Consider the following 144179-nt stretch of genomic DNA (forward strand, 5'->3'; position numbering starts at 1 on the left):
CGACACTATTTTACCTATATGTTCTTTTCCAATGCAAACACGTTTGTTCATCACAAACACGAGATTGTTCTACCTATCTGCATTTTATTGATGTAGACATGCATGTTCATCAAATATGCGCTTATATCTATACCTATACGTGATTACATCCCTAGATGCGATCTAACCTACCTAAACACGTCAGTTCATCACAAATGCACTCGAACCTAACCTAGACGCGTACAAACATATTTTTACCGCTTTCATGTTTTTGCAAAATTACCCTAAAATACATTAATTGAAGTAATAAATGCAAAATCATACAAAGTGAGTTCAAGGTACTTACCGACTCACCCATGTCGTCTGGCCTATAGAACCGGCAGACGCGATTGAATCAGTGTAGCCTATCTACCATCTCTCTTGCTCTGTTGACTGCTCTCTAAGCTCCAAGTGCTCTGATCTTCTGAGTGTTGTAGATGCAAATGAGGATGTTTTCTTTGTGGCCTGTACATATAGGCTACTTAGCCCTAACCTCCTGTGTCAGTTTTCCTTTCCGAGTCAGTTTCTTTTTTTCGCGCTACCTTGTCACCCTATCCCGTTAATCCTTTTTAGTCCTTTTCTCTTTTCGAGAGATTGTCTGCAATGCAACCCCTTTCTGTCTTTTCATCTAATCTCTCGAGGGGGCATATCATTCCCATCTTGGGGCAACTTTGAATCAGTTTTTTCTTCTTTGACTCAGCACGACAAGCTGCATTGTCTCAAAGGGGGACAAAATGTAGACACCTAAAATCGTCATGTCTAATTAAATAAATATTTTTATTTATTTAATTGTTTTATCCTAAGTCTTCTATTAATTAAATAAATCTTTATTTATTTAATTAATTCATTTATCCTCTTCTAGCCCTTTTCTTATTTAAATAAATACTTTTATTTATTTATTTAAATCATTCCTTTCCTAAATTAAATAAATATTTTATTTATTTAATTATCCCTTTCTTCTATTAATTAAATATTTTTTTATTTATTTAATCAATTCATTAACTTTTTCTTCTATGACACATGTCACTTATCTCTTAATCCTCTCTTACCTACCCCCTTTATTGTTTTATTATTTCTTCTACCTACCCTTTAATCTTAGCCTACCATTTGTCCTCTTCATCTTTTAATCTTATCCCTCCATTTCTTAAAGTGTCTTCTATATAAGAGGATACTCTCCTTCATTATCAACCCTAATCATCTAACGACTGTGTTAATCAAGCCTTCTTGCGATCAAACTATCAACCACAATCCGTTCTTTATTGAGCTTTTGTGCACACATAAAATCTGAGAGCAAATATATCAAACAAGATCAATGGAGATAGGAGACAATGGAGATTGAAAGCCCTACTTTACATGAATGGTAATATTGCTTTATTTTAATGATTTGCATGATCTTAGGTATCTCTATTGGTGTATGGTGGATATTTCATTTTAGGACTTAGATTGTTTGTGGTTGGGTCTTTATGGTTTCACAATAAGTTTTCATCATCATATTTTCACCATATACAGTAAGTACTTCAAAACATCAAAATTAGGGAAAATTGAGGCAAGATGACACTTATTAAAAATAGAATTTGCTAAAAATGGTAAGTTTGATTTTTGGCAAAATAAAGGCAATTTGAGAGACAATGAAATTCCCTAAAAATAAGGAACTTTCTAAAACTAGAAAGATGTACAAAATTCACTCAAACTTCATTAGTAGCTTCGTTGAAGGGTCCTGATTCCAATGCAATATTTAGTTTCTCCAAAACCCTAAGGAAAAGATCTCAAATCTAAGTTTGAAGAGTAAAACCCTAAAATAGACCAAATGAGTTCCAAACTTAGCCGAAGTTGCTGAAACAACTTGCAGACTTGATCAAATTCATCCAAAACACTTGCAAATCGGGGAGACCAAAGAGACTATTGTGAAAAGACCCAAAGAACCAAAACCAAAAGATCCAAAGGACCTAAAAAGTAGGGGGTCCTCGTTTGGAATGGGGTGATGTGTGATTAGGTCACAACAGGTTCTTTCTTAAAACAGATGCAAATGAGATGTTTTTTTAATAGTTCAAGTGGATTTTTTTTCGAATTGAGAGGATATATACTACTATATCAATCCATTTCTTTTTTTTTTTTTCAAATCATGGATCTAAATCATATTTCTCCCCTTACTCCATTCAATTATCATGGTTGGAAAAAAAAATGGTGATTCACTTGAAACACCAGGGGTTATACAGAGTGACCATGGGTACAAAAGTTGAGCCTACAGGTGCTGTTAAGAAGAGAAAATGGTTTGATAGATGTGATGAGGCTTTTTGAACATTAGGAATGTCTATCTCTCCAAATCTTCTCTTTCATTTTGAGTCTTGCAAAACACCTAATGAGATTTGGACTATATTGGAGTTTGTGTGTGGAAAACAAGATGCATCGAGGGGTTTTCATTTGGATAATTAGCTTATTGGATTGAATCCTCATGATTTTGACAACATACAGGACTTATTCACCAAACTCAAGTCTCTCAAATTATAGTTGAAACAGTGAAAAATTAAGAAGAACTCTCAGTCGATTCTCTCTATCCTTGCCAAGCTTGGTCCTGATTATTCAGTTTTTCTTTCTACATTTTATGCCACTAGAGTTGTTCTTGGTACTCGTTACACCATGCATTCACTTGATGATTTTTCTTCTCAACTCACATGAGAGAAAACCAAGTTGGTTTAGATGGGGAATTTGAAGTCTCCCAAATCATAGGTTCTTGTTGCTTCCCAAAGTTCCACAGATCAAAAGGCTTTATATTGCAAAGGCAAGAAATAGAAACACAAGGATTCCAAGTCACATGAGCAACCCAAGGACACACAATCACACAATTCTTTGGATTCTTCTTCCTCAAGATCTGAGAGGTCATCATCAAAGAAGGATAAGCCAAAGTGTGCATATTGCACTATGCAAGGGCATGCTGAGCATCAATGTAATGTAAACAAGATTGATGAGTTGGTGCATCTTGTATAGAAGCACAATATTCAACCACCTTCATCTAGTGCATCTTATTCTACCACTTCAAGATCTGGACATTCTGGGTCTTCTTCATCGACACATGGCGAAGACAGGATGAAGGGCCATAATCTATTTTCATTGACACATTCTCAATCCTCTAGGTGGTTTCTTAATTTAGGAGCTTCACATCATATGGCATCATCAAAGGGTGTGTTCTCTTCTTTTGAGCATCATCCATTTCCACAAATATTTATGGGTAATAACACTTACATGAGTGTTATTGGGAGTGGTTCTATTGAGGTTGATGGTGTAACATTCAATAATGTTCTTTGTGTCCCTATATTATCTTCCAATCTACTTTGCATCTACCATATTACTCATAGTAGAATAGGTAAGACAATTAAGTTCACCTCCAATTCAGTGCTCATCATAGATCTTCATAGTAGAGAGTTTGTTGCAATTGACAGTGTTGATCATGCATCACAGTTGTATGAGTTCTCTCATTTTGCTCGCATTGAGCATGTATCTAATCCTATCTCTCATCCATCAAGGGTAGATTAAAAATATGAGGACAAATTTGGTCACCCAAACCTATGTGTGCTTCAGTCATTTGTAGTGGTTCCTTAGACTTGTTTTGATCCTGCTTCGCCTCTTGCTTCTTTAGAGATCAGTTCAGTTCAATAGGTTGATTGTTCCCTTCTAGTTTTAGTAGAGTGGGATGAATACTTTCTAGATATTGTAGGGTTATTTGATACATCGCCCACTCCAAACATTGGGGAGATAATTGAGGATATTCCATTCCTCTTTGATGACAATTTGAGAATTCCTATCATCCCATCTTTAGTACTTTCAAAGACTGTTCATCTAACATCTTCATAGTTGTTTGGATTTGCTTTAGTTGATTTGGCATATCATGATTCAGACAGTTGGACAGTTGATCAATCTTCCATGACACACATCCAAAGACTATTCCTTCCATCTCCTTTCATGGAGTTATTTCAACCTCGACCACTTGACTTGTTTCTTCCTAAGGGGAGGAACATGGTTTGTCGCTCTTAGATCTCCATCAGCATACATCCTCAAGCTTCCATATTCAACATTGGAGCTTCTTTATTATTGATACATCATCTCTTCTTCTCTCCCTCATGGGGGGATATTCATTATACTTTTATGACCGATTCGGTACTTGGAGGGACATCACAAGTCCTTCATCTTAGTCATATGTAGTACCCTTTTTTTCATTCCATCTCTTGCTTTTGGAGAGGGGTTTTTTCCCATGTGGTTTTTCTCCTTTTATCCATTTAGAGAGACCTCATTGGTGTGAGTTGCATTGATTTGCATTGGTTTGTACATGAGTACCTAATTAGGCCTTAGTTGTCAGGAATGATTCATGCATGGATTTTGCATTCATATTATCTCTTTAGCTTATATCTAAGTTAATCTTGAGAGGAGGGGGGGGGGGGTGTCGGAGTAATTTTAGGGCAATTATCTAATTATTTATTGATTAGGTCCTTTAATTTCCTTTTCACTTAAGCAAAACTTGGGTACTTTATTTTATCTAGGTGTTATGCTTTTTTAGTCTAAGTTCACTTAAAAGCACTTCTACTTATCTTTTTTAGCTTGTAGTTGAGCTTAATTTAGCTCCTACTTTGCATTGCTTTAGTTCTTCTAATTTAAGAATTAGGGTATCTCTTGATTTCTATGAAGCAAGTCATTCATTCATTGTAGTTGTATATGTTTATGGTGAAAATGGATAACAATAATAACGATATTGAAAGGCTAAATGAATTCAACCATAAAACCCTAACCTAAAAACAACAAAGATCCACCATAACATATGAAGATTACCTAAGACAATGCAAATCAAATGAAATCACAAAGATTATACCATCACATGTCCAATAGGGTTTGGATCTCCATTGATCTTGCTTGATATATTTGCTCTCAAATTTTATGTGTGCACAAGAGCTCAACAAAGAATGGAAATGTGGTTGCAAGTAGGATCGCCTATGTTCAAAAGCGTAGTGTAGTCAAGTAGTCAATGGGGGGTTTGATAATGAAGGAAGCATCTCCTTATATAGAAGACACTATATGAAATGGAGGGATAAGATTGAGAGGTGTAAAAGGAGGTCGGCTATGATTAGAGGGTAGGTAAAAGAAATAATAAAATAATGAAAGGGGTAGGTAGTGTATGGATTAAGAGATGAATGACACGTGTCATGGGTAGAAAAGGTTAATGAATTAATTAAACAAATAAAGATTTATTTAATTAATAGTAGAAGTGGGATTAATTAAATAAATAAAATATTTATTTAATTCAGGAAAAGGATAATTTAAATAAATAAATGTATTTATTCAAATGAGAGAAGAGGATAAATGAATTAATTAAATAAATAAAGATTTATTTAATTAATAGAAGAATTAAGCTTAGATAATTAAATAAATAAAATATTTATTTAATTAGACTGGACAATTTTGGGTGTCTACATTTTGCCCCTCTTTGAGACAATGCAGCTTGTCGCGTTGTTTCAAAGAAGATAAGATGAACTGATACAGAGTTGCCCCAAGATGGGAATGATATGCCCCCTCGAGAGATTGGATGAAAAAAATGTCTGAAAAGATCACAGACAATCTCTCGATAAGAAAGAAAGGCTAGAATGGATTGACTAGATAGAATAGAGTGACAGAGTCACATGATAAAGAAGATTGACTAAGGAGACGAGGGCTAGGGCTAGGGCAGTCTATAAGATAGACCACAAGGGGAACACATCCTCATTGTCATCCACACATCCAAGAGATCAGAGTGCAGAGAGAGAATTGAGCAGCAATAGTTAGCAGCGATGGCATTGGTGCATAGATTCGATCGCGTTTGTCGATTTCAGAGGCCAGCAGAGGCAGGAGAGACAGTAAGTACCACAAAACCTCCTTGTACTTTGATTCATTTATTGTTGTCATTAATGCATGCTAGGTAGAGTAATAAATGCGCTTAGAATAGGGTCCAAAAAATGTCAAAAACGTGTAGGCGCATCTGCGTTGGTGCCAGGTGCGTTTATGCAGTCTAAAAGAGCGTTTATGTCATGAAAGCATGTTTGTGTCCAAAAATGTGAATTTGTGTCTTCTAGGTCAAATCGATAGTTCTGTGATGAACATGTTGTCGATTGGATAAGCTGCTGAGAGGATACACTCAAGCAGGTCCTCTAGGGAAGACTAGGATAACAAATAGGGCTAGGATTGACAATTATGTGATAGAACATACGTTGCCAATTAGGAAACTTCTCAAGAGGATTCACTCAAGTAGAGGCTCTAGGATAAGACAGATCAAGACACTTTATGATGAACTGTGAGTACCAAGATATAGTACTTTGTGATGAATAGGGAGTACTAAAATATGAGCAGCACTTTGTGATGAACAGTGAGTGCAAATGTGAGCAGCACTTTGTGATGAACAGGGAGTGCCAAACACGTAGTACTTTGTGATGAACATGGAGTACCACTAGGATAGAAGCAACACTTTGTGATGAACAGTGAGTGTCACTAGGATTGAGATGATTGATTTGTGTGACTGCAGGAGTATTTGCCTATGCTAGAGTCATGGGAGAGATTCCCATCGACTCAGAGGTTGCGACTTGAGTTGACAGCCGAGGACCAAGCTGCGATTGAGGCTATGGGATTGAGACATATTCTGTATGTGCTTGAGTTTCGGGCGAACATGGGATTGTTGTCTGCACTGGCGGAGAGGTGACACTCTGAGACTTGCACTTTTCATTTGCCGATGGGGGAGATGACAGCCACCCTGGAGGATGTATACAGGATTCTGCGGATACCGATCGATGGGGAGTTGATTATGTACGATCGAGACAGAGATAGGGATGCCCTTAGACGAGTGTTCTAGGATCCGAGACTAGAGATGAGGGTGGGACATGTGGCGTGGGATACCATGACAAGGACAGGATTAGCACTACCAACAGTGTTGGTAGGAGTTATCAATGGGTTCCTCTGTCCGGATAGGGCGACACGAGGGGTGGCTGCAGAGGACACAAGGGCCAGGAGAGATGATCTTGGGGCAGTTCCTTCTAGGGCTCTGACTCCGTCGAGGCCAGTCGGCTCTGAGGGAGGGAATTCATCATAGCCGTAGAGGGCTCCCTATGTATTAGTATTGTACCATTTTTGTATGATGATGTAGACACCTGCGAGTGATTGTAGCCATATGATTTTGACATCATTGTATCATGACACTTATATATATATATATATATATATATATATATATATATATATATATATATATATATATATGAGATGATTCATCTTTGCGGCAGCTATATGCATGTGTACCTATGTGATGAGATGTTCTTATGTGATGCTTATGATATGGATGCAAATATGTATATGATGTAATGCAATATTTTTTGTTTTGTTCTTTTATGTTTTATATGTGTATGCATGATGTAAATGTGAATGTATGTAATGTAGATGAATATGATAATGCAAATGTAAATTGTGCTAACAGGTGTTGTGTGCAGGATGTGATGCAGTTGTGATATCTATATGTATGTATGAAATGCTTATATGTGGTAATGCAGGTGCAACTACATGAAATGCAAATGTTTTTGGTGTGTCATTATATTCAGTCATGTGATAGCAGGCTACATAGACTCAAGAAGGATGATGGAAGTCAATCAAGAAAGGGGGATGGAAGACAGAAGATGTGAAAGTGAAAGAGCTTCTTGTGTGTTATCATCATTGAGCTTTATTATGACAAATAGGTTATGACAATCGAGGCATATGTTCGACCCAGAAAGTCATTATACTTGTTTGCATGGAGATAAGACAGTCACAAACAAAGAATGCCCCAGTTCATACTAGACTCACAGTGTCATCATATCCTTGGACAAGTCATAGCATTACCAAGAGACAATCCACAGATAGAAAATACAAATAGGTGACGATACCCCATCCTCGCCTTTCTAGTCAAAGACATCCTGGAGATAGAATCTCTAGTCAGAGACATCCTAAAAAAGCTTAAAAACATGTCATCAAAGATAAAATCAAAAGAAAACCAAGACTCGACACCAACATCCACTGTAGTTCTCAAGTTTAGTGTCTCTTGTCACTTGTATAAGTCTTATTTGATTGTGGTCACAATGTTTACTTTCACAAAAAGGATAGATAGCACGAAACCATATGTTGTCTGAGTCTGTTGAAAGATTTGATTTTGTTGAAGCCCATTGTTGCTGCTGTCTCATCTGAAATTGACTGAATCCATGAAATTGATACTTTATTGCGAAGAAGACGAAACTTTATTGCAGATCTGTGATGCAAATGTTGCATTATTGCGGATTGTGCGCGGATAGACTGAAGGAAGCTGGAAGAAACTGTACTCCTCGAAACATGTGATGTTCTTAGTTCCACACCCATCACTAGACGTAGGATTTGCCTTAGCCACAGATAAGATTTGATTTATTATGGATGGAAAGGTTGTGAAAAGGGAGGTTTATTATGAATGGCTAACCAATCTTGGGTAGATCAATAACAAGCCATGATGGGAATGGGTAATTTTATTATGAACAAATAGGTTGTGAGTGTGTGCAAAGTGAAAGGATGAAAGTGAATCCTGAAGGAGGGAGGAGCAATGTCTCTGCGCATGGCGCTGGCGACCCAGTTTTCACCATGGTACTTGCCCAAGGCGCCACCGAAGTGGTTTTCATCGTTGGACGAAATTATTTCTCTTTACTTTTTTCGATTTTTCAATGTTTTTTGTGTCACAAGGCGCCTGTTTGCCAAGTTTTCACCAAATAACGATTTTTTTTGTTTTATAATTTTTGTATTTTTAATTTTTTTTAATTTTTTTGTGTCACAAGGTGCCTGTTTGTCAGGTTTTCACCAAGTAACGATTTTTTTGTTTTATGATTTTTTTTGTCTTTTTGAATTAGGATATTCTGACGAGCTATGTGTAAAACCTGTGAAGGTGCATGCTATTGATAGGATCCTCCAAAGGTTCAGCCTTTGTGGTTGAGAGCTGATATGCACCAGATCCATATGTTGTTGTGATGATGTAAGGACCAAGCCAATTTGGTTCGAACTTGCCCTTCTTCTCTCTGTCTTGTTGATTTTTAGGATTTTTTCTGAGAACTAAGTCACCCACCTCAAATGTATGAGGCTTCACTTTATGATTATAGTTGCATCGTTCCTTGACTGAATGATGTGTAGCTTGAGTGACTATCTTCCTTGATGAAGGAACTGAGATAGAATTACTAGCGTGTGGACTACACAAGCCCATATGCGTGTCACCTAAAGAAGTTTGGGCATCCCTGATAACAAAGTCCTTTGAGGAAGTTCCATTAAAGGTCCATGATGTATCGCCAGAAGGGAAAGGATGTGTGGAACAAGTGGATGAGTGATGAAGGCTTATGATTGCGAAAAGAAGTGAAAGTAGGATAGCATGATGGAAACTTAGGATTAGCAAGTATGCCTTTTCACTTGAAATTATAGAAATTTTGCCCCCAGTTATTTTGATATTAGGGGAGATCATCTCTTGCTCTTTTTGCTTCATAGGATTTTTATCCCTGACTTTGATCTTTGCAGAGTCCAATAACTTTTGATTTTGATATGGACTAAAGGACTTTTCTTTATTTTTGACTTTTAGATTTTTCTTTTCAAAGTTTGATTTTTGATCCCCAATGAGTAAGGGCTTTTTTATTTCTTGTTGATCCAAGTCTGGGAGAGGTCTAGAAATGGAATGAGTGGATGATATGGTAAATCTATGTGAGTTCTCAAGAGGTTTGGCGATATGCTCAATATATTCTTCGCAAGAACCACTCTTAGGACTATTGATATCAAGAGATGCTTGCACCACTAGAGGAGATTTGCATTCAGACTTAGTAGCCACAACACTAGGTGCTTCACACCCAATTCCTTAATATTGCAATTTTTTTGTAGATTGTTCCTGTTAACTGAATACCTTAGGAGATAGTGGGAGTTGATCAACATGAAAGATATACTCACCACATCCAAGGTCTTTAATCTCGATCTTTTCTTTCAGCTCTGATTGTTTGGATGTAGAAACTTTCAAGGATTCTGGATCCACATATGTTGAAGAAGGAATAGCTTCTCGATTGACTGGGATTGTTATTTCTGATCTAGGTCGCAGATTGTTGCAATATATGAATGGATTTGGGTCAGCTTTGACGGTCACTTCAACTCCACTGTGAGGAAACTTAATGCATTGGTGATATGTAGATGGGACTGCCCTCATTTCATGAATCCAAGGACATCCTAGCAATACGTTGTATGTGAGATCAAGATCAAGTACTTGACAAGCCACATCCTTTGTAAGTGGCCCAACTCTGAGAGGTAAGGTGATTGTACCCTTGGACGAACGTTCTTCATCATCATATGCTTTGATAGTAATTTTGTTTGTAGAATTCATAGCTTTGTCAGAATATCCCAATTGTTTAATAGTGCTCAATGTACAAATGTTTAGACCTGCTCCTCCATCTATCAGGACTCGTTTGATTCTATGTTTGTGTATGAAGGCTTCAATGTGTAAAGGTGCATTATGTGGCTGACTTACAGAGGCATCATCGGCTTCTATGAATGTAAGGGAGCGTGGATTAGAAATGTATCCCACCATGGCTTGAAACTTATCCACATTCAGATCATTAGGAACGACAGTTTCTCTCAAGATTTTGTCAAAAATGGATTTGTGTGGAGGATATGCGTAGGAGCTCAAGAATGGAGATGAGCGCGGGTGTCTTCCCTAATTGTTCTACAAGGTCATACTCAGGTTTGGTTGATGAGGAAGCGATGTTCTTGGCTGGAGCACCTTGCAAAGTGATTTTACCTCGACGGGTTGTAACATGACATTCAGAGGTAGGTTCGGAAGAAGATCCAATGCCTTTTAAGACAATCTTGGGTCTCTGGGTAGAATTCTCAAGGTTTTTGTCCTTGATGATAATGGTAGAGACGTAATTGTCCATCGAGATGTGATTGATAGTTGAATCATAGTTGTAGGATGCTTTGGTATGGTTGGTTTGATCATTTGTGACTTTAGCTCTTCCTTTGTCATGTTTTGGGAATGGTTCCTTAAACATCTCATGTTCTTGATCGGATGAGTGCCCTTCAATCTCAATGTCATCCCTATCAATGAGATCTTGTATGATGTTCTTCAGTCGATGGCAATTTCCTGTCTTATGACCCTTGCTCTTATGAAATTCACAATATTCATCATCATTCCACCAATTTGGTTTAACCTTTGGTTCATATGGAGGAAAATCTGGAATAGTGATTACCTTGTTTGCCACTAGCTTTTTGAAAACTGACTCAAGTGGCTCTCCCAATGGAGTGTACTTCCTTCATGATTTAGAAGTTGTTTGAGTATTCACCTGATTTGATCAGGAAAAAACGAATTGGGTCGCACTGTATTGGCATCAACAACACCATCATTGACTATGTTCTTGTTTTTATTCCAAAATCTTGGCTTGCCTTTTCCTTTAAAGTCATCTTTGTTTTCCTTGAATATCTTAATGACTCCTTGTTCAATTAGGACCTTTTCTGTCGCTAAGCCTTTTTCAATGACGTCCTTGAAGGTGGACAAACAAGCTTTCCTTAGATCATAGCCAATGTCTTTGTTAACATTTTGGGTGAACATCTCTACCATTTGTTTTTGTGGAATTTCACAAGAGCATCTGCTAGCTAGATTCCTCCATCTTTGTAAAAATGATGAAAAAGACTCTCCATCTTTTTGCTTGGTGTTGCACAAAGTAGTGACTGATATGTCTATCTCTATGTTGTAGGAGAAATGTTGAATAAATGACTTAATACTAGGTGGAAGTTGGGAGAACCATTCCATAGCTTGATCACCTAGGCTTTGTGGGAATAATCTCATCAAATATGTCTCTTCTGAAGCTACCTCAATGCAAGCTGTGAAAAACTGTCTTATGTGTGCCTTAGGAGCCCTTTTCCTCTATACTTATCAAACTTAGGTGTCACAAAGTATGCAGGAAAAGGAGGCATTGGAATGCTCTTGTCAAATGGATAAGGACATATGTCTCTCATTGTGTATGTTGGCTTCGGTGTATTTATGTCCTCCATTTTCTTTTGTAAGTCCCTGATTTGTTGCTCCAAATTGTTCTTAGGTGGAGATCGACTTCTTGGACCATACCTTCTGCTTGAGGCACCAATTGGAGGAGGAGCATGTTGCATATATGGATGATATTGATCATACACATGTTCATATGGAGGAGGTCTATAGTGATGCTGCATGTATGGACCACTTGGTATAGATTCATGTTGAGGAACGAAATATCTGCTTTGTCCATGTATACCATACTCTACAGGAATGTCATGAGTTTGTTCTAGCGTGTTGCCCCCAAATTTGACGCGGGGTTTCCTTGTGTCCAAATTTTGAGCATGCCTTTGAATATCCAATTGCTTTGGTGGTTGATCCTTAACATTGATATGTGATTGAGCATATTTCTCTGCATAAGACTTCCATAATGGTCTACGAAGGTGAGTATCATATGCTCGACCATGTGTATGTGGGACCTCTGGTTTTTGAAACAAAGATGATGGTGATTCAGGCACAAGATGTGGTCTTTTATTGCCTCCACTATTAGGCCTCCTTTGATCCATGTTGGAGTGAGGTTGTTGCAAAGGTTGATTTTCCATTATTTGAGACATATCAAAATCATGAGGTATCTTGGCTCCACTTTGTGCCATCATTTGTAAGAAGTATTGTCTATCCCTACTCATTATTTCCTCAACCAATCGATTGAAACAGGGATCCATAATGGATTCTTCCACATCTGCTGAATGTACTGAAAAGTTGTCCATATCATCATTGTGTGTATCATTGTTGTTTGTAGTGTCCATGTTCTCAACATTTGGAATGTTTCTATAGGCATCCATGTCAGGTAATGTAGTATGATCAGAATTGAAAAAGATATCATTGTCATACTCATAAGAACTCATGTTTGCAGACTCTTGAGCCTTTTTAGTTTCTCTCCTAGATTTTTGAAGACGGGTTTCAACCATGAACTAGGTATTGACCGAGATGTGTGAGACTAGATGAAAATAGAAAAAGTATGGAAGACCAAGGGTTGGATGGAATGTAAATGAATCTGAAGTTTACTTGCAATGTCCAAAGTGTAAGACCAAGTATGTATGTAGTAGAGTAGGTGTGACTTCCAAAGAGAGGATAGTTTCTCTTGATGAGGTAAGTTGACCTTGACTCTAAGTAAGACCAAATGAGACCCAAAGGTGATAGACCTTGATGAGGGACCACTTAGCAAAATGTTGTTGTATGTAGTGTGTTGACAAAGTATGACGAGGACAAGCAAGTGACCTTTTGACTCAAGTTTAGACAAATGTAAATTTAATGCAAGATGTAAAGCAATGATGGACTTTGTGAGACCCAAAGACAAGTTGAATGCTAGATGAAAGCCTGGAGAAACAACCTAGGAAGCTCAAGAATTCTGAAACTGATTGCTCTTATTTGCTGGACTGTAAAATTTTTCCAATTTGTGAAGTTGTTGGTTGTGACCAAATCTGAATGTTTGACTGTTTTTCGTGACAAGAGGACACAATGTTGATGAGTACTCAATGTTTGCAAGTGTTTAGACTCAAAATGACTCCAAGAAAAGTGTGTTGTTTGATGTAAAAATGTTTTGCATACACTTGAAGACACAAAAGACACAATGTTTTGCTGTTTGGTCTTGAATGCTTTGAATGTTTAAAATAAGTCAAGCACAATTCTTATGGCTGGCCAAGACAATAGTTGTTGATCCCACATGAAGTTTTACCCCCGAGGCTACACTATTCAGAGTGGATACTTAGATGCTTGACCTCACTGGCTCCACCCTCGACACTCACTTCTTGGGTCAGCCAAGCATCAGTCCCCACGAAAACTGCCTGTGGCGAACTTTGTATCTCTACTAAAAACCGTATGTGTGTGGGCCACTACCAGAGGTCCGACCTCTCGCCTCAACAACTAGAAGGATTTTGGCTTCTAAAACAAAAAGGTGCTAGTAAGGGCATCCGCTCGTGTGGCCATACATGCAGCACTTTCAGCTCTGTAAATACAGAATGCTCCCAGCTGGTAGGGGTTACGCCCTACAACCGATCAAATAAATTTGATCAAACGAGTTTATGGAGAGACATAGTGTTGGTATGAACTAATTAACACACGTTATCCATAGTTTTCACCATGAATATAGTTGTTTATAGTGGTTCGGAAGAGGTGGGTTTTCCTCACTACCACTTGGGTCATTCTCTTCTCACTAGTAGTCCTAATGACCACATGGGAAGATAGACCCTCTAAAGATTAAACAAAAAGAGCCTATTGCTCAAGACACAAAAGATAATGATTCAATTTTAGTGCACCAATTGAAGTGTTTGCTAGTTTATGAAAACAAGGCACACAATAAAAATCCAAAAACCCTTGCCAAGGACCTGCAACAAAGATTTATTAGTAGTTTTGATTGTTTGAAATAATCACCCCTTCCTGCAAGCACACAAGTTAGGTAAATTTTAGATCCAAAAGACTTTGTGAAATAGGGGCCTTCAACAATGCATTTTGTTGACCAATTCAAAGATCTGATTCATCATAAAAAAAGACCACCTGTAAAATTTCAAGAGATTTCCAGAAATGTAAGAAAATCAAAAAAACTTGCTAATTGCTCCAAAAATTAATTTTTTATGAAAAATCATAAAAAATTCATATAAAATGCAAAATCAATCCAAAAAATCTGAAATTTTTACTGGAGAGTCCTGATGGTCTTCCAAACCTACACAAAAAAAATTCTGCAACAAATCCAAGCAGTTTGTGAGATATGAGTAAAATAATGCAAAACCCTAATTTTCAAAGATCTAATTTTTGAGGAATTATTTTGCATAAAATTTAAAATCACAAAGAACAGATCTTGTGTATAATTCTGAGATATTCCCAAAAATGTAAGAAAATCCAAAAAATTCACTAAGTTGCTCTCAAAATTAATTTTTTATGAAAAATCATAAAAAATTCATATAAATTGAACAAGTGATCCAAAAAATCTAAAATTTTTACTAAATCCTTCTGATACTTTTCCTGACCTGCACAAACAATTTTATGCCAAAATTCGAAGCCGTTTGTGAGATCTGATCAAAATAAGGAAAAACCCTAATTTTAAAGATCCGATTTTGAGGGAAATATTTTGCATCAAAATTAAAATCACAAAGAACAGATCTTGTGTATAATTCTGAGTGATTTCCAAAAATGTAAGAAAATCCAAAAAATTCTTTCATTTGCTCTCAAAATTAATTTTTTTATGAAAAATCATAAAAAAATCATAGAAAATGAAAGTGTGCTCCAAAAATTCTGAATTTTGTATTGAGAGCTCCTGATACTTTCTTCAACTTGCAAAAAAAATTTGGTGCAAAATTTCGAAGCCGTTTGTGAGATATGATCAAATCTCTCCAAGATCTTGATTTTGTGTCCAAAACCTAGCTGCACAAGGTTATTCTCCAAATTGTTTTACAAAACAGCAATATAGGGTTAGAAAAATCTGCAAAAAATACAGATCTGACAAAAATCCATGTCCCACGGGGCGTGCCAAAATGTTTATGGTGAAAATGGATAACAATAATAACGATATTGAAAGGCTAAATGAATTCAACCACAAAACCCTAGCCTAACAACAACAAAGATCCACCATAACATATGAAGATTACCTAAGACAATGCAAATCAAATGAAATCACAAAGATTATACCATCACATGTCCAATAGGGTTTGGATCTCCATTCTTCCTATCTCCATTGATCCTGCTTGATATATTTGCTCTCAAATTTTATGTGTGCACAAGAGCTCAACAAAGAATGGAAATGTGGTTGCAAGTAGGATCGCCTATGTTCAAAAGCGTAGTGTAGTCAACTAGTCAATGGGGGGTTTGATAATGAAGGAAGCATCTCCTTATATAGAAGACACTATATGAAATGGAGGGATAAGATTGAGAGGTGTAAAAGGAGGTCGGCTATGATTAGAGGGTAGGTAAAAGAAATAATAAAATAATGAAAGGGGTAGGTAGTGTATGAATTAAGAGATGAATGACATGTGTCATGGGTAGAAAAGGTTAATGAATTAATTAAATAAATAAAGATTTATTTAATTAATAGTAGAAGTGGGATTAATTAAATAAATAAAATATTTATTTAATTTAGGAAAAGGACAATTTAAATAAATAAATGTATTTATTTAAATGAGAAATAAGGCTAGAAGAGGATAAATGAATCAATTAAATAAATAAATATATATTTAATTAATAGAAGAATTAAGCTTAGATAATTAAATAAATAAATTAGACTAGACAATTTTGGGTGTCTACAGTACCTTCAATATTGAATCTCCATTTTTTTTGTGCAATAATACATAATTCTCTAGTTGTTATAGAGCATACAATTTTTTCTTTATCTCTTTTTGTGTGATAGGTGTTTCACTTGTAGATGATTCCTGGCTCCTGTGGCTAATCATCAACTTATACACTTTGACCAAAGCTCATGTGATCTCTTAGTATGTGCTTGATATTGGAATCATTATTTTTGACACTCTCTTCCATATCTTAATATCATGATATTAGCATATAGAATGTAGATATATCATGCTGCATCAAACTCCATTACTTCTATTCGCTTTAGATTGCTAGCAATCCTCGTGCAAGGTCGAGTATTCTTCATGCTAGGAAGAATTCTGAGGAAGCATAGTGCTTTGTGATTAGGTGGAAAAATGCCTTAATGATGTTCTTGCCCATGATGTGTTGAAGGGAGATAGTATGTCAAGATTTCTTGCCAGTATTATCATCAACTATGAACTTTATATACTCTATGCATTTAACCATGTGGTTTAATGCAAAGGAAATTGTTTCCTCGTGTTTTGCCTAGTCTTGGATTACGTACTGAGACAACATGTCAAAATATAATATCATGTTTCTATACTTGTAGATTTGAGCATGTCACATGAATTTATACTTGATTAAGTGTATAAATCATGTAATTTAATTTTTTAATAGTATGGAGTTCCTTACACATTTTATCTAACTTTGAAATAGGGTGAGAAGTCTTAGAAGTTGCATTGGTTGACTCCCTTATAGAGACAAATTTTGTGCATTTCCTTATGATAGATCTAATAGTGAAATGAGAGAGCTTCATAATCAAGCTATTGAATCCACGATCTTGATCCAAGTGGAATTTCTCGAGAGTCTAGTAAAGGCCCGTTTAAATCAATTTCAACACAAACATGAGCATAAGAGATTACTTTTTAATCTAGTGTTTTCACAAATGACCCATCGGTTTGCCAAGTAACAAATTGATCATTGCAAAGTGTCGTTCCTTAATAATTTTAGGGGAAACCATGAGAGCCAAACCAAGACTGGTACTGTTGAAGGAAGCACATCTACAAAGTTAAATCCAACATGTCAATGTTTGGTAAACAAACTCACCTAGTTATAAAAATACGGGGCTCCTTCAAATGCCTTATTTCAATATGCCTAGAAAGAGAACACCACCTTGAAATAGTTATTTTCTGCCAGCATCACTTCCATATCACCCTTAGGGTTCTAAGTATAATGAACCCAAGATTCCTAAAAGGGGAGAGAGAATCAAGCCCCCATAAACTTTCAAATTAATGCATGATTAGACAAATAAATAATATCCACAGCTATTAAGTCTAGCTGAATCACTATAATTTTTCGAGCTTCTCTTCTCTCCAAAGAATCATTCACATTCAAAATTTGAGGGCCACTATCTAGAGATGAGCCCTTCACATTCCTAATATTGTTTATAAGATGACATGCATTTGCGTGCAAGAACAACGACAAATCCATCCTTGATAAAAATTTACGGAATGGTGAATTCTACCTTTCACTTGGGCCTTTAACAAAAGCCAAATTACAATAAGAAAGAAAAAATCACTTCATAGCAACCATAGAGGCCACACTGCTCATGTTCACACTTCAATGATGTCATAGAAACTAAGAAAACAACCAAAATCAACAAAAAGTTGAACTAGCATCCTAAACAATTAGTTGCCCCCCACCAAATCTGCAAAAAAATCCAAAACAACCCCACATGCAGGTCAAAAATAGAGGGAAGAGATGCAACTATGACCACCAAACCCTAGCTTGCGCATATGCACTTAGAGTAGTCAACACCATCCATTTCTCTGAAAAAAATCTATTTAATAATTATCAAGAAAAAAATGATAAGTGAACTTGTAATTGATACGCCATTAATTAATACGAGTTAACTTGAATCTATTGTTCTAATTGATGATTTTTTATTACAAGTGAGTAAGGTGATACCTTTAAATATAAACCCTAAAATTGTAATTAGAAACTTATTGCACTTTAACTAAAAGTCTTTATATTCTAGAAGATGTAAAAATATTGATAATTTTGAATTGGAAAATAGGAAGATATGACTACAACTATAATTTAGTTTGATTTAAGATAACCATAATTTGGTTCAATATAAATTATGTTTTAAGATTAGATAAAAAATATTTTGATATTTCAATGATGCAAAATAATTGTAAATTGAATTTAGACCTTAAATAAAAAAAAAAATCATATTAAAAATATAAATATATACTTTCATATTTACACATTTATTTATTAAATTTTATTATTAAATTGTTAAAAGAGGTATATTACCCATTTTTTTAATCAAAAGACATGTCTTATTGTTGTTGTAGTAGACCTTGTCTCTTGTACCACCGGACACATGTAAGGCATGCAAGGCCTATTTTTTTGGTTACACACAACACCCTCCGCAAACCAAGTGCCATTTAGATGTATTTAGGCATTTTAAGCTTATTAAAAGAGCGTAGAAAGTGTGGTACGAGATATCCTTTTAAAGAAAAAAATAAAATGAATAAAATTAAAACAAGGATCTTATTTCTCTCTTGAATGTTTGACTTATATAACTACCTAATACAATCTGTATTCCAACAATAGTACGTAAAGAATGCGTTTGAAAAAATAAACAACTATAAATATTCCCATTTCGGATATCCACGGACTTAAAAAACGACATTGAACATTCGGAGGATTTTGATTTTCGCGCCTTCTCTGTAACCTTCGCCTCGCTACATCTGCAAGTACTTCATTTCTGCGTCTACAACCAAACCAAAAAAAATAGAAGTTTACTTACAGACATTCATTTCAGCAGAGTAGCTGCGAATGCAAAGCGCCCTTGCTCCTATATCAAAGGTAGATTACCGATATTTATATTATCCGTTAAATTATAGATTGGTTTCTTGATCATGTGTCTGCTAGAAACCCTATTACGCAGACGTGGAAGTTGAATTCTTCAAAATTTTGTCTTGGTACCTCTATGTACAAATTTTTCACTGTATTAATCAAAGATTAGATTACCAAGTAGACTTTTTACGTAAACAATGGGAATTGCTGTGTTTGTGCACATTTTTTGATGTTTGTTACAGGATTTTGTACGATATGGGCAGCAAGGGTAACGAAGGGATGTTGGAAGCCATGCGGGCTGTTCTGGGCGCGGAGACGTCGGACATGGAAATGATTCGAGCTCTTCATCTTGCGAAAAATGACGTTACGGCCGCTATTAACATAATTTTCGACGCGCCCAGTCTTCAGAATAGAGAAAAAATTAGTGTTAAACGCACGACTTCTGGCTATGGAGCTAGGGTTTCAAGCACAGAGAGCAACCCCCACGGAGCTATGGCGCGCTCCGATGCCAGGTGCTTGGAAAACAATACGTTTGAGCCGAAGTTTTCTCTTCCTTCTCAAAATGCTTACGATTTCTTGAATTCGAACAGGGCAAGTGATGGCATGGAACGATGTAGCAATGGGGTTTCTACTGTTGGTTGTAGTGATAACGATAAGTCTTCAGTGGCAGATGGGTGGTGGTTGGTAGGCTGTGCTGATTTGACGGCTTATTCGACATGTAAGGGCCGAAAGCTTGGACTTGGGGAGGCTGTGATGTTTTCTTTTCCTAAGAAGAATAGTAATAATGGCGCTGCTGCTAAGGGTGGTGCTAAACCTTGGGGGAGGGGAAGACCTGCTGCTTCCTTTTCTGAAATTGTGAGGTTTTCTACGAAGCAGTCTGGCGAGGTGAGTTTTCACAGCTTTTTTTTTAAGTTATATATTTTTTTGCGGCCACGAAAATTTAGAATTTTATGACGAAAGTCCATTTTTGAGCTTTTATGTTAAATAATAAGTACTATAGGATTTAACACTGAATTCACTGCAGATCATAATAAATAGTAAACAAACTAAGGCCGTAGCCAGAAGAGTAAAAGGTTTATCTTTGGGAGTTTTATGTCAAATGCTGTAAGATTTATTACCAGAAATCATTGTAAATCACAGTAAATTATTAATGAAACTAAATGCATAGCCAAAGGAGTAAGGGTTTGTGTGCGTGCCTCACAACATGGACTTGTAGAGTGCCAGTGGAGTGTAATGCTAGATAGCAAAATTACTAGTGAAGCTTATAGGATATGTCCAACAGCTGCCTTCCCCTATTCAATTCCATTCTCTTGACATCAAGTTAGTTCACACTTACAAGTTAACGTGCTATCTCTCATAGCGGAGAGGTTTCAAGTGGTTTAAAACTTTAATGTGGCAGACCGCTGTTGGTGGTTTTCTGTGTAGATTCGGATCTTGTCTCTGCCACAGATGTTCTTTCTGATATCCAGGAGGTTATTTGCTCTGCCTCCTTTTAGTTCGTTGTCACTCGATGTACATGTCTACATGGGTGTATAGATCAACACTAGTGTTTAAAGTAGGGAAATTAGTCATTGGCAAGGAAAACTCCACCATATATCTAATGAGAAGATTATGTGTGTAATGAGAGTGCTATAATTGCCTCAGATTACAAAGGAGATAGGGACAGATAGGTAAGCAAAAAGGATTCCTCTTGTTTTTTCTTTTTTTTGTGTTTTGAAGATGTTTGGAACAATCTCAGATGCTTCAATGGCTGACATAGTGGACATTTTCTTCCTGTGAGTACTTATTTTTACTCTAAACATTGGTGTCACCTCATTTCCCGTTGTGTGCATCCAAAACCTGATACTCTGGCTATAATCTTTTTCGGCGGCTGTCATTTATTCTGATGTATGTAGGTACATGGTGCTCTAACTGTAAACGTTGTTAGAGAAGGCACAACAAATGGTCTATTTACCATTTAGCACCTCTACTTTTGGAGCAGATCTCGCGCTCACTTGATTTGTGATGTGAAGTGCAGGTTGGCCGTATCCCTACAGAATGGGCCCGCTGTCTTATACCTTTGGTGAACTCGGAGAAGGTCAAAATAGAGGGTCAGTGCAAAGCGGCTCCAGAAAATCTTGGACTCATGGACAATATACTCCTCTCTGTCAGGTTAGTGTGGTATTCCTTCACACTTTATTACATGGTTATAAATTGAATGATTACGTGGATTTTTTCCTGCTAGGGCATTATTTAAGTGTGAAGCTGGACTAACTAGTACTAAATTGCAATTACTTGTACAGTGCCTGATTGGGTACTAAGGGCACTGTAAGTTTACTTGCTTTTATGTAAGAACTAATGTTTGCTTGCACATATTCATCATCCTGAATTGACATGTTTTAAATAGACCTATATGATTAAACATTTGTGATGAGCTCTTGATAAAAACTTTATTTGTGTTGTGCACAGCTTGTACATAAATAGTTATATGCTCCAAAATTGTGCTCAAAGCTCATCAAAGTTAGTTCGTTCCTCAACAGATGATGCTACTTTTCATCCTCTTCCAGCTTTGTTTAAGTTGCTCGGCAAAGAGCCTGTTAAGAAAGTAAGTTATTTGAAATTTGAGAGGATGTGAAGGTTGTTCTATTGCATGATTCTTGTCTAGAGGACTTGAGTTTTTGGTCTTCGGAAAGGACATTTTACATGTAGAAAGCAGAAATATAAAAAACAAGTGAATTTTGAAAAGCATCCCAAGATATGGCTCAGAACCGGTATACTTGCTTCATATCCTTTGATGATGATGGCCAATAGATCTCCTCCAGTCTTATAAATAATTATATGTACTTAATTTCTTTGGTTTTCAGGCAGATTTCACTCCTGAAGATATTCAGATAACCCGAAAGCAATCTATAGACGCTAAGGTAGTCAAGAGAACCATGTTTAAACTTTATGTCTGTACATTTATTGGCAAACTCGATATTCTGTAAAGGTTACTGAACTTCTGGCCCGTGATCAGGGTACTTCTGGAATACCAACATCATTGTTACCTGCAGACAAAAGGAGGAAATTAGCTTCTGATGGAAGTAAACAAGACACCGACGGTGAAGAGTGTCTCTCTGATTCTGATTTGAACAAGCTTGTTGGTACCTCAGACAGCTGTAATCTGGAGGTAATCTTGATGCTTATCTTGTCCATTGTTGATTAAATGTCAAATGACAACACACTGAACACAGAAAAATCTTTCCTTGTAGGAGATCGATCCACCCTGTACTCTGCAGTGTGAATTGCGCCCATATCAGAAGCAAGCTTTGTACTGGATGTCTAAATTGGAGAAGGGAGCAGAAACGGAGGAGGCAGCAAGAACTCTTCATCCCTGTTGGGATGAATACCATCTTGAAGACAAGTATGAAGCACTCAAGCCTAAGTATGGCTTGCTGTTTTATTACACTTGATTAAAATGTTTGTTGATAAGATCAATGCATTTTCACAGGATGGCAACTGCAGTATTTATTAATTCATTTTCAGGGGATGCCACCATTGAGTTTCCCAGTGCCTTGCAACTGACTCGAGGAGGGGTATTTCATGTTTCCTTTGATCTATTAAAGAGTTACTTTTCTCTGTATTTGAATGAAGTTGCTAGTTAAAGTGAGTGAATTTGCTATGTCTTGAAGATTTTGGCAGATGCCATGGGGCTTGGAAAGACTGTCATGACAATATCGCTTCTACTTGCAAATTCTGGTAAAGGTGGAGCGAGTGGTATGGATTCTGCTGAGTCATTCAATGAGAGCAGTTATTGTGAAAGAACAGTTGTTGATCCTTTTGGGATGGGTGTAGCTCCCGAATCACCTCTGTGCCCTAGCAAAAGGCAAATCCTAAGTATGCTGAAGAAACCAAGCACCAGACTACATAAAGGAGGGGGAAACCTTATAGTATGCCCAATGACATTGCTCGGTCAGTGGAAGGTAAATAGTAGACTTTGCAGCTGAATATGTTGAACTTTGAAGGTACAGAATAATGGTTTTGATTTAAGCATCTGGCTCCTTTTATTCACAGAGGCATTCTTGGTGAAAATTTGTGAACCTAATTTGTAATTTGATCATCTCATTTTTCATGGTTCTTTTAGTACCAAGGTTGTGACATGAATGGTATGTTATGTTCATTTGCAGACAGAAATTGAAACCCATACACAACCTGGAGCCCTGTCTGTGTATGTTCATTATGGACAAAGCAGAACAAAGGACGTCAAAACTCTTTTGCAGCAGGACGTAGTCTTGACAACTTATGGGGTCTTATCATCAGAATACCAACCTGAGGTTGGTTGATAAATTTTTCCATTCTACATGGTAAATTCGTCTGGCAAAGTGCTTTCCCAATAATAGTTGAAACTTGATACAATCCATTTATAACATGAATAGCCTTTTCTTTTTTAAATTTCCAGAATTCTCAAGAAGAAGGTGTGCTTCACTCAATACACTGGTATAGGGTAGTTCTTGATGAAGCACATAGTATAAAGTCTTCTAAGAGCCAATCATCCCAGGCTGCTTATGCTCTTGTTGCTGATTGTCGTTGGTGTCTCACTGGAACCCCGATTCAGGTATATGGTATGTTTTTACTAAAGTTGCAAACGTTGTTTTCTTGATTTTAAACTTTTAGATTTTTATTCTAGATACAGCACGAGCATAGATCCCTGACTTATTGAACCTTAGCTACATTTATGAGATATATTCGAACACTGTGTTCATTATAGCCTTTGTTGGCTAGATACATAATTCTCTGGAGACCTTTGGGTTGCCTTACACCAACAAACCTATCATATACCACAATAATGTTTATAAATTTGATTATTAATTACAGAAAAGCTTGACTTTATGAATTATCACACCCATTACTTAATACTGGACGATAGCAAATTCAATCACAATTGTACAAATCGTAGAACACATTTATGGATATAAAATGATAAATTATTTTACCCATGTCCAATGTGGCATGAAAGCAAAGATTTTTCACCTCCTTATCTGTTAGTGGTCCTATAAAAGTTTCCTTCAACTTGTCATATCTACATTTGTTTTTAACCTCCTTCCCATTTTTGTCATCTTTCTTCATTTGCCTTTCCTATCCAATCAGTTTTGCTCCCTTTGGCTAGAAAGCATGTCATTTCTCTGGTCTTCCTTCTACAATGATTTCTTTGCTATCATTTTTCTTGATGACATGTCTTGTTTCTGCATTAGTGTATAGACATAGCTGCACAACTATCCCTTAATGTTGCTTACTTCTATTTGCATGCATATTTTCTTGATAGTTTATGCTGATTCACAAATTGTTATTTTGACTGCTTACATGTTTGCTGTGCTGCTGTTATTATAGAGTATCATAATGCTTTAGCAAGCATTTGGTGCTTGAATCACTTTATTTTATCCATAAAGAATTGGCACTTAGTCCATGTCATGGTAAATTAGCCTAGGAAATATTTAAGGTTTTTAAAATAGGTTTAGGCAGTTGAAACGCATTTAAAAAATGACCATTGTTTATGTTCCTGCTATAGTTGTTGAACAGAAGATAGCCATCATGATTGTGAGGCAATACTCTCTTCCTTTTTGTGAGATAAATTGGATTGTAGATGTGACAGCTAATTATCTTGTAAAGCAATAGCCCTGATGGAATGATCTCGTGAATATATTATTGGGGATCTTGTCCCTGTCATTAGGTGATCTATGCTTCAGAAGGCCATTGAAATGCAGCAGAAATAGTTCCAGCTTAATAGGCAGTTTTTGTGTACTAATGGGGATTCATGTGTCAGATTGTGAGGCCGACTGGAGCTGGGTGCTGAATGACCTGTATTTAATTTTTCAAAACCAATGAAATAATCCTTTTTGACTTCTTTATAAACGCTTAGATCTATAGCTGCTTTACTCAATCCAAGAAGGTCTGTTCATGCTTTCATTTTAGTGCCATTTCAAAAATATCAGCCGTGTATTTTGTAGTAGTCCAACCTTTTCTGCTAAAGATTAATAGGGACTTTTACAGAATAGACAGAACCTAATTTTTCTGCCAAATGTTTGAGTCAGCTGTTGTTTCACATGTTTTTTCTGCTAAAATTAATAGGGATTTTACACAGTAGACATAATCTAATGTTGCTGCTAAATGTTGGAGTCAGCTGTGTTTCACATGGTTGACGGGATTTGCTTTTTTTTTGAACTTCCTTGTGGTATCAAAAGAAAATACTGGCTTGAGTACTTAGATGTTTGTATAGTTTTGCACAATGAGTTTTCTCTGCTCAAAATAAGGGTACATTCTTTGATAGACGAGGTTTGAATTAGTTAGCGTGAGGAGCAGTCCAAGATAATTTTCTCTTTGTATATTTTTTGTACTCTTATGCTTGAAAGAGTGTGTCTAATTAATGACTCTTGTAATTAATAACTATATTTATGCATTGTTGGTGTTGGAAATAAGCCACACCCGGACCAACGATGGACTGGTCCAAGAGGGGCCAGTAGCTCGGTGGTAGAGCACGCCAGCAGCGTATGGAAGGTCATAGGTTCGAGTCCTAGCTGGTCCATGTCTCAACATGGTATCAGAGCCAGATCCAGGCTAGGAGCCCCAAGCACATGAGAGGTGTGGCTTAAGGGGGGGTGTTGGTGTTGGAAATAAGCCACACCCGGACCGACGATGGACTGGTCCAAGAGGGGCCAATAGCTCGGTGGTAGAGCACTCCAGCAGCGTATGGAAGGTCCTAGGTTCGAGTCCTAGCTGGTCCATGTCTCAACATGCATTTCTAGCAGTCCTTTTGTGTATGTGTTTGTATCATTATGAATTGTTGTTTTGTTAAAGCTATAGTGTAAGTATGCATGTTAGAAGCTTCACCAGCCTTCGTAATTGATAAAACAACAAGCACTTTGCATTATTTACATGAAGAGTAGGGCTAGTGACACTCAAGCTATACACAAAAATTCCCTTAGAATCATTATTTTTTCTATACATCGTTCACTTAAAAATTCAATAATTGCTAATGGATGAGAGGGAAATTGGATAATAGACTGAGTTTGAAAATTAAAAAAAAGTGGATTTAACTACTAAAAATGAATGCCAAATGAAAGTAGACAATAATATACCTTTGGTGCAATGGCATATTATGAGAAATCTTGTGATTATTTTCTATCTTTCTCTGTCTCTCAATTCATGAATTGATGCAGTTCCTAACTTCCAATGTCTCTTTTAGGTAGGTTGACAAGGGATGGTGATGAGGAAAGTTGTTCTATAGATTTAGAGATACAAATTTTCTTGATTCCCATTTTATTTAGGGTTCTGAATAAATGAAATGGTAAATTTGGAGGAATGTGTGTAATTGTGAACCAATGATGCCAAATATGCCTTGCATGATTAGGTGATGTGATAAGTCTCTTGTGTTGGTTGATGATCCTTTAGCACAAAATCAGCACCATTATCTCACAAGTTTGCCTGATGCGTATGTACATGGGTTGAAGAATTAATTTATTTTGTTCTCAGTCCAATTTTATCTCTGTTTGGCTACTTGTGTCAATATAAACCTCATTTATGAGGTTTGAGTTTTGTACTAACAGTTTAACCCTCACGTAAGTGGTTTATCATGAAATTTTAGAGCCTCTATTGCTATATCTTAATTAAAGAGAGTTGTTTGACAAGTTTGCTGCAAAGAAAAACTATTCATGTATCACTGTGCACAGCTTCATTCTCAAAAGTAGATTAATTTCATTTTTTTTGGGTGTTTGCCTTTGTCATAATTAATTAGAAGGCTGTCATCTTTAGGTTCTCATTTACTTGATTTTATGGATTTTTCAATATGATATTTTCTTATTGGTTTGGTTATTTCTAGGATCACATGCTGTTGGTTCCCTTAGTGTTTGTGTTGGTAGTGTTCCATATTCCCTTTGAGTTGCTTATCATTGCAAGGTTGTGATATTTCCCTAAGTTGTGTTGCATATTCATTTGGTGTGCATCTTTCTTGGAATTAGCCACTATAACTATTGTGTCTAGGTTGCTTTATTGACCTCTGTTATTGGTATAATTGTCAGCCAAGTTTTTCCATTCTTTGTTATTGGTACCAGTGTCAACTAAATCGTTTCCATTTGGTTAACATTTCAAGAAGCATTTTGGTTTGACTTATTGTGTGTTTTTGTGCATTACATTTCAAAAGTTAATTTTCTGATCAAAATATGGAGATTAGATTTGAATATTTTGTGTTAGCCAATCTAATTTTATTTTTGTTGCATGTGTATTAATGAGTGCTTTGACGAATTATTTGAGGGAGTAGGAAGTGGGAGAACACATTCTTTATGGTATGGAACTTCAACAAAATTCAATGCAAAGAGATGTAGCCCAAGTATTGGGAGCATCAAGCATAGTCTGAAAACAAAGCGAAGGTTTCAACTTGATGCACATGTAAAAGCAAGAGACTTGTACATGTTCTAAGCTAGTGTGGAAGTCCAAAGGAAGGCTAGCCTTGAAAAACATAATGTAGCCATTCTAGAGCATGGCACACCATAGTCATTGCACAGCCTTGAACTATGGTCGGTCAGCATATTGGATTGCGTTAACAAATAAAGGTAACAAACATTTATAAGGCATTTGCCAAACTTCTACATGAGTAAACTCCATTATATAGGGCAAAGTAGTTGCACAACTTTGAAGAGCATATCATAGCCCACGAGAAGCTAAGGTGCAATGTTGGTATGTGCTGGGCTTAAATTTTGGTGACTTTTTCAGCCTAGTTTCCCCCCTAGATCAGTTAATGTTGATGTGAGTGCGGGGGGGTACCCCCTTGCAGGGTCCAGTCCCTTGAACGGTTAGGGTTCTGTTGTGTTGTAAACACACACACACCCCTTTGCAAATGGGGACCCCGACTTTTTCACTTCTTAGGTTAGTCATTTTGCTCAATTTTTCTTAGCTTGGCAATGATCTGATCTTTTAGCCTTTGGGGAAGGTAGTGATGTCTTGTCAGTTCGGGAGAGAACAGTTGATCAAACCTTGAAGTGTCTTATATTGCAACGTCTTGTCCTTAGGGTGTGATCAAGTAAAGAATTCATCAAGTTTAAAATCCATGAGTGAACTTCAAGTTTGAGAATGTAGAGCAAGATCACAAGGAAATTCACAAAATTTTGCTTGACAAAGCAAGAAATGTTGATGTCGTGAGGACAAGTTGTTAGGAAAGTGAAATTTTGAATTGCTGAAGTGTGGAAATTTGATGAAAAATTCAATGTCTTGACAAGGAAATCCTTGTCAAGGTCGAATTTTTTGACTTTGATAGGAGAGGAAAATAAGGAAAATTTAATAATTTTATTTTGGATAAAATGTGCGTTTTTTTATGGAAAATCCTTTTTGAAGATGTGAAAATTTAAAATTGAAGTACAAAATCCTTAGGAAATTCTTGAATTCAAGTATGAAGTCCTTGCACTATATAAATTCATGCTTAGAAATCCTTAGACAAATTAATGTTGCATTTTAAATCCGTAACAATGTTGTGAATCCCTTGGAAAATCCATGTATAAAGATTGAATTTCGTTTGGAGAGTTCCTTGTCTAGGATGAAGGTCTTTCAAAGAATTCACGTAGGATTTGAATTTTTCCACATCTCAAAATCCACAAAATTTTAGTTGCATTTGGATTTTTCCATGCTAACTGAAAATCCACGAAATTAGGTGGAATCTGGATAAAATGCAAGTTTTTTGTATGGTAGAAATCCGCCTAAAAAGGCAGACCTAGGGCGGAATTCGCATAAGAATGCAGGAGAAGTGTGAATGCAGGAGAAGTGTGTTTGCTTTAATGAAGAGCTCAAATCTATATTAATACGAATTCAAACAAGGCAAAAGTACATCAACAAGAGATGGCTGGCATGATGGAGGAAAACATTCGAAAACCCCTTCAAAACTTGTGGAAAATGTCATGAAACATGAGAGAGAGAGATGAAGCTGACTTGAGGTGAATTTGAAACAATTTAGAAGCATTTTTGGAGGGAAATAAACCCATAGCCAACCCCTTTTATGTTAAATGTTTAATGAAAGGCATATTAAGGAGAGATTCAATGAAACTTTTAATTGTGAATCAAATGCAATTCAAGTAATTCAATGAGCAGAGCAGCGAAATTCCAAAAGGGAAGACAATTTCAGAAGCAAAAGATGCGAATGGAAGAAGAGGGATCAGATCACAAGCAAGGAAGAGGATGAATTTGAACAAAAAATTAGGTTACAACAGAAGATGATGTTGATATTGTGAGCAAAAAGGAGGTCATGATTTACATGCAGATCTGAGTGTTTTTTTTTCATCATTTTTTATGCAATCTCAGACCTGAAGCGTTATTTCCATATGGATTCCAAGTTGTGCAAGGATATAATTTCTTGTAAGAAAGTGTTGCAAAACAATTGTTGATGCCATTTTAGGATTGGTTTCACAAATCCCTCCTTGAAATATGTTTGTCAAGATGAATTTGAAGTGCAAGTTTTAAGGTTTCAATTTCCTTATCACAATGTGCTTGCATTTCATTGTAGGGTTTTGAAATTTGATATTTCATTTACAATTATAAATTCCATGATTGATGCCAAAAATGATGCATCAGATGATGGAAGTAGATGAGGCAAAGGATGATCAAAGATGAAGGACTTCACAATGCAAGAGAGAGCTTTTTAAGGATTACTCTACATGGATGAAAAACATAACGACGACCTTGGATTTCCCTTGGAAATCCAAGATCAAGGTGAAGGACTCTACAAGAAGATCAACATTTAAGATGACATCACAATGCACAAGCGCAAGATATTACAACATGAAGAGCATTACAATATGGAGGATTGCTCAACTACGACAAAGGAAGTGCAAGGTAGCTAGGTCTAGAAGAGTTAATCAAAGTTAGAAACTTATTCGAATGAAGATGAAGAAGAAGATTCAAGGAGTTGATGCAATTTGGGAATATTAACCATCACAATCAATCAAAAAGCTTGATGATGTTGAATATCAAGAGATATTGTTAGAAATTCAAGGAGATGAAATTTTACAAGATATGCTAGTTGAGGTGGCGCTTACTCATCTTCAACTGATTAGATAATTTAAGGTCAATTTGTCCAAGTTCATTGAACTTGACTCATCCTACGAAGAAGATAAGTGGACATGTGGACACATTGAATGAAGTGTCATCATCTATTCCTTGTAAGTTGTGCCATTGGGGCTATCTTAATTGTCATTGGTCCTTTTTCAAGAGGGTATGTATTAAAGCTTTTAATTTTTTTCATTGAATTATCTTGGCCATTGATTAGAATCAATTTGGGCCCTTTTGATGTGTGTTTTGTGACCATGTGCAACACATTATAAAGATTTCCAATGGTCACTTTACTCTCTCTTGATCAAAGTTCAATTGTATGCTAAGATTGCAATAAGTTCAAACAATTGACTTCAAGGTTTCGATTATGCAATGGATGTGACTCAGTTGGCCTGATATGATATGTCGACAATCCAAGGGGACTTACACACACTCGAAGAAGATTAAACAATTTTGCAACTTTCAAGGAATTTACCCACTAATGATTATCAATGGGAAACTCTTTTTAGGATTTAAATATGCGGAAAGTAAAGTGATAAGGGTTTAGAAAAACTATGCTAACTCTAAGAACAAAGAGACAATGATTGCTTGGGTGAAACCAACGACACTTTGTTTTGCCACTAGGAGACAGCTACACAAAGGCGGTGCAATCTTCAAAGGTTGTGCAAAATATTTTCAGAACACCAACGAAGACCATCAACGAACAATATCCACCCAATGATCAAAGTTAAGTTTCCACATACAAAAGGCTCAGACTAACCTTACAAAGTTAATAACGATCAACTACTAACAAAAGGTATAAGCAAGGGTTTCATTGCAAACAATCTCATCAATCCCGTTCATCTAACAATTGAAAGGAAATCTACTCTAAGTGAAGAGAGTGAGACCATGCAAGTTACAAAACAGAACAAGCATACACCATCAAATTGAACAATGTATTAAGTTAACCGCTTGAACAACTTATCGCAACAATCTCTCCTTTTTAAATGAGGGGGGTCACCCCTTTATATAGGCTTCAAGCCTTGGCTACATGCAAAACCCTAATTAGGGTTTTTCCCTAAAAGATTCCCCACACATGATGCAACAAGGTGGGAATCAGCAATAAATGCCAATCATGCCCCTATACAATTATTCCCAGCCCATTACAATTGGTATCCAAAATGCATTAAATGCACCACTCTTCGCTAAATTTGCCCAACATGTATTGAATATTCCTTCATGCAAAACTCGCCCCATTATGCCATAAATGCACCATCATCTCCACATGCGATGGTTGCATTCAAAAAGTGTTTGCCCTCTCGGGTAAACGGTTAAATGCAGAAAGTAAATGCACAGAACATAATGGAAATATATTAAATAACCAGCCTCTATATTAATTCCATAGTCCATATACAATAAGTGCTTATAACATTACATTTGACACGACTAACATGATCCGACTTCGAAGAAAAGGTACACAATATATAATATCCGAAGGGGTACGACACAACCGTCGCAACTCCAACTACCTACCCGTCGGCTAACCAACTGACTGCCGTAACTCATTATTACCGACGACAACATAAACATAATATAACAACATAACATAATGATTATTCCCGGCAACATCATCCCCCCCAAGAAAAGAAGTCGACTCCGACGACTTAATACAAAATAGAGATGAACGGCAGGAACTACTGACGCCAGTCGGGCCCGGATCTTATACACTTCCTGCGTCCTCGCCTGAAAACCCTTTTCTGCTACCATTCGATGCTCAAGTGCGGATTTCACCAATATTGCTTCCTTTGCCATCACAGTCCTCCTGGGCCTAACCTAAACTTGTCTGCAAAACACGTTTTTCAGTCTCAGCTTCCACCAACTGCTACTCAATTGATACTGTCTCCGTAGCCAATTTGTCCTCGATAGCCACCCGTGCTGCTCTCTCGGCATCCAACTCCTGGGTACGCTGAACTAAGTCTCACGCAACTATTGCCTCCAACCTGATGGTCAGCTCCTCCCGAGCCCTCTGTGCATCCACCAAGGCAACCTCACGTCCAGCCGAGACATACTCCGAGTTCCTCAAAGCGTACCAGTCATGCCTGGAGGTGGCCACAATCCGTTGGCACAAATGCTAGGAGACACCTCAAATCCTCCATCACACTCCCAAAAGGCCAAAAACTAAACTGAATAACTCCCTAGTGTCATACAACTGCGCGGACCTGCAATGCCTTCCCTCAAACTCTGTTTGTTCGCAACCTCCAAATCCGTCTCCCTCTACGGCTTATGGCTTCCTGCCAATGCTTAGTGTCAGGCTTCTTTCTCACCGTACGAAACAACCACAACACTTCCCGTGGCCTTCTGTAGCTCAAAAATAAATTGGGGGTTTGGGGGCAACGCCCCCAGCGGGGTCGAGGGGCAGCGCCCCCGTCGCCAACACCAATTTATAACCTTCAGAACCCCACGAAAGTCCATGGCGCGCATCATTTCTGTGATATTTTATGATGTCAAAACCCTCCTTCTACACTAATATTTGCAGTGTCCAGGCTCCAGATGTCATCGAATCATTTTTCAATTCGTCGTCGTCGTTTTTTTTTTTTTTAGGCACTGTAATGTCCTCGATGGCACCCCGGCCATACAACCTCCCTGTACGGTCAAAACAGCATTGGCACCTCCAATCGTGCGGCCACCTTCCCGTGAGGTCGACACCCTTCTTATCGTACAGACACACCTCCGGTCAACAACAACACTGGCACCTCCAATCGTGCGGCTGCTTGGTCTACCTGTGGCGGTCGTTTTGCCCTTACGTGGCTGTGTGGATTGTGTGGGCTTGGTCTCTTTTTTTCTTTTTCCTTTTGCGGCTGCTGCGCGTTGGTGTGCGTAACCCTTGCTGTGCATGTTGATCGGGCCGTGCGGTGCGTCTTCCTCCTCCTTTATCCCTTGCTGTGCGGCGGTGTTCGGTGTTGTGCGGTGGTCGGGCTGTGCGGTGTGCGGTGGTGGGTTCATGTCTTGGCAACAACCTTCGGTGGCTCCCACCGCACGATGGTGTCACCATCGGTGGTTCCACCGCACGATGGTGTCACTGCACGGTGGTGCCACCGCACGGTGGTGTCACCGTCGGTGGTTCCACCGCACAATGGTGTCACCGTCCATCGCACGGTGGTGTCACCTTGGTGGTTTCACCGCACGGTGGTGTCACCTTGGTCCCACCGTACGGTGGCCATTTTCCCTTTTTCTTTCTTTCTTTTTTTTTTTTGACCGTATGGTCGCTGTCATACGACCATGCGATTTTTTTTCAAATTTTTTTTTTAAAATAAATTTTTGATCGTACGGTCGCCTGTCATACGACCGTACGTTTCTTTCTTTCTTTCTTCCAACCGTACAGTCATCTGCAGTACGGCCTCGTACGGTGGTGTTTTTTTTCACAATTTTTTTTTTCATCTCCTAATTTAGTTGTCTTAGAGAGTCGTTTGCTCGGGTCCCCTGTCTCTGGGATTGCCCTTCATCCTTCTCGGTTTTCCTCGCTCGAAAGTCTCTTGCTTTTGTCCCGTGCCTCTCGAGTCGCTTGCCTGGCCTCTTAGGTCCCCTTCCATCCTCTCGGGTCCCCCTTCGGGCTCTCGGGTGTCCGTCCGGCCTCTCGAGTCCCCTGCGCGCTTCGCGTGGTAGGGTTTCAATTTGGGCCCGTTGGTGGCAAGTCTATATTCAATGGCCATCGGAAGACCTGGAACCACAAATTCTACAGGGACCATGACCTCCTTCCCGTACATAAGAAGAAGAAGAATAATAAAGATTTTGAAGACTGCGGTCTTCCACACAGGGTTCCAATCGTTGCCGACACTCTTCGGATTATTTACATCGCCAGGGTTTGGGGCGTCTCCCTTCCAATATTCTTTGTATTCCGGCAGGTACACCTCTGTTGGTTGCTCTGGTTCCTCTACTTCGAGCCTGTAGCTTTGGAACATTTCGTAATCCTCCATTTGCCAGTGGAAGAGCCCGTTAAGTGAGCATACCTCATCTTTAGAACATCCCTCCAATTTGAGCACCCCTTCACTGTTCGGCTCCATTGCGTTCTTGCCCTTGCTTTCATCGGGACCCCCTTCCCCTTTATTAAAGTCCTCTGAGTCTGAGTCGGAAGAGGCGAGCTCTTCGCCAACATCTTGGGTGTGTAGGTCAATGGTATATTTCCGCCCTCCCTTCTCCATGGAAAGTGTATTTTTCTTCCAGTTGTGGTTTACCCTCGCGTTGATCAACCACGCTCTCCCCAGGATGGCGTCATAGCCTTTCTTCTTCGAGGGAATAACCACGAAATCTAACAAGAATGGTTGCGTACCAATCGTCACTTGCTGGGCCATCAACAGGCCGAGTGGCTTAATGTCGTGTTGGTCCGCTCCCACCAGGTTGAACGTGGGTGGCCACAGGGTGGGCTTCCCCAGCCACTTCCATGTTTCTTCTGGTAGAACATTCACCCCAGATCCCCCGTCCACAATGGTGTCCTTCAGAATGGTCCCACGGATACCCATTTCTACCACAGTTGGGTGTCTACCACTGCTCAAGGCTAGTAACATCGGGTCAGTCGAAGGGCTGATGGAAACCTCCAACTGTGGTGTACTCTTCGAAGCGGTGGCGGGAACCCCTACTTGTGGTGCACTCGACGATGCGGTGGCGGGAACTCGTACCTGTGGTGCACTCGACGATGCGGTGGCGGGAACCCGTACTTGTGGTGCACTCGACGATGCGGTGGCGGGAACCCGTACCTGTGGTGCACTCGACGATGCGGTGGCGAGAACCCGTACCTGTGGTGCACTCGACGCTGCGGTGCTTTGCACATTGGTGAGGATGGCAGTCCTCAATTGTGGCATAGAGTCTAGAAGGTCTTTTACCTTTATCGGCACCTCCATCTGCAAGATTTGCCCAATGATGTTATTTTCTGCTTCCGTACGGGATGATGTACTCGCCACCTCGTTGTCCCGTCGTTCGGTCATCATCTCACGTTCAATATTGGCCTTTGCCTCCCGTAATCTCTCCTTCTCCGTACGGGGGTCGGGATAAGTGGCTTTTTTCGTCTGGGCGCGAGTGATCGCCAGTACTTCTTTCTCACCAGTCTTCTCAGCCTTCTCAATGTTGAGGAGATTAACCCCTGCCTGCGGGCAATTTGCGTCCTCATGGTCGCCTGGCCCACACCAACGACAGAGGTGCTGAGGGGTGGCTTCTTTTGTGCAATCACGGGCGAAGTGCCCCCACTGATTACAGGCCCTACATTGGATAATTGGCCGGCCCTTGGTGTCATACTGGATACGGCTTCCGTTATTGGTATTGTTGCTATTCCTTCCGTCGTCGCGTCTGTTGTCCCAGTATCCTCCAGATGATGCCGTTGTGTTAGTATGTTGACCGGTACCCGCTGGTGCGGATGTTGTGGCCTGCTCCGTGAACAGCACCTGGTTCATTTGCATACTTCGGGTTTTCATGTTGTATGGGCACTCCTTGGTGGAGTGTCCCATCACTTGGCAAATCTCGCAGAATGCCTTCTTTTGGCAAGTACCCTTTGTGTGCCCTTCCTCTTTGCACTCAGTGCACCATATGTCCCCTTCGTTCCGACCAGTGCTTCTCATTATTTTGAATTCTTTTCTCATTCGCTCCATGTCTTTCTGGAGCGCTTGCACCCGTTTGCCAGCCTCGTTGTTGCTGCTGCTTTCCTGTGAAGAGTCATCATCCTCGGATGAGGATTTATTACTTTTCTTCTTCTTTGATGTTTTGTGTTCGCTCTCCAGGTCCATCGCCCTATTATAAGCGTCGTCATATGACGTCGGGGGTACAATTTTCATCTTCCTCCGTAGGGAGGATTTCAACCCTTCAACGAACCATCGTTTCTTCAATCCATATGTGGGTTGGCTTTCCATTTTACCCAAGAGTTCTTTCAGCCTCCGACTGTATGCCCGTACTGTCTCCCTGGTACCTTGTTTGGTACTGCATATCTCCGTTACAATTTCATTGTCATCACGGAGCAACCGAAACTCCCTCGTGAATTCCTTTTGTAGATTGGCCCACGTGGCCACTTTTTGCTTGTCCACATCGGAGTACCAATCTATGGCAACTCCTCGTAACGTGGCTGGGAACTGCTGTACCCAGTCATCCTGGTCTGTTACTCTGTTGGCGGACCAAATGGTTTCACATGTACGACAGTGCCGTAAGGGGTCTTCCTTGCCCTCCCCTGTGAACTTTGGCAATTTTTGTTTACTCGCCATCCCACCGTTGGGTCTCGCTCCTCTAATTCCTTATGTGCTTGTACCTGGCGATCCTCCGACTCCTGCAACTGAACCTCCACTCGTGGGTCCTCCGGAAAAAGTTGCTGACACCAAACCAAACAAATTGCCTCTCGTACGGTACCCTTGTGCTCCCTCGGCACCTTCGGTCGTACCGTCACCTTTCGTTGTCTCCCTCTGGTTGTCCTCTGAAATGGACAAATTCTTTAGCAAGTCTCTGGTAGCGTCGATCAAGTTTAGACTTCACCTTGTTTGTTCCACCAACTCTTCGCGACTTCTTACCCTATGGTGGTATTCTGGCGAACTGTAGAGTTCTCCTTCGGCACCCTTCGTGACTCCTTCTGGCAGCCCTACAACAGTGTAGACAATGTAGTTCTCTCCGTCTATCTCTGCCTCCGCAACCTCCGTGACACCTCCTAGGTTCCCTTCGGGCAACCCCTCGGCCGGTCGTCCCTCGGCAAGCTGCCTTAGTCTACGCCTTCGTTCTATCTGCTGTCTGAGATTCAACGCGGTTTGTGCCACTTCCCATTCGTCACTCTGTATCTTTTTATTTTTGTCCTTATTTAGTCTATTGGGCATAAGTCACTTCCATACACAGCAAACACACGCCATGTACACAAAAAAACTTTTATTATTTTTATTTTTATTTTGCCTTTCGGCCACAATTTATATCAGCAGTGTGTCGGGATTATTACAAGGTTCAATTTCCTCCTGGCCTGGCGCCATCTCGTTCTGTTTCCCGTCGGCTGTTCTCTTCGTAGCGTTGCAGGATTTGTTGTCGTCGCTCTTTTTGGGCAATCTCCTCCAGGCGGGCCTGTTGTGCCAGCGATGCCTGTGCAAGCAACCGGGGGAGGCGGTTCATCAACCGGTTTACTGCCGGGCTAACCTCCAACGCTGTCCACACGGCACTTGGTGGGCCTCTGCCGCTTCTCGTCGAACGTATGTCTGAATGGCTACTTGGAGCAAAATTGAAAATTCTCGCGTTGCCGTGTCTTCTCCTGTGTAAAGTTCTGTCCGCGCGTCGTCGGCCTCCGGGTTTACTTCACCAACGGGTAGGCCCATTGTGTCTATGCGCCATCCGTGTCTTCCGTTCCCGAGTTCGTCTAGGCAACGACGCCAAATGTTTGCCCTCTCGGGTAAACGGTTAAATGCAGAAAGTAAATGCATAGAACATAATGGAAATATATTAAATAACCAGCCTCTATATTAATTCCACAGTCCATATACAATAAGTGCTTATAACATTACATCTGACACGACTAACATGATCCGACTTCGAAGAAAAGGTACACAATATATAATACGCGAAGGGGTACGACACAACCGTCGCAACTCCAACTACCTACCCGTCGGCTAACCAACTGACCGCCGTAACTTATTATTACCAACGACAACATAAACATAATATAACAACATAACATAATGATTATTCCCGGCAACAAAAAGAATCTGCCATAATGCCTTAAATGTGACGGCTACATGCAAAATGATGCTCCACTACCTCAGCGTGCATTGACCTAGTTGCCACTTGGTCAAGATATTCTAGAAATAAATATGCCACTATGTCATTCGGTCAAAAGTTCCTCGTTCAAAAATGGACAACAGTATCTCGCTCATTAATGGCATAAGTAATGAATTTGGCGACAACGACATCTAATTCTTCTACGAAGACACTTGGCACACTCTATCTTGAACTCTGTCAAGGAAATTTCTTCTTCGTTCTTGGAGAGAAACTTCTTCCATTTTGCTACCATTTCCTGTGTCCTCCGCATAGTGCTAGAAAATAAAGAAACATTTTCCAAGTGTGCCTTGGAAAATGATCACACAAAAAAATTCATGCAATCGAGCTCTTAGGAAATTTACTGTTACTCCATCCTCATTCAGCTTCCTTGCGAATAATGCCTCAATTGTGTTGAGGATTTCCTCTTGTACCCTCCTTATCGAGTCTTGCAAAGTCAAAGACTCCATGTTGAATCTTTTAAAGGCTTCCCTTCCAGTGTAGACGACACAAAACCATCGCACGAAGTCATAAATCTTGTTCTCCTAGATCACCTTCCTGTCAATCAGTGTTTTCTTAGGAACTTTCATCAATGCCCTGAGTCGCGAAATAGTCAGGTTCTGATAAATGTGTACATCTTCCCTTGAACTTTACGCAACTTCCAGCTGTTTCAATAGGGCAATAAGTCTATAATGAAGGCTAGCCAGGTCTTCAATGAATTTTTCGACAACAGTTTAAACATCCTCCACCCATTCCTTAGAATATTGGGCAATTTTCCTAACCTTTTCAGTGGCATCAATGGATTCTTTAGGAAGAGAGGAAGGAGGAACGAAGGACGGATGTTGCTCCCTGAGTGGATGTTTGAATCTCTTAACATATTCGCATAAGGCTCTATTTTCACTTTTCAGTCGTCTACACTTTTCCTTCATCTTTTATCTGTTCTTTCATAGCCAAGGAAGATTCTTCAAATTCTTCTACCACCTGTGCCATGGAAGCATGCCCCAAATCAACTTCTCTGATTACATAATCATTCGGCGTGATCTCATTCCTATCCTTGTCCACTGTAGGCTCAACTAAATGTAAAGTCCTAGATCCAAACTCCTCCCTTATAATTTTGGAAAATTTCCGGGCAGCCTTCTTGGTTTATCCATTCTTCTTAGAAGTTCTTCCAACTCCCGTGTTGGATCCATTCCTTTTTTGGTTCTCTTCTCAATCTATCTCTCAGCCAATTTGGAGCAATTGTCGATTGATTCTGAATTTCCATATGTACATGCTCTTGTGAAGCTTCCTCCATCTCTCCAAGGATTGTTTCTATGAAACTATCCTGGCGTGTCTCTTCTGTATGGGAGGTAAGTTCTTGCCTTTGACCTCCTGGCTGAGTTGGCTTGTGTGAAGCTCTAATGCTAAGAACGTCTTGTGCAAGTGCACTATCAAGAAAATTGCTTGTGGCGGATTCAATGGATATTCTTGCATGAACATTTCCACCTCTTGCACATGTAAATGATGTTCAATTTTCCATTCAATATGCAAGTTATATTCTAGTTGATATTATCTTGTTCTATGTATTATCTATTTATATTATAAATCTGACTATCTTCATTTGTATGGCAGGTGAGAGGAGCATTTATTGATTTCGATGTCCTTTCTCACAAATGCCATTTGATATATATATGCAAGCTGGGTACGATCAAGCAATGCCTTGACCGGTCATGTCTTTTAGACATGACCGATCAAGACATTACTTGATCGTGCCCCTTTGCTAATCGCAGTAATAACAAATGGTGTATGTTTAACAACCGATACCAATCGGTGTATGTTTATCTTAACAACCGATACCAATCGGTGTATGCTTAACTTCACAGCCCGATATCAATCGGTGCATATTTACCTTGCCACCCGATATTAATCGGTGCATACATAACCCGATATCAATTGGTGCAAGCTTATATTGACACCCGATACTAATTGGTGTTTGGTTGATCCGATAATCATTTGTTTACTATTAAATATGTTAACCGATATAAATTGGATTACATTGGTTAGCCCGATTTAATAATCGGTGAACACCAGAGAAACGAGACTCGCCCGAAATCGCCCAAACTCGGCGAGTCCGAGTCCGAGTCAGGCCAAACGAGTCCCAGGGGCTCGGACTCGGACTCGGCCGAGTCTGGAGAGTAAACTCGCCAGACTCGCTGAGTTGGCGATTTTGGCTCAAAATTGCCAGACTCGGCTACTGGCTGGGTTAATAAAATGACCAAAAAAAAACATTTTAAAAAGTTTTTTTGGAAGGGCGAAATTTGACATTTTGGTCTCTCCGTCAGGATTATTTTATGGAATATAACATTTAAGTATAAGTTTCTTATACTTTAAGTTATATTCCATATATACTGTCAGGATGTTTGAGAGTGGTTTCGGGCCTCCAGGAGTTATATTGCAAAATCTAGTTTTTGGAGGATTCTTCAGTTTTCCAGACTTAGTCAAATTTCAGGATCAGGACATTCCAGACTTAGCCAAATTTCAGGGCATTTGAAGATCAGGATGACATTCCAGACTTTATCACTCACCAACTTGACCTAGCTTGGACCTTCAAGAATGATACTCACTCACCAAGCAAGACCCAATTAGCAACAAGAGCAAAACCAGGCCCTAAGGAAGACTCTCAAAGAAACCCTAATTCAGACTTGTAATAAGCTTTTTTGGCCTCACGGGGTGCTGCCCCTTGACCTCGCCTTGTATCGCGACAGGGAGTGCGCAAGGGGCGCTGCCCCTTGACCCCACCTTGGGGGCGCTACCCCCAAACCCCCGTCGAAAAATATGGGGGAAACTGCGTCGATAGAAGTAGAGAAAATTTAACCTCCGAGTTTGACATTGATTGGATCGACCAGGTAGATATAGAGGTTGAGACTGTAGCCATGGTAGAGGAGGAGCGGAGAGCACGAGCACAGATAGGAGATTCAGAGGCAGATAGTGACACGGATGTTCCTGATGTTGGTGAGCATGGCATGGTGTCACGGGGAGCGGCTATGGCAGTCGAATCATCCAAGACCTACCTTAGACGCCTTCGCAGGGGGCTGGGGCCGGAGAGTGCAGGCTCCTCTGAGCCATAGACTTGTAGTTGTATTTACCTTTGGTATTTGTATGAAACATTTGATGATGATCATATGATGACATGGATTTTTTATTCCATGAGTTTTGTAATATTGTATACATTTGACAATATTTATATATCTATGTTTGTTATTTTCTTCAGCTACAATTTGCGTTTATGCTTATGTGATTGATGTATACTTGTGTATGTAATCAAATGAGCCGAGTTTGATGATGTTATTGTGTCTTTAAGGTGTATTCAATAAAGGGTGTCTGAAACAAGTTTTAAATATTTAAAAATCTCTAAATTTCTTGAGTTTTTCACTATCCCGAGTCCAGCCGAGTCTGGAGCCGAGTCTGACACCGAGTCCCGAGTCCGAGTCCGAGCCGAGTCCGAGTCCCGTTTCTTTGGTGAACACAAATAATGTAACTGATATTAAATCGGGATTCTATGCTATAGGATGATTATCGATAGTTAAGCATTTAATTGAACTAAGTAGATTGATCATATACAAATGAAGAATGATTATCAAATGAAGGATTAATAGCTTGAAGTTTTTCATTATAATTATCGATAGGATAAATGACTGAATGAGAGACTTCATTTATCTCTCATTCAATCATTTATCTTACCGAAGCTATCATGCATTAACAACACATTGGAATAATTAGCTCGGGTTTGAACTTCTTCCATCCTTGCTCTTTTCTGCTGTGGTTCTTCCCGATGGACTTCTTGTTGAACATTTGGTTGTGCCTCCTGTTGAATATTTGGCTGAGCTTCTTTCCTTTTTGTTTTCCTTGGCCTTTTTGGATCCTTTCTTCTTTTACTTAGTTCAACTCCTTGCTGGATTTCTCCTTCCTTAGCTTGGGCCTGTGATGATCCTTTTGTGGCCTTGCCTTGGGAATCCAGATTTCCCATTAATTGGTAAGTTAGGTGAACATTTGCATCCTTCAATGTCCTAATGTGCCGATCCACCCAGTGCGTGGTGAATCTCATAACTGGCCTGGCTAGAATATCCAAGTTATCAATTTCTGGCTCTGCCCAATCCAAGACCTAGATAGGTTTATCTTTTATCTTCTCAAATTCAGTGTGAACCATGTCTTGATCTTCCTTTACTTGGTTTGACACCTGAATGATTTTGTCCGTTCTTATTAAGTTAAGGGGTAGTCTGGAATACATAAGCTTCTGGACGTCAAGATCATCCTTGGCATTGAAATAGAAATCCTCCAAGTGAACTTTGTACCTCAACTTTGTTCCAACGACCATCTTGATTTTGCTATAGGGATCAAAGTATGATCTAGATGTGTGGAATGTCAGATGGTAGAATGCCAACTCGTCCCTAGATTTTTCTGCTGCTGACAAATTTGGGCACACTTCCACGTAGTCACCAAGGACAATAGGGAATTAAATAGACAACTTCTTCTTCTAGATCATATCATAAGTTGTCAATTGTCTGGTGAGTTCCAGCAACACCAATTTGTTTGATGGGTGCCTCGGTAGTCTATGCGGCTGAAAAGCAAATCCCTCGGTCTGGCTATATGTGAACTTTGGAAATTGAAGTTATACAGCTAAACTTCCGTATTAATGCTGTAGCCATTGATGTCACCCTCGTGTGACGTTCACCTTGCAATAACCTAGTCAAAAACATCGTGAAAGTGTCATTCATCAGTTTGAAAGAAGCAGTGCTGCGTAGGTGCAACTGAGGATAACACTCATGGACCTTCAGTTGCGCTGGCCCACATCCCTTGACTCCTTTTCCTGGCAAGCCATCAAAGCCACCCATCCTTGCAAGTGAATAAATCACATATGAGCTCATGTAGAAAGATTGGAAACGCCTCTCCTTTAGATCCTTTAATTGCTCATGAACATAATGACTAATCAATCTCGCCCAATCCACCATCTCGTTGGCGTTCATGATTTCACCAATGTAGAAGAACATCCACGTTTCAAAAGTAAAAGCATGCTAGCTCCCCATAATCCTGTTCAACATCATCACCGGGTTTGCGTACTCCTGCTTGAAGTCAAGACTAGTCATTTGCTTTGGCATCTTGAAGATATGAGGTCTTGGCTTCTGCATCCATGTCTTGTTGATCTTCTTAGAACATCTATCAGGACTCGCATTGTATACAACCATTGCTCTATCCTTAGTTTTGTAAGTCATGGAATGATAGGAAGGAATTCCAAAGGTCTCCTTGATAGCCTTTGGAGTTAGGTTGGCAAGAAGCTTTCCGTCTGACGTTACAATTGCCCTTCTTTCTAAATTGTAGTGCCTTTCGCATTCTGGAATCAATTCTGGACATTGAATGGCTGGAGGAAAACCGGTTGTCAAGACAATTCTGCTTTTAACTATTTTGGTAGTAGTAGGTGATGGAGCTTGTCCAGCTGTTCCAAACATTATGATTTGGAAAGCAGCCAAGTTGAAAGTCCCCAGGTTGGTGTTGCTGATTTCCCTCCACTTGGAAAAGATTTTAGATTTCGGAGGGAATCCTTTCATCTTGTTCTTAAACTGTGCTTGCTTGGAAGTTACCGCTGCCTTACTTGATTCCGCCATTCTTTCACGATCAAGAGCTTCTTGAAAAGAAATAAATTTTTTCACTTTTGAATCCTTGCTCCAAATTCAACTTCAACAGACTTCCATCTTCAACTTTCTCCAAATTCTCATGTGAGAAATGAATTGTGTTTGCTCGTTTAAATAGACTTCCTCCATCAAGCTGCTAAGTTGGCGAAAGACCAAACTTGGTAGTTGTTTTAATGATGCGTCATACTTTCCTTTTCAACCTGCCATGCAAATGAGTCTTGCCAGTATGGTTGAGTTTCAAAATGGAATTTTCCATTAACTCTTTGAGTCATGCATCATAACTTGGAATATTCTTTCTTTTTGTGTCACCAACTTGCCATTCTTTCCATTTTGAATTTTAAGGGATATTCGCAAGATTTACTTAGGATTTTTTGATTATTTATCCACTTGGTGAGAAACCCTTGGAGAGAAAAATTCCTAGAGAGAAAATTTTATTTGGGAAGAATTTTCTTGAGATTTTGAATTTGCCCTGTCTTGGAGGAAATTTTTCATCAATTTTCAACATCTATTTTTTAAGGAATTTTTTCAAATTTGAGTTTCAAGGTGTAGGGGAGAGAAAATTCCCTCACTTAGCCAATTCTGATTTGTTTTTGAAATTCAGACGAATTTTGATGCCTGAAATGGAAATTTTCAAAATTTTTTCTAGGGGGAATTTTCTTGAAGTTTCATCCTTGACTTCCAATTTCTATGCCCTGGAATTTGATCTTCAAACTTGGGTGTGGAATTCATGCCATGGAGGAATTCATGTTCGGAAGGAATTCCTTCCTAACCTATTCCTACTGCTCGCCATTCTTCTTGGGTGCCAAACACACCTTGTGGAGGATTTTGTGTTTTCCTTGCTTTTCCTCCTTGACCCTTTCCTAGTGCTCATCTTCCAACTTGTGCGCTATTTCACCCTCATGGAGGAATTTTTCTTCTTGCTAACTTTCCTTGACACCTTGGAATTGGCGCCCCTTCTTGACCTTGGGCGTTGGATGCTTGGTGTGGAGTAATTTTGACTGGGCTTGACTTTTCCATGACACCTTGATTTTGGTGCTCCATGCCTGACTTGGGTGTTGTTTTGGCACAATGGAGGAATTTATGGTGTGGATGATAATTCCTTGGCCTCCACACCTATGTTCTAGCGTTCCACATTCAACTTGGGCGCTATTTTGGTGTGGTCAAGAAAAAATGGGGGTGGAGGAAAATTACGCCACCACCCCTTTCTAGCGCCCACTTCCTACCTTGAGCGCTCAAACAACATGTTGGAGGAAAACGTGTCTTGGAGTGCCCCCACTTTGGAATGCCATTTTGCCTTGGCAAGGATTCATCATTGAGTTCACCAAACTTGGTCAATTTTTCATCAACTGTCGGATTGGGATGCCATTTTGGATCAAAGTGATTTTCTTTGCCAGACTTAGAGGATTTTTCAATGCTTTCCACTTCTGGAATGGGAGTCCACACAGCCATTTTTCGATCAATTAGCTTGCTTTTTCAAACTTTTTGGATTTAGAAATGTTCATGAATGCTCAGTCTTTAGTGCCAGGAGCCCTGCTTGTTGATGAACCTGCCAGGAATAGACTTACTATAAATAGTAAGTACTTAAAAAATGTTAAGATTAGGGCAAAAGAGGATGAGACGACACTTAGTAAAAATAGAAATTGCTAAAAATAGTAAGATTGATTTTTGGCAAAATTAGACCAATCCGAGAGGCAGTGTAATCCCTAAAAAATAGGAACTTTCTAAAAATAGAAAGTTGCTTAGAATTCACACAAATTTCACGTGTAGGTTCCTTGAAGGGTCTTGTTTCCACTGCAATGTTCAGTTTTTCCAAAACCCTAAAGGAAAGCCCTCAGATCCAAGTTTGAAGGGCAAAACCCTAAAATGGACAAAATAGGTTCCAGACTTGGGCCAAATTTACTTAAACAACTTGCAGACTTGATCAAATTGACCCCCAAACACTTGCAAACTGAGAGGATTAACGAGACTGCCGCGAAAAGACCCAACAAACCAAAAGCCAGAAGACCAAGAGGACCTAAAAAGTAGGGGTTCCCCATTTGGAATGGGGTGATGTGTGATTAGGTCACAACAGGCCCTTCATTTGTAATTGGGGGGTCTATATAAGGCTTTCTCTTCTCATTTGTAAAGGTTAATAGTTGATGGTTAGAAGTAATAGTAGTAGTACTAGGAGGAGATCAAAGATGATTACCAAGACTATGATGGAATAAATACATGATTTTTAGTGAAGATATGGTGGATCTTTGTGTGTTGCATTAATTTTGTGTAGTTGTTTCTCATGGCGAAGCAAAGCTTGATTTATGGAATCTATCTATCGAAGCATCATCCATTATCATCAGTGTCCTTAGGTTTGGCTTAGGTTTCCTAACCTTTATCTCCTTTTGTCTTTTATTGGCCAAGTCGGTTTAGTATTCAAGTTCTAGTTCCATTAAAGCATAAGTCCCTTTTTGTTAATAGTAAAATCACATCATTCACTGAGTCTATTCATTGTAAAGTCGCATTGTGAACCTTGGGGTTGCCTTAATTGATCACATTGTTTAGCATTTGAGGTTTTCTTGTTCAAGAGAGGATCAAATACTTGGTATTTTATTCTGTGTTGGCGAGTGGCGAGTGTCACCAAACTTGCATGAACAGGGTCCAAGGGGTAGTGTGCCCTGGCGGGGATTTTCAAGGGCAGCACTATAATTTATCATTGTGAATCTTGACTATTTATCATTAGGTCATAGATCTAACAGTGAATATTTTGTGTGCTTTTTTGTTTGCCCTAGAAGTCAACCCTATTTTATGAGGGCATTGTATTACGGTTGGATATCATATATTATTATATTGTAATTTGCTCGTCGCTGGATTTGTTATTCTTGCCTCTGTTATTTTGCATCATATTTAATATTGTTTATTGCTCATCTACCTTAAAACCCTAACAACTTGTATTGGAGCTGTGTATTTGAGTCATTTGGCAAGATTTGAGTGGGAGCAATGGCTCAAAAAGGCAAGCTTAAGGTTGATAAGTTTAACGGCCAAAACTATCAGTTATGGAAGATGCAAATGGAAGATTATCTATATCAGAAGGATCTTTACTTATCGTTGGGTGGACAAGCAAAGAATTTAACAATTATGACAGATCCACAATGGGAGGTTCTTGATAGGAAGGCACTAGGAACAATATGGTTGTGCCTGGCATTGTCGGTGGCTTTAAGTATAACAAAAGAAACAACAATGATGAGAAACCCTTGGCCTCCAATAAGTTATTTCTTATGATTTTTTTTAATATGAAGATTCTAGAAGGTGGGTTTGTTGCTGATCATTTGAGTGAGTTTAACACAGTCACTAGTCAGCTAAGTTATATAAAAGTAATCTTTGATGATGAGGCTAGGGCTCTCTTGATATCGTGCTCATTGCCAAAAAGCTGGAATAGCTTGGTAATGGCTATAGGTAATTTTTGTCTTTGGCTCAAACACTTTAAAGTTTGATGATGTTGTTGGTGTTATCCTTAGTGAGGAATGCGATAGAAAAACATCGGTGAGACATCAGGTAATGCTTTGATTGTTGAGAACAAGGGCAAACAGAGGGAAAGAGGAAAGAGCCCAAGAAACCGTGGGAAATCTAAGAAGGGCAAATCCAAATCTAGCGCAAGGTTGGAGTGCTGGCATTGTGCAAAGAAAGGACATCTGAAGAAAGATTGTTGCTCAAGGGGATGGACAACAAGAAAATAATAAGGAAGCAAATCTAGCATGTTATGTGTTACAAGATGTTTTAATTCTTTCTTTAAATAATATTACTGATTCTAGGGTGTTAGATTCAGGGGCTTCATTTCATGCCACACCCCTGTTGTGACCATTTCACACATCGCCCCATTAAAATGGGGACCCCCTTTTTTGCTTCTGTTTTGCCTGTTCTTCTCTCTGCTTTTAGGGTTTTGAGTGAGTGAATGAATTGTCTGGACTAGGGTTAAGCCTTTAAAGTTTCTATTGGATATTTTCAGGCCGAGTACAGTCAAATTTTGAAGGTTATTGAGCATTCTCCCGAGGGTTGCAAATTTTGAAATAAGATGAGCCTGTCAGGAAGGTCAAGTATGTCTCAGGTTAGGTCCAGTCAAGATTTTGAGGGCAAATTCAAATTTGGTCTAAGTGTTAGCATTTTAATGATGGAATTGTGCATTTTTTTGTCAGGGTAATTTTTTTGGCCAAATTTTTGATGGCTTGATAACTGATTCCTAGCCTTAGAAATGACCTAATTATGCCTTGTGAAGTGACTGAAAACCTAAATTTTGGATATTTTGGCTTATAGAGGTAAAATCGCTCCTGTCCCTCTCCCAGGGACCAAGGCGAAAATGATGTTTTGTGCATCTTGGTTATTGACTTGTTTCAATGTTTTTGTGCAGGGTCGCCAGGGGATATGATCGAACGTGAATTGAAGATTTTGAAGATTTTGAAGACTCAAAAATGACAAGTTTTTAAGGTTTAAGGCAAAATCGCCCCTGTCCTTCACTGAAGGACCAAGGCGAAATGGCTTATTTAGATCATTTTTGGTCTTGGTTGATCGAACTGAAGCATCAAGGATGCAATGAAGGATGAAATGAGTATAATGGAGTATCTAGACTTAGTCGTTAGCAACGAAAGGTTGAGCTTTTGGCCTAGAAAGATAGAGGCCCTCCTGTCCCTCACTGAAGGACCGGAGTTTGAAATCTAAATTTGCATTATCCTTGCAAGATTTAAGTGATTTCGCGATTTGAGGAGGACAAGGAAAGTATGTTTTGCTCGTTGAATATAACTTAAGTGGCCTACAAGGGAGAAAATCGACCCAAGTTGCAATAGGCGCTCTTGTCCCTCACCCAGGGACCAGGGCAATTTTTAAAGGAAGCTCCTGTTCCTCTCCAAGGGACCAGAGCGATTTTCCCTCAAGACAAGTTTTTGGCAAAGGAAAAGCAAGTTTTACGTTTGAGATGAGTGAAGGAAGGCATAATCACTCCATTGAAGATAATTTTGAAAGATTGCAAAACACAAGTGGAGCCTATAATGTCCAAGGCGCTCTTGTCCCTCTCCCAGGGACCAGGGCGAAAAATGCATTATCATGTCTTCCCTTCCAAATTTGGTTGAATCCAGGCCAAGGCACATGATGGTGATGATATTTAAAGCGCTACAAGGAAGGACGAAGTTGCAAAGACCACAAGACTTGATGAAAATGGCTAAGGCGCTCTTGTCCCTCACCAAGGGACCAGAGCGAAATCTTCAAGTATGCCTAATTTTAGAATGCCACTTTCGTTTCAAAGACTCAAGATGGAAGGCGGAGTGATATTCTACTTTCAGAAAGTGATTTAAAGATGACACGATCAAGGGTTCGTACCAAGAACTAAAAGGCGCTCTTGTCCTTCACTCAAGGACCAAGGCGATTTTCATAAAAACAATCATTCCCTTCCAAAACCACGTCAAGGCAAGGATATGCAAAGTCAAAAATGTCTTTCGAAGGACGATGAACAAGGAATTGACTCCAAGAATCGACAATCTTGGGCACAAATACAAAATTCGCTCCTGTCCTTCACTGGAGGACCAGGGCAAAAATCTTAAGAGGAACTCATTTTGTCTTAAGAAAGCAAGATGAACATGCATAGAACGAACAAAGAAGATCATTGATTGCCCTGCAACATGAATTGGCGATTGGAAAAGACAAGGACCAAGGACAAAAGGTAGGATCGCTCCTGTCCCTCACCAAGGGACTAGGGCGAAAATGTTTTAAGGTGCACTCCTTCCAAAGATGGAATAAATCAAACTCAAGATTCCAAACGAAAATGCCATTTTGGATGTCCAAGATAATACTTTGAACGTAAAAAGCAAGAAATACAAGGCCAAAATGCATGGGCGCTCCTGTCCCTCTCCAAGGGACCAGAGCGATATTGTTTGATCTCCCTTATTTTTCCCGTGCTTAGGCGCCAATATCCTTCAAATTACATTAAAATGCCAAATTCGCTAAAAGCTTAAAATATTTTAATTAAATTGGCATTTAATAAGTGCGCATGGGCATTTAATAATTAATTTAAGCCTTTAAAAAATCGAAATTTTAGTTGTAAAGGCATTGAAAATTAATTATTATTAAATTAAATTAAAAAATGGAGCGCTTGGGGATGTTATTTTAATATTTTTTTTGAAAGTCGGCCTCTTCTCTTATTGAATTTTTATTTATTTTTGCCTATTTTCCAAGTCGGCCTATGGGCAATTGCAATAGTGAGCACCTATATAAGGGAGGTATTTTGAAGCATTTTAATCCATCATTCAATCATTTATTCAAATGCGATTTGGAGAAGCAATAGAGGTGCGAAATCTGGTCCAAGGAAGAGTGCGAAATCTGGTCTAAAAAGGAGTGCAAACTTTGTTGGAGGTTAGAGGTGGAGCGAGTTTTCCTCAAGGCGTTGAAGACCCAAAGGGTGGTGAAGTTGATGAAGGAGGCGCATTTGCTAGAGGACTTCGATCTTCATTTTTCCTAGCGAATTTCTTAATTTTTGCGTCATTCGTTTTTTAGAGTTAGTTCTCAAGAAGAGGTATGGCGAGATCTCCCTTGTTCAAATGTTGGAATTTTGAATTTCCAATTGCATAGTCATATTTAGGAAATGATAATTCAAAGACTTATCATGAAGTTTCCTAAATTTAAAACTTAAATCCAGTTTATATTTCTACGTTGCAAGATATATTGCTCATTATGAAATGTTGTGTAGGTATCAAGATGGCGACCCCGAAGACAGGAGCACCCACTAGTCATCCAGCTCTCATGAAGGAAGATCAAAGGAATGAAGAATTGGAGACCAAGATCGTGTCAAAATGGAGCAACGTTGGAGATACCAACTTGGGAAACTTCAGTGTGAAGAAGTTCCGAGAGGTCCCCTACATTGGAAAGCCATCACTTGTTGCAAGGAGAATAATTGAAAGTAGCATTATCAAGGCGGCCGGCTTCCCTCCAGCAGTCCAGTGTCATGAGCTGATGATCGAGTGTGCTCGCCATTATGACCCGCAATCAAGATCAATCGTGTCCAAGGAAGGAAACACTTTGGCTTACCTTTCAGAGGAGGCTATCAGTGAAGCTCTCCATCTGCCAGAACATAAAGATATGATTTACAAAAGCTTGGAAGGAGCTAGATCCATGTACGAAGATGATCTAGACACTTGCTTAAGCATCATCAATAAGAATTGGTTACTCAAAAGTCGTCCTCGCCTGAGCAAGATTCCAAACACACCACATAGGATCGACTTCCAAGAGGAGTACAGAGATTTGATAACTTTATTCAATCGAGTTACAGGGGCTCCTCAAGCCTTCTATTTTGAGAAGTGGATGTTCTACTTCATCCAAGTGATAGTTCAAGGGAAAGGAACAATTCATTGGGCTATAATTATTAGCCATTGCTTGGACGTGCAGTTGAGAAGACTGAAGGCTACCAAGTCATTCCACATGAGCTCGTACATCATATATGCCTTGATCAGGAGTTTTGAATATGCAGGACTATCTCACAGAGGAGTGATCGGAAGAGGACCCGGGGAAGTCAGAGTTTGTGAATCTTATGTTCATTTGCATCACCCACCTGGAAGTAACTACAAGTTAGTTAATGATACCTTCACGATGAACATCACCAGGGCATTGCAAGGTGGGATTCACAATCGGATATCTCAAGATGCACAGGAGCTTGAGCGAGAGGTCAGTGCTTGGAGAGGCTACTTTAGCCATCTTAATCAGCCTTTGGGACGTCAGGATCCAGCAGTATCTCCTGTGCAAGCACTTCCCCTTGAATCAGTTGGTGAGGCAGATTGAGTTAAGAGCTTGGTTCAGCTTATGAGCTCTTGGATCGACAAATCCCATACCGTTGCCATTGAGTTCGCAACAAGAATGATGCAGACCACCCATCGAGCTATCCAGGTCCTTGAGATCATTCACAACCTAATGATAACTTTAGCCGCCTTCGCCCACACTAGAGATGTTATCATTCCTGTTTTGCAAGTAATCAGGCAAACACCAAGGAAGATCTTAGCACAAGAAAGGATAATGGATGGAGGAGCTCATAATTTGCTCCAGTGGTCAACTCTACTTCAGATGAAGGAAGTTCTTTTCGAAGACATTAGTACCAAATGCAATCAAGTTGAGGAGGTCATTCATCCGATTCAGGACAAGGTGTTTGAGGTGTTGTGTTCTATTCTTGGTAGGAGGATTGAAGATGAGACAGATGTCAATCTTCAAGAGTTGGAGGAGAAGGTCAAGGTCATCTTTTGCAAAGATGAGAATGTTATCACAGATGAGCAAAGAGATCAAATGTTCACCACTATGCCCCTGATTGAGAAGGTCAAGGAACTCGAGCCTGGATGGGACATAGCTCTTCTCAAGGCTTTCGATCAGGTCATCCACTTGGAGGAACGAATGAGGAATCTTCTAGAGATTCCTATTGCTGAGATTGAAGGAATTGTGTCCAGATTCACTGCATATGCTAAGAAGGAGCATTGGAAAGGGAACAAGGTTCTAGAAGAGAGGTTGTTATAGATGATGTGACACCTTAATTATCATTGGTCTATGTTTCCTAGATTTTTGTGCCAATTAAATATTTGGCTATGCATTTAATATTGTTCAATAAAAGGGGAACTTTTTGTAATAAAACCCTAATTAGGGTTTAGGTGTCAAAATCTCAGCCGTTGATCTTCTTTTTGATCTGGGCCGTTCATTGTAATTGAGGATGCTATATATACCCTCATTCATTTTCATTTTGTAATTAGATATAGAGAGATAGATAGAGAATAGCATAGTAGAATTAGAGCTTTTGGAGAGAAGAAAGTTATTTTGTAGTAAGATTGAGCATTGAAGAAAGAATTTCAAGCAATTGTTGTCTATGTTGACTTTGAGATCAATAAAATATTGAAGTTATGGTGTTTTATTGCAATTCTCGTGGTTATCTTCATGGTTGTTTACTTTCTTGAATCATTCTCAATCGAAGTAGTGTTTAAATTTGAAAGACTAAGTGTTGAGCTTGATCTTTGGTGAGATTCACATTCCAAACCACTAGCTTCTTACTGATTGTAAGGACGCCTTGTGTGGTCAACTGGAGATATTTGGATTACTTAAACCTTCAATTATCATTGAACTATTGATATGTACCTTCATGGTAGTGTCTATGATTTTTGATGATTTGAAAATCAATAATCACCTTAGAAGATCGCATCAATCTCAGTAGAGTTGTAATTCTTTGGCAATACTGAAATTGGTCGAATCTTACCAAATCTAGCTTACATTGAGTCATTCTTAGGATTAGATTAGGATCCATCTCTTGCAAACCCTACCTTTTGATCTTTTTGAGGACTTGTTAGTTTTAGGAAAACCTGTTCCTGAACGGAAACGTAAGGCCCCTTGATGAAACAGCATTCACAACGACCACTGGTGCTTATCCACACGTAGAGACCCTACATTACAGAACCTTGGAGTCATCCTGATTGATCTTTTCTCGCGACATCTTCAGCAATCAGAGGCTTTATTCAAGAGAGGATAAGGTACCCTTGGGTATTTTATTCTGTGTTAGGCAGTGTACAAAATACACGTCAACAACCCCATAAAAAATATTTTCTAGACTATGTTCAAGGTGATTTTGGACAGGTTTATTTGGGTGATGATGAACCATGCAAAATTGTTGGAAAGGGCAACATACAGATAAAATTAACAAATGGAAATCAATGGTTGTTGAAAGAGGTGAGACATGTTCCTGATTTGAGAAGAAATTTAATATCAGCAAGACAACTGGGAAGTGAAGGTTGAACAGTTGCATTTACAAACAATTTGTGGAAGGTCACTAAAGGCTCATTGATAATAGCAAAAGGGGAAAAGTTAGGTACATTGTATCATTGCTGTGGAGGAAATAAAGGGGGGGAAATGATAGTCCTGCTCAGGTTATATTTTAATTTGAAACTTGTCACTTGTTTGAATGATGCTTTAACATGAAAAAAATAAGGCAGACACACAGTTCGGTGTCTTCCTTAAGGCTTCAATTTCAATCTGGAGTTAAATGCATGGTGCTATGGATGGTCAGAATGAATATGCAAATGATTCTTAATGCTTTATGATAAGTAATGACCATACCATTTAGAATACTATTAACTGCAGGGCAAATGTCTCCACTTTCTGGCCAATGGTAGGGTTTTGCATTCAATATTTCATTGCATGTGACCCTGGCATTTCTTTTTGCTGTCATCAATTATCAAATTATGGATAAATCAATCTTTGAGACTTTAAGTTTGAGTGATCAAAAGGAATGTCTTCTGGGTACTTTACATGTTTGCAGGAGTTGGAGAGTGATGCAATTTTGACTTTGATTTTGCATTGTTTTGGTGGTTACTTTTTCTTTTTCTTTCTCATTTATGGTTTTCAAATGCCCACTTCATTTTTTTTATGTATAATGTTATAGCCATTCAACATTTTGTTTTTTGGCTTAGTATCTTTGCTTCCCGCTACTAAATTAGGTAGGATTTTATCTGATTTGGGTATAAACAACTCCCTTTAATTTTCCATGGTAAGTCTTGCCGGAGTTAGGGTGTGGCTCACTGATTATGCTTCCACAGCAGTTTTGTGCCGGAATAAGGGTGTGGCTCATTGATTATGCTTCCACAGAAGTATTGTGCCGTGAAAGATTCCAGAAGCTTTACCTTATCATGAACTGTTTTTGATGGCCTTAGGTTTGTTAGCAAGGTTTGACTTAGGATGACACTGTTAAGATGGGTGTAGTTTTGTGATTATATGACACTTAGCACAAGGCCTTGAAGGTGCATGAATATGCTTAGGAAACTATTGTAATTAGCCATTGCCTTACTGGGTAGTACAACACCATTTTTATTTCGTTTGATTGTATCTTTGATTACCTTGGTGTTGATTGGGCCTTGGGCCTGTGGGTTGCCAGGGGACAGTTGTTCATGTTGTAGCATGTGAGTATATTGGTTGTGTGGGTCACCTTGAGGGATTTAATGGTCGATCTAGCAGCTTTATGCTTTTCTTTTAACATGAGGAACCCTTCCAACTCTTATTCTGCTTCTTGTAGTTTTTTGAAAACCCAGGGTTTATTTTATCATTATGTGTTATTCAGCTTGGCATAGCCTATATCTCTTAGCTTTGTTGCCAGTGTTGGACAGTAGCGAAAGATCATGAATAGGTTAGGTAACTTTATTTTTTTTGTTTGAATCCTGCTAATGGTTCTTAGAGGATCTTATCTGAGCCATATAGCTGGCTATACATGAGAAACAAGATCTGCTTCAAACATTAACATTTCTTCTGTGAATGTTATGGTTGTCATCATTAGACATTGCTTTGTTCCAGCATTACCAAAGGATGAAGATTCCTGTTAGATGGATTGTAGCAAATTAATTATTTGAAGTTTATGCAACTTGTCCAATTTAAGGGGAAGTGTTTGTAGTTTGCACACTTTTGCATTATTGATACTCCTTAACGTTGAAATGCTTGATTCTGCCTAACTTTAGTATTGCTATTGTCTTTTACTGGTGCAGAATAACTTGGAGGATGTGTACAGTCTTCTTCACTTTCTTCGGGTCGAGCCATGGAGTAATTGGGGATGGTATATTGAATTACCTGGTCCCTTTTTCCCTTTTTATTTTGATTAAACATTACTATGCTATTTGTTCAAAGATGATCTTGTACGTACTCATTTTGGTTTATGTAGCTCCTTTGATTGTATTTGAGCTTTTGCATTTATAAATGAATAGTTTTTCTAGGGGTTCATTTCTTCAAGGATATGGTAGTTGCATAAACCTGTGATCAAAATAATATGGCATCCTTAAGAGAACAAGTAAAGTGGGTTATCTTTTGCTTCTGCCTTCCATTCTTATATTTTATAAAGAAAGAAACATTAGAAATTTGCTTATGCATATTATGTGACAGATGCTACTTATGCCTGCTATGCTTCAGAAGGCTAATACTTAGAAATGCATTGTTTGTTTGATGATATTTCTAAGTGTTGTAGCCAACAAGTGGATATGATATGGATTTTGTGTGCACATGGTTCAATCTTGGTGTAGCTAATGGGTTTCATTTTACTGGATGGTTGACTAATTTGCAATGAAATCAAAACAATTGCAATGAAATCAAAACAATTGCAATGTACTTCCTTTTGATATCCATTTCTAGTTGTACCATCTACCGTTCTTTTATTTTTATTTTCTATCCTTTTCCAGGCATTAACCCAAGTAAAGCAATATGTCATCTATTTGTATTAAAATGATTGCCTTACAGCTAAACAGCACACTTGAGGCATCATGTTTTGGCATGCAAAATATTGTATTCCATTTGATAGCTGCCAATAAGATTGTGTTGTGTATTTTATAGCTACAAGGCTGCAGTACTAATTCCTTTACTTTGGTTAGTAATAAATGAACAGACATAACAGACTGAATCAACTGGCTGCAGTCTACGAACTGACATGGGATAATTCAAAACAAAAGGGAACATTTACACATTTTAGTTTGAATGGTGTTTTATTTTATAATCTATTTCTTCATCATTTGCATGAAGATCAGATAATCACAAGAATGTTATAGGGATTGAGTTGCTGAGTTGAGATGGGAAATGTACCTTTGTTGTTAATCTATTCTTTCACAGCTGCTAATTCTGTAAGGAACTTCATAAGTTATTGTTTCCTATCAGGTTCTTGATAAGACAATATGTGATAAAGTTAGTCTTGTGATTATATCCTTTAAGATGCTAGGTGCTCTGATTGCCATTACTTTTTAATAGTCACTATTTTATTGTTCCCATGACCTTGTAGTCCACACGTGGTTATTTTATTGTTCCCATGACCTTGTTCCCATACCCATAATTTTTGTTGCCTACACTTCTTTTGCCAAGAAGTATAACTACAATGGCAGCAAGTGGGTGGTAATGGCATGGGTGTGTTCACAAAACCCCCTTTTTCTCTGGCATATAATAAATTTAAATGTATGGTCGTGTTGTGGCCATTTCACACATCGCCCCATTAGAATGGGGCCCCCCTCTTTTGCTTTTGGTTTTCCTTTCTCTCTGCTTGTTTTCTCTCTACTTTTAGGATTTTGAGTGAGTGAGTGGTCTGCCTGGGCTGGCTAGATTAGGGCTAAACCTTGGAAGCTCGTTTTAGGGCTTCTTTCAAGCTAAGTCTAGTCTGGTTTAGGAGGTTGTTAGTCGTCTGCCTGAGGATTCAAGATTGCCAGAATGAAACATGCCTTTCAGGAGAGTCAAATTGGTTAGGTCAGAGGCAGGATGAATAGGTCTCAGGTCAGGTCTAGATTGAAGAAAGTTTTTTTTTGGTAAGGTCCTGTTTGTTTCTGAGTCTGAGTCAGCTAAGCATGGTCAGTGAAGAAAGGGAGTTGATTTGGTTAAATGGAGAATGAAATGAATCAAGGGCCTGAAAATGTCAATTTCGCTCCTGACCCTTCCAGAGGGTCCAGAGCGAAATTCTTTGTAGACTGGATTTCCTTCACAATTTTGGCTAAGTTTTGACATGTTTGAAGATGAATTTATGTGTTCTTGCCTAGAGAGGGATTTGATCGATTTTGGAGAGCAAGATGATGCCTGAAAGAGGATTTTCGCTCCTGACCCTTCCAGAGGGTCTAGGGCGAATTTCATTCTAAACACAATTTCTTGCCTTGAGTAGACTTGCAATCCGGTTCCTGGCCTTGAAAATGATTTGACCTTGCCTTGGGAAATGGTTTGAAACTTAAAAATTGAGCAATTTAGCCTGGAATGAGGGAATTCGCTCCTAACCCTTCCATAGGGTCTAGGGCGAAAATTTTATTTGAGCTTATTTTTCACTGACTTTGGCTAAATTGTGATGTGCAGGGCATCTTGGAGGAAAGATTGGATGTCATTTGATACATTTGAAGATTTGGAAGCATGCAAAATGAAGATTTTTGGACAAGGAAGGCAATTTCGCTCCTGACCCTTCCAGAGGGTCCTGAGCGAAATTTTGAATAACCCTCATGTTGCAATGAAAAAGGTCAAGTTTTGGGCATGAATGAAACAAGGATGACTGCCTTTTGCCTCCTGAGGAAATTTCAACTTGAAAGAATGAAGGATTTTGCTTAAAACCTAATTTTCGCCCCTGACCCTTCCAGAGAGTCCAGGGCGAAAATCTTTATAAGAGACATTTCTTGCTCAGTTTGGTCAAATTGGAATATTAAAGGCATGATGAAAGGTGGAAAGAGCATGTTGAAACCTTTAGGTATGTTTGGAGATGAAGAAAATGAAGGATTCTGCCCAGGAAAGACAATTTCGCTCCTGACCCTTCCAGAGGGTCTAGAGCGAAATTCCTCATAATCACATTTTTTGGCCTTCCTTGGACATGCGACTTTATTCCTAGCACAGTGGAAGGTGAAATCATACTTAGCAAAGAGGCTTCAAGGTGAAAAAATGAAGGATTTTGGTTAAAATAGTGAAAATCGCTCCTGACCCTTCCAGAGGGCCCAGAGTGAATTTTCTCAAAAACACCTTTTTGCTATCAAACTTGGCTAAACCAAGTAGGGGATAAGATGAAACTCAGAAGGAATTGCCCCTGAGAATATGTTAAGGTTGGAGGAAATTATCAAGAGGTGGAAGAATTGAGCCCAACTGTGAATTTCGCTCATGACCCTTCTAGAGGGTCCAGAGCGAAATTCCTAAAAATCACCTTTTTCTTGCAAGGTCAAAACAATTTCTGGTTTTTTATGGTTTGAATGAATGTGAGGAAGTATCTTTTGTCCTTTGAAGATAATTGGGATAGTCAAGAAGAAGCAACCAAGCCTAGAAAAGGAAATTCGCTCTTGACCCTTCCAGAGGGTCCAGGGCGAAAATCCTAAAACCTATCTTTTCCTCCAAAGTTTGAGCAAAGCTAAGCCTAGGCATGGGTTTAAAACGACATTTGGATTGCCCTAGAGTGGAAATGGATTGCCATGAATGCAAGTTTTGAGGCCAAGGAAGAAATTCGCTCCTGACCCTTCCAGAGGGTCCAGGGCGAAATTTCTAAATTCTCCCTCGTTTGTGCAAATTTAAGACAAAATCTTGCTATTCATGATTTAGATGGGAGAGAGGCATGATGTTCTTTGCCTTAGAAGTGATTTGAAGTTAAAAGCATGAAGGAATATGCCTAAAACTCAAAATTCACTCCTGACCCTTCCAGAGGGTCAAGGGCAAAAATTTGAAAAATCCCTATTTTACCTTTGCAAGATCAAGTCAAACTTGGGTAGATTAAATGAGGAAGAACATTGCGTAGCTATGAGTGAAAGATTCGACAAAAGTTGATAAAGGAGTAAGCTCAAGGAGGGAAAATCGCTCCTGACCCTTCCAGAGGGTCCAGGGCGAAAAACCCTAAAATCACCTTTTTCCTCCTAATTTGAATAAAACAAAGCCCGGAATTCAGTGAAAAAGCCTATTTGGAATGCCTTGAAGAGGTTTTAAACTTTAGAAAATGAAAATTTTGAGCCCAATTATGAATTTCGCTCCTGACCCTTCCAGAGGGTCCAGAGCGAAATTCCCTAGAATGCACTATTTTCTTCAAAATTTTGATGAGCTAACCCAGTGATGGAAGGAAATGGATCCTGGAGATTGCCTTGGAGAAGTTCAATGATCAAGCTAAGGTGAATTTTGGCCTAAATTGAAAAAATCGCTCTTGACCCTTCCAGAGGGTCCAGGGCGAAATTATTAGGAAGCTTCATTAAGCATTGATCAAACCTTGATATTCCCTAATTTGCACTAAATTACCCAAATTCAAGACATTTGGGAGGTTGAATTAAATTCGCATTAATTAAGGCATTGGCAATTTAATAAATTAATTTTTAGGCCTTAAAATAATTAAAAATTTCACCTTGGAGGCATTAAAATTAATTTTTAAAATTAAAAAATGCAAGATGAGCGCTCAAAATCATTATTATGCCTTTATAGGCAAGTCGGCCACCTTTTCAAGGAATTTTTATTTATTTTTACCCCTTATTTGCCAAGTCGGCCTTGAAGGGATTAGGGTGAGCGCCCTATATAAAGGGGGAGTGTTGCTTCAAATTTCAAATCATTCATTCATTCCTTCTAGGTGCGATTTTGAGGAGAAGATTGAGGAGCGAAATCCAGCAGATTGGAGGCTAAATTTCTAGAATTTGCTAAGTGTTGAAGGATATTTTCCAGATTTTGAAAGCTGGTGGAGGGTGAAGCTCTTTTGAAGGTTAATTAAGACATAATTCATCCAAGAAGGCCAGCAATTCAATCCTTATCCAGCAAAGTCTGATCTTCTTTCCAAGGTTGATACTTAAGCTTTCAAAGAAGGAGGTATGAAGAATTAAATTTTTGAAGTTTATATTCAAGACTTGTTTTGATCTCATAGCAATCCTTTAAAAATCTAAGTCTCTTGCAATCTGATTTTCATTCATAATTCTTGAGTTATCATGTCATTTTCAAATTAATGTTTTAAACTATTCCCTTGGAAGGTCTTAATTTCTATGCTTTAAGGTATGATGCTTAAAGACTAATTTTGAAATTTTTGTGTAGGCATCAAATGGTGACCCCCAAAGTCGGAGGATCTACTAGTCGACAGGCTCTCATCAAGGAAGATCAGAGGAGCAACGAATTGGAGACCAGGATCGTGTCCAAGTGGAGTAATATCGAAGACACCAACTTAGGAAACTTCAATGTGAAGAAGTTTTGAGAGGCCCCCTACATTGGCAAGCCATCACCTATTGCAAGGAAGATAATCGAGAGTGGCATCATCAAGGTGGCAGGTTTCCCTCCTGCAGTAAAGTGTCATGAGCTGATGATCGAGTGTGCCCGCCACTACGACTGACAATCAAGGACGATCGTAACCAAAGACGGGAACATCTTAGCTTACCTTTCAGAGGAAGCTATAAGCGAAGCTCTTCATCTTCCAGACCATAAAGATATGATTTACAAAAGCTTAGAAGGAGTGAGGTCGATCTATGAAGATGATCCTGAGACTTGTTTGAATCTCATCAATAAGAATTGGTTACTCAAGAGTCGGCCTCGCCTGAACAAGATTCCCAATACACCACATAGGATCGACTTCCAGGAGGAATACAGAGACTTGATAACTTTGCTCAATCGAGTTACAGGTGCTTCTCAAGCCTTCTTCTTCGAAAAGTGGATGTTCTTCTTCATACAAGTGATAGTTCAAGGAAAAGGAATGCTTCATTGGGCCAGAATCATTAGCAATTGTTTGGACGTGCAGTTGAGAAGGCTAAGACCCACCAAATCATTCCACATGAGCTCATATGTTATATATGCCTTAATCAGGAGTTTCGAGTATGCAGGGCTACCTCACAGAGGAGTGATCGGAAGAGGACCCGAAGAAATAAGGGTTTGTGATTCTTATGTTCATCTGCATCATCCGCCTAGAAGTGACTACAAGTTAGTCAATGACACCTTCACGATGAACATTACCAGGATATTGCAAGGTGGGATTCACAATCGACTATCTCTGGATGTGCAGGAGCTTGTGAAGAAGTATGGTGCATGGTTCATCCAGTTTCAAAAATTCACATACATCAAAGTTCATGGGTGTCTTTCACCTCTCTACATGTTGCCAAGGTATCCAACAAACAGAATAATACTACTTGAGGTGACCAGACAGTTGGCAGCTTATGCGAAGGCATCTAGACACAAGCATGGAAATGGAATTCCCGTGCCCATCATACTAGGGAATTCAGTTGAGGTGTGTCCTAACACCCAAGCCTCAGAAGATGCAGAGAAGGAATTATCTTTATACTCATTCTCATTCTTTGCCTCGCGTGAGAATTTTGATCCTCATGGTTATATGGAGGAGACAGTCGGCAGGAAGTACAAGCATGAGTTTCAGGTGGAGGACTTTTGGATGAATCTCCCAGGTGATTTAGAGGTTAAAAGAAAGATGCATTCTAGGCTACCCTTAGATCTCATCAGGAAATGCAAAGTTTATAGAGTAGCTGATCAAGCCTAGGATAATGGTAGATACCTCCAGTCGTCCTATGAGAAAGAAGACAAAGAAGTGAAGATAGATTGGAATGAGCTCGAGGTTTTAGACTTGAGAGCTTTGATGGCTCCTGTTTTATCATGCACTCGCAGATGGGTGGATGTACAACATCAAAAGTTGAAGGAGTAGAATGTATCAATGACATTTACTTTGGAGGCAAGACCAGAAGAAGGAGAAGCAAGCGTGAGTGAGAATACTTCTCATTCCAAAGGCTCAAAGAGGAAAGAAAGACTTGAAAAAAGGGAACCTTCCAAGAAGAAACAAAAAACAAACCCTGATCACCCACCAAGCACATCTTCTCGACATGAAAAGAAGGCAAGTCAAGGAGATGATCAGGGGAAGATGGTATATTAAATTGATGAATCTATGGAATCCATGGTACAAAATGACAAGCAAGAAAAGGGACAGACGCCTCAACAGTTGTCGAGTCAATCTCCCCATGTTGATGCTAATGAGCTACATGAAGAGAAGAATGATGATGAAGCGACATCTCCTTTTTGAGAGGATAGACCATTGCGTAAAGAAATACAAGTAAGGGAAACAAGATCTGCCATTCCTGACTGGCTGAAAGAGAGACTGACAAGGGTAGTTGTGGTTGAAGAGGAAGAAGATGTATTTGATTTAGAAAGCCTTATAGGAAATTCTCAAGAGGTAATGGAAAAGAAGAAGGCCACAAAGATGTCCAAGGTAATTAGAGATGAGACAGGATCCAGGAAATTGCAAATAGCTACACCAGTGGTGGACAAATATGAGGGTGAGATTCTTGCAGATGAGTATGACTTAGAAACATTTGAGCTTGGTCCACTTACCTCCGAGCAAGCAATGGAAGAAGCAACCGATTCATTTGAAGCACTTAAAGACAAACTTAAAGAAGAAATGGAAAGGAATAAGAAGCTTGAGAGGGAGGTCAGTGCTTGGAGAAGCTATTTTAGTCATCTCAATCAGCCCTTGAGACGTCAGGATCCAACAGTGTCTCCTTTACAAGCACTCCCTCTTGAATCAGTAGGCGAGGTAGAAAGGGTGAAGAGCTTGGTTCAGCTTATGAGCTCTTGGATTGATAAATCCCACACGGTAGCCATTGAATTTGCAACAAGAATGATGAAGACAGTTCATCGAGCTATCCAGGTCCTTGAGATTATCCATAATCTAATGATAACTGTAGCCGCATTCACTCACACTAGAGATGTTATCATTCCTGTCCTAGAAGTGATAAGACAAACACCAAGACGGATTTTGGCACAAGAAAAGATAATGGATGGAGGAGCCCATAACCTCCTACAGTGGTCAGCTCTGCTCTAGATGAAAGAGGTCCTTTTTGAAGACATCAACACCAGATGCAGTCAAGTTGAAGTTATCATTCATCCAATTCAAGATAAGGTGTTTGAGGTGTTGTGTACCATTCTTGACAGGCGGATCGAGATTGAGACAGATGTGGACATCCAAGAGTTGGAGGAGAGAGTCAAGGTCATCTTTTGCAAAGAAGAGAACGTCATCACAAATAAGCAACGAGATCAGATGTACACTACTATGTTCTTGATTGAGAAGACCAAAGAACTTGAACCTGGATGGGAGACAACTCTTCTCACTGCTTTTGATCAAGTCCTTCACTTGGAAGAACGAATGAAGAATCTTCTTGAGATTCCCCTTGTTGAGATTGAGAGAATTGTGTCCAGATTCATTGAATATGCTAAGAAAGAGCATAGGAAGGGGAACAAAATTCTAGATGAAAAGTTGTTACAGGATGATGTGGCAGCTTAATTCCTATTGGTCTATGTTTCCTCAATATTTGTGCCAGTTAATTATTGGCTATGCATTTAATGATGTTTATCTAAATGGGGACCTTTTTGTAACAAACCCTAATTAGGGTTTAGGTGTCAAAATCTCAGCCGTCGATCTTCTTTCGATCTGGGCCATTCATTGTATTTGAGGATGCTATATGTACCCTCACTCATTTTCATTTTTATAGTTAGAAGAAGTTAGAAAAAAGGAGAGAGAGCTTAGAGAGAAGAAAGTAATTGTGTAGCAAGCTTGAGTAGTGAAGAAAGAATTTTGAACAATTGTTGTCCATTTGGCTTTGAGATAAATAAAATATTGAAGTTATGGTGTTTTATTGCAATACTTGTGGCTATCTTCATGATTGTTTATTTTCTTGAATCACTCTCAGTTGAAGTAGTATTTAAGTTTAAGTTTGAAGGACTAAGTGTTGTGCTTGATCTTTGGTGAGATTCACGTTCCAAACCACTAGCTTCTTACTGATTGTAAGGACGCCTTGTGTGGTCAACTGGAAATATTGAGATTGCTTAAAAAATTCAATCATTTTTGGAAGTATTGATATGTATCTCTATGATAGTATCTATATCCTTGATGATTTGAAAGTTACTGAATCACCTTAGAAGATCGCATCAATTCCAGTAGAGTTGTAATTTCTTGGCGATACTGAAATTGGTAGAATCTTACCAAGTTTAGCCTTCATTGAGTCATTCTTAGGATTAGATTAGCATTCCTTCCTTGAAACCCTTATCCTTTTGACATTTTTTGAAAATCTGTTAGTGTTAGGAAAATCCTGTTCCTGCAGTCGAAAAGAGAGTAACACGGACAAGCTTTCTCTGAAAGTACGTAAGGCCCCTTGAAGAAACAGCATACACAATGACCACTGGTGCTTACCCACATGTAGAGATCCTACAACAAAGAACCTTGAAGTCATCCCGATTGATCCTTTTCGCGACATCTTCAGCATTTGGAGGCTTTATTCAAGAGAGGGTAAGATACCTTTGGGTATTTTATTCTGTGTTTGGTTGTGTACAAAATACACATCAACAGGTTGGCGGCTGAACTTAAAATATAAAAAGTGCAATTGCCTTTTATAGTAATTATTATTAATAATTAATATTTAATTTTAGTATTTAAATATACATATATTTAAAGTATATCTATAGATATAATAATTGTAATTTTAAAATGTTTTTTTGGTAAAGTGAGGGAATCTATTGGGGTCCTCCTATGGCTAAAACATTAAAAAATAGAGGAAACATTCACGTTAAAATTTAAACAATCCTGCTATGAATTACAACAATTTTCTTTGAGATGAAATGACCAAAGGAAGAAACTGAGACTGTCAGTTGAGACTCCCAAACCTCTTTAAAAGAGAAAAACAAACTAGGATTGGGCTAATAACCACCTCCTTCCCTATTTGGAGAGGAGAGTCTCAATAGTTCATTGAGAGCCCAAATTAATAGACTCCATTGCTTCTAAATGAAGATGTTCGACTTCTGTTTTCCTACTTGGTTGGAATGGAGAGAGTATCTAGAGATGGAAGAGGGGAGCCAACATCTTTTATCAACACAGTAATGTCATTAGGAGAAAATTTAACTTTTGAAACTATCTCTCCTTTTTCGAATCCTTCATCTTTAGTCAGAACCTTGGAGTTCTTGACATGGAGAAATGTGTCAATTGAATACTGATTTACATTGTTGACCTCCTCCCTTATATTTTGTCCTTATATATTTGCCCATGTTTTGATTTTGGCCCTTAATTTTCTTCTTACTTAAGACTCTTGAACTGTGAAATATTGAGAATTTCTCTAGAGGATAAAAGATCATCCTAGAAATCGTCAAGGTATCGGAAATCTGAAACCTCTGCTTCCTCCTCACTTGATTAGAACCTGTCATTATCAACCTTTCTAATCTGAGAAAACACAATTGCACTAGCATTCGTGCTGTCCTTTGGTGAAGAGGGAGAAGGAATCTAGGCAACCTTGGCTTGATCAACTATGAACTAACCATGGTTTCTGAGAATGAAATTAATATCCAAGTTACCAATTTTCAGAATCTGCTTTTGAAGATGAATAGTCCGGACAAGGAAATCTTGGAAGAATTGTATTCAATCCTGAAATGTCTCTTTTGATGACAATGAAAGCAACAAAAATCTAGCCCTCATAATTTATGATTTGTATCTATGATACCTTGTGCAGATCGAACATGAATGGAGTGAGAAAAGGGATCGAAAAGATGAATCAAGATATAAACTTTGACTTGTGATCCTGCAAATCTTTTGAAGATGGATCAATCTTGATGAATTCTTCAACTTTTTCAACAAGAAGCTTCAATAGATTCTGAAATGATGGGGAATGGATCTCTAGGCTAATAATGCGATCTAATAATCTCAATTCCTCTCATAAATTTGGGAACAAAAACAGGCCTAACTTGTGTCCCTAAGAAAGAGCTAGGCACTTGTGAGTTCTTGTTTCCTTTTGTGTTGTGAAAGATTGAGATAGTGATGTGTGTGAGTAACTAGGCTAGCAATATGATAAAATGACTAAATCTATTAGAATGCAATAGATACAAAATAGAAAACAGAAACAGTAAAGCAGATCCAAGATTGAGACATGGAGAGGAAACTGGCACTGAAATCTGGAGCTGACTGTGCAGGACAGAAGCGTTGGGTGCTTGTGTTTGAAGGTAACAGAAGGTCCAAGAGATAGTTGGAAACAGAATCAGGAAGCTTTGCACACGTCTCCTGAAAATTTGTGTCAAAGTAGCAGGACAGGGGCACTGGCTGCCCTAGTTCGAGGGTTTTTGTCCATTCAAAGTTTGCCAATGTCTCACTATCTGCTTTGCTCCTTTGTAACTTTCTCATTGTTGGATCTGCACCTACACACGTAAGGGTTGTGCCATATAGGGGCTTGCCTAAGTCAAACCCCATGTTATTGCTCCCACTTCCACAATGGCAATGATGTGATTGGATGTGTGCTCTTGCAAGGACAGATGCTAAACAAATGATGAGATGCTGAAATGACAAGATCTTCCTTTAGGTAAGAAACCCTCTCAAGGAATCTCACACAAGGCTCGATCTGATGCTCATTTAGTTTTGCAACATGTTAGTGCACGCTTACAACATGAAATGACATGGCATACTTGATCATAATTGTTGTGGCAGACTTGAATGCTTTGCTCCTTGAATGTAGGATATGTGCTTGAATGAATAGAATTGCTTGCTCAAAAGTGTAGATTAGGCTGCTAGAGTATTATACTGTGATGTCCCCACTTTGAAATATAATTTAATAATAAATAATGATAATAAAATTTAAATACAAAAGAATAAACATTATAATAAATTAAATTAAATATCAATACACTTATTCAGTACTGATTAATCATCCATTTATTGCTATCAGCAATATATTATTAAATAATGAATAACCATTTATCTCTATAATAATAAATTATTAAATAAAATATTAATTTACAATCAATATTAATTATTAAATAATTATTAAATAAACACATAGTGGCAGACCAAATTTGACACATCAGATTTGTCTGCCTTTGCAACAACTGATTACCAAAAGAGACAGTAATTATGGTATCGCTTAAGGCAAAACATCGATACTACTCTGCAGTGATATTTAATCAGTGATTAGCCCCACTATTAGTCATCAATAGTCAAGTAAACATCAGCATTGTTAATATATTAAGCAAATTCGATCAGATGACATTAAGACATTCTGATCAAACAAATATCGGTTAAGACATTTAAAGCAGTGATTAGGATAATTAAGATTATCTTTGACAGTGATTTATAAAAAAGGGGGGCAAGTCAGTAATTAAAGGATAATAAACAGTAACAAAGATGTGTCTGAGCTAACAATTATTTATTAACAAACAAAGAGATATGACTCCTCAAATGAAGAGGGGCGACTCTTATGAGAATTAAAGATATAAAATAGAATGAGAGACGGGTGGAAAGAAGGGGAAGTATCTTTCTTATCCAAGTCTGAGTGCCCAAGTAGAGCAGGAGAAATACCAAGCTTGGATGCATGAGGAGAAAAAGAAAAAGCTATGATCTCTTTATCCATATTTAGACTTACTCAGAATCGAGCATTTGTCTTATTGGCAAATCTGGTTACAGGCACCTAAATATACATCAGAGATGACACCATTATTGTGGCAAGAATACATATTGAGATTAGACACAGCAGCTTCATTGCTCCAAGCAATGTCACTGTCTTGTTCGTATACACAGATTGTCATATCAAATATAGCGATACTTTATAATGGTTCAAATACATTGAAATATCAGGTGCAGATTGAGTGACTTGAGGTGATCAAAATCTGAATATATGGATACCACAGGGCAATCAGAACTTCACATGTTAGAGAAGCATTGCTAGCTGCTCACTCTAGAAGACAGGTCTATGGTAATAGAAGCAGGCTGTAGTCTAAGGTGTGCCCAGTTGGACATATGTATCATGCAGAGGAAGTTAAGAGACATTCTATGAGCTGGAAACTACATTGAATCAGATTTAAGTTTCTGCTGTGTAAAATCTTGATCTTGTTCATTGGAAGAATATTAATTTTGAAAACCTTAAACTTGCAACTTTGGCAAACTCCAATCTGCAGTAAGAAAAGTCTGAACATACATAGGAACAAGAATTCTCTGGCAGCGATTAAAGTTAGAAAGACATGTTGAAGAAGATTATCAGCATTAATCTATCAGATAAGTTCCATCTTCCAAAACTATTCTTAGCAGTATTAGTTAAATATTATAGTAACAATATTTTCAGAATTAATGAAATTATATTTATAAATGTATATTAATTCTCTCTTTAAGTTAGAATTGTTGTTTTTTAGGACTAAATCACGGTGAATCCCAAATGGGGACATTACATAGACTTTGAAATGGGAAAGGGAGTTGTATTTATATGCAACTTACACCTTTTCAAAATGACTTTTTGGGATAGATTGACAAAGCAAGGTTGAGTCACTCAAATTTCAAGGCCAACTTTAATCCCCTGAAAGTTGAGCCCATTTGGTCGGGATAGGGGTGTTGGGCACCCTAGTCCTAGCAAAATGTGCCCGCAAAATGATTAGGAATAGGGGAATGAGCCAAGTTTTGCTGAAGTGATCTCAAAATCAGGCACATTCACGCATATATCAAGCACACACGCCAAAATGGACTCTAAACCTAGTGTGAAATTGTTAAGGTCAACAATTTAAGACACTCCATTTAGCCCTCACTTTAGTGGGGTAATTTTTGTGACGTTTACACACATCGCCCCATTGTAAATGGGGGCCACCATTTTTTTTTTCGTTTTCTAGGTCAGTTGTCTTAGTTTAGTTGTTTGGTAGTGTCTTTAGCTATTAACCTTTTACTTGAGGAGGTGTAGTGCCTTAGGTTGTTAGGAAGTGATCAAGTCATGTCTCTCTCTTAAGTGGAATTAAGGTTAGTGTAGCTTTTCAATGCCCCAACAATGGACGATGTATGATGATCATTTCATTTGATCATCCTTATCAAACTTAGAAATGATGGGGTAAGTGTGGAGGTTAGTCATAAGAATTGAGATGTTTGATGAATGCCAATCAAGATTAAGGCATAGGCAACCATTAAGAGGTTTTGTTGATGATGAAGGACCCTTTAGAATGGATGAAGTGCAACTATCAATAAAATTGAACAGGGGAGTGTTGATGTGTCTTTTGTACACGACCAAACACAGAATAAAATACCTAAAGGTACCTTATCCTCTCTTGAATAAAGCTTCCCCGAATGCTGAAGATTTCGCCGAAGGATCAATCGAGGTAGCTCCAAGGTTCTGATTGTAGGTTCTCTACGTGTGGATAAGCTCTTGCGGTATGATGTGATTTTACTGGAATCACAAGGGGACTTACATTCAATGACCCGAGCGTCTGATTTACTTTGGATATCACTGGAACGTGGGTCTTTACTGATCCTTGATTTTTAAAAAAGGGAAAAGGATAAGGGTTGGAGAAGGATCTAATTCTAACACTAAGAATGTAGGAGCAATGGATGACCTTTGATGAAACTTTAAATAAGTCTTGCTTTGACATGCTAGGATCATCTCCACAAGGTTAGTGCGATCTTCTAAGGAAAGCTTTATGATGTTCAGATCACCGCTACAAGCATAGACACCGTCAAGTTGATGCATATCAATGAAGAAGCGATAATTGAAGTTAAGCTTAAGCTGAATGATTCCAGTTGACTACGCAAGGCAAGTTTGCAATCAACAAACTGCTAGTAGCATGGATATACAAATTTCACCATTGATCATACAAATTTCTTCCATTCATCTAATAACATGAAATTAAATTTGAGAAGTATAGAGACCATGCAAATTGTAGAATCAACACATAGAATTCACCATTCCTTCAATGAAGTTTGCATGTCTTTTGCAACAATCTCTTGGCAACAATCTTTGCCTTCTCTTTCTACTCTACGCTAAAATGCTATCTACTATTGAGCTACTAATTATTGACTATCTATCTTTTGCTAACTCCTAACTATTCTTTGACTATTTTTCTTTACAAATGAAGAGCTAGAGCCTTATATAAAGAGCCCTTTACAAATTGATGGCTCTGATTGACTTAGAATCAATGGCGATTACAAGATGGAAACCCTAATTAGGGTTTGTTATAACAAACTTGCTTAGCCAATGAGAAAATTACATTCAAGGAGTGTGGACCAATAGGAAGCAGGGGTAGGTACACTGAAGCTTGTGCCATCCCCGATAAATTAGGTACATTGAATCTAGACATGCTAAGGTGGACCAATCCGACTGGAGGAAAAATTTCTGGGATGCTACCTTGTCTGACATTTGTATCTTGGTTGATCCTCCTCTGTCCTTGATGCGAAGAATGATGTACCTCCTTGACTTCCATGTGCTTGATGAGGCTTCCTCATTGTCAAGTGTTCTTTCTTTGGTAGCATGTCTCGCCTTGAAGTGTTGGTAAGGTCATTCTTCTCTGTCATCATGTGGGTCTTTTGTGTGGTAGAATGAGATCTTGAGGCTAGCTTGCAACTCCTTGAACACTTGAAGTATTCCAACGCTTCAAAACACCTTGAGTCCTCCTTTATGCATCTGGAACGTCCTTGATGATGATGGGCTTAGAATAGGTCGTCCTTGTCCTGGCCTGATTTTCTTCCACCTGCAAAACAAACCAAAAGGTGATTAAGTACACATAATGAATTCATTCTAACATAGCATTTCCTACCTTAAATCATCAACAAGAAGGTATTAGAATGAAATTCGCTCAAGATCCTCTCTAGGGACAGGCCCTATAAGAATTTCGCTCTGGACCCTTTGGAAGGATCAGGAGCGAAATTTGCTATTTTGCTCAATTTAGACCTCATTTCATCATTTCATAATCTTAGGCCTAGCCTTCAAACCTCCTCATTATAATCTCACAACTAGCCCTTTGCCTAGCTCAAGCAAGGTGAAAATAGGAGTTTCAAAGGATTTCGCTCTGGACCCTTTGGAAGGGTCAGGAGAGAAATTCATGATTTGGTCTAAATTCCATCATTTCCTTACTCTAAATTTCCTCCCAAGACATGCATGCACTAGTCTTCTCGCTACCAAGGCCTTGAAATCCATCTCTTAGCCTTCATCATGAGCAAATTAGGTGATTTTGGGAATTTCGCTTTGGACCCTTTAGAAGGGCCAGGAGCGAAATTCATTCTTTAGCTCAAAATCCTTACTTTTTGGACTCATATCCTATTCAAATACATGCCTATGGCCATCTTTAAGTCCAATTCACCTTCATCAACGCTTGTCTTATCATAAAATTGAGAGAAAGAGGAGATTTTAAAAATTTCGCTCTGGACCCTTTGGAAGGGTTAGGAGGGAAATTCAAGTTTTAGACTTGATCCTTCATTTCCTTAACTTCAATTCATCTTGCAAGGCAAAAATACATCACTCCACCTCCAACCACGCCATAGGAACCAATGTTTTGGCTTCACACAAGGAGAAAATAAGTGGTTTGAGGAATTTCGCTCTGGACCCTTTGGAAGGGTCAGGAGCAAAATTCAAGATTTGCTTGTTTTCTCTTACTTAGCTCCATTCTTCTCCACTTTGCTCTATCCTTCTCACTTTCTTCTTCTTGGACTCTCATCTTTGGATCCCTCTCTCATGAAGGCAACACTTGTTTGACCTCAAAAAGGCTTGAAAGGAGAATTTCGTTAAAAACCATGGCCAAGGACATGACCTATAGAGAATTTCGCTCTGGACCCTTTGGAAGGGTTAGGAGCAAAATTCAAGTTTTAGCTCAATTCCTTCATATTTGGTGGTCACAAGCTATTCAAAGGCATGCCTAGGGGTATCTCCAAGCTTAATTCACCCTGATCTACACTTGGCTTGAGACAAAATGGAGAGAAAAAGGAGATTTTGGGAATTTCGCTCTGGACCCTTTGGAAGGGCCAGGAGCGAAATTCATGTCTTGAGCTCATTTCTTCATTTTTTCAACTCCAATCTACCTCAAAAGGCAACGACACATCACTTCACTTCCATCCAGGCCATAAAAACCAAGGATTTGACCTCCTCCAAGGGGCAAATAGGTGTTTTCAAGAATTTCACTCTAGACCCTTTGGAAGGGTCAAGAGCGAAATTCAAGTTTTAGGACAAAATCCTTCACTCCTTCACATCCCATCACTTCGAAAGGCAAATACATGTTGATCCACTTCCAAATATGCCCAAGGAACTAAAATATTGGCCTAAACAAGGAAGAAAATGAGGTTTATGGAGAATTTCACTCTGGACCCTTTGGAAGGGTTAGGAGCGAAATTCCCAATCCTGGACAAAATCCTCACTTTTCAATGCTTTCATTCTCTTCCTAAGGCAAGAACATGTCCATTTACCCCTACTATGTCCAAGGAACAAGGCTTTTAGTCTAAACAAGGAAGAAAATGAGGTTTATGGAGAATTTCGCTCTGGACCCTTTGGAAGGGTCAGGAGCGAAATTTCCATTCTAGGTTGATTTTCATCATTTCATCACCTCAAACCTTCTTTCAAAGGCTAGAACACCTCAAGGTCACTCTAACCATGCTTTAGAAGTCCAAAACTTGTCCATGACAAGGAAGAAAATGAAGGTTATGTGAATTTCGCTCTGGACCCTTTGGAAGGGTCAGGAGCGAAATTCTTATTTGGGCTCATTTCTCGCCTTTTTCCTCCCTATTCACTGTCTTGGATATAACTTCTTAGGCCTCTTTCCATCATGATCAAGTGAATTTGCTCCTCAAGTTGGCATCTAGTTCAAGATTTTGTGAAGAAATAGGGTCATATGAATTTCACTCTGGACCCTTTGGAAGGAAGGGTCAGGAGTGAAATTCACCCTTTGGCTCAAATCTTGACTTCATTTTCACATTTCTTCATCCAAACAAGTGAATTGCCTTCAATAATACCTGGGAAATGGATTAGTTCATAGTTTTGATCAATGTAGAGTGTCCTATAGAGGAATTCGCTCTAGACCCTTTGGAAGGGTCAGGAGCGAAATTCCTATTCTAGACTCAATTCACCTTGGATTCGACTTGATTTTGCCTTAGACTCAACCCTTTGATGCATTTCCTTTCATAACTTTGCAAATTCGCTCAACCACTCACTGACTTAGGTGAAATTTTAGGTCCTTAGTGAAATTTCGCTCTGGACCCTTTGGAAGGGTCAGGAGCGAAATTTGACATTTTAGCCTCTCTGTCAGGATTCATATATGGAATATAACATTTAAGTATATGTCACTTATACTTTTAAGTTATATTCCATATGTATTGTTAGGATGTTTGAGAGTAGTTTCGGACCTCCAAGAGTTATAATGCAAAATCTAGTTTTTGGAGGATTCTTCAATTTTCCAGACTTAGTCAAATTTTAGGATCAGGATGACATTCCAGACTTCTCAAGGCGAATTCGCTCTGTCCTTGATGTAAGGGATGGGACCTAGGAGGATATTATGCATTCAACCAAGGTTTGATTTAGCAACTTGAAGTGCGACCAGATAGTACACAAAAAACACCCTAGGAATGATCTAAATTACCCCTAATCACTCAATTGACTTGACCTCTTGAGGATATCCACCTGACTCAAGCAGAGCCTGCTACCCTAATGAGCCCCCTGGCGACCCTTAAAATGAAAAAGGTCAATAGACAAGAACCTAAAAGACCTAAAAAGCAAACCCTAGAAAGCAGAAAGTAGGGGTCTTGTTGTGACGTATCCACACATCGCCCCATTACAAATGGGGACCCCTACTTTTTTCGCTTTGTGGGGTTTTGCTTTCTAGGTTTTAGAGTTTTGTTTGTTAGCCTTTGCTTTTCGAGTGTCGCCAGGGGGATCACTAGGATGGCAGGCTCTGCTTGAGCCGAGGTGAGTCTTTGGGGCCCCAAAATTAGGGTTTCTTTGAAAGTCTTCCTTAGGGCTTGGTTTTGCTCTTGTTGCTAATTGTGTCTTGCTTGGTGAGTGAGTATCATTCTTGAAGGTCCGAGCTAGGTCAAGTTGGTGAGTGATGAATTCTGGAATGTCCCGATCCTGAAATTTGGCTAAGTCTGGAATGTCCTAATCCTGAAATTTGGCTGTTTGGAATGTCTTGATCCTGAAATTTGACTGTGTGGAAAACTGAAGAATCCTCCAAAAACTAGATTTTGCAATATAACTTCTAGAGGTCCGAAACCACTCTCAAACATCCTGACAGTATATATGGAATATAACTTAAAGTATAAGAAATGTCACTTATACTTAAATGTTATATTCCATAAAATGATCCTGACAAAGAGACCAAAATGTCAAATTTCGCTCCTGACCCTTCCAAAGGGTCCAAAGCGAAATTCTCCATAAGACATTCTACTTTGACCAAAACCTAGAACTAACGCATTCCTAGGCTTGAATGAAGGTAAAAACACTTGTTTGAATGAGGAAATGTGAAAATGAAGTCAGGATTTGAGCCCAAGGATGATTTTCGCTCCTGATCCTTCTAAAGGGTCCAGAGCGAAATTCATTTTTCTCCACTTTGCTCTTTGACATGACCAAGTTTGTTGACTTTTGGGGCGTGATGGGAAGGTTTTGATGCACATTTGTCTTTGAGAGGAGATTTGAGGTGACAAAATGATGGAAATTAGCCTAAAGTAGGAATTTCGCTCCTGACCCTTCCAAAGGGTCCAGAGCGAATTCTTGAAAACACTCATTTTTCTTTTAGCCAAAGTCAAGACCAAGGTGGAAATGAAAGGAAAGTAGTCTATGTTTGCCCCCCAAAGAGGATGAGAGTTGGAAAAGTCAAGGGTCAAACCCAAAACATGATTTTCGCTCCTGACCCTTGCAAAGGGTCCAGAGTGAAAATCTTTGTAGCTCTTATTTTCCTCCTTATTTTGGCTAAGCTTTGGCATGATGGAGAAGGAATTAGTATGTTTTGGCTCTTGGAGGGAGTGGGATGCTTTGGTAGATCAAGATTTTAGCCTAAAAGAGAATTTCGCTCCCGACCCTTCCAAAGGGTCCAGAGTGAAGTTCACTATAAACTTCATTTGCTACTTGATTTTGGCATCAATCCTTGTTCCTTAGGTGAAAAATGATCTAAGTTTGCCTCTTGAGGTGGTTTGAAGTTTGAAAAGTGAGTGATCAAGCCTAAACTAAGATTTTCGCTCCTGACCCTTCCAAAGGGTCCAGAGCGAAAATCCTCCTAAGGCTCATTTCCTCCCTAGTTTGACCAAATCTTGATTTGCAAGGCATCTTGAAAGGAAGGATAGACATCTTTTGCCATTGCAAATGTTTGAAAGCATTGAAAAATGAAGGATTTTGAGCCAAATAGTGAATTTCGCTCCTTACTCTTCTAAAGGGTCCAGAGCGAAATTCCTAGAAACACCTATTTTTCCTTGGATAAGGTCAAGTCCTTGGGTTTTTATGGCGTGGATGGAAGTGAGATAGCATGTCTTTGCCTCTTGAGGTGGTTTGGAATTGGAGAAATGAAGAATCAAGCCTAAAAAATGATTTTCGCTCCTGACCCTTCCAGAGGGTCCAGGGCGAAAATCTACTTAGACCTCTTTCCCTTCCTTGTTTGACCAAATTTTGATGTCCAAGGCATGTTGAAAGGGAGAATGAACATGTTGTGGCCTTTGGGAATGTTTGAAAGAGTTGACAAATGAGTGTTTTAGCCAAGGAAGGAAATTTCGCTCCTGACACTTCCAAAGGGTCTAGAGCGAAATTCCTTACAAGCCTATATTTTTAACCTTGCTTGAGTTTAGACCTTGTTCCTAAGGTGAAGAGAGAGGAGATTTTACCTTGCAAAGAAGATTGGGATTGAAAGAATGATGATTTTGGTCTAGAAAGGGAAATTCGCTCCTGACCCTTCCAGATGGTCCAAGGCAAAATTGTGCAAAACCTATCTTTTCCCTTAGTTTCATGCCAAATCTAGTGTGGATCATGATTAAAGAAGGCCTTAGGAATGACTCCAAATTGCCAATGATTATCAAGATTGAAGGAATTGAGCCAAATGATGAAAATCGCGCCTGACCCTTCCAAAGGGTCCAGGGCGAAAATTCTTCAACCACCTATTTTCCCTTGCAAAATCAAGTCAAACTTGGGTTGGATGTGAGAGGAGAAGTGTTTTCTAGCCTTTTGAGGTGAATTCAACTTGAAATGATGGAGGAATAAGCCTAAAAAGTGAATTTCTCTCCTGACCCTTCCAGAGGGTCCAGGGCGAAAGTTCACCAAAACCACCTTTTTTCCAAATTTGTGACAAGACAATTGCAAACTTAAGTGAATTGGGATGGAAGAAGTCTTTAGGAGTAACTTCAAGTTGCTAGGAAACATTGAAATTGAAGGAATTGAGCCAAATCAAGAATTTCGCTCCTGACCCTTCCAAAGGGTCCAGAGTGAAATTCTAAAATCCACCTATTCCTTTCACATTTAGACCAAGCCAGGCTTGGACAAAGATGATAGAAACCCTTGAGATTGCCCTTGAATGGATTTTGGTCTCCAAAAATGATGATTTTGGGCTAGAGGAAGAAATTTGCTCCTGACCCTTCCAAAGGGTCCAGAGCAAAAAAACACTAAAACCATCATTTTCTCCAAATTTTGTGCTAAGTCAGGCCCGGACTAGGGTGAGAAAAACTATTTGGAATACCTTGGAAAGATGTTTGACCATCAAAAGTGTGAATTTTGAGCTAAAATGAGAATTTCGCTCCTAATCCTTCCAAAGGGTCCAGAGTGAAATTTTGGATAGGTCCTGTCCCTGGCTAGTTTTTTGAGCGAATACTCCTTTTTGGACCTTGTGAAGATCAAACCAATGTTGCCAAGTTAGAAGTGGATTTAATATGAGGGAGTCCAGATGAAGTGAAGTGAAGAAAGTGAAATTTAGTGTGAATAGGCAAGCAAAAAGTGAATTTCGCTCCTGACCCTTCCAAAGGGTCCAGAGCGAAATTCTTCAAAATCACTATTTCCCCTTTGTGTCAAGACAAAATTTTGATTCCTAAGGCATGAAAAGACTGGAGGGAGATTATTTAAGCCTTGCAAGATAAATTAAAAGTGAAGAAGATGGAGGAATAAGCCTAAAACAGGAATTTCGCTCTTGACCCTTCCAGAGGGTCCAGAGTGAAATTTCCAATTTCACTCAAATTGCTCATGATAGAGGTCAAGGCGTGGGTCCTTGGGCGCTGGAGGAAGGAAAACTATCATATGTTTGCCTTGGGAGGAGTTTTGGAGTAAACAAGTGATAGAATCATCTTGGAATACAAAATTCGCTCCTGACCCTTCCAAAGGGTCCAAGGCGAAATCTTTTGAAACTCCTATTTTTGACCTTGTTCGGGCCAGGCAAAGGGCTAGTTGTGAGGTAATGTTGAAAAGAGGTCTAAATTGGCCAGGAATGCAAATTTTGCTCCTGACCCTGCCAGAGGGTCCAGGGCGAAATTCTTATAGGGCATGTCCCTGGGGAGAATCTTGAGCAAGTTTCATTTTAATATCTTTTGTTGATGATTTAAGGTATAAAATGCTTTGTTAGAATAAATATATTATGTGTCCTTAATCATTTTATGGTTTGTCTTGCAGGTGAAAGAAGACCAGGCCAGGGCAAGGATGACCTCCTCCAGTCCAACATCAGCAGGGACGACCTCCTCCAGTCCAGCATCATCAAGGACAACCTCTTCCAGTCCAGCATCAGAAGGAAAGGTACACCATCCATCCTGCACATCAAAGACAAAGGAGGTCAAAGCAAAGGTCTGTTGGAGAAGCAGATAGTTTCAAAAGAGTTAATTAAAGTTAGCTTCTCAGCATCTTCAAATTGAACATCAACCAAGTTGCAAGTGTCAGACAAGGTGGCGTCCCAGTCATCATTTCTCCAGTTGGGTTGGTCCACCTCAGCGTGTCCAGATTCAATGTACCTGACTCATCAAAGATGACACAAATTTCGATGTACCTACCCCGGTTATCCATTGGTCGAATATTCCAGAGAAGACATGTGTCCAAATAATGCAATTATTTCATTGGCCAGAATTGAGTTTGTTGTAACAAACCCTAATTAGGGTTTTCATTGTAAAATCTCGGCCATTGATCTCAAGTTGATCTGAGCCATCAAATTATATTAAGGGCGCTATATAAACCCTGGCTCCTCATTTGTAAAGGCTAATAGTTAGTCCATAGCTAGAAGGTTAATAGTTAGTTCATAGAGGTTAGAATAGCTAATGATTAATAGCAAATAGAATAGCAGTTAGAGTAGAATAGGAAGAGAAGGCAAAGATTGTTGCCAAGATGTTGTAAAAGACTTGTAAAATTTCATTGAAGAAATGGTGAAATCTATGGGTCGATTCAACAATTTGTATGGTCTCTATACTTCTTAGATTTGATTTCATGTTATTAGATGAGTGGAAGAAATGTGTATGATTGATGGTGAAATTCATATATCCATACTACTAGCAGTTTGTTGATTGCAAACTTGCCTTGTGTAGTCAACTGGAATCATTCAGTTTAAGCTTAACTTCAATTGTCGCTTCTTCACTGACATGCATCAGCCTAATGGTGTCTATGCTTGTAGCGATGATCTGTACATCATAAAGTTTTCCTCCGAAGATCGCACTAACCTTGTGGAGATGGTCCTGGGATGTCAAAACAAGACTTAGTTAGAATTTCATCAAAGGTTATTCATTGCTCCTACATTCTTAGTGTCAGAATTAGATCCTTCCCTCGCCCTCATCATTTTTTCCGGTTTTTTTTCAAAAATCTAGGCTAGTGAAATCTTGTGATTCCAGCAATTCAGACGTTCAAGTCGTCGAATGTAAGTCCCCTTGTGATTCCAGCAAAATCACATCATACCACAGAGAGCTTATCCACGAGTAGAGAACCTACATACAAGAACCTTGGAGTTGTCTCGATTGATCCTTCGGCGAGATCTTCAGCAGTCGGGAAACTTTGCTCAAGAGAGGATAAGGTACCTTTAGGTATTTTATTCTGTGTTTGGTCGTGTACAAAATACACATCAACAGGTCTCCATTTGCAATGGGGCAATGTGTGAATACGTCACAACAAGAACCTATGGCTTTTTGTTTCCCCTTTGATTCCATTTCACTCATCTCAAAAGAGGGAAATGAAGGTAGTCTACTTGGACCTTGAGGCATACAATAAAATGATGCCCCCCTTAATCATGTCGATCCATCCTGAAACAGCTGAAAATCCCTAGGAATGTGTCCCCAGAGAATACTGGTATTTCTTCTAGTTTGAATATACAAGAGCACCCTTCTTTGCTTAGGAGATTACTGATTATTGGAATATACATCAGCATTGACAATATCTTTTTGGAATTCAGAGTTTGTTACCGAACCTTAAGGAATTTTGTATTCTTCAGGATCTAGTTCTACTTGTATCGAGAAGTTGGGGTAATTTCAAATGTGAAAACTACCTTTGTTCCGAAGATGCAAGCCCCAAAGAACAGGATCAAGATTTTAGTTTTCTAGTTTTCATTTAGCTGATGGGCCCATTATTTTGGTCTTTGGAAAAGAATTGTCAAGTCAGTGCAGTTAGATTATGATTTTGTTTGGTTTTGTTGTTAGTTCTGTTATTATTGTGATGCTTATATTTTTCATAACAAACAAACTTTCCAATTTTTGTGTAGTTCTATTTTAATAATTGCAATGGACTATTTTGCATACTTAATTGTGTATCTCCAATGCTAATCCACTTCCCATTTTTTGAAAAAACATATTGGGGTGGTTTATAGGTGGTACAAATTGATTCAGAAGCCATTTGAGGAGGGCGATGAACGTGGATTGAAGCTTGTTCAAGCTATCTTGCGGTCATTAATGTTGCGGAGGACAAAAGATACTACTGACAAGGAGGGCAGGTATATTTTTAGTTGATATTTTTGTTTCCCTGAAATTCTTAATCTCTTTTGACTTTTGAGTGATTGCTGAAGCCTGATAATATGTTTTTTCTTATGTATCCAGACCTATCATTGTTCTTCCTCCAGCCAGTGTCCAAGTAGTCTATTGTGAGCTTACAGAAACTGAGAAAGATTTCTATGGGGCCTTATTTAAAAGGTCTAAGGTGGGTGACTATGTGATATTTTTAAGATCTCTCAAAATCTAGCCACGGATTCCTGTATTTGCTTGATTGTTGTAACATTCATTTTAACATGTGGAGTGTACTTGCTTTGCAGGTCAAGTTTGATCAGTTTGTGGAACAGGGCAGAGTTCTCCACAATTATGCTTCTATTTTGGAGCTGCTTCTGAGGTTACGTCAATGTTGTGACCATCCTTTTCTTGTTATGAGGTGGGTTTAAAGTGCCTTGTACAGAAATTATGGACATGTCTATCGCATATTTAGATGCTGAGTGCCTTATTTTTTATTTGAATTGCTTGAATTGTAAGTCTATTAGAATTTGGAATCTTGTCCTGAATGTTTCTATGGTAGTAGAATATGCTAACAAGAAGGTTATTTGTTTTTGATCTAGGCCTAGTCATTTGCATTTCTGATGACCAAAAGAGAAATGGAACTGGCACAGGAAATTTGCATTGCTCTCTCAAACTTAGAAAGAAAAACAGTTTTCATATATAATTCTAAGTTATAAAAATGATAAGCACAGACCATATTTGTGTAAACCATATAACTAAAATGCAAGTACAAGCATAAAAACACACAATAACAATGTAAGCATGATAGATATAAGTATCATATTTCATTCCAAGTGGAGTGACAAGTATTGACCTCAAGTACATAAATTATATGTTTAAGTTAGCATGGAAATTTGGATTCTTTCAAAATCTCCTATGCTACAATCATCTGCCCTTTACAATTTTTTGTAGCTGAAAGTAGTTAAGGTTGAAAATTTGAAAGCTTTAACTTAACTGAAGTGTTGAACAAACTGAGATGAGTCAACAAATGTAGCAGGAACTCACACTACAATTTCAGATCTTTAAAAGGCAAGAGACTCCCTGTAGGTGCGGTAGGTACAGGAAATAAATTTTGAGTATTAGAAATACATGCTCCATTAAGTAGATATATTTTGTAAACATTTAGCATCTCCGCACAATATTGTTTCTGTCCGACATAGCTACTTAATGTTATAATCTTATGGAAACACATCTTGACGGAATTGCTATAAATTGCATTGCATTACACATTTATTCTATCGAAAGTTCTTGGTAAAAGATGTCTGATGATTGCTTTATTGTCATCAGCCGTGGTGATACACAAGAGTATTCTGATCTGGATAAGCTAGCAAAACGTTTTCTTAAAGGAGGTCAGCAGGCTGCAAACGGGGAATGTAAATCTGCACTTTCTAAGGCTTATATTCAAGAGGTGGTTGAAGAAATTCGCAAAGGGGAAAAGGCAGAGTGTCCAATTTGCCTTGAAGCTGTTGAAGATGCAGTCCTTACTCCGTGTGCACACTGCATGTGTCGTGAATGTCTTCTTGCAAGCTGGCGCAGCACTATGAGTGGGTCTTGTCCTATATGTAGGTATTGTCTTCATGACACCTACATTGTTTTTATTTTCACATTCTACTGATTTTTATCTGAGGGGTTATATGTATGTAAAAATGCTATAATTGATTATAGATGGCACAACACTATGGAATGGTCTTGTCCAATGTGTAGGTTGTCACTGTCAACTTTCCTCTCGTATATGTCACTTCATTCTCCTATCTAAGTGTTTGGTGTATGCAAAATGCTACAAATTAGTTCTAAATGTGTATATTGTGCATATCTTCTATCATATTTCAGGAAAGCATTAACTAGGCAGGATCTTATCACAGCTCCCAGAGAAAGTCGATTTCATGTGGATGTTGAAAAGAATTGGACAGAATCATCAAAGATTTCAGCTCTTCTACGACATCTGGAAGACCTCAGACCATTGGGATCTAAAAGCATTATCTTTAGCCAGTGGACAGCCTTTCTAGACTTGTTGCAAATACCTCTTTCCAGGTACTTCATTTTTCTCCCACTTAATCATATTGCAATTTCATGCAATATTTCTGTAAAATATGGCAATCCATGTTGCTAGATTTGACAATTACTTTTAACTAATATGACCATGGGAACTGGCTCAGTGGATATTTCAGATATTTCAGGAATATCGTTTTCTTTTTCAATACCCAATTTATGAATAGCCTTTCCAAATGCAGAACAAAGGAATTGGAAGAGTTCCACAAGAAGTTTTGCTTGTTTTAGTAATTCCTGTTCCTTTTGGGAAAATTTGACTTATGAAATGAACATTGTGTAGAGTTTGTTAATTCAGAGAATCTTCTATATCTATAGTAATCAGGGTTAGTAGGGAATGAATCTGAAGCGAAATACATGACAAGCTGCTAAATTTGTGACAAGACCTTACTTCCACATATCCTCAGTGAAAATATTAATTCCAAATGGAATTCCAAGATACATCACCATATTACATTCTAGGATCCACTTAACCTAGGACTTAGCCCAAGGTTGAGTCAAACTCAGTTAATCAGAAATCAGTTTTGTGATTACGACCTTGGCATCTGAACAAAATGAGGCATTGGCAAATAGAATTCACTAGTAAATACACGTTCAAGTGTTTATGGGTCATTCCCATCCTTTTTTTAATCTGTCCAAATTTGCACATGTCTAGACTGAGATATTTCTCTGATTGTTGCTGTTGAACTACAATTGCAATACTCCTCTTTTTTGTATCATTTTATTTTCCTATATGTTTGATTGAGGTACTCAATGAGCCTGATCAATTATTTTGAACCTCTTTTAACTTTCTAGCAGTGTTGACCACATTTTGGTCCCCCCCGCTTTCTTGCAGACCTAAAATTCTTCTTTATTTATATCCCTTTCTTCTTGTCAATTTGCTTATCTTTCATGTCAACGCTTATGCATTCAAACTTCAATCTTTGTATTATGTAATTATTTCTAGCTTCGAGTCATCATTATAATAGTAGACTATCCTACTAACATTGCTCATGTCCTCAATAAACATTCTGTAAAAACCTCTGCTTCTGGACTAATGCATTAACCCTTGTTTTGAAGTGTTTCATTGAGTTTTCCTATTGAAATTCCTTGTATTAATTTAAGTGGTTGGTATATGTATTTGCTACTAGGTGCATTAAATAAATACATTTTATTGCAGACCAAACTGCCAATAAAGAAATTCCTGTTTTCCTCCATCCATTTGTTGTTATTTGTAATTGTGTTCTTTTTGTGTTGTGTTCCATATTTGATATTTAAAGTATCTTTAAATTAGCAGCAAGGATTTCCCATATTGTCTGTTGTATTTCTCTTTGTAATGTACCTTTTTCATTTAGGTATTCTTATTCAAACTCGTGCTTTTCTTTTCTTGCTCCCACGGTTGTAGCACTCAATATGCTTTCTAAGAGTTATTCTTGCTTATCACATAAGTGCTTTTCCATTATTTGCAGAGGCAATTTCCAGTTTGTCCGCTTGGATGGGACACTAAATCAACAACAGAGAGAAAGAGTGATACGGGAGTTTAGTGAAAATCCTCACATTTTGGTAGGTTTATTTTTTTTACTACAATGTATGCCGATGAAAAATTGAATTAGGTGTTTCTATAATGTTGCTATTGCTTTTGCAGGTGATGTTGATTTCGTTGAAGGCTGGAGGTGTGGGAATTAATCTGACTGCAGCTTCTAATGTTTTTTTATTGGTTTGCTCTCTCTCTCTCTCTCTCTCTCTCACACACACACACACACACACACACACACACACACACACACACACACACACAATCAATCAATTTCTGCCTCTCTCTATCAATCGATTAATCAAGTGGATTCAAGATTTTAACCCTTACATATTGCCAAATAAGTGTATAGAAATTCTTGTCAACTCTCTTTTGTAATACCTATTTGTTGCTTTATTTTTCCTAATTATTAATGTATTGTATATAATGTAGGTTCTAGATTTTTGGCTGTGAAACTCTACAACTTTAATTAATTCAATAGGCTATATAATGCTGTCAATGTCAACAGAAAGGCTTATTTTATTTCACATTGTATTAAGTTGCTTCTGGGACAATTTATTCAGTAAAGTATGGACTGTTTAGAAACAAAGAAAAGATAGTATGCAGGTTAGGCCTTGTGTGTGCTAAAGTTTTTAATGCATTGAATTGCAACCTGGGTGAACACTGCACCTAGTGGCCATTTATTTTACTTGATCCATGTGGATCAGAAACATAACTACATTGTGCATTGTTTTCTGTTTAGATATTTTTATGGTTCCCCTTTTATTGTCAGTTAGATGAGCATATTTTGATTGCAAAACGGTAATAAGGTTGCAAATTATGCTTTCCAACCCTGACTGATTATGCATCCAAGCTTGGTTGTTGAACTATTTTCTGTTTATCATTCTCAAAAGGATTGAGCAGAGCTTTGAATTACTTGGAGATGTTCTGAAGAAGAGCCTGCTTATATAGAGGTTAGGAAATTGTGTGTTTATTTTTTGGTCCTTTGTTCCTTCCTTGGATCTGTAGTATGCATAGTTTTTACTTTTATTCTGGATGCCATGAGCAGTATTTTACCAGTTGACAAAACTAAATATGCTTTACCAATTGTCTACATCATCTCTTTTATGGTCTTCTTTTAAACTGTAGCTCTATGGTGAGCTGTTGGATATTTTACTACTCCTAAAGTCACCTCATCTAGTTTTTTGACAAATGTTCGACTTTTATCTGGATGCCATGAGCAGTATCATACCAGTTTACAGGACTAAATATGCTTAATTAATTGCTTACACCATCTGTTCATGGTCATCCTTTAAACTGTAGCTCTAAGGTGAGCTGTTTAATATTTTTCGTACTCCTTAAGTTACATCATCTGATTTTTGCAAAGTTACCCCGAGTTTCCGGGACGGGGACGGCAGGGGACGGCGGGACGCGTTTCCGGGACGGCAAAGGGGACGGCTATATAAAATATAGGAAAAATTTAAAATATATAGGAAAATTTCAAAATTCTAAATCTTCATATGAAAACATGGATAAAGCATGCATGCATACATTATATTCATATGAAAACAATAAAACATGGATATAGCATGTGTATGATACTATGAAAAGTTGAAAACATTTTAGAATGTAAATTCTGAACATACAACTTTGTTAATACTCAATAGACAATATGCAATTCTGCATTCATAAATCAGAATTTCAATTCATTCACATTGTCAATATGCATACCAATAGACTTGGAGGTTAATTTTTCGCTACTTCTATCGATGCAGTTTCCCCCCATATTTTTCAACGGGGGTTTGGGGGCAGCGCCCCTAAGGTGGGGTCAAGGGGCATCGCCCCTTGCAGGGTCAAGGGGCAGCGTTTGGCGATTTTCTAATCTCTATGTCAAAATGCCCAAAGGCTACACTGCTGCCATATAGTTTCATTGTCCAAATTATGAATTAAATTAATAAATTTAAAATTTAATTAATGTTATCTTTTAATTTTTTAAATTTTTAATAACAATTTGAATTAATAAGGGGTCTATATTAAAAAAATTTAAATTAAAAAATTGAAAATACAACTTTTTAAATTTTTTTAATATTTTTTAAGGGCCTTAGATATGGGGGACGTCCGGCCATCCCCGGGATGGATTGGGGACGTCCCAGTCATCCCTGGGACGTACGAGCATCCCCTAGAGCTAGGGCAAGCGTCCCCCTGTTTCGGGGACGTCCCCTCAAATTTACAGGGCAATTTGGGGATGGGGGGAAATGTCCCCTGGCCATCCCCAAGTCCCTGAAACGTCCCCGGGACGGGGACGGGGGTTTTCAGGTTGGGGACGCGTCCCCGGGTAACTCTGGATTTTTGGTGTATGCCTTACGTAATCTTTCTCTAGCAAGGTTTATTTCAAAGTTTTTGAGGGAGGGGATATGCAGGATTTATTTCCCTTGTTTTGGCCTTTACATGCTTCCAGAATTTGGTATTCATCTATTTGTGATGTTGACCAATGAAGTTCAATAGGTCAGCTTTTCTATACATACATGTATGTATTTATGGTTTTTTTATTTTTTTATTTTTTATTTTTTGTATTTTTTTTAATTTGCATTTTAGTTGTTGCGGAACATTTTATGAAGAGAGATCTTGAGAATTCAAGGTAAGCGATTGAAGGATGCTTTGATCCATAGTCACATTATATGTAAAAGGTGACATGGCAACCCATAAAAATAGAGGAAATTCAATTACAAGGGTTTAAAATGGGAAAACACAGTAAAAATAATGAATTAAAAGATACCAAAATACTCATGAAAGCATAATTTTTTTTCACAAATGTTATTTCATTGCAAATAGTGTGTAAAAAGAGAAACAAGTATAGACTTAGTATTTAAAGTCATAAGTCCTTAGCCAATTGTCATATTAGATATACAAGACAAAATTGGAGAATACAAAATTCAAATAATCTCAAGTCAGCCATGATTAGATATGTTAAGCAGAAGTTGATGCCCTTGTTATTGCAGCCATTTTGTCCAAACGAGCATTTTCACAATCATCCATAACCTCATTAAGGATATCCAAATCCTCTTCACTAAATGTAGGCTCTTCCTTGGCTGTGATACATTTAGGATTAGGATTAATCTCATCTAGATCAATCGGTTGATCATCTTCCACACTGCCTGAGATTAGTAATGATGAATGCATAAGTTCTCAACCTACTAGTGTATGTTATAAAAAAGGAAATAATTGAAAGTGATTGTTGGAAAGTTTCTAAACTCTTATTTTCTTCGAGTGAATACAAAGGTTCTGGTGGACAAAGATCAAATCATTCATTGGTTGTTGGTTCAATTGGTTGTGTTTATTAGAGTGTATATGCTCAAATACACTCCAAGAATGCTCATAGGTAGACAAATTGCATGGTTGGGATATAATTCACATTGTCATCCAACAAAGTGATTTGGCTTCACGACCAAAGTACTCTCACCATAACGTTGATATCATATTTGTTGCAAAAGCAAATTTAATTAATAAAACCAAGTGATTGATCATTGAATTTTATTTAATGTTGTTAATTTGAATTAAACACTTTGTTCACTATCTTCCTTGATTCCACCGCACATACGTTGGAGAAGAAGCCTTTTGTTTGTTTGTACAATGCCTTGATTCCACTACACATATGTTGGAGAAGAAACCTTTTGCTTGTTTGTACAGTGGTGGCCATAGTCTCCTTGATCGATGGACTATAATAATTAAAGTATTCAAGAAGTGGCTTGCAGCATGGTAATGACAATGTGTTGGAGTTTATTGGTTACTCCTCAACACCCCCTAGAACCCCTCAAGACCAAAATAACATCCACAAAAGAGAATCTGGCAAGAATAACTTGCTTAATCATGAATGCAAGAATGGATATGAAAATGTACATTAGAGGCCATGCTTATAAAGACAAGGTGAGAGGTAGTATTAGACAAGATTGTGACATGTGTCATAATTCTATGCAATGAGACAACTTAAGTGTTGACCTGGGTAACTAAAAGTACTTGTCATGAGATAAGATCATGTGACAACAAATCAGTCTTCTAGAAGAACACCTAGGACTTAAGTAAACTTAAGTCATGCGAATAAGTCCCCTACTATGAACTAGCAAAAACACTAGGTACAAGACCTTTGCTAGGTCCAAAACCTTATTCACACCAACACAATGCATTTGGTGATCTCATCTAGCATTGATGATCTACCAAATTGGCATAAATCTCATCATTTTGCAATTTCGACTATATTGCCTCCTTTGACTGATAGGGGATTTTTCCCGTAAAGCAATCTTAGCACTTGGACCAAGAGCTTTAAAATTTGCATGATCTCTTTTGTATCTGTCCAAAAATTTTCATCAAACACAAGATGTGAAATGATGATACCATCCATTTGGCTACAAAAATATATCTCTACCCAATTTGATAAAACAAACGTGTTCAAGGTTCATCTTTTGGGTGCATATATTCTAAACTACCAAAAAATTAGGGGCAAATCTTGTTGCCTTGGGTCTCACAAGCTCCTTTCCCTAAGTGAATTTTCTCATCACCCTCAACATCCTAGTGTGGTTATAAACAAATTTGCTGATAGATCTCCCCCTCTGCCTTGTAGATTTAATCCAATTGAGTTTTGCAATCCTCAAGGATTAAATTATTGCAATGTGTTGCGAATGAGCTTCAAAACAATAGGGGTACTTCTCTATGAGTAGTTTCCTATTGCCACACAATTTGCTATATTATTAGTATGTATTGGACTACGTTTTTTGGCCCAACTTCCATCGCAACCTCATCAAAAAGTGAAGATGAATGAGTTGATTTCACTTTATCAAATACATTTATTGATTTAAGGAAGATCTTGCCACTTTTTGATGCAACAAGAAAGTTGATCAATGTACAATTCTTTCCAACCCTCTAGCCATCGAACATAATACCACAACTTGTAATCTCTCATTGTTGGCAATGCTCAATAACTACCTTGGTAACATCTTGCATTGCCTCTATCAACATGTCAACTTTGAAGGTCTTAGATGAGGCGGCCTTGAAAACAAGTTTTGAAATAGAAAGGCAGCCAACCATGGCTTGCTATTAACTTATGGTTTGATTTAGGATTGCAAACTATGATGAAATTCATGGTACAGATTTCTTCTTGAGGTCCTTAAGTTTTGGACTTGAAGTGCTATATTTTAAAGTCATCTCAAGATGACCTCCATAAGTATTCATTACATTAATGACTTTTTAGTTACTCATTTATATTGGCAATAATTACAAGGCAAGGGGATCTACATAGCACACAAACATCTCTATGCAGTTGTTAGTAATAGGTGTGAATGGCGAATGTTTACTGCTTTAGGCTTTTATCCCTTTGGCCTCTTTCCCCGTTGACAAGGCTTTTGGAGCAGGTAATGCTTTACAAGTTACTCTTATCATGTAATTTTGACTAATGTGGGATTAACTTAAGTACAATCCAATCATGTATACATATGTTAAACATTGAAGGCTTTCATGGGAATTTTGAATTTCATTTAGGATCTATTTTCTTCCTCGTTTCCATATCATTCTAGTAAGTAATTTTGGCAGCCTATATCCAACATTTTTAAACATATCTTGTTTTTTGGATATTGGGAAATGTTCTCTGCCATTTTCTAATTATTATTGTAGGCCATTGACAAAATAGAGTGGTCCAAAATTCGAACTAGATTTAACATCCACATGATGCAGCCTTTGTTAGATTCTTCTTTCCCTTGCTTGAGAGTCATTAACTCTGAGTTTTTGGGATTTGTATGCCAATTTTTGATCTTTTGAGAACGCTTTTTACTTTTTTTTTTTTGATCCACCAAGTTTCTAAGTAGGGATAACAAGGGATGGGGGGATGTGTTTTGGGCTTGGAAAATTTCTAGGCCATTTAGGGGACAACTATATAAAAAATAGGAGCTTTTAGAAAAATATAGGGAAATTTCAAAAATTCATATGATAACATTGGTAAGGCATTTATCATATACGTCATAGATCCTTAATACATAGTATTCAAGTTGAATGAGAGTTAACAATTGTCAAAATTTAATTTTTTTCATGTTATATAGTCAATGTGCATGTGATATATTAATATATTATATAAAAAAATAAAATTAAGGAATATAACAAAACACAACAATATTCAAAATTTATTTGCTTTCATGATTCATAGTCAATGTTCCTATGACGTATTAATATATTATATAAAATTAAGAAATACAACATAACACCCAAAAGTTGCAAGTTTCAACTACAAAATGACAAAAACATAGAAAGTATGGTGCTATCTCTAATTGGCATTTGCCAATTCTCCATCAAAATCGGAGTCAAACAATGATTCACTTCCACTATGAGTGGTTGCCTCATCCAATGCAACCCCAACCAATCTGTTGTGACCTTTTTTCCACACATTGCCCCATTGCTATTGGGGACCCTTTGATTTTCCTGCTTTCTAGGGTTTTGTTAGCGGCCTGTGACCTTTTGCTGCAGTTTCACCAAGCCTTGTCCAGTTCAGAGCATTTCAGGCCCTGACGATTGAAAGTTAGTTTTTGCAAGTTATGTGATTCCGAAGTGTGAACACCACTAGAGTGCTTAGAGAGGCCAAAGGACGAAGATCGCAGTTGATTTGGACGAATTTGGACAACTTTCTATTTTTAGAAAGTTTGCTTTTTTGCTTTTTCCTATTTTTTAGGAAGTTTTGTTCTTGGCATTTTCAGCTCGATCCTCGGTATGGCTATTTTTAGAAAGTTTTTCCTATTTTTTAGGGATGTCTGCTTTTTGCTTTTTCGGGATGCAAACCTAGGGTTTACACTTGCACCACTGACCAGCTTCGACGGGAACTCAAAAATTCCAAGTTTTGATCTAAAAAAACTAAATCCCTAGATTTTAGGCTTTTTGCTTTTTCGGGATGCAAACCTAGGGTTTACACTTGTACCACTGACTAGCTTCGACCGGAACTCAAAAATTCCAAGTTTTGACCTAAAAAAGCTAAATCCCTAGATTTTAGGCTTTTTGCTTTTTCGGGATGCAGACCTAGGGTTTACACTTGTACCACTGACCAGCTTCGACCGGAACTCGAAAAATCCAAGTTTTGACCTAAAAAGCTAAATCCCTAGATTTTAGGCTTTTTGTTGCTTCAGATGATCCACCTAGGCATGTATTTCAAATTTCAAGTTAATCCGATTAAATTAGACTAAACTGTGAAATTTTGAAATTTCTTTGAAAATTATTCTAAGTCTGGCTAACAAGGGTTTTGAAGTATTTTTGCAGGTTCAAACCCCACCACGATGCAAGAGAGGCCATGTGGAGAGCCTTCCAAAGTTCGCCCAAGCAAGAGGAGGGAAGGCTAAAGTCCGCCCAAGTGATGGAGGAGCTATCCTTAAAGTCCGCCACACCTCAGGGGGGCCATGAAGGAGCTCTCACTAAAGTCCACCATGAGTTTGAAGGAGGCCATGTTGGAGCAAAGGCTAAAGTCCGCCCCAATGCCTTAGCCAAATAACATCAATGATGGAGGCCATGAAGGTGCCTTAGCCAAAGTCCGCCATACATTTGGAGGCCATGTGGGAGCACTATCCAAAGTCCGCCCAAGGTTGGGAGGCTAAGGAGGAGGAGTGATCAAAGTCCGCCCAATGAGAAGAAGCACTAGAAGTCCGCCCAAGATGGAGAAGACACCAAAGTCCGCCATAGTCATGTGGAAACCTTGCTAGAAGTCCGCCCAAGATGCTAAGTCAAGCAAGAGGAGCCTTGCCTAAAGTCCGCCACACCCTAGAGAGGTCATGTGGGAGCTAACAACAAAGTCCGCCCAAGCTTGCCAAGTGTTGGGAGCAACCTCCAAAGTCCGCCATAGGCTAGGAGAGATGCCTAAAGTCTGCCATAGGCTAGGAGAGATGCCTAAAGTCCGCCATAGGCTAGGAGGGTCCTGAGGAGAGGTCACCAAAGTCCGCCCAAGGTGGGAGAGAAGTCTAAAGTCCGCCATAGGCTAGAGAAGTCGTGGGATAGATGTCTAAACTCCGCCCTAGGCCATACTGGAGATGTGTTCAAAGTCCGCACAAGATCTTCACAAGGGGAGAGGCCACCAAAGTCCGCCCAAAGTAAGAAAGCCATGGAGGAGCCAAGTCTAAAGTCTGCCAAGGGTTATGAGGCCATGAAGGAACAAAGCCTGAAGTCCGCCCCATGCCTTAGCCAAAATTTTGCCTTGAAGAGGGCCAAGAGGAGAGGTCTCCTAAGTCCGCCATACCTTGGAAAAGATGGAGATAAAATTCCAAAGTCCACCTACGCATTGAAAAGTCAACATGATGTCACAAAATCCACAGAGATTTCAAAATTAAATCCAAAATGAAGAAAATATCTAAAAATCCTCAAAGTAAATCCAAAATGGAAAGTTTTTTTTTGAGAATATTGAGAGAATATTGAAAGATTATTGAGATATTAAATCAAAATGGAAAGTTTTTTTTCGAAAGGAGAATCGATAAATATCTTCAAACTTAAATCATAATGGAATGTTTTTTTTTTGAGATATTGTCTTAAAACTGGGAAACGTGAAGTTAAAATTAGAAGTATGGGTTGGATGATTTTAAGGGTTTCTACTTGAAGATTTAACCTTGTCTACAAATACTTCATTATTACACCACAAAGTTCAAAGTTACTAAGGAGAGCTTAGTAAAGTATGTTAGTTTGAAGATCATCTGGAGAAAATTCTAGATATTGCTGGAAGTTGGATAATATTTTTTGGCGAAAGGTTTACAAATTTCTGGAGAAAGGCAACTAGTACGAGGAAGAATCATCCAAACTTTTCTGAATATTTCAGAGAAAATTCTAGCCTTACTTCTATCCAAGTCAGAGGTGAAATTAAAATTGTGAATTTTTTGAATGTTTTCCAAAATTTAATAAATGATCTTTTTCAAAAAAAATTTTGGAGGAAGAAAATCATTTTTTTTTGGCCAAGTATGAATTTTTTTGAAAGTTTTGACACTTGGTGGTAACCACAACCAACCTTAAGACTGGGGGTTTTAAGGTGAAAATTCGATTTTTATGGCTAAGTATGAGAATAAAAAAAGGGGAAAATTTTCCTACACTTAGCCATTTCGCAGCCCCGTTATTTTCAAAACTTTGCAAATCGTTTTCTAACTTTAAAATTTCCATTGTTTGCCTGCAGGCCTTATACATTATGAAATTCCAGGTAGACAAAGATGCTCCTCCAGAGTCGAGGATGACTTCAAAGTGGAAGAACATCAGCGACACCAACCTCGGACACATCAATCTGAGGGAGTTTAAGAAGCGAATGTTTGGTCTGGACAACCTTGTGCCTACCACCATTGCGCGAAAAATGATGAAGAGTGGTATTGTGCACGCTGCCGGCTTCCTCCCCACCATGCAGTGCAATGAACTAGTAGTTGAATGTGCCAAACACTACAACCCCATCAGTAAGGATATTGTTGCACCTGATGGAAGAGTGTTGGCGAATGTCAGCGATGAGGCCATCAGAGAGGCCTTCAGGATCCCTGAGTACCACAACGCAGTATATATGACAAAGGACGAAGCTGACAGTCTGTACCACGACCACCTGGAGGAATATGATGCCATAGTTAACCATTCCTGGCTAGACAAGCAGAGGAAGGGCACCTCCAAACTCCAGAGGAAGAGCCTAGTGCGAGCATGCTTCAAGGAGGACATTGGGGACATGATTGTCCTGCTCAATAGAATAATAGGAAATCCTCAGGGAGCTCCATTCGAGCCCTGGATGTATTATTTCATTAATGAAATAATCAATGGAGTAAAAATGATAGACTGGGCCCGTATGATCAGCGACAACCTAGATAGCCAGCTAAGGAATCTGGAGGCGAATAGGACTTTCTTCATGAGTTCTTATTTGTTCTATTCTTTAGCCAGGACCTATAGGTACAGAGGTCTCACTTGTAGAGGAGAAGTTGGGAACAAGGAGAACCAATTTTCAGTATATGATTTCTATCCCCAGCTCCACATGGAGGAGAAGTTCCATTTCAAAAGGGTGAATGATACCTTCCTGATGCACATTACCCGAACCCTTCAAGGTGGCCTGCACCAGAGGCTCTCTCAAGAGTCTATGGACTTCATCAGTCGGTTCGGGTGTTGGTACATCCAATATCCAAAGTTCACTTACCTTCGAATTCAGGGATTCTCTGGGCCTCCATACAAGCTTCCAACTTACCCTACCAATCGAGTGGTGTTGCTCGAGGTTGTGAGACAATTGGAGGAGTATATAGTGATTCAAAGGGATAAGCAGAAGAAGGCAGGGACGTCCTCAATTACAATTGGTAATGGGCTGGAAACATGTCCATCATCATAGGTTGCAGCCACCGCTGAGAAAGAACTGGCCTGGTATCCCTTCTATCAATACAAGGCAAGAAAAGATTTCGATCCATTCCATAGGATAAAGAAGATCGAAGGGACAACGTTTGAGCACAGACTGGATCTAGAAGACTACTGGGCTAATGCAACCGATAGTTTTGAGATCCAGAAGAGGTTTTGGTCAAGAATTCTTTGAGTATGGTGAGAGCAACGAAAGTATTCAAAGTTGCCGATCAGGTAGAAGAAAGCCTAGAACTTTAGCAGCCAGGTTTTGAGAAGATGAAGAATGAACCCTTAGTCTTGATAGATTGGACAGAGGGAGAAAAATCAGATCTAGCAGACCTCATAAGGTCGGTGGTTGAGTATTCAAGGTGGTGGGCGTCTGAAAAGACAAAAGAGTTGAAGGCCAAAGGTGTGGCTTTAACTTATGAATTAATGGGAGTAGATGATACTCTGTCCATCAATCCTTGTACCTCCACCGGTGATGCTCGAAATCCAGAAAGTGTTGGGTCTCAAAAGAGGAAGGAGTTGGGTGGAAGCTCCACAAAGGTCACAGGGAAAAGGGCTGTAGGTGAGAGAAGAGAATCCAGCAAAAGTCACTCCATCCTAAGTGCTACTTCCATTGCGCCTGATCAGAGTACAATTGGGGAGCAAGAGATGAACATCTGTGTGATTGATGATGAAGTAAGAGTGCTTTCCCAGCCAGTTGAGGAAGTGGTGGAGAAGGTCTTCCGAACTCCAGACAGGGGGCAGATTGAAGCCCCTACAATCTTCTTGTATGGCATACCAGCGAACCCAGGAGAGGCAGATGATGAGTTTGATTGGAACACTGTAGAACAATCAACCATTCCGGATTGGCTGAGAGCAAGGATAAAGGCCAAGGTTCCCAAGGAGGCCCACTTAACCGAGGAGGTCACCGCAGCATTCCTGGAGAAGGTGAATGAACCCACTATAGCTAAACCGCCTAAACCAGCTAGGAAGTTTTCCCTGATTCAGAGAGACAATGCTGGATTCAGGACAATCCAGATAGCAGTGCCCAAAGAAGGGAAGACTAGGGACAATGTCACCGCAGACGATTACAAGGTTACCACCATAGAGATGGGTAAGCCTACCTAGGACCAAGAGATCCAATATTTTGATGAATCCTGCAATGTTCTAAAGACGAGGCTGGCTCATGAAAAGGAAAAGAGGAAGAAAGTGAAAGAAGAGAACCAACAGTGGAAGAATTATGTTCTCCATCTTACCAGCCCGCTCAACCATGAAGTTTCGGCTACTCCACCACAACCTCTTCAAGAGGGATCAATGAAGGCCTATGATGATATGAAAGGATCGTACACTCAAGAAAAGGAGTGGATTTCAGATGCTTTGGTACGTGCTGACACCTTGGTAGAAAACTTAGTATCGACACATGAGGCAACTTCTTTGTTGATTGATCGTATCCAGGATCTAGCATCCAATTGGGAAGAAGTGGATGAAATTCATAATGAAATACTCCCTCACTTGAAGGTTATCCGAGGCATGTCAAAGAGGAGCTTAGTGGATGCAGGCATCATACAGACAGGAGACAGGTACGACTTCGGCATGTGGTACTATGCTCTGGTCACTTGGATTGAGGTTCTGAAGAAATCCGAGACCAAGTGTTTTGAGACAGAGGCAAGTGTTAGAGAGATCCTGGGCAAGGTATTCCGTGTGGCGTCAGAGATCTGGAAGAAGGAAAGCCTAAGGGAGAAGCATTTACAAGCAGAGAACCTGAGAGCCAGGATTCAGGCAAGCTTCTTCCGAGATTCAGGGATGATTAACAAAGGCGATCTTTCGAAGATTGCAAACTTCCTCTCCATTGATGACAACTTCCTCACCCAAGCAGTGGAGTGGGAAGGCATCCTTGCCACATGCGCCGACGATGTGGACCTCATCGACTTCCAGATTGGCGGTTTGCCAAGTGTCACCATGGAGGAGGTCAAGCTCATTGTGTCCAGATACGTTGAATCTTTGAAAGAGGAAAGTGGCCACTCACCTTAGTAAAATTAGCAGCTACGCCACTTGTCACTCTTTCATTTGCTTGAACTGATAGTATTTCGGGAAACCCTAATTAGGGTTTAGGACTTTCAATCTTGGCCCTTGATCACTGTTTGATCTCGGCCATTCATTTATTTTTGAGAAACTATATAAGGTTGCCTCCTCTCATTTGAAAAGTGTGAGGTTTTTGATGTATTGTTGCTTAAGGTCATTTCCAGATAATATATTGCATGTGCGTTGCTTTGTAATCTCTATTATTTGAATGATTTGCATGGTTTCAATTGCCTCAACACTTAGTTAGAATTAATTTAGATTTGCTTTCATTGTTGTTAATTTGAATGAAGGATTTGATAAGTGTCAATTGATGGTGTATTTCCGCTCATACTTTTGGTAAATGGATGATTTCCATTCTATCGTGCAAAGTTAGCTTGAGCCCATCCCTTGTGCATCCCAACATCTTGATCATAAGCACAACCCATTGAAGATTGCACCGGCCTTGTGTAGTTGTCCCTAGTGTGGCGAAGCAAGGTTTGGTTTCTCGAAAGCACCCAGTTGATACCGTCTCTAGAATTCGTAGGATTAGATTAGCCTTCCTAAACCTTATCTCTTTTTCCCTTTCTTTTGAAAGTCTAAATCCCAGAAAAATTCCAAAAAAAAAAGAAGAGCCTAAATTGCTAAATCCATCTAAGTCCAGCAGTTCAAAAATACTTGTCAAACGTAAGTCCCCCTTGAAAATTTCAGCATACACTACCCAAGAAGCTACTCCACTAAAGTCGCTTGTTCGCACATATAGACCTTGGAATCAGTAGTGATTTTTCAGGAGAGGATAGAATACCTTCGGGTATCCTATCCTAATGTTTGGTAGATGATAAAACAGACACCAACACAATCCTTCTTTGCTTGCTAATACTTTGAAGTTTGATGATTGGAAGTCACAATGCACTATGCGCAACCACCAACATTTTTACTTGCATAGAGGTAAGTGTATACCTCTTGAATCCTTGATAGAGTGGATGAAGCTGTATGTGGACCAATTCCTCTTTGTAGTAGAGGAACTAGCAATCTATGAAAGGAGGCGAATGGCAAGCATCTAAATCTAGTGTATCTTTGCCCTATTATGTCCACCACCCAATAGGGTCAGTTTGATAGCTTTCCCTTTAGTAGTGTTTTTAGTAGGTTGTGTACTCCACTCTATAGTAACCATCATCAATTGTAGAGGCTCTTGCACCTCAACATCCTCTCTTAACAAAATGAAATAACTAGCATACCTATTCTCCAGAGGTTTTGAGGAATTTCTTTTGTGAAATATTCTCGATCTACAAAATGAAATTAACTAGGACACAGTTTCCATGGTTTTGAATAATTCCTCCTTGAAAAATTTATTGAAGAGAGCAAGGTGTGGTGGTTGCAAATGAACATCTGAATGTCTCTAGGTTTTACATGCTTCACGCAATATATTTCACCATGTCTTTCAATGTGTTCACATTGAACACATGGGGTCCAAAACTTGTGCTTGTAAGCACCCTCTAGCATTATGCTTGCTAATTTGCACACATTTGTTGATATCACAAGATCTGAGGCCCCAATCTCTTCTATCGTTTCTCTCAAAATGTGAAATTAGAACTCAACATCCTTGTGCTTCTGTAAATAATCAATAGCTTTAAGAAATTTAAAGCCAATTGCACATGTGACTATGGTGTTGATTAGTGACTGATGTCTAATATTAGTCCACTCCTACATGACAATATAGTAACATATCCTAATCCATGTCTGCCTCGTGTTCTCCATCACCATCTCCTTAGAATATTTTATGTCAAGGAAGGGAATGCATAGTTTATGGTTTTTAGGGTAGGGGGTTTAAATATGGGACCAATAGAAGCTACATCTTTGAGTATTGTTTGAAACTTTGAAGTAAAAATAGCGTGATGGAAGACTACTACATCCCATGCCTACATATTGAACATACTTGCAATTGTTCTTTACCTCTTACTAGGACTAGTGTTTCTCCTTCCTCTTATGGAAATATCATCACTACCACTAGCAACCATGGATGGCAAAGGCATAGTTGATGGTGTAGGCTTATTGCCATTGTTACACCATTAGTCCTTGAGTTTGCTTCCATATGCAATCTAGTAACCTCAACCTTCTCATCCTCCTTTATATTTGGACACACATTAACTCCATGTCCTATAATACCCAAGAGATGAGAATAAACCTTAGTGTAGCTCCCTCTAAAATTTGTCTTGTAAATATGACACAAATACACTCTAATACCTCTTGAATTTTTCTTTTTGTCTTTGTCTAGGGCTGTCACAAATTGGAGCAGAGGATTTTTGGAATTAAAACAACCCTTTTCGCAGGTCTTTGAAAAGGTGGAACGGCATCCAAATGGGTTATGTGGCTGTTCTCTTTCACCCACAACACTCCTAAACCATGATGAACACATTAACTTTTCTTTTTTGCAGTTTGTTGTTTTGTGAAAAACTAATGCAAGAGCAAACTAAAAATAGCTAAGTTATCGGTTTGGGTTTGGGTACGAGAACTCAGTTTGTGGGTACAGGCAATTTTGTTCTTGCCCTTGGGTATGTGGGTTTGGGCTCATCTGCATATATACATGTGTGTGTGTGTGTACACAAAATTTTAAAGATTTATACAGAATTATAAAACTAAATACATTTGATAGTATGATACTTAATCATTCATCAATGCCAAATGCTAATTGATAGTTTGGAATGTCAATATTATCATATTATGTCATATGCCATTTAATATATATAACAATGTATCATATATGTCTAGGTTCACTATTCAAATGAAAATCATTACAATTATATAATTGACAATAAAAATAATAATTGTCCTCTATCTTCATCAATCATCAAAAGGATCTAGATCAAGGTCATCATTGTTTGCTTCAAGTTCAAATACAAAATCATTTGAACCCAAACTAGTGTCACTCCCTTCGTTGACCCATCCTTGTAACATTGTTCCTTATGTGTTAGAAGACACAAATTGGTATGAACATAAACCAAGTCTTTTGCTCTTTTTGTAGCCAACCAATTTCCCTTCATTGAGTGGATGAAGGATTATGTACTCCAATTCAGTTCAGCAGTAGAAGAACTTGCAACTTGTTGAAATTGGAGAGAAAACCAACAAAACTTAAAAGTAAATTAAAGAATGTTAAGTGCTAAAGTCTACAATACAAATGTTAAAAATAAGAAGTAAAAAAAAACTTGTGATAGAATCTTAATTGCAAGAGGTTGGAGCAACATATAATCTTTAACATGGAGGTACCACCATGTAGTAGCATCTATTTTGGATTGGTCATTAAGCACAAGGACTATGATTTCTTTCTGAAATAAACAAGCCAAACTCTCTCCAAACATTTTCCACCACTTCAGACTCAATGAAGAGTTTGGTGAATGCCCACTTGTACCCACTAGCAACTTTAGAATCTCTATATAGTGGAGTTCTCCCCGACAAAGAAAGTATATTAGTGCTATAGTACCTGGGAGATAATGCATATGCAAGGAGGTGCAATGGTGTGGTCATATTGTTCCAATGATGAAGAATGATTTTTTTCCACCCTTTTGAAAAATACTTTTTTGGGGTCATTCTCTTTTCGTGCTATTATGATTTTCATTTTTTCTATCACGGTGTCCATGCCATCATAGAGTTAACCCAAACATGCTGTATCTATATCAATAAACTTGATCATACTCATGGTAGGCCCAGTGAAATTCAAGACATTTTCCATACGATCCCACCAATTGTCATCCAGGATCAATGACTTAACCTTTTGGTCCTTTTTGAATTTGACTACTTCCAAGCACCCCATTGGTTACTAATAACCATGGCATTCAATGCCTCTTTCATCTTCAAAAGCCGTCTCATCACTATTGTATGTGATGCAAACCGGGTCTCAACAATCTAGGATCATGTAAAAAATATTAAATATGTCAATAACAAATTAAAAAATATTATATACATGTTAAACATGGCATAAATAAAATAAAATAAATAAAATAAACTTACCCTCAACAATTCCAATCTCGAGAATCTCCTAAAAATGGCTTGTGACATTTGTGGTTTGTCATAAACATTTGGATCTCCTCACCCCCTTGGTATATTTTCTTCACCCATTGTATTTGAGTGCCAATGTCTTGCATCACTAGGTTAAGGGAGTTTAAGTTGCATGGTGTCCAAAAAATGTGTTCATCCAAAGCACTTGCAACCTTGCAAACCTTTGCATTGCCTGTAATGATTTGAACAACATTTTGATGATCCACCATCTCTATGGACTCAATGAGAATTTTGGAAATGAACTTTGCATCTTTGATTTGCCTCTCACAATCAACTGCCCTAAAAAACATTGCTCCTTTAGGGGACATTGCAATAACATTTATTAATGGACGGTTTTTGCAATCTTTCCATGCGTAAAAAACAATAGAAACACCTGATTCAACCCAAGGCTCTCTAATCGGTTTGAGTGATGTCTCTACAAAATTCTGCTCTCTTGCCAATAAGGTGTTGCACACCTTTTCATACCAAAGACTTGTGAAACTAGAAGGTGCACTATTGATTGTCACCACCATTTCTTGCCAATATGTTGATCTCACCAAGTTGAAAGGAAGACCATTGACATTGACATAGATGCAACGTGCAATTTTTTTCTTCGCAATATCTCTGGGATCCATTTTAAATGCCTTGTCTAATGGGCCTTTTTTGTAGGCAAGATTGGGATTTTCTATTTCAGCTTGCATAGGGGGTATCTCCAAGAAAGGATGTTGGGAGGCCATTATTGGTTGATGATTTGTGGGTAAAGTCATTGGGTTTTTCTTTGCGGCCAAATGAGCTCTTAGTTTTTCTCTCTCTAACATTCTATCAACTTCTTGTTCTCCAATGAATCCTGCTATTTGTGTGGCAGACAACTCTTTCTTATTTGGCTCTTCACACATTTTAATCCCTTTCGTAGGGGGGACACAAAAGTGAATTTGCATTTGATAATACGAGCACCTATAATTGGCTTTACAAAAATTACAATTTCAAATATACCCCCCATCTCCTAAAAGTTGTTCAAGCATTGTAGTATAATTCCATAAAGAAGATCCTTCATCAATTTTAAATTTTTGGTTTTGAGTCTTTTGACTCCCACCCACTGAACTTGAAATTGTTGTCATTTTTTGCTATTATAAGACATTACGCATTTTTAAATTAGGAAAAAATAAAAATAAATGCAAGATTTCACTATGTACAAGCTAATGAAAGTATAAAAAAACATTATAACAAAAAGTAGAACTTGAAAAAGTTCTTCAAAAACTTGAAAAAATTCATCAAAATCTTGAAAAAACTGATTAAAAGACTAGAGAATAGGGATAAATGCTTACCTTAAATGATTGAATCTCCTCTCTTCAATCTCTTGTCCTTCCTTTAAGCTTTGGCTGGTAAAAAATAAAAGCAAATGAAAGAATTACTTACCTCTTCTTTCTGTTTTTCTATATTGCTCAATTCTCACTAATGCTGCCCTAGTTTAATTTCTCCAATTGCACCTTCAAATCTTAAATGATATTTTCCCTTCAATTTAGCAGCAACTTTTTTTGGCATGTAAAATGAATTAGAATGGAAGGGGAGTATTTGTTTACTCATTTAGGACGTGTGGTGTGGGAATTGATAAAAAAATTATTTAATAACTAATGTGATTTATTTTGGGTTTATTTTTTTCAAATTGAGTGTTTTGAGATGTCATTGATTTGTCTAGCCGTCGCAGGGATGGCCAGGGAATTTTTTTTATTTTTCTTTTTCTTTTTGGGTATGGTTGGTGGATATTTTTGAAGTGTATGAATATGGGGCAAGAAATGTTGTAGTCGGCATAAAATGCCTATTGTTATATTTGATAATATTTGTTGTCTGGCAATGTAATAATTATTGTTGTCATTTGGGTAGTTGTGTCTGTTAGTTGACGGTTGTGTTCCTCTCGGCAACCGTCGAGTCCTTTAAATATGTTGTGTACCGCCAAGGAAAGTAGTATGGTATAGTCGGATCAATTGTAATCCTTGGTCGACCATCTCCGGTCTTCCTCTTTGTAATAATTTCATGTGTGAATAAAGATATATTTTACTGCTGTGTTTTGGTATGCATTATCATTTGTATTATTATTTCTTGTATTTAATTTATTCGATATAGCAGTAAACAAATGTTCTTGGGGAACATAGCTTTTTTTTTCAGCATGTTTGTTTTCATCTTTCTTTAACTGGTCTAACTATCTTAATTGGGCTTTAGAGTCTTAAAGGTTCTCAATTAGGCTGTCTTAGGTGAAACCATAAATGCTCTCCAGTTATTCCCAATTCAAGCAAATATAGGGGATCTTGATTTGGTTCACCAATGAGGGGTTTGATTCATTCCCTAGACTTTTCAGTGTTCTTATACTGATTTTTCTCTTTTGCAGCCAATGGATAGGTTCAAGTGTTTTCTTCATCTTATTTTGATCAGATCTATGTAATTCTTGAAAACTGATGTCATTTCTTAATTTTTCCCCTTTATTTCAGCATTTGCAACCTCAAGCTGCCCAATCTCAGATGACATGGAATTGGTTTCTGTTTCAGAAGCAAGTATTTGACTGATATTAGTATCATATGGATGGTTTTCCTTACTTTTTGTTTTGTTGTCTGCTTACTCTGCAGTGTATTATCACTTGTATGACACTCAAAATGTAATGTCCCCATTTTGCGAGCATCAGAGTTTGTAAGAATTAGCCTATCATTTGACCCTCGTAGGCTAACAATTATTGATAGAGGACCTCGTGTGGCAATTACTTGGTGATTAGAGACATTACTCTTCAGCTGGATTCAAGTTTTGGCCTTTGCACAGGTTTTTTTGATTCAGATTGACACACTTACTATTTATAGTAAGTTACTATTTTGGGAGAGTCAGGGTTCCTATTAATAGAAAGACACCTGAGCAGAGCTTATTGGCAGTGTTGACCTTGATTGGGCCTTTGCAGCTATTTCTAGACTCAGTTCCACATACTTACTATTTATAGTAAGTCACTATTCAGGGTTTCTATTTTTAGACAGGCATCCAATCACATGGAGAACAGGGAGAGTCGACTCCTGGCTCAGACGGCTTAGCAATCAGACAAGTACATCAAGAGATATTAAAGTTTAAGTGACTTAAGTGATTTATTTAATATTTTAATATTATTATGAAGTTCTAAAGTCACTTTAATATAATAAAGTGTGTTAAGTGAATAATTTAATGTGGGAATAAATCTTTTATCCCACATTGGCCAGGAAGGTGTTTGAGCTCTCTTAAGGAAAGAATAAAAGGAAAGGCAAGAGTTCATTCTCGGCATCCAGTTGATGAATAGTATTTTGATTGATTTTTATTGTGGAGCCTAGGGCTTTCGCAATTTTCTTCTTTAATCATAGGAAACGAAAACTTCCTATTGATAGCAATTTTGAAGGTGTGAAATAACCCCTGAATTATTGCAGTTGTGGGAAAGAATACTTCAGTTCTTTCATTTGTGCAAATTGGTGAAGTTTTTTACAAGGGTTTGAAGTTTATTGTTGGCGAACATTTATAATTGGTTGTGAATCATCCTTCTTTGGCACATGGAGTTATATCATTCTTGTTGGGAGAGATTATCAACAAATTATTCAAGGTTTTAAGAGCAGATTGCAAGTTTGTTCTTGCTGCTACAGTGTGTATGAACAGTGCGCGTGAACAGTGCCGTGAATAGTGCGCTACAGTGCTGTGAACAGTGCACATGAACAGTGCGCTACAGTAGTTGGAGTTCTATAGAAGGGGATTTAGAGAGGTTGAACAGCTATATATATGTGACAAGGGATTTGCATATGAGGAGAATCAAACCAATATATCAAGGCAGCCATTGAAATACCAGGTTTTCTATCTATGGTCATTGTATTAGAAAATCATTACTTCATTGCATCATTTTCTATTATGATTATATCATGAAATATTTGGAGGTTGCATATGTTTAATGGAGATATAATTTGCATATTCCACATTCAACATTGATCAGCCATTTAGCTTTCATGCCAATTGTTTGCTTAAATGCCTAATGGCTGTAGGTGTACTGTGGGATGCATGACAAGTGTTTGTCTTAATGTCAACTAGCTGTACTAGTTAATTTCAGTCATTACATATGTGTGGAAAGGTCTAAAACAGCTAGTATATCATTTCTATAACAACTTTGCATTGTTAGAAGCTTTCCATAACTTCATTTGCAGCCTACAAACCCAAAGAAGACAAATAAAGAATTCACTACAGCGGCTTCAAACATTGTATGCCAAATGTTTGACAATATTCCTTGGTGTTCATATAAGCAAAACAGGGTCAGATTAGCCAAGGGATATTACACAAAACTCTCGTTCAGGAACAGTTGCATATACTTCTCACATCGTCAAGTGTTGTTGCCAATGAGACCATTATATTCAGCCTTATGGATTCTCTTTAAGTAGCTTGGAAATTACACAGTGTAACAGCAGAATACAACATCAATAATAAATTATCTATAACTGCAAGTAACAGCAATAGATAACAAGGGGACAATGTACATGGGAAGGAATCTAAAGTTACTAAAAGTTGCAACCTCTGATTGATATTGTTTCAAAATAATAGTAAATAACTATTTTAACTTCTTCAAATATTTCTTTGTGGCTTAAATCAAAACATAACTACTTGGTATTAACTATACCTAAACTCAGGTACCACCTAAGCTGCCTCCTGACTGGATAACTTTGTATATCATTCTCAGCAGCAGTTGGAATTTTTACAGTGATCTTCTATATGGCACTATGTGTTGAATTTGCAGACCATGGTAAGTAGATTCTGCTCTCAGAAAATTAGCTCTTAACTGTAATGTAGCTTAAAATGAAAAGCTCCAATCAAAGCAGCAGATCTCAGTATTGCCATTACACATACACAGCGTGCTGAAAATATGGACAACATATACTCATAAATCTGAACCCTCAATATTGCATCTATCTTCAATTAAAATTGAAAAGAATTACACTGCACTAGCTTGACACTCAAATATGTGTTCTCGATCTGTTTTGATGGTGCAGTCCAGGTCTCTTTTTCAGAATAAGAGAACTTCAGGGTTTACAATAAAATAATCCCCATCTTAATGGAGCACCTAGGCTATGAGAAGAGAAATCCTAATTTTAAAAACTAAAGCAGAAAAGCTTCTAAAGGAAAAAAGTGTAATTCTAAAATATGATTAGCAGCTAGCCACAGAATTCAGAATCCAATCTTAATATAAGGAAAACAAGTGTTGTCATGTTAAAAGATACAATAACTGTATCCTGCTAAAAATAAGAAAGCAAAAGTAACAAAAAATATAAAATTGAATTCTGTGCTAAATTTGGTGAGTGCGTTCTGGTGAAGAACAACTGCCAAGAAACAGGTACAGAAAACTAATAGCAGGCTTCAGATAAAAGGATATTTTGTTGCTTCATTAGCTGTTCGTGCTGAAGTTCTTGATATTTTATTAAAGTTTTCCCCTAGAAGAAGTTACTTCTATTATATGTTCCTGAACTGTGAATATTTTCAAAGTAATTATTTGATTGAATTCATTTTCTATGTTGTTCTTGGCTTATATCAATACTGAAAGTTTACACTGATAATGCTATTATTTTTGGAAAGTGGGCAAATTATTTAATTCTAAATCACAAGAGTTGCAGCACAACATAAATATAGATTAACTGCCTTCCAACAGGTAGCCTAGCAGTAAAGTTGGATAACCAAGATTAACCAGGTAATATAATACAGACTGCCTGCCCCATCAATATTTCCATGATAAACTAAAGTAAAATTAAAAATCAATAAAAGCTTCGACAATATCCAGCTTACAACTACTCTGTAAACTAACATAGTCTATCCAAAGTTACACTATGATTTAGATAACAACAAAAGCATTGCAGACATGCCTCCTTATCAGCTCAAACATGATTAAAAAACCAATGCCTAGCAGTAAACTAGATGTCAAACGTGACACAGGGCCTATCCCAATGAAAGTTTTAGCCTGCTTTAACACCTGCTGGGTAGCTCGAGCTTCACCTAGGTTGTTGCAGCTTATTCAAGGCCCCAGTTAAAACCAAAACTAGAATTTCCCGTGGCATCAGGACACAACACTCTGGTTCCGGTTGGATCCAGATTTTCCATGCATCTGTATTCAATTTGACCCAAGGATGATTTAGGTAGACTGTTTTACTTTGTGAGCTTATCAGCATTCCTTTCATTTGGTGATTATTTCGGTGATTCTCCCAATGTTTTATTTCCGTCTTGAAAATTATTGGTTTCTTATCATTTGATTTTTTAAATATTTTATAATTTAATGAATCTGTCTTCCACAAGTATGCATCCCTGGGGTTGTGTGTGATGTCGCTGATGTGCCACCGATGTGCCAGAGTTAAAATGAATGTCCCAATTTCTCAAGACTGGACAGCCTGCTCCATTTGGTGCATAAAAATATAAAAGACAACTTTTAAAGGAAAATATGCTAAAACCCCCTTCAAAGCTAAAAAGGGGGTGTCATTGCAAATTCAACACACTATTTATTTATTAAAATTTTAGCTGTCTTTACTTTGTTTAATCTATTTTAATAGCTGTCATTTCATTGTACCCCTTCTATCTCCAAATTTCAGCTGCCTTAACTTTGTTTAATCTATTTTAGTAGCTGTCACTTCATTGTCTCACATCCCCGTCCCAAAAGTTCGGAGAAACACTGGTAAACGTAGATTAAATAAAGAGAGAAGATGCTGATGTGCCACTCTAGTATTAATGAGGATTTACCTTTGGAGATGCTCAATGGGCAGGTCTCAATACCCTTTATTGAAGGCATGACTTATCATATCACAGATCAAATCCACTCATTTCAAATGTTTGTGTATCCTTTATCAGTCTTGACCTCTTGTTTTTTTTCTGCTATTTTTATGCTGATAATGATTAATGTTTTGTATATCATAAAACCAGGAGATGGGCGAAAAATCATTTTAATAATATCAAGGAAGCGTTTTCTTTAAGTTATATGCATATAGAAAATGAAGATACATCTTGTGTATATAAATGATGAAAATTGCTTTCCTTTTTTTGTGAAGGATCCTTGGTGGAACCCAGCTGTTGAGGAGCAGGCTATAATGCGCATTCATCGCATTGGCCAAACGAAATCAGTTTCGATCAAACGTTTTATTATGAAGGTGCATCACTGAGTAACATATTACTTGAATGTTGCTTCTGAACATTAGATTCGACATTTACTTGGCATCTTTGTTTAGACAGTTCTTTACATATCTTACAGAGATAGTTATTGTTATAACTAAATGGATATGACCATTTGATAGACTTTCTTTAACTTCCATGCAGGATACTGTAGAAGAGAGGATGCAGCAGGTTCAAGCACGTAAGCAACGGATGATTTCTGGAGCATTGACAGACCAAGAGGTTCGATCTGCACGGATTGAGGAGCTGAAAATGCTGTTTACGTGATGGTGTGATCAAGATCTACCGTTTTCAACAGTTGCGGATGTTAGTAACGTGTAAATGTTTGTTATATTATTAGTTGATTTCTTGACCTTTTCCTCAAGATAAAGTATACTGTCTCACTTATGGTTGAGGAAACTTTCAAGAAAATGGACGATAAAGATACAAAGCTTGCAAAAAAGAGCTCAACATTTAAGGGTATCATGCTATTACTTGGTGGGGACTTCATGTTCTGGAGTTTTAAGCCTTAACAATTCTATGAATAAGGTTGAGCATGGAGGTTTGTGGAAATGGGAGCTGATAATTAAAGGACGAAGTTCGACCTCCTCCTTGCAAACTAGAAAGGCCATGTAAAGTATGTAACGATACGCAACCTAAATAGAAGAGTTACGAATATTTCAAGGAAAATGTATCTCGCCCCTTTTTTATTATGTAATTTTTACGATTCAAGTTATTCTTCAGGGTGCCCGTTGTATTTTACTTACCTATAATCGAAAATCTGTCTGGAAATGTTGGGCAGTCAACATTGAATCTTTATGTCAATCGTCTACTTTGGTTGCCCTTACCGGTGGTAGGATGCCCAACTCATAAGAGACAAGCTTATGGTTTAGAACTGAATTGCGGAGTTCAAAGATACCACAAGGATATGAAAATGCAAGATTTGGAAATAGAATATTCAGTGGCATTTTTCTTGCAAAGTTATTTATTCCTTTGAGGTTACTCGTTGGATACTTGTGTCTAAGTGACTTGTTTTCTCAAAGTTCAGAGTTGTAATTTTTCTGTAAGCTTGGTTTGAAGTTAGGTTTCACTTACGGGGAGGTATTTTAGGTAATGTATTAACTTGGTAGAAGACTATAGAGCAATCACGATTGATACAACAAATTAAGACTGTCCATGACATTAAAATTTAATTGAGCTATGTTGGTGCCTGGCGATGCTCACTGTCTAGAATTCAACTGGATGTGGCAGCTTGCAGGGAACTGAGAGTACACTAAAATCACTAGTTAAATCATGTCCCCTAAGTTGGCTGGATGCCAACATCACAATTTAACCAATTTAATTTACTTAAAAAATTATGCTACAAACATTTAAAAAAAGATTCCGGCATTTTGATTTGCGGGGCAAATTACTTGAATGCAAGGCTGGTAAATGTTTCAACTTATAGAACTATCACAATATTTTAAGAAATATCTTCAAAATTTTGAACAATGAATCAGAACTTAGGATCAGTAGAAATGGAATCCCATATATCTGATATATTTTTCCAATGCTTATAAAATTTGAACTAAACACCCAATAATTTTTGGGATTTCTAGCATCAGTTACGATTGAATTCGTAATTGTTCATCAATGATCTGTAAATGGATCAGAACATGAGTTTGTTGCACTTCAACTCTAAATAAAAGTTCAATCATATTTTGATGGCACCCAAATTGAATGTTTTTATTTGTATGGATTTCTCTTGAAAAAGTGCAATTTTTAAAATTATCACGATTCAACTAAGTATTCAAAAGTTTACCGATAAACTATTCACAAAGTTTGAAACTTTACCGTTATCAGCATTTGTTTATTGGCCATTCTTGCTTACTTAAGTAAACCACAACCGCTAAAAAAGGCAAGCTACCGTACCCATGGCAACAAGAGATAGCAAATAACACTATATGGAGGCCAACTACATGTAAACTATGTAAAGAAAACTATGTAAAGATTAAACGAGCAGAGAAAACAAAACCAAGAACATAATAAAAGCAGATAACAAGAGAGAGAACAAGAGACAACACATGATTTATAGTGGTTTGGCAAATGCCTACATCCACTCTCAAGTAGAGAATTATCTTATTAACCAAATATCCAATTACACACAATTCATAGATTGCACACATTTATACATTCATATTCAAATATGAATCAAAGAGTCGAGGGAGCTAAAAGGTCATGTGACCGTTGGGCTTCACATCCCAACAATCTCCCCTGTGAAGACCAATTGACACAACCATGCATTGTGACATCCATGCTTACATTTCAAAACTCACATTACAACCAGCCCGCAAGACTTTAACCTTGCGAACTCTTGTTCACATACGTTGTGGATACGCCTTCTCAGTCAGAATTAGAAACTCTTTCATCCAACACATCTCGTTCAGGCATGAAGAGTCTTGACGCATCAATTCTCATGGTTGCCTCACTGCCCACATCAGTAGTAGTCATAATAGGACTTTTCCCAGCTTTAAACTCTATTTAAGACCCAGTCTCTTTCAACTTGACTTTTATCACCGTGGATGGACAATGTTGGCTAGCCATCCATGCGAACCTGTTTAGTACCCTGATCACATCCCTTCTTGGTTTCCATAAAAATCAGATTCCGACTTCCATCCATTATCTCCTCAAGAAGTTTGATCAATCTCGTATATTTCTCATACTCAGAAACAACCTCCACAATCTGGCCTATTGAATGGTTAGCCTTCGAATTTGGTGAACCGATGATCACCTTGTATGGATTATGTAAAAATTGCCTTGCTTGTTGTTCGACTTCCCTTGGCCAAGTAGCACTCCACAATAGTGTCTGCCTATCTAGACGAATTTGAGATACAATTTTTCTTATATGTGGTTCAAAACCCATGTCTAGCATGCGATCAACTTCATCTAATACAAGATATGTCACCCTCCGTAGGTTTGTGTGCCGTGCTTCCAACATATAAATAGGTCGGCCAAGAGTGGCAATTACAATCTCAGCCTTGACCCCCTCGTGAATTAGTATGGTGGCATCCCCCTCAGTCTCTTGGTTGAACATAATGAGTGAGCTTGGTCCTAACTTCCTGTCCTTCGAATTCGATAGGGAAAATGAGATTTTCGGGTGCTTGGAAATACCGTTGTCAGTTTTTCCTATCGTTTCCAAAAAACTCAAAGTGAATTCCATCTCTGCCACACTCTTGTAGTGTATCGTCTTCAAGACCAAATTTGTCTGCGACATCTAACAGATTCCACCCGACGTCAACTCCACATCCAACTGCTCCTCGCACATGACATCAACAACATGCTCTTTTGTCACACACGCAGTATGGAATGTTATCTTCAACATAACTTCACACAACACCATAGGCTCATGAACTCTCATATGACTGCCAAAGTCTCGTCCCTTTTGACAAATTGTGAGAGAGTTCTAGTTGCCCGCCACTACGGAGATCATACACTACCTTGCTTCTTCGACTTCTGAAATTTGAGTTCAACACATGGTATCCCTATCCATCTCATTCTTTCGAGCTTTATGAACACTCGCGGTTGGACTCTCCTTTGTACTTACCAAAACCACGACTTCTGCAAAGTCCTCTGAAGCCTTACCAGGGCCAACATTATTTACATAAATGACTTTTGCTTCTGATTGTGTGCCATTGAAAACTCCCAACACCTCTGGAAACATGGGCATCGTGAGACTTTGACCACCTTGCTTCTCCATGACATTGTCGTTTGGACTCCACTCCTGGTTCTCCTTCAACGAAGGAAACATCAACATGTCATCAATGGCGTGTGCAATAAATTCTGCTTGCTTTGGGCCATCTGTGGGAATCCTCTCATCGTTCAACAAAATGAACTCCCCAGTTCTTTACGTATTATTCTGCAACATGGGTTCAACCATTTCTGCAATCTCCATCTCGAAGGGTTGTTTATTCTTCGAGGCCTCTACAATTTCATCCAAGTCATTTTCCGATTCTTCTTCTTGGCAAGGCATCTCTTCTTCATTTTTCAAGCCATCCCACCAATGTACGTGATGCTTCATTTTAGCCTTCACTTGCACAATTTTACCCTCCACCGAGTCTAAATTTGCAAGAAATTCTTCGATGACTGAATCAGTGTCTTCATCTTTTAGTTGCCTTTCAGCCTTCTTGAAAGACCAACAATTTCTTTTGACGTGGCTTCGCTTGCCACAATACCAACAACTAGTTTCTCTAATTTTGAACTTCTACATCTTCTTGAGAATTTTCAATCCTCTATCTATCTACCTTTCCATCTCTGCTCAAGCCAACTGTGGCTTTGATGCCAATTGTAAAGATTATACAAGCAGAGAAAACAAATAAAAGAACAAAATAAAAGCAGATAACAAGAGACAACACACGATTTATGGTGGTTCGGCAAATGCCTACATTCACTCTCAAGTAGGGAATTATCTTATCAACCAAATATCAAATACACAGTTCATAGACTGCACACATATTTATACATTCATATTCAAGTATGAATCGAAGAATTGAGGGAGCGAAAAGGTCAAGTGACCGTTGGGCTTCACATCTCAACAAACTAGTGGTGCCTTACACTCTTACGAGATACCCTAGCATGCTTGCACTGAACACTTGATTGCTCCGCCTTCACTCATTGTTAAAGATATTACCATAAAGCAAATGTAATTAATGCTATTATAACATGATTTGTTGACAAAATTTAAAAAAGCTAGGAGTTAGATACTAACTTTGGGCAAGATAATGAAATCATGGAGGGTGTTCTTGTATATGTTTTTCTAGATCTTACCAACTATGTTTGTTGTAAGAGAATCCTACTCCGTTCCCACATTGGCTAAATAATTTGTAGCATTCACACCACCTATTTCATAAAATAGTTAAAACATTAGTTAGGACTGAATTGTTTTTGTAGAGTAATTGACACTATTAGGGAGTCTTTCTCAATGAACACGTTTTTGAAATTGAGAGATTTGTACTTATTTGTGTTATTAATTTTCACAATACAATAGTTTTATTGCTAAAGAATAAAAGTTCTCAAAACAATAGTTTTATTGCTAAAGAATAAAGGTTCTCAATACAATAGTTTTATTGGTGAAGAATAAAAAGATTCACAATACATAAACTAACATTTGAATCTCTCAAAATAACTATAGAAACCCATCAATATATAACTTATACTCTCTTTTGAAAAACACAATATAACTATTTTTACATCAAAAGATATCATATTTGTTCATCATTTCACTTTAAAATTTATTATATTATTATGTTATAATTAATATTAAATTATTATTATATTATGATATTGTAATTAATATTAAATTATTAGTAAGAGATGATTATATTATTATGTTTTAATATGTAAATTATTAAATTTTATTATTATAATATTTTTATTGTATATTTCTTCTTGTCCTTGTATTCTTGCACTTTATGTAGGGACATTTCAATCCCATAATTAATAATATTAGATTGAGATAATTAGAAGTTAATTGATTGCATGATGGAAATAAACAAATTGATTAATGTGTTAAAACTCATAGCGAGTGGTAGTTGAGAGGTGGAAGTGAAGATATAGAGTATTAAATAATTAAAAATATTTAATTGAGTGCATGAGAGGACAAAATAAATAAAACTAAATTAAAAATAAATAATTTTTTTTTTTCACACATTAAGTGTCACAAACACGTCAAATTGAATGCTTGTAGTTTTTATTGACGAACATCTTTGCATTCATATGTGAGTATAAACATCATAGAACTAATTGCATGATTGATTGATGTGTTAAATTTAGAGAGTTGAATTGAGAGGTGGAAGTGAAGATATAATTAGTATTAAATAATTTAAAATTAGTTAATTGAGTGCATGGAAGGAGAAAATAAATAAAACTTAATTAAAAAATAATAAAATGGTTTTTTGCTTTTTATGCATTTGAGTGTTCCACATACGCCAAATTCAATGTTTCTAGTTTTTATTGATGGACATCTTTGTATTCATATTTAAGTATAATAGGCCTTCGACGTAACAATTGATCAATAAGAACTATAAGTTATAATAACTAAATATCCTAATAATTTGAAAATTGATCTTAGTAGTTAACTAAGGTCTACAAATTGTCAAATTAAGATTGTAAAAATAAATTTGCAATTTTTGTTTGAGCAACAAGCTTAGAATTAGTCATAATCAACAATTAGATATTTATGAAACTCAAACTTGCAATCAATGAGACACAAGATACTATGCATTGCAACACATTTTTTTTCACACTCTCTAGCAGAGGTAAGTGTTTCTCTTTAGAGAGTGGATAAAGAAATATGTGGACTAATTCCTCTTAGTAGTAGATGAATTAAAAACTTGTGAGAGAAGTTGAATGACAAGTGTGCACAATGATTTTGGAGGTCTATATATTCACCACCAATTAAATGGCTTGGTTGATGTCAAAGTATGCCTAGTAATCCTTGCCAAAGACTTGTAGCCTTCTAGTTCTATAAAATTAATCCACTCAACTTTGATCAATGGAGCTTCATTTGGAATAAACATCTTTTTAAAGGCTTTCATGAGGCCATTCCTCACCTCATGGTCATCAATGGAAACAATTCTATTGAGTTGGATTAAAAGCGTACACAACAATGTATAAAGGGGTGTAAAAATTCTCACCTTTATTGGATGGTGGTGTGTGTTGATGTTTAAACTCTTATCCTGCTATTAAACTTGTGCTCATAGAGGGCGGGGATAACTTTAAGAAAGCACCCCCTCAGCAAAAGTGTAAAACCTTGGCGAATCAGGCGTCATTTTGGTGGGGGGGGGGGGAATATTCATATTGATGGCGAATTTTTTTTTCAAAGTAGGAAAAAGAATTAATTTGTATTGGCAATTTTTTTTCTATGGTATGAAATTTCCATAAAATTCTGGTGAATAATACCTTGTTCTGTGGGGAAAATATATATTGTAGGAGGCGAATGTTTTTCGTTTAAAGGAACAAATATATGTGTATGGGAGAAAATTTTTACGTTGGAGGAAAAATTATTTAAGTGTATTGACGATTTTTATCCACCGTTTGAAAATGATTTAATTTGTTTGGCTAATGTTTCATTATTTATGGAAAAATATATATTTTATTGGTGATTTCATGAATTCATTGCCATTAATAGACAAGGCACATCACATCACATCACATCACATTGAGTCCGGACTTTGCACATGTATCGATAAGCGCGACCTCATTGGCACGTCACACGTACCTAAAATCCATTAATGATTTTAAACCGTTCGATGATCGTAGATCAATGACTAAAGTTTTATTTCGGCCCAAATTTTTGAAGAGAACATAGTTCTCCAGAAAGTGCCCAGAATGGAATTGGATTCAATAGACATGTATCAAGTGCCACAGTCGATAATGTTGGTCATTTAATATATGTCTTGTCACTAATTGCAATCTACTCTGCCCCCACGACTTCCAATATGGTATTTGGTACTGGTTTAGAGCTGTTTCCAATTTCACACACTAGTGCAATTATGGGAAAGATTTGCAGAGATATATAAAAGATTTAAATTTTTTTAAAGGAATTAATATGGTTAGAGAAGGAATTATTACAATCAAGAGCTTCAACTATTTATAGACGATCTCTGCTTCTTTCATCTTCAATTAGCCTTCAGTAGATAAATCGTTGGAGCTCACGGTAGTTAAATTTTGCCTATGGTTTAGGTCTATAAGCTCAAGCTGTATAATTTGGTATTCTGATTTCTTAAGATGGACACTCCTATCCGCTTGAGAAGCATTTCTGCGGAAGACCAGAGGGCCCTTTTGGGCTCCGTTAGAGACCCAACCCTCCAATCAGTCTGTAAGGAGGTTGGGATGTTCACTAATGAGGCTGTGAGGATGGTGTTGGGCAGAGAGTTTCTGCGAAATGAAAATAGATACCGTGTTAACACGGGCGTTATGTCTCGGTTCTTGGCGTCTCTTCTGGACCTTAGAGGAGACAAGTTGGACATGTTGTTGATGTTAAGGAAGTTGTTTAAAGAAGACTTCCTTGGAGACGACGTTACTGTTGTCGTCTTTGCAGAAGTAGGGGTGGGGATCCCTTGGGCGAATGAATTAACCAAGCTTCTCCTCCCTGACCAAACAATGGACAGGTAACAATTTCTTTTGAACATGAATGCGGATCAGTTGACGTGTCATAGGAAATGGGCGCAAATTGGTAGGGACTTTATCTGGAAATGGTTTCTCTTGGATGACTTTCCAGACTATAGTTGGCTTGAAGAATTTTCACAACTTATAATGTCTGAAGAATTCTACATAGAGGGAGGGCAATATTCTTAGGGTAAACCATGAATGTGTCCACTGTCTGTGCCCTCGACCTGACCCCCTAGTAGTTTTGTTTTTTGGCCATTTCCTCGTAACCTCACTCATTTTGGTTTTATAGTTTTTAAGGGGCTCCGACATGTAAAAATTGTAAATTTGTGATACATATATATTAACGCTAATTTTACAAATTCTAGTTTGTTTCAGTTTGGCTCTTATGGATATAAAAATGCTTTCTATTTCATTTTATTATTTGTTGCTGCCATCATACCATGTCAGGATACTTAGCATAATCATTATGTTTTGAAATAACTTAAATAGTTATTAATTTGTGTGGATATAAGATTTAATTTTCACCTTAAAAAAATAGCAGATCTATTCTAATTTATTCTCTAAAGTTAAAGAACAAACTCAGTGTCACTTCTGAGACAACCTTTTCTAAAAGATATTTGAAGTTCTTGACAAGGAAGTATTTGAAAAAACATAATGTTAGGGATTGGCTGCAAGTGATAGCATCCAATAAGGATCACAATGTCTTAGCTCATACATTTTTTTTGGTCTATGAGCTACATTATTTTAATATTTTGTTAAACAATGGAAATAAATTTAATACTGTGATCTTTTTTATGTAATGTTTCTTCCTCTATATTTAATATATATAAAAAAATGAAGTTCGTTTCATTAATTATTTGTACATTGATTATCATTGATTATAAATATAAAAAAAAGATGTTTATCTCGTGAAAAACAAGTGAATTTAAAGTCCAACTAACTTGTAATTTTTTCTGCATAATTTCAATATAAAAAAAAAGTCCAACTAACTAGGTATATGTACATTGAACATCGAAAAATACATGTCATTGAACACCGACACAAAATAAAGGCTATGGTCCATGGGACGATGAAGTGTCAGGTGACGTGGCGTTTGGGTGGCAAAAATCCTATGTATAATGAGACCCATGAGAATTGACAACGAATATGTAGTGATATTGCCTTATGGTACAAACATAACTGAAAGCGAATGGTTAACATTTAGCCTTTAGGCGGCTTTAATGCCGGCTTGTGCGGACGAATTGTGCAGTTGAACTAGTACATGCGAAGGAATGATGGCATAGTTTGTGATTAATGTCGATGGCCACCGCCATTAGATGTCAAAAATTAGAATTGAGTGAGATGTGTTTAAAGCTTGGGTGGATTGGAAGTCTTGGTATCATACTGTCGACACTTGCAACATTGTCTTGGGTTTCTTAAGCAACATGGAAGCCAATTTCTCCTTCCATACTGATAAACAATTAGTCCCATTTCTCAGATGATTTACATATAAGAGGTTGAAAGATTTGTTCTTGTTTAAGGATGAGCGACTCTACGAGAGTGTGCAAATGCTATTGGGAGAGGAAATTTTCCATGTAGGTCATCACTATAGGACAAACATGGAGGCATATTCATTGATTTCCGCTTGGGTTTCCAGTTTGAGGACAAGGTAAAAAATGCCTTGAGAGTTGTAATTGATTCAAACTACCTATTAAATCTGGATAGTGTGTGTGCTCGTGTGGTCCCGAAGGTGGGCATTGTTCCTGAGGCAGGGGTGGCTGGTCTGGTGGCGTTGCTACCACTCATTCGATGGGCTGATGATGATTTGAAGGCAAAATGAAGAGCTCTTTCTTGGCACTGAAAAACTTATAAGGCACTGAGAGGGGGAGGGGGTGAATCAGTGCAAACAAAAATAGTAAGAATCTGATTACCAACTTAAATAACTTAAAACTTATCAAGCATATAAGAAATATCAACACATATGCAATCACCCAATAAAGCAAATTCCACACAACACAAGATATTTATACGTGAAAACCCAAAAGGGAAAAACCACGGTGGGAGTTAATACCCATAAGATTCACTATCTGCAGAATATAAATCTTGACCGGTTAAGGTCTTACAAATATGCCTTGTTAGGAGTAGAGCCGGTTAAGAGTCACCCGGTTAAGGGTTTTCAATGATAAGCCATGTTAGGAGCTATGACCTGTTAGGATCAACCTCATGTGAGGATTTGGAACTCAGATATTGAGTCACCCTATTAGGGGGTTTACAATGTAAGGCCTGTTAGGACCTATCCGATTAGGGGATTTTACTACTACAAACTATTAGGAAAACAACAGTGAAAATATCTTCATATAACTCCTTCTGTGTCTGGTAAGATTCGCTTTAGATCCTCAAAAATTCAACTACACTTCACTATAGAGCTTCCCTAATACCACACTTTCACATTCACAATATTTGCTAATGATTTCTCTCTTTTCACACATTGACTTGATACCTCATCATACTTTTTATAGACACTTACTTTTAGTTGGCTACGACCTTGGAACAATTTCCTAGGTTCAATGAATCTAGACAAACTTGCATTGCACACATTACTTATGTCAGCCACCGACATAAGAAATCAAAACCGATGTCGTTTTACCGATTTAAGTGAGTTATATCACTACCGATTAAGTGTTCTTCCACTTTATCTGCTCTGTACATGAAATATCGCTCACCCGGTTGAATCTACTAATGCGGTTGTGAACATAACTCCAAATACCTATCTCCAAAATTGCTTTGAAACCACATTACCCAACTCTTCAAGAATCACCTGTACCGGTTTCTTGAATGTAACACTGTCGTCTGTTTACCAGTTAAAATCCTAATTATCGGTTCTCTGTCAAACTGTCTTCTATACCGGTTATACCTTACTGGTTGGCTTCTAAGACTTAGATGACTACAAAACATTGTTGCCATCAATGACAACACAAAACTTAGTCATCAAACATGAATCTCAATCTCTTCAATCAATCATCTATCAATTGCATATCAACAAAAATCTTTACCGGTTCAGTCAAATGCTAACATTACCCCCCTTTGGCATTGATGGCAACACTTAGGAAATTTTTTGTCAACTAAGTGTGCAAAAAAAAAATTGACTCTACACATACTCCCCCTTAGAAATTGCATGCTATAACAATTTTTTTTAAACAAGTACATAGTCTCTATTCTTACATAAAAAATTTTGACTGACTCTTCAACTATTACTCCCTCTTTGACAACAATACCAAATAAAGAATTAAATTCATGAAAAATAAATACATGTTACATCAAAATTTGCATCAAATTTGCATAGCATATATAGATATGAAAGTTATAATGTCTTTACAATGCAATTCTAGAAAAAGCATCACAAAAATGAGACTTCAACTATTTAAGATCATTATGCCATGTCTCCAAAATGGTTCCGGTAATCTCCACACAAGTCTTTGTCTTTCTAGCCAACTCCTCCATTGAGTCAATGGTGCTCATCTCCGGTGTAGCAAGGATAACCTCGATTTCCTTGTAAGCTCTCTGCAAGATCTCCACCTTGGGTATCACTTGTGTTTGTAAATCCTACAGTGATTTGTCTCTCTTTATTTGTTCATTTTCATAAGCTTTCAGCTTATGCTGAAGTTCAACAACAGATCATCCAAAACTGATAGCAGAGTCATTAAAGGGCTTAAACAACTCACTAAGAACTTCAAGTTATTTCTTAGCTTCCTTCCTCTTCATCTTCAAATCAACACAAAATGATGAAAACTTGGAAACTGTTGAGAGGATTTTACCTCCGATTTCAAGTACTTCCTTCAAATAGTCCTTATTGACAGTAAGAACAACTTTCCCTTTGTCAATTTCAGTCATCAATTGCTCAGTCCTCTTTTTCTTGTAATCTTTCTCCACACTGACATACACTACATCCTCAAATGTTTTAATTTGCTCTCCGACATCAGCTACTAATTGACCAAGCTTATCAATTGGAGTAACAAAACTATTTGTATTAGTCTCCGGTAGGAGACTTGACAAAATTTTGACTGCATTTCTTATTGTCTCTGCCTCCTTTTGTTATTCTTTCATCCTCTTCTTCTGTGCCTGGGATTGCTGTTGGATTTTTGGCACTTGGTTGTCATTGATGTCAAATGGTGGAGATTGAGCATGGTAGTTGGTTGCTTGGTTAATGATGAAGAGGCAGAATGTGAAGATGTGCAACTGGTAAAGGATGCTATATCGGTCAACAGGAGAAGAACACTCTACTGGCAAAGGGTTTTACCGGTATGTCTTTGCCGGACTGATTGAACATTGGAAGGCCGTGTCTTGATCGGTGTGATACCGTGTGAAGCTGAGGTGGCAAGTAGGGTGTGGTTGGTAAAGTTTCATCCACAGGGTCGATGAAACAAATATTCGCCATTAATGAAGGAACTGTAAATCAAGGGATTGCATCAGACTGGTTGTGGCTCGAGGAGGAAGGACTGACAGAGAAAGATCAGGGGAGTAGTTGGCACCTGGATCAAAGCAAGAAGATCAGATCTACTTGCTTTCAATCATGTATGTGCACTTGTAGGTGAGATCCACAACCAAACTATTTGAAGAGGAAAGAAGATGAAATGCCCCGCCAGGAAACCCCGAAGGGATAAGCCGAAATTACAAGAATAGAGAGCAAATTTTTTTTTTTTTTTAAAGTTACAACACATAAGATGCAACAAGATATCAAAGATTCAGATTACATAGCGGAAGACAACAACTAACACCTAAAGAGTTTCCCAACGAGATTACTTAAATTTCACAATTCACTTAACTCACATAATTAATCCAAAAGCTGAATATCTTAATAATGAGGTAATTCATAATTAGGATAATTCTTTTCAAAAGAGGGAAATGTAAATCACAAGCGAAGATTCATCATTAAGATCCATGCATAATCTTCATTCAATCTTTTCATTTAAAATTAACAAGTCATACATCTAACATTCTAATACACTAGGATTTCATCATAACAAAAGAGATCTTTCCAAGCATATTTAAATTTCTTAACAACAACTGAGTATTATTCATTACTCTAAGTTACATTCTTTCATAATCCAACTTATTGCATTTTAAAGGACGATTACCTACATGCATCTACGACACATCTCATCTAAACCACTTATGCATTCAATCAACATGGTATACCAGAAGGAACTGCATATAAGCATTTAAAGTTAATTCCATTTATCCACTTAACCATTTTAAACATACGCTAATCATACATGATAAAGCTGAATAAAGGAAACATAAGAGAATACATCACATAACACCATAATGATCTCGGAGTTCACCCCTAAAGGGCTACATCTCCGGGTCTGCTCAACTGCAAGACCCCTCTGATAAATAATAAGGTTAAGAATACAAAAGGGTACACCATACAATCCAGCCATCAAGGCGATGCATAAACAATATACAACGACCACATCGGTCCATTAATACATAAACGATCCTTGAAAAGAACAGGATCCAGCTGAACATAATCAAGCTAAAACAAGAGGTCCATGAGAGGATCCAAAAAACTGAGCCATCACCACCCAAGGTCTAACATGAAACCGACACTCGCAAGGGCAGAGACAAAGGACGACTCACAAAGGTACTCCTAACAGGATAAAACGACAACACACTAGCGAACGTAGGGACAAGTGTCATCACACAACCTGGTATGGATACCATGGCAAGTCTTCATAGGTTCCGGCCCCATACACTGGGTCACCCTGGCAACCTAATCCGAGCTTCCGGCCCATCCAAGCCTTATGTGGACCCACACATCCTCTCGTGAAGACAAGGAAGGTAGTTTGCCATTTCAGGCCTTCTCACAGCATGTCGAATCTATGATAGCACTCGTCCCATGTGTGAGGCACATTATCTTATTTAGAGATTACATTCTAATCTACTGTTAGGTTATCACTTATTAGACTCACTTTCGATGGGTTACCCAGCAGCCACTTTGGGCGCGGCCCCCAATTGATAGCCACTTTCCCATACGACACTAGACTAACTCAGACGAACTCAAACCAAGGAATACACATGGTCAGACGAACGGAGTTCAAGAAGGAGAAACAATCATCTGGTCAAACACGACTCAAAGATGAACACTTACTGACGGTACTCTAACTAGAGACCTGACAAACTAAGGTCAACCATGAATCATCATTCGACTCACACAAAGAGGATATGACCAAAACGACACTACCACAATACAATAGTCAACTCGGAACAGAGGACTGAATCAGGTACCCCAAGTCAAGCCATACGACAGGGTCCTACTAAACAAAGCAAAACATGCCATTTCATAATTAAAGGCGAATACAGAAATTAAACTCGCAATGCAATAATCAGAAAAGACAATATTTCGTCAAATTGATCTAATCATTAAAATCGATCAAGTTTTCTACATGATCTAAAAACAGGTTACAGTTATCTACCTCATCTAGGGATAAGTTGTTCTTGGTTTTCTAACTCCTAAGGTTCAAAGCATCGAACAGGCAAATTAAGCCATAATGAGTTTTTAAACCAATTCATATTAACAAAATTCAGACAACCATTAATCAACTAAAATAAGATATTTAATCTCCAACAGAACATCATAGACATACTGGTTCAAACTCAATCTATACAGATTCATAATTTTCAATTCCAGATGCACTATACGGATCACGAAAATTTAAATATAAAAAGGAAATCCAAATGAAGATAATCATTATCAAAAGCATATCGTTAAATTTCTAATGCCCAACGATAAATATTTCACTATTTTTCAATTACTCAATAATATATTCTACGATAATATTTAACATCATCAAGTAGAATTACATCGACAATATTAAATTGCAAAATAACAGTTTCAGAACTTAATTAGAAAAGGTACCAAAGTCGTGAAATGAAATTGGTTAATGATTAACCTATAACCCCATTATAAAATTAATCAATACCAATTTGACATTTAACATGATATTCCACCTTTAATCAAAATTAAGCATCTAATCTAAACTTAACATTAAAATTACTTCCATTAAAATGATATATAAAAAAAATATCATATGCATTTTCTTTTATACTAAAAAAAACATGCATAAAAAAAAAACGATATTAAAACCACGATTAAAACCAACAACAAAAAAAAACGAAATTAAACAAAATGGCTAGGGCGGGCCGTGCCCTAACCCTAGCCACAGGGCAAAGCCCGAGCGGCGGCGCCGCTGCGGTGCCTGCAGGCTCCGCGGCGCCCTGCGGCCACCGCGGACCTGCGGCCACCGCAGTGAGCCGCGGCCGGGGTTCCCAACGCCTGCGGGGGAGGGGAAAGCAGAGGGACGAGCGGGGAGAAGGGGGACGTGCGGGGGAGAGGGGAGGAGGAGCGGGTGGAGCTCCGCTCCCCGCCCTCCAACCCCAAACACAGTCCGAAACAAAAACTCCGCCCAGTTCTAAAAAAAAACGTTTAAAATTTTAATTTGAACACACAGCTCGGAAATAAACACCAACGCCCAGATCAGGTTTTATGACATTTTCGCCCAGCTCGATTTCATAAAAAAAAAGACCACGCACAGGGGCGAAACAAACATATTTTCCTTATTTTCAAAACACAGTTCGAGCTTTATAAAACAAAAACGCCCACTACCAGGTTTGATAAAGAATTCCGATTCAATACAAATTCGGTTTCAACAAACTGAGATTGATATCACATTTCCATTTCAAACAAAACTAAAATTGAGAGATAATTCCTACCTGATCTCGCGTTCCTGGGAAGATCTGTTGAGAGTCCAAATCTCCAGCTCCCAAATCCTTCCTTCTCCATCCAAAATCCTCCAATTCCATCTCCAAAATCTTTCCCAACCAAAATCTCCTCCAAAAATGTCCATCCTCTCCAATTTCCCCAAATTTGGGTTATATGGAAGAGTTGACCCAAAAATTCCATTTTTGGAATAAAAATCTTTATTTACAAATAATTCATAAAATTAATCCTTTTCAACTATAGCAACCATTTAACTTGCTTTTTAATTCCAAAAACGATTTTCTCAATTAACTGAAATTTAATCTTTCTAATTTAATAATCCAACAGAATGCAATTACGTCTATTGTGATAAAATACATAACTTTCTTTTCCTCAGCATATATAAAATGCATTTAATAATCAAAATCAGTCATATAATCAAACTTACTCCAAATCAGTCATTAAATCGAATTCACTCCCAATATAAAATAGGCAATTCATAAACAACGAAAATCGCATAATGAAATTCTGATTAATCTAGTCCATTAATCTCTAATGCTCAAATACATATTTAATCAAGATAATTACTAAGGACTAATTAAATCAATTTATCCAAACACACCAAGCACGTAAACCGAGAAGGTCAACCAAACAGACGACTCGCAAACCCAAACAAAAAGGGATTACCGACGACGACTGGCGATGCTCACTAGAGCACGACTAAGGTCGACTAGGGTCTTATGACCACCTAATCCAACTCTAAGGATTAAAAAGGGTATGCTCAAACCTGCAAAACCAAGTGACGACGAACCTCGCACTCATGCGACTTCGTACCTGAAATCTCCTGCAACCAACGATCATACATGCATACATATATAATAACTTAATGAATGCGTTAGTCCAATACTAATATCACGAACTAGGAACACTGAATAACTTGCATACAACTAGTGTGAAAACCACATCAATAGCTATGCGTTAAAATCAACATCTGACTATAACATAATATTACGATAAACTAATCAAGATTAAACCAAGGTTAGAAATCGATTACGGTAGGGGTACTACAGAAGAACAATGGAGCCGCATGAAGGAAGCATTCATATCTACATTTGGTTTGCATAATCTTTAGTTTTGAATGTTTTATCTTTATGTCTTTATTGAGTGTGTTTAGGATAGATCATTACATTTAAGCTTTTGTGATTGGGCTAATGACTAATATTTTATATTGCTTGTGATGATTTCCTATTTCCTAATGTACATTAATTGGTGAACCCGACGTGAACACTAACCATCTAACCCCTTAACTGTGTTTTTGAGTGCTTATGAGTTGATTTGCAGGCCAAAAAATCCAAAAACAGGGCAGTGCAGGGCTTTCTGGGGACTTCTGCGCTTGTGTGAGACAACCTGCGCCTGTGTCAAGCAACTTGCGCCTGTGTTGAAGACATTCTGCGCCTGTGTAAAGTCCAGAACAGAGGTAAAAATGTAGTGTTTTACTTGAAAATTGTCTTGTTTTTGCATTCTGTTTTCTGTGTTTTGGTTTTTGGTACTAATTATCTGTGCAACATCTTGGCATACGCATGGCAAAGACAACAAATCAAACTACTAACATGTGTTATGCAGAATCGATAGTCAAAGAATAAACACCTCAAACTTCTAACTTGGGTTTTGCAGGTTGCCTTGGAAAAACAACTAAACTTGGTGTTTGCAATTAATTTTTAGGCACCTAGTGATTTCTAAATAGGTTGGAATGAATATGTTTTTGCTTTGATTGTTGAGTGTGACATTGGAGTAGGAGAGTATGCTCTCATCCTTCTTAGGGTGATCAGAAATCTAGATCTTCGATACCATGCTCGTGTCTTTAATTGTTTGTCACCTTTAGAGGGCCTGCCTTCCCGACCACTTTTCTTTTGCAAGCAAGTGATAATCGTGAGAAGGGAATGACCCAAAGTGAGTACGACTAGAATACCTTGGCATTCTAACTCACTATAAAAAAATACCTGATGAGCGAAAGCTTTGAAGGAAGGGTTACGTGGGAATTGCAGTTACTTGGGAAGTGATGACCCTTGAACTCTTTCTCATATCAACATCTAAGTAGGGCCTCTTGGTCTAAATCGTGCTTGCGCGACTACATTTGTTTGGTATCTTGATGGGCTTAATGTCTCAATCACGCTTGTGTGACATCAAGGAGTAATGCTTAACAGAAATCCTGACTAAACACCTTGTTTTTAGAGGCCAAAAACCCTTCTAGTTGCTTGAGAAGGACAAGTTCGGATACTTGGAAGAGATACTAAGTTCGCCATGGGGAGGTTTCCATGGGGACTGATGCTTGGCTGCCCTGAGAAGTGAGTGCCATGGAGGGGAGCCCGTGGGGTCAAGCATCTATGTATTCTCCTTGAATCCCATAATGAGTCTACCTCTCAAGTACCTAATGTCCTTGCCTACCATAAGAAATTTGTGAATGAGCATGATTGTCTTGAGTCTATGTTAAAATATCTTGTCTTCTTTGCATTGTCAAAAGTTGAATTGCATCTCATTTCAAAAGAAAAACAAATTGATTCAAAACAAGGTTAAACATAAGAGCATTTCATCCAACAAAGTTCAAAACATCTCCAAACATGGTTGTCAAACATTTTTCAAAATCTTGTCTCAACATTCATGTCACTTACATTTAGGTTCATCCTAGGTTGCATTTTGCAAAGTTCATTGTCAAGTACCAAGGTTAGGTTTCACCTAAGTCATACTCCTTTTCATATCAATAAGGGTTATCCATTTGCATGTGTCCTCTTGCATTAGAGTAATACCATTGTCATACATTCATATTTGCATACCCTAGGTCTCTTCATCAAGCTTAGGTCATTATCATATCATATTAGAGTCATTTGCATAGCAATTGTCCCTTAGCATATAGTGTCAAACTAGGTTTTGTCATACTTGAGTAATCCAAATCTTTGATAAACTCTAAGTTATTGTTAGGAAGTCTAGACCTTACCAAACCTTTTCTCCTTTTGTCATTATTGTCATTTGGTCAAACCTAGCTTAATATCCAAGCATATAGGGGAGACATTGTCATTTTGTCCTTTTGTCACTTGGTCCTTTTGTCCTTTGAGGTCTAGACATCATTTCAATTTCCTAAGGGTCTCTTTTTAGATTTGCATTTCAAAAGTTTGTCAAAATCTTGAAAAGTAACAAAAACATAGGTTGCATTCTTGCCATAGATTTCATTCTCATCTATTTTAGTTTGCATTTAGTTGCATATCATACATTATCCTTGAAAAATTCCAAAAATATTGCATTTGCATAGTGACATGTCTATTGAAACAAGGTTCCAAGCACCAATGATGCAACAAAGTTTGACATATCAACCGACAATGCAATCACAATTCTATCCAACCCAACAACAAGGCAATATTGATCAAACTTTTTATGATGAAACAAGTCTCCAAATACAAAAACTAGACGAGAAACTAGCTCAAGAAGAGGAGATATTGGAACAAAGAGTGAAAAACATTGAGAAGAATTGATCACAAATGTCCAAAATGTTTCGAAAATTTCTAGGTCGAAATCTAAATATTGAGCCAATTGATGTAAGATGTCTTATCGAACGATCAGACATACCAGCTCTCCTCTCACAAATAGAGATGATGAAACAATTTCAAGAAAAGAGACAACAACATTATGTGCCTTCACATCAAGAACAAGAAGGTGTTTACTATCAATAAGATTTTCAACCATCACAACCAATTGTCCAACATATGCAACCAACACAACCAATGGTCCAATTTCAACAATATGTCCAACCAACTATACAATGTCAACAAATGGTTCAACCAATGGTGGAATATCAATATCAACAACAACAACCAAACATTCAAAAACAAAGGTTGCAACACACACCAACCCAAGTTTCAAACATGTCAGAATAATTGAACCAAGTCCAATATCAAAACATGACATCAGATCAAAACCAACTCCTTGCCAAACAAGTTCAAATTCCAGATACAACCATGTCAAAACCTCGAAAGAAAGGTGGCTTTATTGCAATGCTCTTAAGGAAATTACCAAGTGAGTTCTTTGAGGAAGATCAAGATAATACACTTATGTCTAGCAATGCCTCATCCCCCCACAAACAAATTGACTCTCCAGTGGCATCTATCCCTACACCTTTAGAAGTTTCACAAGAACCTTCCATATTGTCCTCATCAAACAATACACCCAAGGATGCAATTATCCAAGAGTTATCCATAATTGATTGCCACGATAATCCAATTCATGATGCACATCCTTGTCATGTTTCAGAAATACAAGACTCAATGCCACCATGCACTTTATTGCCATTACCTATTTTAGAGGACCCCATTCGAAGTCCCTCTTCCTCATGTTCAAGCATTGATTCCTTTCCAGAATCCATCACAAATGTTCAAAGTGCATCTCCTTCATGCCAAATCATTGATTCCTTGCCAAAATCCCCCATGCATATCCAAAGTCCAACCCCATGTCAAGAGGATAAATTAGAGCATGAAGAAATGAGTCCTAAAGAAGATCAAGATCAAGATCCTGAAACCTTATCATCCCATCCAATTGTTGACCAGGACCCCCTCTTCCCAGACACTCACGATGATTCCCCTATTCTTGTCCATCCTATCCAAAGTCCTATTGACACTCCATTCCCCGAGCAAGATCAAGATATCCTAGTCCATCCAATCCCAAATGATCCCCTTCCATTTCATGAAAAAAATGTCCTTTCAAATCCCATTGACATTCAAGATATCCCTTCCATCCTTTCCGATGATCCCATTGAAAGTCAAGAGCAAAGCACCTTTAAAGAGGATTCCAATGATCTTCCTCCTTGTCAAGATCAAATTATTCCTTCAGATCCTCCACAAGATCCACTTGTTCCTCCATCTCCTTGTCCTAATCCAGCATATACACTCCAAGATCGCATTTCTTTTGATGATCCTGTTATTCCTCCCATTCCATCTCTTGAAGAGCTTGTCATTGAGCCATGTCCACTACACAATCCTAGTCTCCCTCGCGATCCTAATCCTCCTCATGATTCTAACGTGTCAGTGCAAGATGTTCATGAACCCTCGCCATGCACAATGGGTTCTTCTACTTTGGTGCAATCCGATCCACTTCAAGATCTCATTATTTCTCTCATATCATATCCACCTCATAATGGACTCGCATCTTCTTCCCAAAGAAAAGAGCATCCTACAAGTCAATATATTCATAAAGGCAAAGGGGTAGATCTCCATAAGCAAGAATCCCTTCATGTGAAAGAAAACGTTAAGGGTCATGTCTACATAACTCACTCTCAAGACGTTGGTATCCCTCCATCAAAATCAAAACATACACCTTCCCCATCATACCTTCCATCCATCTTAGGTTCTTATATCCCTACGTCTTGTATGCAAGGTCAGCAAAGGCGTACATCCTTGAGTAAATTTCATCAATCCAAAAGAACTCCATTTCATTCATATCCATCCATGCATTCCTTTCCCCCTCCAAGCAATTTGGATGCCAAGTATAAAGGTCATAAGTCTAAAAATCCACATGCATTCAAGGATCAACATGTCCAATATAATCGACATGTCAAAACAAAGAACAATATGATCTATAAAGAAAAAAATATATCCAAAAGGCCACAGAGGCCCACTGAGCAAAATAAAGCAAAGTCAAAATATATATGGGTTCCTAAATCCCTTGTGCAAACAATGCACTCCAAGGAACCACAAAAGCATGAAAAATCAAAAACCATGTGGATCCCTAAGCGGCTCCTTGAAGCACAAAAGCCTAAAGAAACAATCAACTTGGCATCCAAAGTTGCTATTCCTCCATCCAACTCTCTCAAATTTGTTCCTCCATCACCTTCTTCATCCATTTTGGGCCCTTATGTCCCAAAGTCCCAAGCTATTCCTCCATCCAAGCCTCTCAAATTTGTTCCTCCATCACCTCCTTCTTCCATTTTGGGCCCTTATGTCCCAAAATCCCAAGCTATTCCTCCATCCAAATCTCAATATCCAAAATACATTTTTCCTCCATCAGTCCATCACCCCTCAAGGTGTGTGCTAATGTCGACCTTGCCAACATTTCCATCCACTGAAGCCCAATTCTTCTGATACCCTATCCATTATCCAATGCATATTTTCCATCCTTTGATCCCTTTGGTCCAATCCTTTGCATAAATCCTTGCCTTAGTTTCATCTTATTTTCCATGTCCTTATCCTACCAACGTCTTTGAGCATACTTTTAAAGGTCATGGTCCATTTTTTTCAAGGCTACTATCCAATCAAAAAGACGCTTGAGTCCTTCTTCCATCCCCTATCATGTGTCCATCTTCTATTGAAAAAGTCAAAATACAAAAAAAAAAAAAAATTGAAAAAAATAAAAAGAAAAAGACAAAAGAAAAAAAAGTAAAGAAAAATAATTCGTTCACTGGTGAAAACCTGGCAAACAGGCACCTTGGGCAAGTACCATGATGAAAACCTGGCAAACAGGCGTCATGCGTAATTTATGAACTTCTTGCATACCACACTTGGGGTCAGGTTTCCTCCTTCATATCCTTTTGTCCTTCATTGTTCCATTATCCTATCGAACCCATGTCATTACTCTTCATATCCTATTGTCCCTCATGTCCATATCCCCTTTTCCACCTTTGATCTTGACAAGGCTGAGGATCTTCATGAACATCATGCATCTTGTTTGCAGCTTTTAGTCCATCATAGCTTTTGGTCTTTATCCATTTGCTTATTATAACCTTTCATCCATATTCCCTGTCTTATTGCAACTTTCTGCCACTATTCCGTATCCTATCCCGACCTTCAGTCCTTGTCCCTTATCCATTCTTGGTCTTACTTATCCTATCCATATCTTAACACTATCCATACACTCTTTTTCATTCCTTGATCTTGATCTGACATAAGGACGCAAAATGCAAAACATAGTTTCAAAAGCCTCTTGACATGTCCCTCATGCCATGTCACTGATTTACATTGTCATATCCAGTCTCTTGTCCCATCACACAATAGCCCTTGTAAATTGCATCCGTATTGTCTCCATGATAAAAGGCCTTTGTCTTCCCTCTATCCACCATCATTTTAGAAAGCCTATTTATTCACCTATCATATTCCTTGCCTTGCTAGACACTGGGGGCAAAATCATACAAATTGAAAAATGTCCTAAAAATAACTCAAAAAAATTGAAAAATGTCTTAAAAATAATCCATAAAAATTGAAAAATGTCTTGAAAAAATCATAAAAATTGAAAAATGTCCTGAAAAAATCTCATAAACATTGAAAAAAATGTCTTGAAAAAAAAATTCAAAAAAATTGAATAACGTCCTGAAAAAAAAAAAATCCTTAAAAAGTCATAAAAAGTCCTGAAAAAAATGAACAAAACATTTCAAAACATTAAAATCCAAAAACAAGCATTTTGTCAATAAAGGATCCCTTTTTGTGCATAAGACAAATCACTGAGCATCCCTCCAACGACACGCAATCCAACATTGTGCTTTAATGAAATCACGCTTAAACAGATGAACTTTTTACTCAAGCCAGACATTCAAACTGATCAAAATTGTCTTATCAATCAAACGTTACCATCAATATCATTTGTCCTTGTCACTAATATCATGGGTCTTATACAGGGTGTGGTATACTCGAAACCAGACTGTGTCCTGTCTTAGACGGGGTACCGCATTCCCTGAAACCAGACAACATGATTGTCCTATCAACACTTTCAACTTTTGACAATGAAGATTAAGATGTTTGTTTGATTTGTTGGAATTTGTGCATCTTATCTTTTTATTGATTTATCTTTGGCTTCAATCATGTTCCTATGTTGCTCGATGATGTCACTGAGTGATTTAGAGTGACCGGGATGGATCATGGTCCTTTTCTTTTTGATTGTGATTGTTGTTTGTCTGTGATGTGTCTGTCTTTTGCAAAAAGGGTTGCATTTCAGCTCTGGCCTTCAATGCCATGATGCTACACATCCATTTTTCTACATAAAAATAAAGGTTCTCACCTACAAAGTGCATTACTGAAAGCAAGTTTTTCTTCGTCTCTAATTGTCCTCTGTCTCATTTTCTTCTTACTAACATTTCTTCTGTTAGTTCGGTCTAGTGCTTTGATTTCCCCAAACATACATGCTGCATCCTGCATCCATTTGGTTAGTACATTTGCATTACATCAAGCATCATATCAAGCATCTTATCCATTTCATATTATAAATGTCTCAAAAATACATAAAAAAATACATTCATACATGTTCCACAATGGTATATAAACAGTGCATAAGTCATCCATACATGGAAAATAGCTATCAATCATAGCACATTGCAACCCATCATATCGATGCATATCATATCATATGTCACAATAATATCGGAGTACAAAATTGGACTGTCTGTCCTAAGTATGGCCCGCAGGCTGACTACAAAATGTCAAACTACATAATGTCTACTGTCTGTCTAAAGAGCATGTGCCTCTGTCACTGGGTGCTCCCTCTGTCCTCCTCATCTCTGCCATGTCTCATGGATGATGTCCCTCCTGGTCCTGGCTGTGGTAGTCTCATAGGTCCACTTACCCCCATGCTGCTCAATGACCTCCGAGAGCATGCCCTGCTCTTTGTCCTCGATCGTGCCCGATATGAAGGTGCTCTCTGCTCTGGTGGAACAACACTCTCATATAGTGTCCTCCAATGGCGTATCTCCTCTCCGGTCTCTACCAGCATCTGTGCCATCTCCCATGCACTGGCATCCCGAATCGACCCAATATACTTAGTGACTCTCTGTTCCTCTCGCTGTGCCTGAGCAATTGCTGTATCTCGAGCCACTGTGAGTCTAGCTATCTCTGCTCTGAACTGATCCTGCTGTCTCTCTAAAGTCGCAATGTGATCCTGTTGACTCGCTATGGTAGCCCTACACATCTCCATCTCCTCTATGCTAGCTGTCTCCGGCTCTATGGGTATATCCTGCAATGCCTCATGCTCGCCTGAATCTGGCTCATCCTCGTCATCCCCATCCTCATCTCCATCCTCATCATCCCCATCATCCTCATCCCCGCCCTCATCCTCCTCGTCCTCATCATCTCCCTCCTCCTCTCCTACGAGTGGGAAGTCCTCCTGTTGCCTCGGTACTGGAATATCTGGATCTGTCAGTGGCACTGGCCGTCGTCGTGCAAACCATCTCTCATACTCCTCTGTCATCCCAGCGTCCACCACATCTGATTCCCAATCCCACTATCTTTGCTGTAGCTGTGAAAAGTCTATATATGCTATGTGTGGCTGAATCATACTCCCCCACTGACTCGTCTCTCTGTGAGATCGGGCAAAGTGTGCAGTCCTCCTAGGCACATCCCGCCTCTCTCCAAACTGTCGTCTGACTCTCTCTGGTAGGTACAACTCAATCACTCTCTGGCAATTCACTGGTCGCCCAATCAAGTACCTCTCTTGTCTACAATACGATAACTCCTCACTGTCATCTGACCATCCTGGACAATCACGATATGGCCTCCATATGAACTCTCTCAGTTTGTCTAGCTCATGTCGCCAATATAATATGTATCCAAAAGGACCCTGTCTTAGTGCTCCCCCATAGCAGTACACATATGGTCGGTGTGGTACTACCTGTCTATCTGTGATTGGTCGACATATGGCTATGTGCTCAATGCCCATACCTGTAGCAATGTGACTCCACAGCTCAATGTTTGAACTCCCTGATATGCTATCTGATGCAACTGAAAATACAGCATAGCCAGTACACATGGTCCCCATGCATAGACCGTCCCCTCTATCGCCATCCGCTCTAGCACTCTTCCCCATCCAATAGGGAATCCATGTCCTCGTCTGTCTCCTGCTAGTAGGCATGCTATCACCACTGCTATCACCACTGCTATCACCACATATCATCGATCATACTCTGATGCCATGGTCTCCTAGCCAATCTCCCTCTTGACAATATCCAAATCATCTACATCGCACTCAAACAATCTGCACAATGCGTCTCTCCCTATCACTGGGTCATACTCTATCATCTCAACATGAATCGGAATGCGGAGGATACGCCATACATCCTCCAGTGTCACAGTCGCCTCTCCAGTCGCCATATGGAATGAGGAAGTCTCTGAATGCCATCGCTCTGCCAATGCGGTAAGCCGTCCTGTGTTTGCCCTAATCTCGGGCATGAATGTGACATAGTATATTCCAAGTCCTGCTAAGGTATCTCTCTCTGTGCTCCTGAGTCTATGTCGTAGCATGAAGTAGTCAGGTCGGTTCTCTTGTGTGATCAACGGATACTGTCGACTCTGCATCACAATTGGGGCACATTTTGTCAGTTTTAGGGTTTGCTCCTATGGGTTGCATTTCCTCATTTTCATGTCCAATCAGGATGTTTTTTTTTTATCTAATCTGACCTATCTTACCCTTATCCCCTTTTTTGGGATCATTTGCATGTCATTTTGACCAAAATTAGGGTTTGCATTGCACAATTGCGCCTGTGTCAAGGAACCTGCACATGTGTCAGGTAACCTGCGCTTGTGTCTCCTTACACAAGCGCAGAAGACCCTACACAAGCACAGGATTCACCCTACACAAGCGCAGGAGTCCTTTTCTGCATCCCCTGTGGGCCCTGCAATGTCCCGCAAGCAATCAAAATTCATGAAATTGAAAACATGGGTTTTTGAGATCCCTACCACTGCTCCCGTGTCGTACGGTCGTCTGTAAGTATGTACACGTTCCTCGAGGTGATCTGCCATTGGAATGTTCACCATCTATCTGCAAATGTCCTTGTCCAGAGCAACAAATCCTCCTCTTTGTCTAGTGCAAATGAGCAATTTTCACCTCTCTTGGTTTCATTTATAGATCTTTGTCAGTGCATAGATGGACGTGCACCCTCTCCATCTTATGTTGGTCGCGGTCTTTTGCATCTTCAATTGCTTGTCCTTCATGCATCCGGTATTCGATTGTCAGTCTGTTCGATCCTGTCATTTTTATTGATCAATTGGCTTCTTTTCTGCATGTTTCCGGCCAATTCCTCGAGGGGGCATGCATATGTCATTATCATTGTCTGGGGAATTTTCATTATTGTTCTTTGAAACAACGCTTAAAATCGCATTGTCTCAAAGAGGGGCAAAATGTAGACACCTAAAAATGGTCAACGCTTGCGGAATCATACTTTAACATTTGCGCATTGCCTCATTTTAGGTTTTTGCATCACATTAACATTTCTCCTATGTTTTGCACTTGGTCTTTATCATTTGTGAGCATCGAATCATTCTTCTACATTCTTCATTCGTCTCGCCTCTCGAATTTGGTCTTGTCGACAACAATCTTCAATCATGATTTTGGTCGATCTTATCCTGTTGCATCAATGTGCGTGCTCATTTGTCATCATTTTGGACATCGTCAATCCTAATTAGGGTTTTGTCCTCTTATCAATCTTATCATCATACAATCGATTTGTCATCGATCATTGTCATTTTCAATCTTGTCATCGATCGTTGTCCTCTTGTCAATCTTGTCCTCTGGCGATCGATTTATCATCAATCCTTATCATTTTTGTCGTTTAACGATCGATTTGTCATTGGTCGTTGTCATGTTCGATCTTGTCATTTTGAGATCGATTTGTCATCAATCGTGGTTATTTTCAATATTGTCGTTTTGCAATCTATTTTGTCATCAATCCTTGTCTTTTTGTCAATATTGTCCGCGATCGATTTGTCATCGATCATCGTCCTTCTCAATTGTGTCAATTTGGATCAATTTGTCATTGTTCCTCATCAATTGGCGCATTTTCTCAATCAAATCATTTATCACATTGGTCATTTATCAATTCAAAATCATGATCGATATCAATTATCTTCAATCAAGACCTAATTGTCATTCTCGCATTGCTAATTCGTCTTCTAGGGTTTTATGATTTAATCATTTAACCTTGTGTGCCATTTCTTCCTTTAGGATTAATAAATTATTTATTTATCCTAAGTCTTCTTGTCACAATTAAATGTTCATTTAATTGGCTAATTATTCCTCTTTGTGAATTAATTAATAAATGATAAATTGTTAATTAATTTACCTAATTTCTAATTTCCATCAATTTCTTAATTCCTAAATTCTTAATTCTCTAATTTTCTAATTTTCTAATTCTTAATTTGAATTTCCTCCTATTTCTCTCCTAAATTCATGGAAATGACATGTCAATTTGTCATAATTTTGTCATAATTGACAATTAATCAATTTTGACATAGAAGTTTGTCATAATTTGTCATAAATTATCAATCAACAAATTTTGCATAGAAAGTGCATAATTTGTCATAATTGACATAATTGATTTGAAATTTCCATTTGAATTGAATCATGCTAATCTTGTCTTTTCTCCAATTCTTCTATAAATTGGATGAATTTCTTCAATCAAACCCCTAATCAGATTATCAAATTTCTAATCAATCACGCTTCGAGTACTTTTGAGCAATTTTCTTACCTACTTGCTTTCAATCATGTATGTGCACTTGTAGGTGAGATCCACAACCAAACTATTTGAAGAGGAAAGAAGAACAGTGGAGCCGCATGAAGGAAGCATTCATATCTACATTTGGTTTGCATAATCTTTAGTTTTGAATGTTTTATCTTTATGTCTTTATTGAGTGTGTTTAGGATAGATCATTACATTTAAGCTTTTGTGATTGGGCTAATGACTAATATTTTATATTGCTTGTGATGATTTCCTATTTCCTAACGTACAGAAAGAATACCTCGAGAAGGAAACAACAAAGGCGTTAATAGCAATTTGACAAATGTAAATCTATATAAAGGATTGTGTTTCCCTTGTCTGTAAAATGTGTCTTAAAAGGCGCGGAAATGACGGAGATGAACAGATGGACTTCAAGGTGATCAGATCCTGCAAGATCTGATTGGATTTGATTTGTCTTGAGGATGGTGAAGAAACCCTAACCACTTCGATTTTGAATTGCTTTTTGGCGGGAAATAATTTTATAAGAAACTAGAGCAATGAATAGAGGGAGATGATGCTGCGGAGAAGATTGTGGAGAGTGATGAATACTAAGAGGGGGGAGGTGAATTAGTATACCGAAAAATACTGAACTCAAACTCTTAAACAATTTAGCAGTTAACCGGTATAGTAGATTTACTTACAAACCAGTTAAGACAAATGCAAACCAAACAACAAATAAATCATTCACCCACAAGAGCACAATCACCATAACACAAGATGTTTTGACGTGGAAACCCAAATGGGAAAAAGTACGGTGAGCAAAAAATCACAAGTAACTATCTGCAGAATAGAAACCAGACTGGTTAAGGTCATACAATGTTCTTCACCAGAACAAATCCTGTTAGGAATCTAGATCTCCGTTAGGAGATAAGTCCTGTTAAAGACTGCCTTGTGAGAGGATTTCAGATTCACAGTTGTTAACCACCTTGTTAGAGGATTTACAAAGGCTTTGCCAGGCCTACTCGGTTAAGGGTTTCAGACTTGTCGAAGATGTGAGTAATCAACAAGTGAGTGATCTAGATACTAGCACAATATTCTTGGTTAGATCCATGATAGCTCACTGTTAATGCATTTTAGCATTACTTCAGTCTTCAATATTTCCACACTTTGTTTCTTCACATAGACCTAATCTTCTCTGCTATGATTGCACATACAAAACCCTAGACATGATGTCCTTATAAAGGAGTCTGATTTCATGTTGGTCCAATAGAATTACATTACAAGTTCCTAGGTTCAGTGCATGTAGACACATTTGGTAACATGACACAAAATCACCGCCAAAGTGTCGGTAGATGATAACTCATCACATAAATACCGGTTGGTAACTCATCAAAGAGTAATACCAGTTCATACATATTACCGATTACCAGTTGTCAAAATGAAGACTGGAAAAATGTTAACTACTGCTTTGGGATCCTCGAACTGCTTGAGGTCTTCATACTGCTTTGGGTCTTCAGTCAGTTTGTGATCGGTAAACACCTTCTGCAAAACACCGATAGTCTAAAGACTATAATACATAATACCGGTTGGAACAATTACCGGTTGAGCATAACTCACACATAAAGAAAGTGATCTTAAAACAAGTGTGTGTCCATCAATGACAATCACAACATCATCAAAATGCCAACAATCTCCCCCTTTGGCATTGATGGCAACACTTAGGAAAATTTTGACATCTAAGTGTTTTTACAACAAAAATATGCCATAATCAAAATTACTCCCCCAAAGTATATACACTATCCCTTTTGCAGAAATGACAATGTATGCTACTTCCTTAAAAAGGTAACATAAAAGTATATATAACATTCACCAAAATTTTAAGTACTACTCGCCCTTTGCCAACAATGACAAAGCAATGCAGAATAACCCCTGTTTCTCTTTAACATTAAAATGAGTAAATGTTTATGAAAATAATGAGTGAAACTTATCAAAAACAAATTTAAAATCCTGCATAAAAGTCTTCATGGCTATTGACCATGACTCAAGTAATGAGGTAGCCACCTCACTTTCCATCTGCATCTGTGATACCTATTCTTCCATGGCATCAATTGTACTCATTTCTTGAGTTATCGTTAAAGCTTCTAGATTGAGAAAGCACTTTTGAAGAATTTGTAGTCTAGGTAATAAAACCAGTTGAAGCTCTTGCAAATCTCTTGTCTAGTTGCTAATCTCCAATTCTATCCTGGCAGACTGAAACTGATACCGGTGATCAATTTTCCCTTATGTAGTGAAAGAATCATACGAGGTCTTAAAGTTGCTTATGTATGCTTGCAAATCAGATTGCAGTTTATCCTTTTGTGCAAGCACATCATCACAAAATAGATGGGGTTGGCTTATTTTGCTCAACAGTAGTTTTCCCTCATCCATAGCATCTCTTATATCCTTTTTCTCTTTTTGAAGTTGAGACCGGAGCTCATTCAGTTTCTTTAGTAAGGCAGTGTTAAGTGCCTTTTGATGCTTCTTCTGTGCATTAGCTTCGGCAACTTCTTCCAGGCATTGTACCTAGTCCTCTACAATTGCACATAGAAGTTTTAGTTTGGCCAGAGAGGAATTAGTACCGGGGAGGTTGGTACCTGGGATCAAACTGGTAATGTTAATCTCAGTATGAATGACATCTTGCTCCTTTTTCCTCCAAAATGTTTCCAGTCTTTCTTGTGCTAGCTTTATGCCTTGCAGTAGCTCCGATTCATCTGCAGATTGGAGGTCAAGAGGACTGGTGATGTCGGCTGGTTTGGCTTGACCACCGGTTGCCTTTGGAGTCTCCGGTTGTTTGCTCTTTTCTGCTTCCTTCTTCTCTTCCACTCTTTTCTTTTCCTCTTCTTTCTCCCTTTTCTCCGCTTCATGCTTTTTCTTCTCTTCCTCCTTCTTTCTTTCTTCTTCTTTTCGCTTCTCCTCTTCTTGTTTCTTCTTCTCCTCGTCTTTCCGCTTCTCCTCTTCTTTCTTTTCCTCCTCTGCTTTCCTCTTCTCCTCTTCTTTCCTCTTCTCCTCTTCTCCTCTTCTTTCTTTTCCTCCTCTGCTTTCCTCTTCTCCTCTTCTCCTCTTCTTTCCTCTTCTCCTCTTTTTTTCTCTTCTCTTCTTCTTTCCTCTTCTCCTCTTCTTTTCTCTTCTCTTCTTCTTTCCTCTTCTCTTCCTCTTGTTTCCTCTTCTCTTTCTCTGCTTTCTCTTTGTTAGCCTTTTCCTTGTCTAGTTTCGCCTTGTCTGCTTTTACTTTGTCCTATTTCTCCTTGTCTGCTTTTTCCTTATCAGCCTTTTCCTTTTCCATGTCTGGAGTGACATCCCACCTGTTCTATAACTGGTTCTCCTTCACTATCAAATACCTCATCTAGTTTTCTGGTTTCCATTTCCTGTTCAACTTCTCTATTTGTTTGAGCTACTTTGTGCATTTTCATAGCTTCTTTAGTATGGGAGTGTGTGTCTTTCACCACTTCAGAGGATTTTCCTTCCAGCAGTAGGAGTCTTCTTCTTCTCATGAAGAAGAGACCTTTGTACCAGTCCATGATTTCAAACAATTCAGAGTTTGATGCATCAAGGAAGTAATTTACAAAAATCTTTTCTCTAATCTCCCATTCTCTCTTGATGGAAATGCACCATTTATTATCTAAAGGATTGTACAATGAATCAAGTGTCTTAGATCTAATTTCTGAAGGCGACCGATCATGAACACATAAATAATTAATGATTTCCCGCCCTGTTTCCTCTTTCTCACTATTGATAAAATCATCAAAATACTCCTTCAAATCACTAAGCAATTTTCTCTTAATATTCTTAATAGTCCTCTGACAATGTGTCATCGGCTTATAAGAAGAGACATCAATATTCACTGGTGCAGATGATGCAGGTGCATTACCGGTGCAAATGATGTAGGTGCATTACCGGTAGTTTTTGCTTTCTTCCTTGTTTGCCTGGTCTTCTTAGGATGCACTTCTGGTTTTGTATCCTCAGACTCCGGTGAGTTGCTTTTGGTCTGTCGCTTCCTTTCAAATACTTTAGTGGGTGTAACTTCTAGTTTCTTCTTGGTAGGTGACCGCTTGGTCACTTTTGGGCTAGTTGAGGTAACCGGTGCCGATACCGATGGCACTTCCTTTCACTTTTTCACTGAAGGTTCTTCAACTGGTGTTACCCTTTCCAAGTAGGTGCCGGTTTGCTTTGCCTTTGCATCTAGAGGCGAGGCTAGCAGGGTAGAGGCATACCTATCTAACATGTCATACATCACCTCATATCCCATAGGTTCTACTTCCTCCTGTCTTGGCTCTACCGATTCCATTATGCACTCATCTACTTGAATGGTAAAGCAGATGTCCTCTTCATATTTCTTAACAATGTCTCCAGATATCCTCATCGTTTGACTCATCTTCCTCCTGAATTCATCAAAGTATTTATTCAAGACTTCAGGATATCTGGTTCCCACCGCTTGGAGACTTTCCCTAATTTGTTTGGTGACCGGTTGGGCAACAGACCATTGAATATCACGGACTCTCAGGAAATAGCCTTGAAAGTAGAAAAATAGACCAACCAAAAGTTGTCCAAATTTAAATCTAAGGGCACTGTCCTGTTTGATGGACTTTAAGTTTAATAGAAGTTGCTTTTGCAAACAGGTGCATAGATCAAACGAGGCATCCTCCATGATCATTCTGTAGGCAGCATTTACCGCAACAACAGAGACAAAGTTTAATTTGCTGGCATAAAACATCCAGTATCCAATCACCATGCAAGCATACTTGACCAACTCATCTTGGATGGTGTTGACGGTCATTCCCCGTTGGTCGCTCAAAGAACTGGTGAGCTTAGTCATTTGAGTCTTGATGACTTTCCTAAGGGTTGACACCTCTCCACTGTTGCAGAAACTAGTGACGACATGAATTGCTTTAGGAGTAATGTCATGCATCCTCTTGAGATACATTTTGTCGCCATGCACTCTGCTCAAGATGATGCGGATGTGCTCTTCAGTGAACTCTTCAAGAAAGTAAACCACATTGTGAAGTTTCTTCCTCTCCAGGATGCTCTATTCCGATTTGATCTTCTTGTCATCCTCACATAACATACCTAGCTGAGAATGAATCGCTAGAGATCCTATGTCTTCTAATTTGTAGTCGATGTACCCTGAAATATCTCCTTTGACAATGACTTCGACAGGTATTTGGGACAGGGCATTATATTTCATTTCTCTTTGAATGAATTCAACTGAGTCCATGGGTACACTAGAGTTGGAGTACGATGCAGAAGCCATGATTAACTGATAAACAAGAATTTTGAGAAATACCGTCAGAATTTTGAAATTTAGGGTTTACAGCTTCGCAACACACCACTTTGGTTGCTGGATTACCGCTTGGTGTTCTTCACTTGATTGATTGACAATATCTTTGGATTCTTCTACAAGATTTGAAATCTCTCTAAATCGCAAGTTGAATCACCTTTTGTCACTCTGCACTTGAAAAATTCTTCACTAGAAAATTGATAAGTGTAAATGACTTTGAAAATTCCTTTTAAATGAATTCTTCACCTACCATAATAAATGCTCCACCGCTAGGGCACAAACCCTAGTTTTGCCTTTTACCCCTTCATAATCTTCTGCCGATTGACACGTAACGTATACCGATTAAGGTCTTTTATCGATATATACCGAGGGTTCAAAATATTTCACCGATTTGTTCCCCCTAAGCTTTCCTGAAGCTCAGTTTGCCGGTTCAGAGACTTCCACACTAGGTGCAGAAACCAGTTCATCTTGTGACACTTCTTCAGGTTTCTTTTTCCATGTTTTATTCATTCCTGCTTGAACGGTTTCAACCTCAATCTTCCCTTCTAGAGTGACCGGTATATCATCTGATAGGTTCTTTCTCATTCTGCAGGTTCTGGCAGGGTGTCTCGGTTTGTTGCAATGATAGCATACCATTCCAGGTGTTCTCCATGGTCCATTGTTCATTCTACCATTTTTCCTCCTACATGTTTAGCAGTGTGACCAGTACCATGACAGATCAAACAGGTTGCTCTCCAACTAGTTGCCGCTTGATAGCCACCACTACCTAACTGATGGTCATAGGCATTATACCGGTTTGGATTCCGGTTCACAGAGGATTCAGGAAAAACTCCTTGAGTCCTTTGAGGATATCTCCCAGTGTTGTGCATAACAAACCTGCATTCAAATGCTCTATTCCCAAACTTGTTGCATGCATAACAGTTTCCATTGAATCTATTGGATCTAGGCTTATTGTTTCAAAAATAAGGAAAGTCATTGTAGGCCTTATTTCTACACACATTAGCAGTATGTCCTTCCTTGAGACAATTAAAACAAATAGGTTTAAACTTTTGCTTACCTTTATCCTTTGATGTTGGTTTCTTCTTTGATGCTACATCTTTTGTTCCAGAGGTCTCACCTTCCTCATAACCGGAAAAACCAAGTCCAGTGGTATTCTTTACCGATTTTGCTGATTCAAGCTTTTGTTCTAGCTTAACAGTACTCCTATTGAATTTGGCAAGTATTTCCTTTGACTCAGTGAGTTCCTTGGTAATAGCAACATTGGATTCTTTCAAGGTTTAATTCTCAGAAATAGCTATGGTTAGTTCACCTTGCATTTCTTCTTTTTCCACTTTACTCTCTTGGAGATGAGCGGTAAGGGCACTGATTTCTTGCTTCAGCTTGGAAATCTCATGATCTTTGTCTTTTACTAAGTCTTCAGCTTTCCTTCAGTTCTCAATCTCTTGACACATTCTGATAGTCAGTCCTTCCAGTTCCCTTCTCAGGTTGGCATTAGATTCATTCAATTTTTCAACTTCTTCAACTAGGGCCTCCATGTCTGCTTCATTAGAAGAACTATTTTTAGTAAGCTCCATTAGTTTCTCAGCATGCTCTCTTCTTTTTGCCAGAGAGGCTTTATATTTGACTTTGAGTTCATCAAAGGCTTTCTCAGTCTGAGTGAGATGATGAGTAAGGAACCACTGATTCACCCCCCCTCTCAGTGGTATTTTGTGTTCAATAATTGGTATCAAAGCCAAGTTCTCGGTTATCTCTAAACCTTGGGTAGATTCTGGACTTTGAGCACTATGGCAAGAAGTGAGTCTTCTTCCTCAAAAGCCCCCATGTTTGATGGATCTAACTATGCCTTTTGGAGCAGAAGAATGGAGACATATATTTCATCTGTTGGCTTTGATGTATGGATGTCAGTCAAGAATGGGTATGCCCTTCCTAATACTCCTCCCACTGATCTGGATGCAAAGAAGGAGTATGGAAATAATGGAAAGGCTAAACATTCCATCTTGAGTGGACTGCCCGATAATGAATTTGTCAAAGTCATGCACTGTGTTTCAGCAAAGAAAACATGGGATAAGTTGCAGAGGTTGTTTGAGGGAGATGCAAAGGTCAAGGAGGCCAAACTGCAAACTCTAAGGAGCCAACTTGAAAGCATCAAAATGAAAGATGATGAAAAAAATGCAGATTATCTTCACAGATTTGATGAAACTGTGAATGCTATTAGGGGACTTGGTGAAGAGATTGTAGATGAAAACCTCATAAAAAAGATACTTAGATCTCTCACTCCCAAATATGATACTAAAGTGTCAGCCATAGAAGAAGCCAAGGATCCAAATACTTTTACTATGGATGAACTATTTGGTTCCCTGATAGCCTATGAGATGAGAACAACCGGCGAGACTTCCTCAAGAAAAGAAGCTACCTTCAATACCACCAAAAAGGGGAAAGAAGCTATTACTCATAAAGAATCCAGTGAACACTCTGATGCTGAAGTAGCAAACTTTGTCAGGAAGCTCAAAAGAGGATTAGATCGGTACAAAGGAAAGCTACCACTTAAGTGTTTCAACTGTGGGAAGATAGGTCACTTTGCTGCAAGCTATCCTCACAAAGAAACCGGTGGAGATGAGTCAAGAGAGTTCAGAAGATCCATCGACAAAGAAAAAGAAAGGAATGACTACCAGCAAGGAAGAAGAGACTACCAGAACCAAAACAACTTTTATACCATTGAGGATGACACAACAGATGTCAAGGATGCATCAGAAGATGATGACCATGAGAACTACAAAAAATTAAACCTTTTCATGGCATTTGACAGACCTGCTATTGAAGATGAGGAAGAAGAGGATGTTGAGGCTGAAATGGATTTGGAGAGTGAACTTATCAATGCACTTGAAGAGCTAAGTAAAACAAGAAGAGAACTCAAGAGAGTTAAGCTTGTTGCAGTAGATGAACAAGATCTCTTGAAGCTGTCTCTGGAAGAATCCAGTCAAATCATATCTGATTTGAAGCTGCAGCTGGAAGAAACTAAGAGGATCGATGAAGCTACAACCCTTGACTTGACAAAGAAAGAAAAGGAGAATCAAGAGCTGGAAGCAAAAATAATAAAGCTCAGAAAGGAGCTTGAAGAAAGCATGGAAGAAATAAAAATAAGAAGCAAGTATGAAGGCAACACTGAAGCTTTGGATAAGATGTTAAGAAATCAAAAGCAATCCAAAGACATAGGTGGCTTAGGCTTTGAAGTTGGTCAAGGATCAACCCACAAAGGTAAATCTGACAAAGAGATAATGTTCACTTCTTCAATTGAAGGAGAAGAAAAGAAGACATTCACTGTAGGCAAGGAAACTGGAAAAAAGACGTATGCTAATGCTGTTGGAAATTGACATCCAAACCGGTATACAAAAATGAACCGAAGGTCACATTTCATGCACAAATTTGCAGATCTAAGGAGGAATACCAGGATTGACCGAGAAGGATTCACCAAATTTAACAACATGAATGGAAGACCCGCAATGAGGCCGTTCCATTTGGGACCAAGACAACACGACCGGTATGTATCAAATATTCATGGTTACTGTTACTAGTGTAATAAATTTGGGCACATAATAGTTGACTGTAGGTTAAACAATAAACCTTCTATGAATTTTAAAAGTAGAAATT

General features: G+C 38.3%; 1 protein-coding gene and 1 pseudogene across 3 annotated transcripts; one reads left to right on the plus strand and one right to left on the minus strand.

Annotated features, from left to right (window-relative positions):
* The first annotated feature begins 18996 nt into the window (after positions 1 to 18996).
* Positions 18997 to 107893, plus strand: LOC131038275 (DNA repair protein RAD5A). 3 transcript variants are annotated; one of them, XM_057970618.2, is made up of 22 exons: positions 18998 to 19228; positions 19462 to 19731; positions 19810 to 20104; positions 21237 to 21370; positions 21668 to 21803; positions 22063 to 22119; positions 22215 to 22367; positions 22450 to 22601; positions 22689 to 22773; positions 22870 to 23160; positions 23365 to 23511; positions 23637 to 23792; positions 55167 to 55234; positions 79594 to 79716; positions 79820 to 79919; positions 80032 to 80144; positions 81053 to 81331; positions 81596 to 81796; positions 83260 to 83353; positions 83436 to 83507; positions 106781 to 106879; positions 107046 to 107893. In XM_057970618.2, the coding sequence occupies exons 2-22, from the start codon at positions 19475 to 19477 to the stop codon at positions 107166 to 107168; spliced, it is 3135 nt and encodes a 1044-aa protein (XP_057826601.2). In that variant the 5' UTR covers positions 18998 to 19228; positions 19462 to 19474; the 3' UTR covers positions 107169 to 107893. The 3 variants fall into 3 exon arrangements, with proteins under 3 accessions (XP_057826599.2, XP_057826600.2, XP_057826601.2); XM_057970616.2 differs by having other exon boundaries at positions 18997 to 19228; positions 19462 to 20104; XM_057970617.2 differs by having other exon boundaries at positions 18997 to 19228; positions 19483 to 20104.
* A 1369-nt stretch (positions 107894 to 109262) lies between these two features.
* LOC131038277 (DEAD-box ATP-dependent RNA helicase 20-like) lies at positions 109263 to 110133 on the minus strand (annotated as a pseudogene).
* Between the last annotated feature and the right edge of the window lie 34046 nt (positions 110134 to 144179).

This window comes from Cryptomeria japonica, chromosome 11 (genome assembly GCF_030272615.1).
Source record: "Cryptomeria japonica chromosome 11, Sugi_1.0, whole genome shotgun sequence".
NCBI classification, from domain to species: Eukaryota; Viridiplantae; Streptophyta; class Pinopsida; order Cupressales; family Cupressaceae; genus Cryptomeria; species Cryptomeria japonica.

Bases quoted from the DNA above. Each gene is read 5' to 3' on its own strand.
- LOC131038275 (XM_057970616.2), top strand. From the start codon at position 19,475: ATGGGCAGCAAGGGTAACGAAGGGATGTTGGAAGCCATGCGGGCTGTT. The intron at 21,371-21,667 runs GTTAGTGTGGTA...TGTTGTGCACAG, and splicing joins AATATACTCCTCTCTGTCAG to CTTGTACATAAATAGTTATA. The intron at 22,602-22,688 runs GTATGAAGCACT...GCATTTTCACAG, and splicing joins GAATACCATCTTGAAGACAA to GATGGCAACTGCAGTATTTA.